We start from the raw sequence: 123639 nt of genomic DNA on the forward strand, positions 1-123639 counted from the left end.
CCCAATCAGGAAAGTGGGCATTACTCGTGTTCCATAAATTTCACAACTAAGAGGCTGCTGGTGGGAGATCCATTCTTACTAGGCAATCCTACCAGAGGGAAGCTTTTATCTCAAGAGAGGGAGATAGTAAACCATAATCCAATCTTGTGGATAAAATTAAGCAGTCACTAAATCCCTGCAATCCCCAGAACAAATCCAGATCAACATTGTTGTCCACTTGCCCAACACCATTTGGGATAAGAAATCATGTGGGGAGCTATTTGCTGGGTCATTATTGGGTTTCCCTGGTGTCTCTCTCCTTACTATACTGTTTTAAGATCCTCCAGGGCAAGAAGACACCCTGAAAAAGACAACTGGGGGTCAACAGAAAGCACACATCCAGGGTCCCTCACATGCCATTGTACCCCTACCAAACTCTTTTCATTCTTGGCCCTGAAAGGCAAAGCTAGATAAATCCTTGAGCCTGATACTGCACTTGGGCAGGAATGGGGGACTGAGATCACCTTCCATTATCATCTCCCTCTCCTTGTCCCAGTGTTCACAATATTTTGTTTCTCCTGGTATCTTCTAAACTCTCTCTCTCTCTCTCTCTCTCTCTCTCCCCTTTATCTGTGGATTTCCCCCTCCCTTCTCTTCTCTCTCCTCCATTCCTTCTTTCTTGTCCATTACCTATCCTAAGTCTCTTTCCAGCTCTTCCTTCTGTAAAGAGGTCTGTCTGATTTCAGCACCACGGACAGAGGCACTGGGTGGGTTTGCCTGACCGGCGGGCCTAGCGGGTCTACTTCTGCCTGCCGGGATCTGTGCAAGTGGTGACTGCCCACGAGTTACTTTCGGCGTGTGTGATTGTGCGTGTGTGTGTGTATGTGAGTGTACCCAAGCCTGTGTGAAGCCCGTGTCTGTGCCTCTCTGGGGCACACGCCTGTGGGCATTTCCGGGTGCATCTGTGTGTTTGTATCTGTCTGTGCTGTGTCCCCGCCTGCTGCCTGTGTCCCTGGCTGAGAAAGGGGACGGGATGGGGACGCTCCGTTCTGGAGGTGGGGGAGGGAGCGGGTGGCTTAGTATCCCAGCCAGGCCTGGGGGGCGTCTTCCTTGCCCAGACGTGCTCCAGTCACCATGTGGCATGTGTGCCAGCCGGCACAGGCTGAGGGCATTCTGCCCCGGCAAGGGGGGAGGTGGAGGGGGATGCAGGCAGCTGGAGACAGGCAGGAAGAGGTGGGAACTGAGCTCAGAACTCAACTCTGGGGCCAGGCCCTTTCCATCCTGCATGAACTCCACTCACAGTCACGGGCATGAAGAAATATACAGATTATTTGCCTTTGTGAGGGCCTAGACAGCCAGATACCTCACTCACACACACACACACACACACACATATCCTGAGGGAAATGCATGGGAGGCAGGTCTATTCCGGCTTGCACATGTGTGCAAGTCACCTGGCCCTTTTTGTACCAGTTCCTGCACAAATGCACACACACATACACAAACGCCCAAGCCATTCTTAGAGTGTGGGGGAGGCTTTGTGTCACAGAACAGGACATCATCATGTGAGTGGGCCCTTCCCTCCAATGATACCAGGCAACCACGGTAAGGGTCTGGTAGCTCCTATAACAACTGTTCATTGCCCGACAAACGGGCGGTGCAGGCCCTGGGGTTTTCATCAGGAGCGCCTGCCCTCTGCACCCAGGTAAATCTGGGGGGATACTGCTGTTTCTATGCTTCATCTGGGACAGAATGAGTGAGGGAGAGGGGACAGGCATCCGGATGGCTGTCCTCTCCATCAGTCACGCGCTCCTCGTGAAGTGCTCATCCCCCTCACAGAGCCTGGCGTACTGGAGACAATCCTAGATTACTCATCCCAGTTTCAATACTAAGTGGCTGTGCAACCCTGGGCAGGTTATTTCTCAGTGTAATTTAAATATGACAGTTCATGTAAAGGACTTAGCTCAAGAGAGTTGTCATTAAGTGCTCACTATCTGTATTGTGACATTAATACTATGGAAAGAGTGGTTAGCCAGATTGGATGAAATAATGTAGCTAAGCTTCCAGCACAGTGTCTGACCCATAGTGGGTGCTCAATGCATAGGAGGATAGTATAAATTTAGTGGTAGAATTTCAGGAATTTAGGCAGTTAAAGGGAATTGAGAATGAATGACAGTATTCTCTCTCCAAACTTGACCGGCATGCACTCCCAAGCACAGCGGGAGTGGAAGTTAGACTTGCAGAAAAGCTGAAGGGCAAGCGAGGAAGCAAAGGACTGGGGAGATGAGAGGGAACCCCACTGTTGTGGGGCAGCCAGATCTCTGTCCTTCAGAAGCCTCTAGAGGGTCTCCATTCAAAGTCTGAACCCATCGTCCACATGTCTTCCCTCTTGTTTCTTCTCTTGGCTTCCCCATCAATAAATGGTACCACTGGTTAGTTGCTCAAGCCAGAAACCTGGCAGTCATCCTCAAGTTCTCCCTACCTCACTCTCCACATAGACTCTCACCAAAAACCACTGATGTACCCCGAGTCCAGACACCTCTCTCCTTCCTCAATGCTTCCCCCCTAAGCCAGCTCATGTCACTTCTCATCTCAGTCTCTGCTCTACCTCCCACCTTGCCCCCCTGCAATCCAATCTCCCACAGCAGCTAGGGTAATCTTTTTTTTTTTTTTTTTTTTTTGTGGTACGCGGGCCTCTCACTGTTGTGGCCTCTCCCGTTGCGGAGCACAGGCTCCGGACGCGCAGGCTCAGCGGCCATGGCTCACGGGCCCAGCCGTTCCGCGGCACGTGGGTTCTTCTCGGACCGGGACACGAACCCGCGTCCCCTGCATCGGCAGACGGACTCCCAACCACTGCGCCACCAGGGAAGCCCTAGGGTAATCTTTTAAAAATATAAGCTGGGCCTTTCGCTCCCTGTCTTAAAATTCTGCAGTGGCTTCCTTAGCACGTAGAATAAAATCCAAACTCCTTACCTGCTGGGTCTGGTCCCTGCTTCCCTCCCCAGTGTCATTTTCTGCCTCTCCCTCTTCATACTCCAGCTTCACTGGCCTTTCTTTCCACTCTGCAAACATTGGAAAGATCACCTTCCCACCCTAGGGACTGAGCTGCTTTCTTGGCCCAAATCAATCCCCTCGCCTCCCTCTCACTCTTTTTGTGACCAGCTCCTTTTCACCCTTCAAGTCTCAGTTGTTCCCTCACCCCCATGAGAAATCTTTCCTGATGTCTTTATCCAAAGTGGTGCCCTGGTTATTCTCTAGTTCAGCATTCTGTTATTTCCTTTGCAGCACTTTACTTAACTCTTCATTTTATTTTTGTAAATTTATTTTATTTATTTCTTTTTGGCTGCATTGGGTCTTTGTTGCTGTGCCCCGCCTTCCCCTAGTTGGGGCGAGCAGGGGCTAGCTACTCTTCGTTGCGGTGTGTGTGCTTCTCGTCATGGTGGCATCTCTTGTTGTGGAGCACGGGCTCTAGGCTTGCAGGCTTCAGTAGTTGTGGCACGCGGGCTCAGTAGTTGTGGTTCGTGGGCTTAGTTGCTCCGTGGCATGTGCGATCTTCCCGGATCAGGGATAGAACCCATGTCCCCTGCATTGGCAGGCGGATTCTTAACCACCGTGCTACCAGAGAAGTCCTTTATTAGCTCTTGACTTGGTGTCTGTCTGTCTCTCCTGCTGGTCTGTAAGCTCTCTGAGGGTAGGGACTGTAGTATTTGTTCTGTTCCCACGGTAAACTCTGGGCACAGCATGCAATAGGTACTTAGCCAATGTGTTTGTATGGTTGAATTGATGAGTACTTTGATATATTCGAAGAGGAGTGGGGGAAGGGTAAGCAGGTCCTGTAGCCTGGGCTCCAGCCTGCCCCATTAGGGGTCTGTCTCATCTCTCTTTCTTCCTCTCAGGGGGCCTGTCTACTGGCAGCCTCCTAATTATATTTTACTTGACTATAAATCTTTTCGTTAAATGTAATTGAAAAATACACCTTTCCAATCATCACATTAACCTAGCATCCACTCTGAAGCTGTAATTAAAGACTTCCTAGAATCTCCCACTGGCTTGGGAAGAACTGGCTCAGAGATCATCCCCTGCCAATCCCAAACGTGTCAGCAACAGCCTTCCTGCCTCAGAGAAGGTGGAAGCACAGGACACATGCTGCTCACAGTTCAGGTTCAGGGGGTCGAGTATATTTTCCCTGTTCTCTCCCCGCTGCAGGACTCAGACAGCTGAGAGCAGTGCTCAGACCCCAGGCCAGCACTCCCTCTGGGACCTGAGGTCTGCAAGATCCCCCCTCCTCATTCTCTCCTGGGCTCTGGCTCAGAGCTGTCTCAGGTGGAAAGTCAGGGAGTAAGGGGAAAGAGAATGAATAAAAGCTCTCCCAGCACCTCAGATGAGTCAAGTCTGTCCCAATCAGTCTTTGCAGCTCGCTGAAAACAGGCTGAGGAAACTGATGCTGTGAGGGGCTCTGCAATACGTAGGGATACAGTCCAAATTGAAAGGCCAGGCTCTTAGAACCTAACTCATAATATTGCCCCTTTCAGAGTCCTGGTGCTGCCCTTGGTGACTGGTGCCCTCAGGCTAGCCCCTCTCCCTCTCCAGGACTCTAGTTCCTCAACTGTTCTGGTTCCCTAAGCCCAAAACTCCAGAGTCATTCTTGATAATGCTCTTTTACACCCGCACCTGATTCAAAAGCAAATCTGTCTGCTCGGCCTTCAAAATAAATCCAGAATCAGAGCGCTTCTCATCTCCCCACTGCTACCACCCTGGTGCAAGCTGCCATATTCTAGCTCCTGGATGCCCACAGCTTCTGTCCTTGGTCTGCTTCAGTCTCTTTTTGTTGTAGCAGCCAGAGTGATTATTTATTTATTTAATTTTTGGCTGCATTGGGTCTCTGTTGCTGCGCACGGGCTTTCTCTAGTTGCGGAGAGCAGGGGCTACTCTTGGTCGTGGCATACAGGTTTCTCATTGCAGTGGCTTCTCTTATCGCAGAGCACGGGCTCTAGGCATGCAGGCTTCAGTAGTTGTGGCGCACGGGCTTAGTTGCTCCGCAGCGTGTGGGATCTTCCAGGACCAGGGCTCGAACCCGTGTCCCCTGCATTGGCAGGCGGACGCTTAATGACTGCGCCACCAGGGAAGCCCCTATTTATTTATATATTTATTTGAAATATAGTTGCATACAATATTACATTAGTTTCGAAGAGTAACTTTTTAAAAAATAACAGCTTTAGGGAATTCACTGGTGGTCCAGTGGTTAGGACTCTGCACTTCCACTGCAGGGGCACCAGTTCCATCCCTGGTGGGGGAACTAAGATCCTGCCAGCCGCATGGCCAAAACAAACAAACCCACAAAAATAACAGCTTTATTAAGATATAATTCACCTATTTATGTGTACAAGTCAATGGCTTTTTAGTATATGAATGGAGCTGTGTGACCAACACCACAGTCAATTTTGAACATTTTCACCACCCCCCAAAGAAACCCATACCCCTTAGCACTCACTCCCCATTTCCCCGCTAGGCAAACAAGGTTAAACATCACCTTCTCTAAGAAGTTTTCCAGACTACCCCATCCAAAACTGCGCCTTGTTTCCCTTTCCCCCTTCTTGCTTTTTCTGTTGTTGTTGGTACGTATCACCACCTAAAATACTACGTCTGTTGCACATTTATTATGTTCACTGTCTAGTTTCCCCATCCCCACATCACACTCAACAAGGTTCCTGAGGGAGGCGCTTTATTTATAGTAGCACTCCCAGCACCTAGGACAGGAACAGGTACATAGTAGGTGCTCAGTAAACAAATGTTGCATGAATGAATGAACTCAATAATAAAGGTATTGAGATCAAGGACCTCAAAAGTGGCATCCATTCTCTAGGGGCTGGCAATGAAGACCCATCCTGGGGCCAGCTCTCTGGTGCCTGGATTTCTCTTTCTCCTTACTCTTCCCTCTTGGTCTTCTTTTCTTTCCTGCTTCAGGCACATATTCCCCTCACCTCCACCCTCTGGGCAATCCTTATCACAAACTCCCTAACCTGTAGACTTGACCCTCCTCCTACTCTCCTTCTGCCCTGACCAATCCCTGGCTCTTCCCCATTCTGTTTTCAGACTCAACCCTGGAGAACATCAAGCGGGCGGTCTTCGGCAGGCTATTGGAAGAATTGTCGGTTTCACTGCTTGAGTCCTTCAAGAGTGATGAGCCCTCCAGTAAGCGTTCACATTACTGTGCATACAACTTTGGCCAGGCCCTGAGTTGAGTGCTTTGGACCAGCGCTGTCAGATAGAACTTTCTACAATTATGGAAATGCTCTATTTCTTTTTCTTAAAATTTATTTTATTCAAGTATATTCGAGTTACAATGTTGTGTTAATTTCTTCTGTGTAGCAAAGTGATTCAGTTATATATATTCTTTTTCATATTCTTTACCATTATGGTTTATCACAGGATATTGAATACAGTTTCCCTGTGCTATACAGTAGGACATTGTCGTTTATCCATTCTAAATGGAATAGTTTGCGTCTACCAACCCCAAACTCCCAGTCCATCTCTCTCCCTCCCCACCCCACACCTTGACAACCACAAGTCTGTTCTCTATGTCTGTGAGTCTGTTTCTGTTTTGTAGATAGGTTCATTTGTGCCATATTTTAGATTCCACGTATAAACGATATCATATGATATTTGTCTTTCTCTTTCTGACTTACTTCACTTAGCATGATAATCTCTAGTTGATCCATGTTGCTGCAAATGGCATTGTTTTGTTCTTTTTTTTTTTTTTTTGTGGTATGCGGGCCTCTCACTGTTGTGGCCTCTCCCGTTGCAGAGTTGTTCTTTTTTATGGCTGAGTAATATTCCATTGCATATATGTACCACAACTTCTTTATCCATTCATCTGTTGATGGACATTTAGGTTGTTTCCATGTTTTGGCTATTGTGAATAGTGTTGCTATGAACATAGGGGTGCATGTGTCTTTTCAAATTATAGTTTTGTCTGGATATATGCCCAGTAGTGGGATTGCTGGATCACATGGTAAGTCTATTTTTAGTTTTTTAAGGAACCTCCATACTGTTTTCCATAGTGGCTGCACCAATTTACATTCCCACCAACAGTGTAGGAGGGTTCCCTTTTCTCCACACCCTCTCCAGCATTTGTTAGGAAATGCTCTATTTCTGTTCTGTTCAATACAGTAGTCACTAGCCAATATGAGATTATCAAGTGCTTTAAATGTGGCTAAATATGACCAAGGAAATGAATTTTAAATTTTGTTTAAGTTTTGGACTTCCCTGATGGTGCAGTGGTGAAGAATCTGCCTGCCAATGGAGGGGACGCGGGTTCGAGCCCGGGTCCGGGAAGATCCCACATGCTGCGGAGCAACTAAGCCCGTGCACCACAACTACTGAGCCTGCACTCTAGAGCCCGCAAGCCATGACTACTGAAGCCTGTGCGCCTAGAGTCTGTGCTCCACAACAAGAGAAGCCACAGCAATGACAAGCCCGTGCACTGCAACAGAGTGGCCCCACTCGCCGCAACTAGAGAAAGCCCTCATGCAGCAACGAAGACCCAATGCAGCCGAAAATAAATAAATTTATATTAAAAACATCATTTAAAATTTTTAATTTAATTTAAATCAATTTAAATTAAAATAGTCACATGTGGCTAGTGACTTCCGATTGGGCAATGCAGGTTTAAACATGTTATTTTATTTAATCTTTACAATTATCTTGAGGAGTAAGTATGATTGCCACCATTTTACAAATGAAGAAGAGTGGCTAAAAATGGGACCACCCTCCAATCTAGATCACCTTTTCATGACTTCCCCCGCACCATAGCATTTACTGCCTTCTAATATAATTTACTGATGTACTATGCCTGTCTCCTCAGCCAAAACATAAGTTCTCTGAAGGCAAGAATCTTTGTCTGAAACATCCCAGAGCCTCAAACAGTGCCTGGCACATGGTAGGATATCAATGAAATTCTGTTGAATAAATGAACACACATGCTCAAGGTACTTCTGCCTTTGCAGCAGGAGGGCTGGATTCTAACCTGAGCCCCTTTGCTTCCAAAGCCTGAGTTCTTTCCCTTGAAGCCATTTTCTCTTAAGTAGTCTCCCCAGCTCCCTCCCCAAGTTCTCTTCCTTGGTGACCCTGGCCTGACCCAGGAGTTCCCTGCTCCTGCAATTTCTAGCCCAGGCAGAGATATGGCTTCTTTTATATGACCTTGGCTATGATGCTCATGAATTTTACTAAACTTTACCAAAACTCAGAGATCCTCCTGCCTTCAAGGCAGGAGCCCTGGGTCTGTTTTTCAGGCTGTGGCCCCAGGAGGTCTCCCCCTCCTCCTTGGTTCTCTTCCCACCTCAGACACTGCTATTCCTTCCCCTCTCTGCTGAGGAGGGGCTGGGCCAGGTGGCCTGGTCATTTCCTCCTTTCAGAGGGACACCTCTGGGGATGCAGCGACATGAAGGTAAGTAGGTAGAATCCTCCCCCATTCCCTGAGTCCCACACCATGAGGAAGGTGATGAGGTATGTCCTCATGGTTGGGTGGAGGGGCAGGGGCTCTTCCTTGAAACTGGCAACTGGGGTTATTCATGACTCCATTAGGAGAGATGAGAGTTAGATAGCAGGAAGGACTTCCCAAAAGTTCGGAAATGAAGTAAAGGTATGAAGCCTCTTCCCAACTTAAGGGTTAAGAGAATTAAATGCACTCACTTTCCTGTACACTTTCTTGTACATCTTCCTGAATGGTCAATCACAGGTAAAAATGACTGCCGGCTCTCCCCTCAGAGCTCCAGAGCTCGTCCTTCTCCAACTTCTCTTTTCTACTCCTCCGCACCCCTTTTCCCACATCCCTCAGCTCAAGGCCACTTGCTGGGGCCAAAGGGGAGGGGGGCCAACTCCCTAGGTATCCCAGGGAATATTAAGCCACACCAAGAGGGAAGAGCTGACTTCTGATGTGTGGCCCAACCACCTTCTGGCAGTGAGATGGGAGGAAAGGCTAGGGCTTCAGGTCAGTCCCAGCTCTTCCGGATCATAGCTGTGTTGTCCAGAGAAGCTGGTCAACCTCTCTGAGCCTCAGCTTTCTCATCTGTAAAATGGGACTAACAGTATCTGCCCTACAGCATTATACGAGTTGGAAATGGCTCATGGGAAGTTCCTGGCACAGGGTAGACACTTAATTATTATGATTATTATTGCTTAGGCTCCAGGAGGCCCTCTCTTTCATCCCCATGGATGATGGAGGACCTTTTCCGCGCCTTGTTCTCCTATTAGACCAGTGCAATGGTTTCCTTACTGGATTCCCTGCCTCTAGTCTCACTCTGTTCCAATCCAACCTCTACACCCTGCCAGAATTCTTCTTCTAAAACTCAATACAAACACATCACTCCCTTCTGAAAATTCCTCCCAAGTTCCCCACTGCCTACCAGGACACAGGAAGCATAGTGGATTAAGAGTGTGGCCTCTGGGGTCAGACCTAGGTTTGAGGCTCAGTTCCGTTGCTTTCTAGCTATGTCTCTTGGACAAGTTACTTAATACCCCTGAGCCTCAGTTTACTCATCTTAAACATAAAATAACAGTATCTGCTTAGTGTGGTTATTGAATGAAGACACAAGGCAATCAATATAAAGTGTCTGACACGTGGAAGATGCTAGCTCTACCTATTATAACAATATGCAAAAGTTGTAACTCCTGAGAATGGCATGCAAGGCTGTCTATACCAGTTAGACAATAGGAAAGACTTCCCAGGTTTTTGGGGGGTTTTTTGTGGTACGCGGGCTTCTCCCGTTGCGGAACACAGGCTCCGGACCGGGGCACGAACCCGCATCCCCTGCATCGGCAGGCGGACTCTCAACCACTGTGCCACCAGGGAAGCCCCAGACTTCCCAGTTTTTAGAGCAGGATTGTCATGATGAAGCAGCTGGCCTGCCTGTCCAACCTTGTTTCTCCCCATCCTCCACTGAACCCCACGTTGTGGTTGGCAAGTGTGTTACTCACCATCCCCCACGCTGAGACTTCTTTCAGCGCCTTTGCACATGTTGTTCTTGCTGCCTTGAATGCTCTTTCCTTGCCCTCCTGGTAAATTCCTACTCATCAGTTAAGACCTCATTCAAGCCTACTGTCCTCTTCAAAGATTTCCCAGACCCCTGAGCAGGCTCAGTCGCGTTCTGGTCCTTCACCAGCCCAGCCCTGACCTCTGCTCAGCATCGGGTTAAGAGCCACATACTTCAGGACCAGGCAGCCTGGGTTTGAATTCTAGTTCTGCCACTTCCTAGCTGGGTGACCTCAGGCAAGTTACTTCACCTGTCTGTGCCTCAGTTTCCTGATCTGGAAAGGGGGGTAATGATAATCGTATCTATGCGATAAGGGTGTGAGGAGTAAATGAGTTACTACGTGCAAAGAATTTGCTCCCACTTGGCACAGGGTAAGTAAGGGTAAGCTGCCATAATTATTATTCAAGCCTCGCTTGCCTTCCAGGGCAAGGTTTGGTCTACATGTGTGTCTTCCTCACTAGGCTGTGAGCTCAGAGGTTAAGGGCAGGAGCTGAATCATAGGCTGCTGCAGAGTAGACACTTGGCACCTCCACCTGGATGGACAGTCACGAAGGCTCTCCTTTATCAAGAGCTTTCTCGTCTGTCCCTTAGGGTGATTCTATGAGCTGGGTACTAATGTTCTTTCCATTTTACAGATGAGGAAACTGAGGCCCAGAGGTAAATGCCTTGGGGTCCAAGTAAGCGAGCAAGTAGCAGAACCAAGGGCTACTCTTGGACCCAGATGACTCCAATCAACCCCTCCTCCTCCCACTCCTGAGCCTCAATTTCCTCATCTATAAAATGGGACAATAGCTATTCTTCCCCTGTCTCAGGTCTACAGTGTGGATTAATTTATGTAAATGTAAGAGATCTTGAGGAAGAATGAGGTTGGAGTCCCCCTTATGAACTGGGTAATGCTTTGTCTAGGATAAAAACAAGAACTTTTCTAGGCGTGAAACTGAGGAGTAACTGAGACCCAAAAGGCCCCAAAGCCCCAATTCACCCCTCTCCTTAGGGTTTGTCTGGAGCCTGGGGCCAATTCAACAACCTCCCCCCTTTCCTGGACCCACTGCCAGCCCCTCCGCCCCTTCACCCGCCACCCATTGCCACTGGAAGACAATGGTGGGCAGGCCCAGCCTTTGTGAGAGAGGTCAGGCCAGTTCATCTTGGGCTGGGCTGGGGAGGGGCGCATAAGGGGACCAGGGGAAGGGAGGAGAGAGGACGGCTAGTGGGGACAGACAGCAGAGGGTCTGTGAGGGATGGGAGGACGTGGGAGGCCAGAAGCCTGAGGAATAAAAGCTTGAAACAGGCTTTGGGGAGCTTTTCCTCCGAATGTAGATTTGAGCTCCTATTAAACTTGCCAAAAATTTGTGTTAGCTAATGGATTCTTAATTCTGTCTAAAATGAGAGAGGGAAAATTATGCCATTCATCTTGTATTGGTTTGAAATTACATCTGACACCTAATCGATCATACTGTGGAACATTAACTCTTTGGAAGAGGCCCAACTTCTCCTCTCTCCCTTGCTTTCCAGTGTTCTCCAGCCGCTCCCACCCCCTGACTCCTTCTTTTGTATTTCATTAACTAAGCAAAGCTCTGGCTGTCTCTGGGGGTGAGGGGTGGGAGTTAGGGAAAGGGTTCATTTGAATCAAAGGAGATAAGCAGGCCCCCAATCTTGTGCCCAAAACCAGAGCCCCAGCTTCCAACCTTCACGTGACCTCTCTCTGCCTCCTTTTTCCTGTGCATCCTGAGATCTGGAAGCACAGAATGGAAGGCATTGGGGTGTGGGGTGACCTCAGAGCCACCTTGGGGGCACCAGGGAGAGGCAGGGAGCCAGTCAAAGCTGAGCTAGCACCTGGGGCTGGGGCAGGGGCCGTGGCAGGGGGCTCACCTGCGACTTGCCTGGCAGATGGGTGAGACGGAGGAGGGCAGATGACAATAGATTTGCCTCTGGGGATCCTGATGAGCTCTGACTGAAAACCCCAACCCCAGACCTGCTTTTCCAGGAGGAGGACTTTCTGGCAGCAGGGAGAGCCCACTGGAGGCCGACAGACCTGGGCTAGGATCTTGGCTTCACTGCTGATGAGCTGTGTGACCTTGGGCAAGTTACATAACACCTCTGAGTCTCAGTTTCCTCCTGTGGCACAGAGCTTTCTGTGAGGGTGAGAACTGGATGAGACTATCCAGGTAAAACTGGGACAGAGCCCGTCACCTGGCACACAGTAGGTGCCCAATAAAGGCGACAGTCAGAATCCAGACCAACACCCTCCCTCCCCACTTCTGCTGCTTCCCCTCCTCGCTCCCCTGCCCCCAACCCCATTCTTCTCTCCCACCTCCAACTCCCTGGCCCCTCCCTCAGGGCAGACACAGGGCTGAGAAGCCACAGGGTCAGGTCAGGCCAGGAGGGCCAGTCAGAATCTCCTCCTAAGAGGACACCCAAAGGAGGCCTGGGCCCCTGGGTCTCTGCAGCGCCCCCAGCCCTCTTCCTTCCTGGAGCTCCTCTGTCTCTTTCAAGAGTTGTGGGAGTTATCGCCTGCATGGAGTTCTCTCTCAGCACTCCCCTCCCTGCCCGAAAGGTAAGGGCTCTTGAGGAAGGGGATCTCCCGGAAGCGAGGCCAGGAGGAGCGGCAATCCAGCTGGGAGAGAGACACCTGCTTCTATTGCAGCATCTCTGACCTCTGCCTGCGGATTCCAAAGGGCTCCTGTCCTCAATCCCGGCATCCCATCTTTTATTGGCGAGGGGTAGACTGGACTGGGAGGGGGGCTTGGTCCCTCAAGAGCATGGGAGGGCAAAGGGAACCAGGTGGGTGTGAGAGAGGGGAAGGGTGCAGGGACACTGCCACCATCTCTATTCCCCAGGGGGTACCATGGATTCTCCCCTTGGCTGACTTCGGGCACTAAGGAAGGAGAAGGTTCCAGCGCCCTCCAGCTCCGTGTCAAGGGGGTAATCATGGAAGGAATATAGCATGCAGCTGGTCTCTGGTGCAGGACGCCATGGGAAGCTGAGATGCCTTTTCATGAAAATCTGGGCCATTTCTGGACCGTCTCAGTGTAGACTACTCTCGTTAAGCACCCACAAATACTAGAATAAATAAACGTGCCGATGAAGGGCCCAGGCTGGTTTAAGTGACCAGTCAAGGTCACACAAGGAATCATTAGCTCCTATCAGGTACCTGCTCCAAAGGCAGGAAAGAACGGCCTAGAATGTCCTCACTGCATTCTCGGGCCTTGTGGAGGAGCTCCAATGCGGGGGGCTAAGAATGATGGGGAAGTCTCACCTAGCGCCCTCATTTTACAGAGGAGGAACCCACGACTCAGAAAGGGGGCGCAACTGACCGGGGCCACAGGGTGAGGCAGGCAGCCGAGGATGTGGGCCTCTGGCTCTCAGTCCCCTGATTTCCCCACCCGCATCATGAGTCTGAAGGGGTGTTTTCTGGGTCACTTGTCCAGCAGAACCCACATGTTTCTGGGGAGGGGCTGGAGTTTGGGGAGGGAGTAAGGAGAGATGCTGAGAGATGCTTTCCCTGAAGAGTGAAGAGCAGAGGGGGTTGGGTGAGGGTTTCTTAACTCCACCTCCGGCCCCAACACACATACAAACACACAGAGGCAGGATTCTACTTCCCAGTGTCCCTGCTCTGGGGAGCTTGCTGTTTCCCAGGAGACGCCTAGCGGAGATGCCCCTTCCTGCCAGTCTCCCTGGTAGCCACTAGGCGGCTGTGGCTCCCTCTTCTGCCTAGAGACACCACAGCAAGGGTCTCACGTGGTTTGTATTAATAGGAAGTGGAGCCCAGGCCTATAAACGCTGAGGATGGAGCAGGCCAGCCAGGAGCAGGTGGGAAGCAGGGTCAGTAGGTAGACTCAGGCAGCTGCTCACAGGGCCACATTGATCAAGGGCCCTGGACGGCCTGGCATGCCTAGATACGTCTGGTGACCAGAGGGGAAAGAAATCCTCCCTCCCTGACATCTTTTTTCCCAAATTGGGAATGTTTTTATTGTGTTTTTACCTTGAATATGAAAGTAATGCATGATTGTTACAGAAACAGATAATTCCAACAAAACAGAATAAACAAAAGCTCCAGGCTCAAATTCTAGGCTCTGCCTTTTCCCACAGGAAAGCAATTAGCTTCTGGCTCAAGAGTCCAGGGCAAGAGGCTGCTGTGTTCAGGAAGGAAGGCGGAAGCATCACGACACTGCGGAACGTTCTATAATCTGGGGGATCCTCCTGAAGTAAATACCCTTGTATTAGAGAGGCTGACATGTGTGTCTGTCTGTTTTGCCCCCGGATCAGTGGCTTCAGGGTAAAGGTCTTCCCACCCACTCTGTGTTATTCCCAAACTCCCACCTGCTGGGTGCACCAGTGTGGTCACCCAGGAAATACAGACTGGAAGAATAAATGAATGAACTCACCCATGAGGAAACACGCCCAGAGATAAGACACTGAGTTGCCAGAGTGGCCCAGATCAGGTTCGCAAACCCCACTATCACTGGAAAAACTGGCCTCAAATCCTTCACCAGCTTTCTCTCTCCCAGGGCTGAGGAAAGCTGAAGGTTGGAGTTAGCCAAAAAGCCTAAGCGTATATAAGAAATAGTCCACGTTTGGCCCTTGGAAAGGACAGGGCCCAGGCACTAGAGGGAGACTGTCATGGCTTGTAGGAAGAGAGGCCCCATGGAGAGAGGCATGGAGAACCTGATGTGAATTAGAAATTAAGTCTATGCCAGATTAAGCTCTAGGAGAACTTTTTTTTTTTTTTTTTTTGCGGTACGCGGGCCTCTCACTGTTGTGGCCTCTCCCGCTGCGGAGCGCAGGTTCCGGACGCTCAGGCTCAGTGGCCGTGGCTCACAGGCCCAGCCACTTCGTGGCATGTGGGATCCTCCCGGACCGGGGCACGAACCCACGTCCCCTGCATCAGCAGGTGGACTCTCAACCACTGCGCCACCAGGGAAGCCCTATGAGAACTCTTGAACAACAAGATTTGATATGCTTCTGGGCTGGTGAATGTATCATGTGCTGGGAAGGTGGTGCACCCCAGTTCCATGGGGATCCTTCTGGACCTTGCCCTGTGTACCCCTTCATCTGCTGTCTGCTGTTCTTTTGCAATCTTTATAATAAACTGGCAAATGGAAAAAAGAAAAGAAAAAGGGAGGGAGGAAGGAAGGAAGGGAGGGAGGGAGGGAGGAAGGAAGGAATGAAGGAGGGTAGAAGTTAAGTCCATGCCATACCAATGAGGTGGAGAGTTTTGTCCCTTTACCCTGACAAGGAAGCAGCTCTGGCTGGAAGGTTCCAGGTCTTCCTCCAATTAAAAAGGGATGTAAGCATATGGAGACTTAACCTCCTTCAAGGAGAGAGCAGGGATCCACCCAGCACAGCAGCAGGGATGGAAGCCAGCCCCTCATCTCCCTTTCTCTTTCTGGCCAGAATTTAGGCAGGGTCCTGCCATCAACATATTATCCCATTCAGCTATTGACAACTGTCAGGGGAGTCTTAACCCCATTTGACAGATGAATAAACCAAGGCTAAGAAACGTAAAGTCACTTGCCCAAGTCACAAACCAAGTAACTGACCTAAGAAGAGCCTCTAATCTCAGGTCTGGCCCCAGATGCTCTTTCCACTGAGGCCTCCCCTCAGCACTTGGTTTCCTGGGGGCCAGGATTTCATGGCCAGACCACCCCTGCTAGATGTGGGGACAGGTTCTCTAGAGGCCCCTGGCCTTCCTTTGAGCGCAGATCCTTGCCATGTCCTGTGTTGTTTGAGCAGACCCTGTCCCTACTTCCCCTAAGAACTGTACTTAAGGCACCCAGGGAAGCATCTGATAAGACATGTGCCACCCTGTCTTGGCCCATGTGATCAGTTCTCCTCAAAGATGTCACATTCCCCATTTTGCCAAGGCTTGTTGCACCGAATTTCTCAGTCCATCACTGTGCTCCCTCCCCACCCCAAACCATCCGTACCCTCCTGTGGAAGGGGCAAAATTTTTGCTGAAGGCAGGCCCGAGGCCGGCGGTGTTCTTGGCCCAGGGAGGGCATCTTGGGCCCTTGGGACGGAGTTCAGAGCCGGACTCAGCTCCGCTCCTCCTTGGGGCCCTCCCCGCCCACCGGGGGCAAAGGCTGGCCGGCTCTCCCTACCCGCTCTGCCTGGCTGCCGCAGCACGGCACCGAACACCCGGCAGCCCGAGGAGCGACTGGGGGCAAAGGCCGGGGAAGGGGCCCGCAGATGCGGCCTCGGCCCCCCCCCTTCCTTGGCCGGGGCCCCCACGGTGTCGGGGAGCAGGAGGAATCAATCAGGATAATGAAGCCGCAGCCTGCCACGCACCGCGGGGGCACTGAAGAGCCGGGGCCGGTGCCAAGTCCGCCAGACGGTTCGGAGGAGCCGAACCCGTGGCGGCGGCGGCGGCGGCGGCGGCGGCGGCGGCGGCGGCGGAAGCCCGGAGTCGGCGCGCGGAGGCCGAACGCAGCACCGCGCAGGCCCCTGGCAACCGCGCCTTGGCAACCGGGACGCCCAAGAGAAATCTTAAAGCTGCAGCGCCTCTTTCCTTGCCGCCGCCACCGCCTCCTGGACCCCAGGGGAAAGGGGCGTGCCCTTAGTGGTGGGAGTCAGGCTCTGTGCCTCTCGGGATTTGGGGGTCTGGCTCATACCCTCACTCGTTTGTTTATCAAATGTAGATTGAGCCTACGCGCCCAAGCAAGGGCTAGACTGGGGAGGGGAATGGGCAGTGATTAAAAATTGAGCGAGGTCCTGCCAAGAGGAGTTCACAGTCTAGCGCGCAAGGCAGACCAGACTGGCTGAGGTGAGCAAAGAAAGCCCGGTGTTACCCAGGATGAAGGGCTTCGGCTGGAGGGCTGAGGGGCTGTTACAAAATAGTCTCACAGCACCTGCCTTGCTCCAGGCTATGGGTTAGCTGCTTCTTTCCTGTTATTATACCCCCACCAGCCCTGTGAGATGGTATTATTATCATTATCGATCCCATTTTAAAGATGAAGAATTAGAGGCCCAGAGAGGTGAAGGGACTTAGCCAAAATCTCGTGTTATGTTTTGGACAATCTAGGACCGATTTACATGACTTCTTACGCTGGCCAGTTTTCGTTACAGCATGATGTTTGGAAGGTTAGGCTTGAGTGAGGACTTCCCAACACAAATCGTGTAAGAAGTGGGGAGAAAGGGTAGCTGAGATAAGAGATGGCTACTTCTCCCTTCTGCTGCCCACTACCCTGACCCTGTCTGTCCTGTCCTCATGTGCAGGCCTGTATGTGGGCAGAGGGCTAGAAGCGGTGACCTCCGGAGTTCCCTCTGGTTCTGTGATTTGATATCTCCTGCCTGAAGTCCAGGCACTGTGCCACTCCTCTGGGCAGTAGTAGTTGGCAGGGGGCTACAAACTGGGGGAGATTCCAGTCTTCTGAAAAAGGGGGTCAAGGGTGATGGGGGAGGATTAAAGAAGTGGTAAGGGGTCTTTGGCAAAAGAAAACCTGAGTCAATATCATTAGGCAGGCTGGGCCTCATCTTCCTGTCTCTTGTCCACCTATCTTTCTCTTTCGGCACATCTATTCAGGTAAGAAATTTGTGCCAGGGCCTGAGGTAGGCTCTGAGGCTGTTGGTGAGGCAAAAATCATGCTGGCTTTGGAACCAAGCTCATCTGGTTTTAAATCCTGCTCTGACACTCATCAGCTATGTGAGTTTGGGCAGGTGGCTCAATCTCCCTGAGCCTTATTCAGTTTCTTTATCTGTAGAGTAGAGGCATTAATATCTACCTTTCATAATACCTTTACTGTGAGACTTAAATGCAATGAGAAAAATGTATATATGGTGTTTGGCACATGGCAAATGCTTATCAAAAGGTAAATTTAAAGATGTCTTTGCTCATTTTGGTAGTCTAAATGTCCACATCCTGATCCCTGGAACCTGTGAATGTTACCTTATCTGCAAAAAGGGCCTTTGCAGATGTGATTAAGTTAAGAATCTTGAGATAGAATATCCTGGATCATCTGGGTGGGCTCTAAATGCCACAGGTGTCATTATAAGAGAGAGGCAGGGGAGATTATACACACACAGAAGAGGAGAAGGCGACGTGAAGACAGGCAGAAATTGGAGTGATGTGTCCACAACCAAAGAATGCCCAGCAGCCACTAGAAGCTGAAAGAACAGATTCTCCCTTAGAGCCTCTAGAGGGAGCACAGTCCTGCTGACACCTTGATTTGGGCCCAGTGAAACTGATGAACTACTGGCCTCCAGAAATGTGAGACAATAAATTTCTGTTATAAGTCACCAAGGTTGGGGGAATTTGTTACAGCAACCTGGGGAAACCAATACATTTACATTGGAAATTCCATCTTGAACAAAACCCAGTGCCTGCCCTCTAGGAGTTCACAGTCTAGTGGGAAATGAGAGAAGTAGACAGTGCACAGGGATGCCCAGAGGGTGGAAGGGTAAGGTAGGTAAGGCTGTTGTAGTTGGAGAAGAAGTTAGCCAGGTGAGGGGCTAAAGCAGGAAGGGCATTCCACACAGAGGAAACAGTGTGGGTAAAGGCACAGAGTAAGAGAAAACACTGTCTTCAGGAAACTCCCCACGTTTGGAATGGCAGGTGCATGGGGATGTGGGGGGTGGCATGACAGAACTGCTGAGGTGGGAGGCAGGGGCAAGAGAGCCGAGTAGCTTCCACCCCTGAATGGAATCAAGCTGTCTGCCCTGGGCTGGCACTGGGTCCCCAATCAGAGAATCCTAGACTGTCAGTTATGGACAGAAGCCTTAGAGACCATCCTGTCCAGTCCTGCCATTTCACACATAGGAAAATTGAGGCCCATAGAGAGAGTCCATCCGGGGAATAAGCTAGAACCAGATGGCCACACTCTGGCCTCTCTTGAGCCTGGGTGTCCCATATCTGAGGGTCTCAGAGACACTGCCTGGTGGTTCCTCAGTAGCCCACTTCCAAAAAGCACAGGCCCTGTGGTCTCTAAACAAAGAGGGGATTATTTGCATATTATTTGCATGTTGTTAATTAGATGAGGGAGGCAGATTCACTCAGCCCCTTCCCTTCATGTCCCCCTGTCCTGTCTCACTCCCATTGAGTTCTTCTTCCTCAACCATCTCTTGCCCTCAGCAACTTCTCCCATAATTCCAGCCCAGGCCTCACCCCTCAAAGCCCCTTACCTAGCCCCAGCCCAACCCCTACTGTATTGTTTGGTCCTGTCTGGAAAAAGTACCTGGTGTGTCTTTAGTATATCTAATCTGGATGGAGGTTCTTGGAGCATGTTGTAGTGGAAAGGGAGTTGATGGGCTTTCCAGCTCGAGGTTTTCTCTGAGAATGGGGAGCGGTGAGCTCTGTCTCCCGGTAGCCCAGGGGCCATCTAAATGGGGCTATGGAGTGAGGGAGGAGGGTGCTCCTTGGGGATCTGGGGGGCAGGTGCCAGCTGCATGCCCCAGGCCTGCCCCAAGCCTCTTGGCTGGCAGCCACACCAGCCCACAGAAGAGCTGCCTCCTTCTTTTAGGGAGGGGGAATCCTGGGGAAGGTCAGGGAGCATCACTTGGCCTAGCAGCCTAAGATGGATAAGGTTGAGGTTACCATGCGAGTCCTTATGGATCCTCCAATGGGGACAGCACATCCAGATTCTGGGGCTGTCATCAACCCCGTCCAGAAAATTATGAGGCACTGTGCTAAACTAAGCCCGGTGTCTCCCTGAGGGTAGACGCTCAATCGAGTTTTTCTGATAATGAGGGGAAACAGGTAAGGAGGAAGGCGAGTCACAGAAAGGCACAGGCTCTGCCTCTCTCACCTGCCATTAGCCCCCTCTTCTCTCTGAAACCAAGGCTATGCCCAGAACCTCTCTCAGATGAGATGTCTGAGCCTGTCACCTGATGGCCACTGGAGAAGGCACCACACTGTAGCCATGACAGGTACACAGGATGAGCCCCCTACGCCATCCTGGCAGAGTTGATCCGGGCTGACTCAAGGTAGCTGCCGGGAGCTGGGGAACGTTGGTGCATTAGGATTCGTGGAAAAACCTGAGGCACAGCTCTGGCTAGCACCTTGCAGAAACCAACTTGCTCTGGTTAGGACAGTGGTCTGGATATGAGAAGAAAGACTGACCTGCACATGTGAATAATTCTTCTCCACGTATGAGTGATGTACAAGGTGCGTGTATACATGCTACAGGGGGACTCAGGAAGCATTCTGACCTGCATACACAGCCGTGTGTACATATCCCAGTGTGCACAAGTATATGTGGCATGTGAGTGTCTTCATGGAATTCTACCTTTTCTCTGCTCTGGGACTTCTTTTCTTGTTTTCTGGTAAAACGGGAAGTGGGAATGTCAGTTTCACCGTCCCCAGCCCTGCTCCCTTGTGTAGAGGTCCCCTGCCTCCATTTGCCCATGACAGCAAGCAGTGGATCCCTCCCTGGTCCTGAGTGGGGGGTTCTAGTTGCTTACTGGCCTGGATGACTCCATCCTGCACCAATTCCTTCTTCCCCTAGTGTGCCCCATGCCACTCCCACACCTAGTGTCCAAGTCAAGGGGAGAGGTGGGAGGAAGTGGGGTGATGCTATGGGCGTGGGTGTAGGAAGGGTGGATCAGATACTGTTCGATTTTGCCCGGGTCCCTCTGGATCACTGCTGCTCATTTAAAATTCTGATTTAAAGCCGAGCGGCTCTTTAAATTTCCACATTAGCATGCTGCCCTGATGCCAGGCCAAGATGTTGGGATGGATTTGGCAAGAACGCCTCCAACAGCAGCACTTGCCAGCAATAAAACAACGCATGAATAAAAGAAGGCTGGCTTGGCGGCAGCGGCAGCCCAGGTAGCTGGGTGAGTCAAGGAGGGGCCCTCATATGCAGAGGCTCAGAGACATGAAGGCCTGTGCAGGGCACATGTGAGTGTAATACTCTGCGGCTGTCTTGGCCCTCACCCTCAATCTGTGCCTGCAGTGGAATCTGGAGGGAGGGCCCGGGAAGGATGGTGGTTCCTACCCTGTGCCTGTCTCACCCCCCTCTCCACAGGGTTATCTTCCTGGAGGGGACAGATGTTGCTTTTGATGAGGACACAAGGACTTGGCCCATAGCCTGAGTTGTCCTACTTCATTAGGGGCCCAGAGAACAGGTGGGGTCAGAGAGAACAACACTGCCTAGAATGGCTTCCAGATCCATGACCCCAGGTGCCTAGGTGCTGAGGGGCACTGTCAGGATAAGGGGGCTGGGTGAGAGGCTGCCATGAGCACTGGGTATTGGTCCTGAGCTGGGTGGGAGAGATGCTCTGGGCTGGGTGGTTGGCTAGAATGAGGAGTGGCCAGGGAGAGCAAAGGGCGGCTGGGCCTGGCCTAACTCGAACTTTCTGCAGACTCGGGAATGTTATTTGAGGTTAGATGGCAAGGGCAGCAAAGAGGTCAGATAAAGCGCTGGACTGAAGCCTGGCCACTCCTAGAGGTCATTTTGTCCACCCCTGCTTCCCAGGGTCTAGAGAGTTCAGCTCCAAAGGACTTGAGGCCGCTGGATTCTGTGTTCCTCTGCTCCAATCACCTGGCCGAAGCTCATCACCAGCCCCCAAGAGATTTCAAGGAACAAGCGGACTATCCTGCTCTTACCATCCAGCCCTCCCACTTGGTCAAACCATCTTCTTCCTTGAAGCCCAGGGGAAGAGACAGAAGCAAACAGAGGGGTGATAGCAGATAGTCTCTGCAGTCTCAGCTAAGGCAGTAAGGCAGAAAAGGGGGGTTTTATGCAGAGCACCCTTCCCCAGTGGAACTCCTCCCTTCCAGCTCACGAGTGATTTCAGGCCCCAACATGGGGAGACATTGTTGGGACTTTGAATTCTCTCAATCCCTGGAGAAGCTGGAGGGCAGACAGGCAGGACCAGGCTTGGGCAGGGCAAGGGCCCCATATCCTGGGACTTGGCCTGTCCTGTCCTGATAGCTTTTTCCAGGGAAAATGAAGTGGCCTGGCCTCCCAGGCACCTTGTTCCCTGTTCCACACATTGCAGATGAGTCAACACTGGGGTGGGGGTGTGGCTACTAAGCTGAGTTTAGTCCAGAGAGATGTCCTTCTGTCATTTTTTCATTCACTCAACAAATATTTTCCAAAGAGCTGCTTTATACTAGGCACTGTGCTGGGCACTGGGAGCACACTGGTGAACACAGACAGACATGGTCACTGTCCTTGTGGAACTTTCCATCTGGTGAGGGAAATAGGATCATTATTCAAATGACTGCACAAATAAGTATGAAATAACTGCACTAAATGTTATGAAAGAAGACTATATAGTACCATGAAAGTATATAATCAGGGGACTTGGCTGAGTCTAGGGAGCTGAGGATGAGCTTGCAAAGGAGACAGAGAAAGAGCAGCTAGAGTGGCAGGAGAACGGCAGTGACATCACAGAACCAAAGGACGAGGTGCTCAACTGTGCTGGGAGATGCTGCGAGCTGGTGAGACACCCATTTGCCCTGACTCTTCACCTGCTAGCTGTGAGTACAGGTATGGAAAGGCTCTGGCATTGTGCCTGGCTCACAGTGGCGCTCTGTAATGTTAGCTCCCTTTTCCCCCTCCCTAAGCTGAGCCTCCCTCCAGGGACCCCAGATTTCTGGAACAAAGGAACTGCCTAGGCTTAGCCTCCTCTGTCACCTCAGGCCCCAAACCCCAGCCTTCCAGTGGTCAGTGAGGGACTCTGGGCCTCTCCACTTTAGTCCCTTTACATAGAGCTCTACCATCCCCCAAACTCCTTCTTCCTTTGCATTGGTCTTCCATGAAGAGGGGCTGGGGTTAGGTCTTGGAAAAAGATGGCATTCTGGCTGTGCTTCTGGGGCTGCGTCTGAGAAGGCAGTTGGAATCCTCAGCAGCTCTCAAAGCTGCCTGGGGTGAATCTGAGGGTCTTAGGTAGTGAGAGGGAGCAGTGGGGAGATGAGGAGGGGGGCTGCCCACCCAAGGCGGCGTAGAGCCCAGAGCCTTTTCCATTGCAGACACCCCATCTGTCTCCCACAGAAGGCTCGGGTTGGAGGAGGTGCCGAGGAGGGGGGTACAGAGGGTGAAACTGTACAGTCTGAAAGTGAGTACAATGGCAGTGAAGGTGCTGACTGGGGAGAAGGTGGAGGGTCAGGACGGGGAATCGGCAGGAAGAACTAGAGGTCAGAGGCTGGGAATGGAGGTGGGGAGGGTAGGGGCACTGCATGCTACTCTCCCATATAGCTTTGTGTTTGATTTTGATTTAAAGTTCCCTACCCCACTGACAAGAGGGCAAAGAATCACACTTTTCTGGCTAACAAACTAATGACGTTCCTAAGCCCGGGCCAGGCTGGATTCATGATGCTTCCCTCTTCCCAGCAGTCAGACCTTTGCCAAACCTTAAAATAATATTTTAGTTAAATTGGATGGCTTCCAAGGTGTTTTCTTTCACATATTACTTTAATTGATCCTGCTAAAGTCCAGGGAGGTAAACATTATTATTATTCACCTGTAAATAAAGCAACAAGGAGTTTCAAAGATTAAGTGAATAACTTGGATCACAGGAGAGTAAGGAGAGGGGACCGGAACCCAGGTCTCCTGACTCTACGTGCAGCCATTAGGCTACTCTTGGGCCTTCCTTGCTCCTCATTTTTGTTGATTATTGTACCACCTCCACTGCCAGGTCAAGTCTGAGGTTTTCTAGTAGAGAGCTCAGAACTCCTTCCCTGAAAAACCCAGGCCTTGTTGAACACACATTGACACAGAACCCCCCTTTCTAAAGTCTCATCCAGACATTAGAAAACTGGACATCCCCAGAGGGGTGAGCCTACCATATATGGAAATATGAGAGCGCCCTAGACCGGAAGTGGTGAGGACGGAGGGACGGGGCAGGGTGTGGGGAGAGGAAAATGCCAGGCCAGGAAGCAGCTCTGTTGGCATCCATTCCAGGTCCTGAGTGGACCCTTGGGAATCCCTTTGGGGAATCCTTCCCCACATTCCAAGTTCTAAATACTAGTTTTTTTCCTCTACCTATACTTAAGAGAATATGATTCCACAGCTTCCCTACCTACTCCAGTCTTTTCTCCAACTCTTCCCTGTTTGGAAATTCTTCCTAGGGTGTAACTTTATAAGGCTGCAGCTTATTCCTTCTAAAACAGATGCCAAGGGAACCCAAGACAGGGCTTCGGCTATTAAATATAAATAGACAAGGGAGGGAAACTGAATATAGAGACAGATATTATATCTCTCAGTCTCTGCGAGTTATTAGGAAGAAGGCACTAGTGGTTGCTAAGCAACAGGTCTCCATAGATGACAAGGCACCTAGAGGAAAAGCCTCCTTTGACTGAATATTGGGGTGAGAGAGTAGGGAGGGTGGGGGTCGAAGGGCTATAGACTGGCAGGCTGGGCTTCTGGGGAATGGTTGGTGTGTCCTCCAAGACCAGCCCTATTACCCAGGCCTTAGCAAACTCCGCCTTTATAGCCTTCAGGATTGGTGGAAGGAGGAAGGCCTCAGGCACTCCTCCCTTCCTGCCGGGAGGCAACCTGGTTTCCATAGCAACCCAGAAACAAACCTGGCCTTGTTTTGCTCATGGCTTCTCTGTAACCCCCTCAAGGAGCACCAGCTTTCATAGAGCCCTTTCTCTGACCCCCATCTTCTGATTTGAGGGGCAGAGCCCACAGAAAGGTTAGGGGTGGGGATGCCACAAAGCTGGTACACTTGGCTCTAAAGTGACCTGTTAAGACTCTAAAGGGGGAGTGACTTTTAGGGGAAAGGACTTCCAGGTGTCCTCTGACCTCTGCACCTCCTAAGGGCTGAAAAAAGCAGGGGCAAGTGGTGGCATCAGAAGCAAATTCTGGGCCCAGGCCTCCTTTCTAAAGATCAGGTACAGGCTGGGGCTGGGGGTCAGGAAGAATGAGGAGGCAGGGTCTTTTTTTTGCCCCTTGGCCGCCCAGACCCCCATCCTCCTAGACCTGAAGTCCTCTGTCATCAAGCCCCGAGAATGGAGATATAGAACATTAACGTATGTCAAGTATAAGTGAGTGGCACCGAGGGGCATAATCTGTTTTTCTAATATGACCACAAGCAGAGTGTTAGAAGAATTAGGCCGACAGCTGCTGGGTTCCCCCTCCCTTTCTACCCCCCCTCCTCGCTCTCCCTCTCCCTTGCTCCTCGGCGTTTGCACACACCAATGGCAGCCGAGCCCTGCTCGCGATTTCTCTTAATCTTCCTCCACCATCCTGCGCTCTTTCCGCAGGCGGTGCTGCGAAACCGGCAGAACTCCGCGTCACACCTTACTGCTCTCTGAGATTGCTCCACAGAGAGCTGAAGGAGATGGCAATTCGGCGCTGATGCCGGCTGGCAGCAGTTGGGAGAGGGGAAGGAGGAGAGAGAAGGAGGAAGGGAGGGGGGAAAAAGTTGGCACGGATACCAAGTTTTTCCCTAGAGAGACATGGTTTGGGGGGGGCGGTAGAGAAGAAGGGAGAAAATGACACAGAGAAAAGGAAATGAGGAAAAAGAGGCAGAGGGAGAGTGACAGAGGCAGACGGAGAGAATTAAAGTTCTCTCAGACATTCACATGTCGGTATCCTTAGCACACCTCACTCATGACCCTCTAAAGATCACACCACCCAGTGGGGGTTCCCAGCCCCCACTCTCTCTCTCCTTCTCTCTCCCCCAGCCAACCTGGAAGTCAAATAGGCGGAGGCATGTTGTGTGTAGTGGTGCAAGTGTGTGTGTGTGTGTGTGTGTGTGTGTGTGTGTGTGTGTGTGTGTGTGTATACGCCTGTATGTTGTCTGTTTTGGATCGCAGTAGAATGCAGTATGTAAATGAGATGGTTATTACCGCAATGTTCATCAAGCTGAGCCGAGAAGACATTAATAGCCTGATGAATATGCATGTGAATTTGTTAATTAAGTTAATTATTCTGCTGAAAATGCATTCGTCTTCCAAGGACATTTTCCCAATGATTTTTACATGCTCTAGCCATTAGTCATGCTATATTTTATCAGGGAAATGAGTTTGCTTAAGTTGTAAAAAAAAAAAAAAAAAGAGAGCAAGAAGAGAAATAGAGAAAGGAAGAGGGAAAAAATGAAAGAGGAAAATGTGTTGAAGTTGAGAGTCGGAAGGCATCTGAGGCCAGCCTGAAGTTTGAGGCCCAGCTGGGCTTTTGAAGCCTGCCCTCGATTTTTATGGGTATCTCACTCTACAATTTTTGCCCTTTTTTTGATGACAAACTTTTTTTTTCCAGTGCCAAATTTCCAACACATTAATTAATTGTTGTAGCCAATTAACTGTAGTTGTGCAAATGAGTTTAGCACTAATTACCATGCAGTGCCTGTAATCACATAAAAAACTTGCTGAGAGAGAGAGAGAGAAAGGAGGGATGGGAAGGGAGTGGTGGCAGGAGAGGAGGGTACCTGGAGTAGAGGGGCAGCCAAGGGAAGGGAAGAGGCAGGGGCCCTGAAGTTTCCTGATAAGGCGCCATCTTGGCTTCAAGGGCAGGTAGCTGTCTCCACATTCAGGACCTCTGACAATCAGGAAATCTCAGAGGGGATAAAAGCCAGTAAATAGTGATCTCCTTTTGTCTAAGAACTTCCACCCAGGGAATTTCCTGACGGTCCAGTGGTTAGGACTCCATGCTTTCACAAACAAGGGCACTAGTTCAATCCCTGGTCAGGAAACTAAGATCCTGCAAGCCCCTAGGCACAGCAGGAAAAAAAAAAAAAAAAGTCCACCCAAAAAAGAGGTTTAGAATGGACATCTCTGGTTGCTTCAACAATGCAAAGTACTCCCTATACATTCTGAAGCCCTCAGTGTTTATCCCCCATGGCTGGAATTACTGGATAAGGATGGAGGGCACCATTGGAAGAAGATGTACCATTTCTGATGGGCCATGGAAGATGGAGAAGAGTGATATGCGCTCTCAGCCTGGTTCTGGAGCTTTAAGTAGACAGAGAAAGTTGTTATAAGTCCACCACAGCTACTAGAATAGGCCAAGGGAGCAATGGTAACATCAACTGTAAAAAATCCAGTTCCAGCAGGAGGTGGGAAGAGGCAGCGTTTGGGCTGACTCTAGGTTTCCACCTGTCAGCTTCTACCAGTGCCCAGAGGCTGGGGGATAGACCAAATGATTTCTCTAGCTCCTTCTGACTTAGCTGTCCATGATTTGGAGAGAAAGAGCAGTGGTAAAGTGAGGACTAAGTGTGAACTGGCATTTTTCTTTTTTTTTAAGCAGATAAAGGCTTGTTTTTTATTGAATGAGTGATCTGTGTAATTGCCGAGGCCACTCTGAACAGAGAAGAGGGAGAGAACTTTATGTCTTGGTCTCTTCCTCCTTGGACAGAGCCTTGACGATTTCCTCCTTCTTGGCCTGGAGCCGCTCTTCGCGCTTTTGGGCTTCCTTGGTCTTAGACCTGCAGGCCTCAGCCTGGTCCGCCAGCAGCTTCTTGCGAGCCTTGTCTGCCTTCAGCTTGTGGATATGTTCCATGATAATCCGCTTGTTTTTGAACACTTTACCCTTCACTTTCAGGTACAGGCTGTGATCACGTGGCAGTCAATCTTCTTAGAGTGACGGTATTTTCTGAGCAGCGGGCGCAGAATTCTCGTCCTCCTCAACCAGGTTACCTTCTCGGGCATTCGAGCATTGGTAGCACCCTTTCTCTTACCTATGCCCATGTGCCTGCCCTGCCGGTGGGCCAAGGTGTATTTCAAGGAATGGACTGTCACAGGCTTCCAGATGATCAGCCCACCTTTGATCAGCTTCCGGATCTGCTGATGGGAGTTGGCATTGGTAATTTCATTAGTCTCATTGGGGTCCAACCAGACCTTCTTTTTGCCACAGCGGAGGACACCGAAGCCAAGCCTTTTCTGAAGCCTGAGCATACTCATGCCTGCGGCCGCAGCAACAAAACCATTTTTGATTCCACTTTGCTTTCCCCGAACCATGTCCCAGACACTGAGCCTGCCCAAGGGGTGTGTGTATGTGTGTGTGTGTGTGTGTGTGTGTGTGTGTGTGTGTGTAAATGACCTATAGTTCCCCACCACACTAAAATAAAATTAAAATGCTATTTCTCCCTTACTGCCCCCCGCCCCAGAATAGAGAGCTCACTTGTCATGGGACTCAACTTCCTCAGACCTCAACAGAGATACACTCAATTTCACATTTCCAAGGAGACCCTTGACCATTTATGCTCTGATGGACACCCAAAGGCTGAGTCCTCCCTTTCCTATTCTAGGCCCCAGGTCTGTGGGCAGATTGCTCATGGGCTCCATCCACTTCAGTCTTGAAGCAGCAAAGGGGAAACAATTTGAAGGGCATAAGCCGTATTGCCCCCTGCTTCATGACACTGATCTTCTAACCTATGAACCAAAGTTAGCTGTGAGGACCTGAAGTGGTCCAGGCTGCTCCAGTGCTCTTCCTGCCTCCGACATCTCTCTTCTGGTTCTGCCTATACCCTCTTCCCAGCAACCTTCGTCAAGGTCTGAGAAAGCCTGGTGTAGTAGAAAGAGCCCTACCGTCTTGAGTTCCAAGCTCTTCTTTGCCATTTAACAGCATGTGATTGTGGGAAAATCATTTACGATAAGCCTCAATTTTCCCTGTCTATGAAATGGAAATAATAATAGGTACCATGCCTGAAGGGTTAAGAAACACTCAGGACACCAAGTAAAACAGGCTCTTTCATTAATTGCTAGCGAGTACAAAGTGGGAGCACAAAGCGTTCCTTTTATAAAAAAATTTTTTATTGGCGTATACTTGACTTACAATGTTGTGTACAAAGTGTTCTTTAACAGGTGAATGGTTAAACTGTGGTACATCCATATCATGAAATAAATAAAAGAAACAAACTACTGATACATTCAAAAACTTGAGTGGATATCCAGAGACTTATGCTGAGTGAAAAAATCCAATCCTAAAAAGTTACATAGTGTATGACTCCATTTTTCGAAAGAAAAAATTTTAGAAGTGGAGGATAGATTAGTGGTTGCCAAGGGTTAAGAAGGGGGTGATGTAGGCGTGATTATAAAAGAGCAACATGAAGAATCCTTGTGGTGTTGGAACTGTTCAGTATCTTGACTGTAGTGGCAGATGTAAGAACTTACACAGGTAACAATATTGCGTAGAACTTACTATACACACATACACAGGTAAAACTGGGGAAATATGGATCGAACTAATGTCAGTATTCTGGTTGTGATGTCATACTATAGTTTTACAAAATGTTACTACTGGGTAAATGTGGGCAAAATGTACAAGGGATCTCTCTGTATTATTTCTTACAACTGCATGTGAATCTACAATTACCTCAATTTTTTAAAAAGGATATGATAGATTATTAATGTTTCTGCTGGGTTTAGGAGAAAGAAGGGGCTGCCCATGTGTTTCCATTGAAGAATTCCAAAGAGGGAGATTAAAAAATATTATTCTTATTATGGTACATCAATAAAGTGATCATACCTATGGGGAGGGGGGATATTTGTATCTGTTGACCCAATAATTTCACTTCTTGGAATTTACTATAAAAAAATGCATGAAGTTTTAGGATAGGATGTACATCATGGTATTATTTATAACAGTAAATATGTCTAAATGATTAAAATAGTGGATGAGCGTTATACATCATAGCAGATCTAGGTGATGAAATACTCTATAGACTTTAAACATACTTAAAAAAATATATACACTGAGCACAATGCCTGGCAGTCAATAAATGGTAGTTCACTTTACTGGGATGTTCTGGGTATTAAAAGGCTAATATAGGTAAATGCACTTGACAAACTGTAAAGTGCTTGGCAAGTGCTCTGTGTTGCTATCTTTTGTTTTTTTTCTTTTTTGGCTGCACCATGTGGCATGTAGGCTCTTAGTTCTCTGACCAGGGATCAAACCCATGCCCCCTGCAGTGGAAGCACAGAGTCCTAACCACTGGACAGCCAGGGAATTCCTCTGTGTTGCTATCTTAATGGTTGTCTCTCCCAGCTCCACCCTAGATGAAGCTGTACTTCCAGGCAGAATACTACCTAAGGAACTCCTAGCTGGAGGCATGGGAATGGGGAAACTGACTTCTTTGGGAGTATGAGTCAAAGGATTGGGGCTACTTCTGTTCCAGGAGACTGCCACCCCCTGCTCCAAATCATCAGTAAAACTATGGACATTCTCCCCACCACACGCACATGCTCACATTTGGCCTATAATTCCAGGGGACTCACAGAGTCTTTGACACGGTGTCAGCCCTGATGATTCCATAAAATTAATAGACTCTATTGTATCAACCACTGTTGACTGAGCACCTACTCAGTATCAGGCACTGTCCTAGGTACTTTACACACATTATTTCACTAAACTCTCTTCACCACCTTAAAAGGTTGTTTATCTGCATTTCACAGACAAGGACACTAGGGCTAAAAGAGGTTAAGCGACTTACCTAGGTGGCACAGCTCGTAAACGGCAGCACTGGCATTACACTCTAACCGCCACACATACTACATTTAGAAGAAATGAGGAGGAAACTGCACTGAGGCCCCCATCTGGAGGAGCCCCAGATAAATACCCTTTGTTCTTCCAATGCCCCTTGGGTGGACACAGACTTAAACTCATACCAGGCAAAAGAAAAATCTCTGAAGAGAAGTAGGTCCATTCTGAAGTCTTATATCCCATAAGTAAGTTTTTCCATGTGTCTAAACTCTATCCTTTCTGCTAAAATCCAATCCCTTTTCCTCTCTTGTTTCCAGTGGGGATGGTGAATATATGACATGGTGCCCCTCCATGAAAGGTTCTGAGTCAGGAGGGGATCGAGGAATTTCTCTTTCCCCAGGACTACTGAGGCCTCAGTTCCCTTGGTCTCTTGGATCTTCCCCAAGGTATCAAACCAAAAGATGAGGAGCAGAAAATGGACCAGGAAGAAAAGCAGAGAGAGTAGCCTACCCAGACCAAGGAGACCAACTTGGAGGACGGCCTGGGACTCTTTCAGGACCTAAGTCCTGGGCTCAGGGTGAAGTTAAGGTGGTCAGTTTTCCCCACCAGGCTCAGCAGCCAGCTTCATGTTTGACATCTACCCAGCTGTGGAGGTCTGGCCAGCATCCCTCACGCCAGAGCCTCTTGTTTGTCGCAATGTGACATCTCTATAGAAAGGAGGGATCTGGGGCTTCTGCCACTCTGCATTTATTCCTCCCGTCTCAATACTACCTTGCTGTACTTGCTCAGGACCAGCCAGCCTAACGGGAGGAGCTTAGAGAATAATCTGAGGAAAAAGAATAATCTTATGAGGAGGAGGCTGGGATCCCAAGACTAGGTCCAAAGCTCTTTTCTCTCAACATGAGAGCCAGGAGGGAAACTGGGGCCTGAGTCTAGACATAGATTGGGAACAAGAGGTGTCTTCCCTCCCTCCATCCTTCCTTCCCTCCTCCACGCACTATTCTACCCTGCCAGGGCCTAAGCATGCTCACAGCTCACTTTGGCTTCCCTTGGCCCATCTACCTTATGGACAGGAGAGAGTTAAAGGCATGGTATGGGCAAGCTATAAATTTCCCATCAGTGTGGGGAGAGGAGGACTGTTGGCAGGGAGGGGGTTGGGCTGGGGGGGGAGGGGGAGCTGGGAAAAAGCCAGGAGGTTGTCTCTAGGTAACAATAAACACTGCAAGCAAGGAGCAGCTGTTACACTTACTCTCTCTGCATCACAATGCTGAAATAACACTAATAAACCAGTGTGCCCAATACACAGAGATATATGCATTTAGAGCCAAGCCCCACTGTACCCCTAGGGCTGCCCTTCGCTCCAGGTCAGGGGCCTTGGTGCCAGTGGACGTACCTGTCTTGGCCTGGCTATACTTATGTGGAGGATGAGGACTGGTGAGTCAGTCTCAGAGCCAGAGTGGCATTCTCAGAGGAAGGGGGTGATTCCAGGTTCAGATCCTGATGGCATTCACTGGTAGGAAGAGGTCAAATGGGGTAACTCTTGGCTGGGAGTTGGGAGGAGGGGAGGAGAATGAGAAAGAGAAAAGTATAGGGAACAGACAACTACTTACCATGTCTTCTCAGATTGGAGGGCAGGAGGTAGCCAGGAGTGGAGTCAGCTGAAGGGAGGTGGAAGAAAAGGGGGACTGAGGAGAAGGTTTAAGAGGAGGAACACGTGGTATTGAGGAGTGATCCTTGTATCTCCTGGGGCTGAACTCCCTACACCTGCCTACACCCCACCTGGTACACCCAGGCTCCCCCTCAGCACCACTTTTATACCAGAGCCAGGTGATATGTCAGTTCAGTTCAGGATTGGGCTTTATTATGGGTGTTCCAGCAGGGGCCCCTGGGCTCCTGATGCTGCCAGGGAGAGCTGGGGGAGTGGAGCTGATCCCATCTCCCTACACGAAGAGCAGCTGGTCTGTCCCTTCCTCCAATCAGAACTGTCTCTGGATCCCCAGGAGCATCCCGCAGAGGGCCCCTCATCCCAGCTAGACAGCAGAGCCGTCATCGGTGAAAGCAATAGAAATAGGTAAATGGAACCTTAGGCTCTGTCCGAGAACTCCCCTCCTATTCTCCTCTGAGGTTAGAAGGAGGATATCTATTATGTGTCTGGATACACTGGTATCCGAGATCCCTGTTTCCTTTTGCTGAAACAGGGAGGCCCTTGGGACTGTGGTCAGAAGCACAGCTGATTCTCCTGGTCCACTTTCTGGCCCTGTTCTGCTGATATGACCTCAAACACAGTAGTCTATCATCCCCTTGATTCAGAAAGTCAGGAGAAGATGCACATTGCCCACCTGACCTGTAAGGGAAGAGAAAATCAGCACCTTTGAAGATCATGGTTTCTGTTTCCAGCAAAAGAGTACTGAGACCAAGTAGTGGTAATCCTTCCAGGTTCTGGTCCTGTAATAGTGCCTTTTTCTTTTCTTTTCTTTTTTTTAATCTCTAAGTCATGCGGTGTCAGCTGGGTACCCAGACCTCTGGGCAGGTAAGTGAGAGTAGGGAGGAGTAATTGTGTCTGCCTGGAAAGCCCCTTTCCTGAAAGGTGCCTAGGAGCACTGAGCTGCCTCAGCACAGAACCCTCTGTGCAGCCCATGGATACACTGGGGCAAGAGTAACTAGCCTCTCCTATCCTTTCCTCACTGGGAAGCCTCTCCCTGGGAATGCTCAGCTTCCCTGCTATCTTCTCTCCCATTTCCCTCTCTTCTTTCTTAGCTGGGGCCTCTCCTTGCCCCACAATCCAGATGAGAGACCTCTATCCACGCCTCAGAGTGGGGGAGAAATGGGGTAAAAGAGAGCTCTAACAGGCCTGGACCCCCTTCCCCTCGGTTGTTTTCATGAGCCACCCCTGTTGCTATGAGCCACCAGAACCTTGAACTCAGGTGAGCTGCCAGCAGCCTTCTCCCTCCCCACAGCCACTCCAGCCAGGAAGATACGCACCTAAAGGGCCCCAGAGCCCACTGTCTTCCTACTCGCAGGGCCACAGCCCCCTCCTGCATCCCTAGGAATCTGCACCACAGACACACTGGGATGAGTTAGAAAGAAGTGCGACAGACCCCACCACGCGCTCTGTGCTGGAGCAGAGGGCCAGCTGCCTGTACAGCAGAGCAGGATCACCAGCCAGGAGAGCCGGCACAACTTGGGCACAGAGCCTTGTTGGCATGTTGGAGGGGGCAGGGGAGGGGATGGGGTAAGAAGGCTGTTTCAGGAGCACACATCTCCTCCTGGCTCCCTCTCTGGGCACTGTTTCTTCTCCTTGGCTTCTCTCCCTGGGTACTGATGGACATCATGGCGCTGCCACCTCTGAAATATCTTCCTTCACTTCTTCCATGGCTCTGGGAGCTAGAGAGGGGATCTGCATGATAACCTTCGAGGTGCTGAGGTGGGAGGTTCAGACATCCAGCTCTCTCACCAACCAATGGGACACACTGAGGGAGAAGGAGGAAAGGAGTCCCATCAGAGTAAAAGCTAAACCCTGGGCCAGCAATGAGCTCCTCAACAATTCCCTCTTCTCTAGAGCGCAGGGGATTCTGGGTACCGCTACCTCTGCCTTCTACTTACTTCAAGTCTATCCCTCCTTCCCTGCAAAAGCTCAGGGTTTCCTCTGGATTCCAGAGTAGGCTCCAGGCTCTGACTCCAGGGCTGTAGATCTCATACCCTTGGCTAAACCTTGGGAGTATGAGGCAGGGCTGGTGGGGATTGAGGGGAGGGAGATCTTGTTCCTTAGAGAAACATCAAGAATCTAGATTGAATGTTTTAAGGGCCTTTTAGCCCCTCCAATATACCTCTAATCTTGGAGTAGGGGTGGACAAGGGGTGAGAAAGAGGGCCTAGAGAAAGCCTGACACCTCCTCTCTTTCTTCACTGCGTGCTCCTCCTCTGCTGCTCTCTGTTTCAGAGGAGAAGCAGCAGCTCTGAAACAGGAGCCATCTAATAACCCCCCTGAACAATACTCAGTATGAACGGCCTGCCTTATGTTATGCAGCCAGCCCCACAGGCGGGACTACAGGCCTCAGTTTCCAAATTTCCCCTCTCTAACTTCTCTCCTCTTTCAGGCTTCGCCCCCATCTCCCCCCACAAGAGAATCTTCCTTTTCAACTCCCTGGCACAGTTTTCCTCCCCCACCCCCACTTCTGCAGGCCCTTGGAAACAGGGGAGGAGCTAGATGGAGTCTATCCAGACTGTCCTGAGGCAATGCAAGGGGGCCCTTCTCATCTTGTTTGGTAGCAGAAAAGGCAGAGAATTAGGTAGCCAAGGAGATGACCCTGAGTGTCTAAGACAGGGCAGGGTGAGTCTGGGGGCACTTAGAGAGGTGCATCTTGCTCTTCCCTAGGGACTCTGGGGATATTAAATGGTGTACTAAGATAGAGGAGAAGACAATTCTGGGAGTACAGGATAAGTATTGGGGGTTTGGAGGGTGTGACGAAGTTTCTACCCATACTGCTTTCCGCAACTTAGTCTCATGAAGCACAGAAAAAAGAATGTTGAATTTTTTGAGGAAGGAAGGAGATGCCAGGAAATGCCATCTTTGGCAACTTGGTGGGCAAGCCACTTCTCTCCATCATTCTTTCTTAACTCTAGTGTCTGAATAGTGAAGGAGGTGGGGGTGGGAGATGGGGACAGCTGGAAATGTGCCCCTCTCTCCAGTGTGCACCAACACCGCATAGAGCCAGATGGGGCTTGACTAAGAGCTCTGGGCCATGGCACCGTGTGAATACAGGGGCATTTCTGACTCAGCTTTCAGAGCCTTGAGTTTTAATTCTGTCTCTCTTCTTGGCTTAGACATGGGACAAGACCACTCCTCGCTACATTTTTTGGCATAATTTTCTCTAGCAGCTTATACTGCAGCAGAGAAACTTGTGATAAGATCTCAGAAAAAGCTCAATATTTAGTCACCATTGGGGGATTTATTTCTTGGTTAAGGAACTGGGGAAGTTAGTGTATTTCCTTCCCTGTGGACCTTTTAGAATATGGTAAAATCTCATGGGAGTGGGAGGTTATGGGGGATCTGTCTACTTGGAAGCAAGGGAATGGATGAGATGACCTCTGGAACAGGCTGTACAAGGGAAATGTTCCCCCAGTAATGCACCCACCTGACTCCCCTGAGTTGCTTCCAAGACTTAGGAGCCAGAGACGCGAGACTCCAAGCAATAGAGAATAATATTCTGCCTACCCTCTTCCCTTGACTTTCCTCCTCACACCCTACGTACTTACATTTCCCTGTGTTCCCAGGAACTCTCCAAATCCAGGAACAAAAGCAACTCCAGGGCAGGATTCAACTGATTTCCCTTCTCTGGGTCTCTGTTTTCACATCTGTAAAATGAATCGTTTGGCAAGATGAGCTCCAGCTTCTCTTCCTTGCAACAGTAAGGGTCTATGATTCATACCCCAAAGGCACCAGCCCTCATTTGCATGCTGTTTTGCATGTAATCTCAACGGCACTTATTTTATGTCTAAACACACAGAAATATCTCTGAACCCTGCCCTTCTCCTCCCTGTCACCACAGTCTCTGGTTCTACGGTCCCTAGTTCCTGTCCTCCCCTTCAAGGACCTCAAAGCTCTGTCCCCACCTTCCTTTCACAATTTTACAGCACTCAGTGGGACAAGCTCAACCAAACAAAACCTCGGGAACAAGAAAACAGCCTTACCTAATATCCTGGCTGCAATTTTGGGGCCCCAAACTGAGTCAGCTGGTACAGTTCCATCCTTTTTGGAGGTCCTGGCCATTGGGGGGAAATCCTGGTACCTCTCCCCAGTGCCTCCCCTCCTCCTCCACCTTGCTATTCTCCATGCCAGAACGCAAAGTGGCCAGTGATTGATGGGCCTGGGTTCCTGGTAACCGCACCCAGTGGCCCAATCCTCCTCCCTTACCCAATCCCTCCCCTGTCCCTATTCAGAGATCAGATTGTCTCATGTTGGTCCCTGAGGTCCCATTAATTAAAAATACATCCAATTAAATGGCAGGTGAAAACGTGCTATTGGAACTCTCCACCCCCCTGCCCCAGCTTGGTCCTCCCCACCCCCATTTTAAGGCTCAGCTGTGCTTTGAGCTGAGAAAAAAAAGAGAGAGAGAGGAAGAAAGAGGGAGAGAGAAGAGGAAGACATAGAGGTGGGGGTATTCGGCGGGGGAGCTATTTGAACTTCTGCCAGGGTAGCATGTGCCAGCCTGGGAGGGTGGCACTGTGCCCTGGTGTCTAATTTCTGGAGGTGTGAGTAGGTTCAGTCAGCTGGGTACCCACTTCCATTTCCCTTAAAGGGGCAGAGGGAAGTCAAAGGGTGTGTCTAGCTATACTGCCCTCCTTCTGGGCTTGGTGAAGGAAGGAGTAGAAGTATAAATGGTAGAGGGCCCTTAAGAGGGGGTGTGATGTTCAGGGGTTGGGAGAATCTGAGGCTTCCGTTCTTGGCATATCCCTGCTCTTCCCTGAACTGCAAAGAAGATAACGAGAAGCTGTTTGGGACCCAGGTGGCAGGGCATGGCTGTGCTCCCAAGCCAGGCTGTACCTACCCCTGCCCACAGGAAAGCTGAGAAAAAAACGGAGCGATGAAGGAAGGAGCCATAATTTGGGTGGGAGCAGATGGGTCAAATAGGATAAAATATACAAGCATGTACATTTGTGTGGGCAGCACCTTATAGGTAAGAGGATCTGGAGGGACTTGTCCTATTTGCCCTTTCTCTAGGCAAAAAGAAGCAGCAGTAGTGTGAAGTCACCTCAAACTGGCAGCCTGTGAGTAGGACATCTCTGCTCCTCCACATTTATGGTGTCCCCAGCATTTTGTCAGGTAAGGCATCAGCCCCACCCTCCACCCCTCTAAAGCCCTCTGGCCCCAAGCAATGCAAAGCTAGTAGGCACTGAGAGATGTTGGGAGAGGAGCTAGGAAAAAAAGGGTGGTACTCAGAATCCAGGCAGTAGTGGGGCTATCTGCCGACCGAGGGCCCCCGTCTGGCCTCCTTGGCAGCCTCAGTACCTCCTCACTTCACTTTAACGCTAATTGGAGATTTTAATCTGCACTGCTGCGCTGCTCGGGGTGCTGGGGGGAGCGCCAGCTGTGCAGCAATTCCAGCAGCACCGACTGTTTAATCAAGCTGTCCTCCTGGGGAGGGGCCCTCGATCATGGGGGTAGGAGGGAGGAGGAGAACCTCTGTCACCTCCCTTAGCCTGTTCAGCCTGGAAGGGCTTCATGGAGACTGAGGGTCAAATATGGGATACCTCATCCCCATAAGGGCTCCACGGCCACTTGGATCCCTAGCAGAGACATTACACAGTACGGGGGCGGCATGAGGATCAAGGGTCAGAGCAGCCGCCCTCCCCATCCTGCTTTCTGAAACTACTGTCGTCGCAGCGCCCCAGAGTGGCCTGGGTGTCCTCCAGCCATGCAGGTGGTAAACATCCTCCAGACCATCTTGAGCTCTGCGGGTTTGTGCTGGGGGAGGTGACGGGGGCATAGAAGACTGAACTTTCCTAGTCTCTCAGTCTCTCTGAGAGAGTCCTCTCCCCAAAACTCTTTCCTAAGAGAGCTAGTTCTTTAAGAGCTACTTCTCTTAAAACAATTGTAAGAGATTTTTTTTTTTTTCCTCTCTGAAAAACCAGATACCTCCACCCTCTGGGCCAGAAAGAGACTGTCTTAGAGGCTGGGGACAGTGGGGTGGACAGCTGGAGCCTGCTACACCTTGAAGGAGAGAAACACATGTGCAAGGTGTTTTGTGACTAGAGCTAGGCGGCTTCCCAGGTTCAGCTGGGAATATAGTGACATGTCAGTCCACTAGGGAAGAGCATTCAGGGTCTCAGGCCATTTTTAAGGAAGAAGTGAAAGAACAACTAATTATTCTTCTGGCTCCTTGGGCCCCTGGTCTCAGGCTCTCTGGGGGGTGTTTCTGACCCCTATCTTGGAGAAAGATCGCAGAGTCCCCCTCTCCCCTCACCCAAACTCTGTCTGCGGAGGGGCAGGAGTTTTAATTGGTCAGCAGTGCCCTCGTGTGGCAGAAACCAAGACTGCAGCCGCCCAAGTGGACCAGCAGCTTTGAGGGATCAGACATCCAGGTTGACAGAGAGGTAGGCAGGGTACCCCAGGTGCCCAAAGCTTACTTACTGCTCAGCCACTTCCAGAGACATTTCCTACTTTCTAACACCTACTCTGTCCTTCCATCCATCCCATCCTAACTGCTTCACCTCCAACTCAAGGTATGTGCCTACCGGGGGAGGGAGCACCTTACCCAGACCTGGCGCTTATTTAGGCCTGCTGCTTGTGCTGTCTGGATTGCAGGGGTGAGAGGGGCATTGCTGAGAGATGAGACCTAAGGTCAAAAGGGTAAGCTGATGTCAACTCCAGTGGCAGGAGAGGCTCTGGCACCCCTGCCAACTCCCTATAAGTGCCAGACAAGAGCTGCCACCCGAGCTCAAGACAGAGTATTACCTATTGCTGGGTTCTTCCCTGTAGCAATCCGTTCGCTACCCCTTGGAGGGGTCTGGGAATGAATATGGAGAGACTCTTAGAGTCTGAGATCCTTGTCCTCAGGAATGGACACCAGATAAAACCTTTCCCTCAAAAGATTCAAGTATTCCCCAAGGATGCCAGGCCACTGGACAGAATGCACATCTGGACTTCAGGCTTTCAGCTCGAAGAGAAGGGTTGCCTGTCATTAGACCCTTCCCCTCCAGTGTCAAATACCAACCATTTACTGTTTACTGTTCCCTTCTTTCCACATGCACTAAATGGGGGAAATGTATTTGTTTTGTTTTGTTTTGTTTTTTTGCGGTACGCGGGCCTCTCACTGTTGTGGCCTCGCCCTTTGCAGAGCACAGGCTCTGGACGCGCAGGCCCAGCGGCCATGGCTCACAGGCCTAGCTGCTCCACGGCATGTGGGATATTCCTGGACCGGGGCACGAACCCGTGTCCCCTGCATCCGTAGGCAGATTCTCAACCACTGCGCCAGGGAAGCCCGGGGAAATCGTTTTAAACTACAGAAAAGGGGGTAGAGAGTTAACATTGGGAAGGGCTTTCTAAAATTTAGGGCTGGAAGTCACCAAGGTGGAGAGCTGAGTCACAGAGGCCTTCCCCTTGTTGGAGATATTTAACAACAGAGAGAAATAGTCCCAGGGAGAAATATGACCCTGTTTAGGGTTGGTGGGTAGGGAGAGGAGCACACCTACCTGGCAGCAAGAAGGGTAGGGGTAGGCATAGTAGGTTGGTGACCTGCCCAGGTCTAGGCATTGAGGATGGAAATAAGCAGGCTGGCAGACCTCTACTTCTCGTGTCTTTGCACAGTGTTTGGACAGGGGGGATCTCCCATCAAACCTGGAAATGATGTGGAGAAGCTGATGAGAGGTAGTAAGAAGGGATATCAATGCCCTACCCTCACGCAAAAGAAAGAAAGAGAAAATAGCTTCTTGGGGAAGAAGAAAGCAGGACTATGTGTACGTATGAGGTGGTGGGTGAGCGGGGCAGGTGCTGTAGAGAGGCTGAGAGTAGCCAATATCAGCATCACACTATTGAGGAATATTCATTAGCACAGCTGTGGCCAAGAGAAAAGAACAGGAATGAAATGACCACAATGCCAATTGACAGGGTTACCCACTCCAGCCAGGAGGGAGGAATTGCTAATCAGAAGACAGGACACCATCATAGGGTCAAGTAAAAAGCTAAGGATCTCCCAAGGCAATAGAATTAAAAGCAAAAATAAACAAATGGGACCTAATCAAGCTTATAAGCTTTTGCACAGCAAAGGAAACTATAAACAAAACAAAGAGGCAGTCTATGGACTGGGAGAAAATATTTGTGAATGATGTCACCGATGAGGGCTTAATTTACAAAATATACAAACAGCTCATACAACTCAATAACAAAAAATCAAAGTACCCAGTGAAAAAATGGGCAGAAGACCTAAACAGACATTTCTCCAAAGAAGACATATAGATGGGCAGTAGACACGTGAAAAGATGCTCAACATCACTAAGTATCACCTCACACCAGTTAGAATGGGCATCATTAAAAAGTCTACAAATAACAAATGCTGGAGAGGGTGTGGAGAAAAGGGAACCCTCCCTACGTTGTTGGTGGGAATGTAAATTGGTGCAGCCACTATGGAAAACAGTATGGAGGTTCCTTAAAAAACTAAAAATAGAGATACCATATAATCCAGCAATCCCACTACTGGGCATAATATATCCAGATAAAACTATAATTTGAAAAGATACATGCACCCCTATGTTCATAGCAGCACTTTTTACAATAGCCAAGACATGGAAACAACCTAAATGTCCATCGATAGATGAATGGATAAAGATGTGGCACATATATACAATGGAATATTACTCAGCCATAAAAAAAGAATGAAATAATGCCATTTGCAGCTACATGGATAGACCTGGAGATTATCATATTAAGCAATGTAAGTCAGAAAGAGAAAGACAAATACCATAGGATATCACTTATATATGGAATCTAAAATATGACACAAATGAATTTATCTATGTAACAGAAACAGACTCCCAGACATAGAAAACAGACTTGTGGCTGCCAATGGGGAAGGGGGGTGGGGGGAGGGTTGGATTGGGAGTTTGGGACTAGCAGATGCAAACTATTATATAATATATAGAATGGATTAAATAACGTCCTATTGCAAAGCACAGGGAACTATGTTCAATATCCTATAATAAACCATAATGGAAAAGAATTAAAAAAAAAAAAAAAAGCTAAGGAAACTCCTCTGGAGATCTTTGGGTATAAGAACTTCCCTGAGACTGTGTGTGTGTGTGTGAGTGTGTGTGTGTGTGTGTATTAATCCCTTACAAAAGCAGGCCAGTGGCCTCTGATTGGCTTAAGGTCCCTACCTGGCCTTAAAGTCTGTGAAAGAGACTGAATTTTGCAGGGGTCCGGATGTCAGGTAATTGATGGACATTACCAAATTCCTCAGGGGCCATCACTCCTACTGCTGCTGCCACCTGTAAAAGAAAATTCAGGTTATATTAGAAATGAGATAAGGGATTAGACACCAAAAACGGTCTATGGACTTTCACCCAGGGAGCATGGCCTTGGTAGGTAAAGTGATGGCGATGATCACCACTCTTCTAATTCACAGAGCTGAGAAGGATTCTGGTGAACCTTAAGTATGCTCCCAAAGAGAGTTGTAAGTGTTCTAAGATTCCTAGCTCCAGGGAACTAGCTCCCAGTCTGATAAAGTAAAAAACCATGGTTCCTATACTTAAAAGTTAGGAATTCAACAGAAATAGAAGCTGTGAAACCCAGAATTATAAAGGGCAACGAAGGTTCAAGGCTAATGGAAAGTTAATGCAAGAAAGTGACTCAAAGGAGGGCATCTAGTTTTAGATCAGATAATCAGATTGTATTTGAAGCCTCTCTTGTCCAAAACAGCTTCTTGAAGAAAGGCTCAGAGGCCAGAAAAAGGTCCTATGAGATAGAAAGGAGGTTTGTGGGACAGCAGATTTGATGCAATCTGGGCAGGTAGGTCTATACACTCCCTGTGTAGGGATTAATCTGCATGGGGACCAACTCCACATTCCTCCTGTGCTATCAACCAGGGTGTGATGGAGAAAACGTAAAGATATGTACTGGGATCTATATGTCAAGAGCAGTCAATACTCATTTTGCAGCCTCCCGGCCCCTCTGACCCAGACCTATAATTCTTTCTATCTCTAAACTGCCTTACTCCCTCCAAGATACTGCTTCCACTTTAGGAACTCGTTAGCATTCCCCTCCCTGCACATCAATAGCTCCCAGACTCATGCTCAGAAAATAAGCATTGGAAGGGACTGTAGAAACATCTGGGAGAGGTCCAAAGAGGGGAGGGGAGTCTCAGTACCAGAGTGAGATGACTTTAGAACCTGCTGTGCATGTCAGTCCATTGAGCACACTATTCAGGGCTTAGGTCATTGTGGAGCACACCACCCTCCTTCCGCCCCAACAAAGGAGAAAACCAACCCAAAGCTAAATAACAGGGGGGAGGAGTACAGCCCCACCCCCATTTGCCTGTAATCTCAGAGACTATTTTATTTTACTCAGAGTTCTATAATCCCTTCTCTCATTCAGCAATTCCCCTTAGTTTCCCAGCAAGTGAGGTGTTTTCTTTCTCCTTTCCTTCTGATTTTATTTTTCAATATAGCTGTATTATAATGCAAAGGAGCCTGAGTTGAGCTTTGGGGTAAATTCCTCACAATGCCTCTGAGGATCTTTTCCCTACTATCCAACCCCCAGAGATAGTTGGCAACGAGCTCCTAGAACTATGGTGTAACTCTGAGGCATCAGGATATTTGGCTGTGGCTTGCCACTTGCTTCCCAACGAACCAGAGTTCTTGACTCTAAATAAAAATTACAGTTGTACAATTTTCATGTCATTGAAAGATTAATCTTTGAGGTAAAAATATATAAAGCTTCTCAGTTTTTCTACTAATTTTTTTAAACCTAACTTTCCCCCTCAATCTGTCCTTCCCCCCTCAAAATCTCACAGCCCTACCTTCCTTTCTGGAGGAAGCACAGGGCTGTCAGGAATTGATGCTCTTGGATTCTAATCTTGGCTGGCTGCCACTAACTCACTGTGAGACTGTGGACAAGGCATTTCCCTTCCCTAAGCCTCAGTTTCTTGCTCTGTAAACTGAGAAGTTGAATTAGGTGGTCTCTAGTTCCCTTTCTAGCTCTGGCCATCTATGATTCTATCAGGAAGAAGACACAAGTGTCCTTCCATCAGGAAGTGAGATATTCCTACCCTTCATACCTTTCTCTCAGGGCCACTGCATAAAGAAGCTCCCCTGTAGATGCCTGCCTCTCTCATGCTGGCTTAACTAAAGGGACAAACAAGTGAGTTCCAGTAGGAGGCCAAACTCCTCTGATTATGAAGAAAAGATGTTAAAAAGGTGATCTAATTCTAACCTTGAATCTTGAAAGCAGATAGGAGAAAAGGCAGGTATGTGGCAGGAAAGAGTATGACAAGCATGCCCCCCTAACACACTGAGCACACTCACCCTAGGGAGCCCCGTATAACCAGTGACTGCTTAGCCAACACAACTGTGTGTGGATGGAAGAAGAAAGCGAGGACATGTGTAAACACTTCAGGAGCATAGACGTAAATGTCCGATCAATGCATATACACTCACTCCTGTTCTCTCCTACTTAGGCCTATACATGCCTTGTAAGAAGCTATAGTGGGAGGGGACACCACATCCCAGTCTTCTCCCTCCCCAAAGTCAGAAAGGAAGAGACAGTGAGACAGGAGATACTTGGCTTCCTATAAATTGTTTTGTCCTTCCTCACAGCTGCAATCAGAAGCTAAGGGCTCCCGCAGGCCTTGTTCTGATCTGCTGCAGGCAACAGAGGGTTTTTGAAACCGAGAGGACTTGGCTGCGGCCCCGTTTCAGCTGCCATTGGGGCTGGCTAATGGGCTCATTCGGGAAGACCCCCGCCGGCTGCACTAAAGAGTCCCCTGCCGACCCCTTCCCCAGTCCCAACCCAATTAATAAATGGGGGCTCCCACTTTATGGCTCTGGGAGCAGGAACCAGAGATACAAATGACCCCCAGGGAGGGAGAGAAAAAGGCCTTCCAAGAATCAAGCCAGAGAATTGTGCATCCACAGGCACATGCTGCCACAGGCTAGTCCTATCCCATTTTCAAAGCATTAAAGGGGAAGAAACTGGCAAAAAAACTGTATTTTCTTTCCCAGATCCAGAGTGGGATAGCATTCCTGAAGTCTGCGGGTACACCCCAGGAATAAACTCTCTTTCACTTGGTTCTCCAACCTGAAAAAGGCAGAGTGCAGGTGATCATCTGGGCACATAGCATGTGCTCAACTATTTTCCAGGGGCTGTGCCTCCTCCTAGACTCCGCAATAATGAACATAGACATAGTCCATCAATTGGTTAATAAAGTAAACACTTTCTACTTATTAAAAACAAAGCAGCTACCTCTTTCCAAGTTCTCATCACCATCAACAGCATAAATACGTCCTGGGGTTATCATCTTCAGCCTATCTTCTATTCCTCCCCTCACATCCAAACTATCATCAAGTCTTGCTAATTCTACTGCCCCCTCTCTTTCATCTCCTTCCCCTTGTCCTACTCTAGTCCTGGCTCTTGGGGCCTTACATCTGGTTAAGAACAATAATATCCTAGCAAGCTTTCCTGCTTCCATGACCTAGTATAGCTGCAAAAGGCCTCAACGTCATATTCATCTCATCATGCTCTGCTGTGTTACTGCTTACCAAATCAAATTCAAATTCCTCATTCAGGCCAACAAGATTGCTCCTCCAACTTCGGTTCCTAATATTCCTTTCCCGTACTACCCTGACTACTCCACTCATAGCCCTCTGCACAAAACACATAAGCTTTCCATAAGTTTTCTCCCTCTGATCACCTTCCTCTCTTCTGTTTCATGTCCTCTATCCTCATTACCTTCGAGGAATCTTTTCTGGTTAACTCCAGTTTTTCTGATTACTTCTTTGCTTTGGTTCCTTCTGTACTATGTTACTATTTTATTTTATAACCTGCATTAATGTACTTATTTCCCTACTTCCCACCAGGTATAAGCCTCATCTCTCACTAGACCCAGAAGCTTCCTAAAGTTGGGACCCTCTCATCATCTTCCCCAGAAGTTGCCCTGTACTCAGGACATGATCCAGCTAATGATATTACTGCTCCCCATAGAAGCAGCCCTCATGGTATAATTCGGGATATCATATCAAACAACTACAAGAAATGCAATCTTATTCTCAATGTCAGTTTTCAGGCTGCCACCTACCCTTACCAACATTGAACATGACTTCAAAGTGTGTTGCAAAACAAAACAAAAACCTAAAAAATATATATATATACAGTAACCATAGGATTTTGTTTATCTTCTTAATTCATAGTATATATACTATTTCTTTAAGACCCCTTAGGATGAGAAGCCCCATTTTGTTCCCTATTTCTAAGATTAATCCTATGTTCTCAGGTCATGACCTGATTTTCTAGAATGAAATCAATCCCAGAGGCAATAGTAATCTTGTTTCCTACCAGCCTTGTCTCTAGCCTGCCTCTGACCCATCACATTTTTGGAAGGTACCTAGGAATAGAGAAGTTATTCATGAGTCTCTCTCAACTACTTAGCAAGTACTTCCTTAGATTAACCTCACTCTCAAATGTTGACTCCACTTCCTCTAGTTTAGCCCTGTGTGCTTAGACAGGCAAAAATTATCTGCCACACCCCTTTATCTCCTACATATTGCTCAGGACAATAAGGATTTGCCTTTTATTCTTTCCATCCCTTGGCCTCAAGGTGCTTAATAATCCAGATAATAAAAGCAAAGGTACTATGGTATCTGACACAGTAGGTTCCAGACAACGTTAGTTCCCCATTCTTTCCCTTCTTCCTCCCAACACTTTCTCAACCGTTTTGGGTCTGTTTTTTCACTGGCTAACGACGGCACTGAACTAGACAAACTAATGTCCTTTTGTAGCTCTAACATTCTGTGACTCTAATTCACATCTTCTGGTTTGTTTGCTCTTCTATGTATCATCCTCACTTGGGTCTAAAATGAAGGGGAGAGGAATAATTAGCTTGCAGGTTGACCTAAAACATACAGAACCACTTGCAGGAGAGTTTTAGAACTCCAAAAATACAAATAATTTTTAGCTTGATGCATCCATATCATTTCCTTCTTATTCCTGAAATACTGTCTTGAACTACATAGATAGCAGTGCTAAGAAAAATGTCCTTGATATAAATTATTTGCTTAATATAATCTAGCTTCCCTTGTGAAACTGTCTGCAGAGCATCCCCCAGCTTAAGGGTTCCAGGCTCATCCTCCAACCATAAAGGTAACACTACTGTAATCAAGGGGACACTTTACTCTTTAATGGGGCTTCCTTGAAATGAATTGTGAACCTTTAAGGCACTTATCCCCTTTCAGTACCCCAACAACAATTTTTCCTTCCATCCTCATATCTGTATCTCTTCTTTATAAGCAATGATACACTGTTTCTTTCTGCAGCCCCACCCCCAGACTCCTCTGGTTCTCCCTTCTTTCCCTTATTTCCATCTCCTTCTCATATTGCTTCATTTTATATGAGGTCTTTGGTCCCCTAACAGAAATTGCAAATACTGATACAAGGCCAAACCTAGAAGTTCCTGAATTTATAAAAGGGATCAGACTCCTAGGCTTTCTCTAGGTCTCTGAATTCAGCCTCCTTTCTCCAGGGCCAAAAGCATTCAAAACTGCGTTAGCCTTGGTAGGGAGGGCTATCTGTCTACAAGCTGATCCTCACCAAGGGTGTCCCTCATCAAACACAAGAGGAAGAAAGATCCTCTCCTTGAGACAACCCATCAGGCAGGCGCCTTCAACTAAAGACAAGACGCTCTCAAAGACCCAGGCTCTGCTCTTCACTTAGCTTTGCTACATTATAGCCTTTTTAAGGTTTCTCCATGTTGACGGCGTCAGGGATGGTTTGGCTCGGATACAATGCCCTTCATTCTTTTAGAGCTATCAATATTATCTTCAGGTTACAACTATGCCAGAGCAAAGCATCCCCAAATCCATCTATTTCCAGGTCCTAGGGAACATATGTCTGAATGAATTTACTTTATGGCTATACCCTCTCATTCCAGAGAAGTATGATGTGGCTGAAGGCTGCATATTGAGAAGGCTTGGCTAACAACTACCCGCCTAGGGAGTATTAAAGACTAACTGCATATCAGCCTCTTTCTCTCAGCCTTGGACTAGCAATTCTTGAGACAGAGATATGAGAGCAACCCAGTGGTCCAGTGTTTTGGCAACCTAGTGATTAAATCACCAGGACATCAAAGCAACCCTCATCTGCTTTCTCAAGGATAGCAGGGCCCTCTTTTCATCAAGCTTTACTTCGTATAGACACCATCTGCAACCGAGCTTCGAAGTGTTATCAGCAAAAGCAACAGTCTCAGGATATGAGGGAAGAGAATGAAGAAGCAAAGGTTAACCAGTTAAAGAATCTCTTGTACCCCACACAACATATATTAAAAGCTCCTTTCATAGCTTTTAGCAATAAGAAAGTTATCTTACTTTCTCCTTCACCTCTCACCCCATTAAGTTGAGGATTTGGAATAGACATTTGTCTCCTGAATTGCTTCTCACTACCCTTCAAAACTACTAAGCAGCAATAACTCTAAATACCCTGCAGGGTTAATCAATCAATATTTCTGGCAGGACTAAAGCATGTGAGTTGGGTAGTGAGTTGGGAGAAGAGAGAAAAATAGGAAATGAAAGGAAGTGGGTGGACAGGAGATGGAGAGATAGCTGCACATGGTGAGGAGTGGTAGAGTACCACCAGTAATTCATTTAGGTGTCATACCTCCCCCAACTGGCTTGCAGTATACTCTCACTTGAGAGTATTCCTAAGGCTATATAGGAACACTAGAAATGCCACACCTGGACAGTAAAATTAACCAAAGTGTCCAGGAATGCTCACCTTTCCTCTCAGGACAACCAGAAGACTCAGCAGTTCCATTTTTCCCTTGGAATGTTTGAATATTTACTCACTTGAGGAACTCCCCACTTCCATTCCACCTAGCCGTTCAGGATGACTAAGTTGTGAACAGAGAAGTAACTCAATACCAAAAAAAAAAAAAAAAAAAGGCAAGCTATTGGGCAGTCTTTAGTAACAATGTAAATCCCAGTTCAGCACAAAGAATATTAACTGTTAACTTCCTTGAGGCATTAACCTTACCACACAGTTAAGGATGCCTGTCTAGGAAAAGATAGTGCCCAAGAAATTTAGGTACTGAACAGTATGGCTTCTACTTAGAAATAGCCTTGAGTGTGATAGAGAAAAAAGTCCAGGTTAGTTAGGTCCTCAACTTTCAGGCCCAGAATTGAAGACAGCCATTGCTATGAAGTGGAAACAATATTCTCTACTAGGTTGAAGTTCACACTCCTAGTCATGAACTTGCAGTACATTAAGATCAAAAACGAATTCCTTTTCTCTGGAGGGTAACAAGGAACACAGGACTCCAGGAAGTGGAACAATCTTGAGCCCTCCATTCTCCTTCTGGGTAAAGACATGACAGCCCACAGGCAAGGAAACATCTTACTTAAACTGTGGGGATTCAAAAACAAGCTGGCAACCCTCATCATCACGTTTTTGAATCAGATTTCTTCCCAATTTCCTTGTGCTGGTGTACCCCTTAACCTTGTATGATTGCTTACCCCACTCACAACTTCCTGATACCTGTTCTCCCCTCTTCCTGTCTCCTGATGCTTTTTTTTTTCCTGTCCTCTGCCTACTTATGTCATAACTAGCAGGACTGTAGCACATATTACAAGGGAACGTTTAGTCCCCAGTGTCCTAAACCATGAAAGGGAAGGGAAAGCAATTTTCTCATGTGGAGACAGGAAAAGATTTTGGAAATAATAGGAATTTTACCCTTATAAATAACTTCTATTTACTTCCTGGATTGGCAATGTATCAGGAAATCTCAACAGAACTAGCAACACTAATCCATCCCCATGCTGGCCCTACTCAAGGCAACACAGGAACTGGCATGAGGGTGAGAGTTTCTGATTTAAGAGACTATTTTTTTTTGGTCTAAACAGCTTCTTACCAACTTCTCTTGATGACAGTTGAGCTCAAACCCACTTACCTCTCCTTTCAGGAGGAGTCAGGGTACATGAAGCTCAACTCTTTTGATGGCCTAGCACCATCATTACTTTTGTACAACTGTTTTTTACTTTAGAAAATCACATCTTATGATTTCCCCCAATTCTTTATTCTCTAGTTCCTAGTCTAGTGTTTTGAAGCACCTCTTCAAATCCTGAGAACTTTTTTTTTTGTGATAATTTATGAGTCTACAGAGATTCTGAGACAAAGAACCCCTAGGATAAAGTGGAGGAGAAATGCCCTTTATACATATAATTAGATCTGCTCAAAGGGTACAGATTAAGAAGTAAATGCAATGGAGCAAAAGTGGTATAGTAACAGGAAATATTTAATTTTCCAATCTCCACTTTCCATTTTTATAAACTGAAAGAAAAAATTTAATATATTACAAAATATCTATACATAGACAAGGTAAACCCGATGGGGGGCAAAAACAAGAGAGAGAAAGGAATACAGTGTCAGGAACCTAAATCAGGGAGAGAGGTGGCAACTGACACTTTTCTGATGCAGCATTCTCTCTCAAAACCTGCTGGTAACCATTTTAGTACTGTAACTATATATGCATATTACACACACACACACACACACACACACACACACACACACACACACACACACACACACACACACACACACACACACACACACACACACACACACACACACACACACACACACACACACACACACACACACACACACACACCTGGGTCATGTCTATGGAATAAGCTAACAGAAATCCTACTTACAAATTTGTGCCAACTGCCCTGCTTTTAAACATATAGATCTGATGTTTTCAAATCCTTATTGTTCCCATGGACAGTTGAAGGGAAAAACTAAAGAAACTGGGTCAGGCAAATTTGTTTTCAAAACACAAAAATGATCATGGTCAAACCAGTTTTGCCTCTCATTCGTGAACAGAATCAGACTTCTCATCTGTTCAAAATAATGTATTTAATGGACAATATCTCCCATGGTTCAGTAACTAAAACCAAAACCACTTTTGAATATAATTGGGTTTGTAATTTTCTAATAGCCAAGCAGAAATTCTGCCAAACCTGTACTTCCATCACGTTTATAGATAACATAGCTGAAAAATTAGCAAATACCTCTTCTTCCTCCAGACAGATTACAGGTTGTTTCTTTGTCCCTCCGCCTTTAGAAATAGTCCAAAATATTTTTTTTCTTTTTAAAGGTTAGACTCCCAAAATGGGGGTGGGGGTTGAGATGGGATCATACATACACAAACACACACACACACATACTCACCCCCATCCCTAGTAGTAGGGATGGGGGAATGGAGACTTAAGTATATTATTTAGAGTATTTGGCATAATTAAAAATAAGGGGTGGAGAGGGAAAAACACTATTGATGACTGCTGATAACCAAAATACAATTAAAATATATAGAGAATTTTATTCATATTTGATGGGAAACCGATTTTTCTCACTGGATACTTTTGAAAGTATCCAAGGCTTAAGTTCTTTAATCAAAAATGGGAGAGCAGGGCTCAATGACTCTAATTCAAATATTCTAAAATATAAAGGCCCATGTCTGAGGACTAAGAAGTCAACAGACAAAAGGTTCAGATGAACTTTAATGCAATTTACCAATAGCATGTCAGTGAGCCTAGCAAATCTAATCGGACACACTGGTATAAAAAGCCATCAATGCCAAAATGGCTAGAAGGTTCTCTTTTTAATCAGTGTTTGGCCCTGAGGGCAAGGCCAGACCAAAACCCAGAGAATAATAAAGAAATGCACACACCGAATATCTGCCTATTTCAGTAACAGGGGAAAATAGTCTTCATGTAAGTATCAGAAGAGGGTTCTTCTTTCATTTCTTTAAAGTTTTTTTTTTGTTGTTGTTTTTGTTTTATTTTTTAATTAACGCACCTCTCTCTTACAAGTAGTGTTTATTTTTTAATATAAGAACTTGGCATTGAAACATGAAACTTTGAGTTGAGGTCTGTAAACTATTCTCCAAGATGCTGAAACGTATTTGCCTTTTCTTTGTAAAACGGGACTAACCTACGTTTCACAAAGGTCTAGGTCTGTGCAGATAATTTATTTAAATGTTTATGTTTTTAAAACACATTATATGCTGGTACTCACACAAAACTGGAAGCCAGAATGAGCAACCTCCCAGGTTATCCCACCCTGAAAGCCTTTCCCTCTTCCATTTTGTTTATAATAAGGCAAAATTCTTGCCATGAAGTCATAATTTAACCCCTTTTACCAAAACCAAAATCAAACCTCTCTGGAGGAAAATCCCTAAAAGAATTGGCAGGATATACATGCTGAGATGTGTATATGTCAATACTGTTCTTTCTTATGGTCTGCTCTTTTAAAATTATTTTTTAAAAAAAGGTCTCAGGTAGTGATACATCTTCAGAAAAATATCCACCCTAAACTAAGTTACATTTCCATGTATTTTCAGGATGTATTTTTTTCTCTTTGACAATATTACAATGCTCTGTTTCAAAGGTTTTTCTTGACATAAAAATATATGCGTAAACAATATGTATGCTAACTGATCTTAGTAGCCCTCCATGTATGGAGGCATCATCTCCTATCCTAGCTCAGCAGCAATGTCCTAGGCTGGTTGCATCTACAAATCAACTTCACCATCAGAACGTGGTTTTAAAAAAAACCAAAAAACATTTTAGAATTGAAGATTTACAGAGAACAATATAGGAGTTTGAATTTCCTTTCCTTTATTTCAAAAAAAGTAAAGAATTATCCCAGGTTTTTGGGCATCTCAACAATTATTTTTTTCCAAACAAATGCCTCAAAAAAGAGAGGACAGAGAGAGAGAGCGAAAGAAAAACTATAAAGATGGGGTAAAAAAGGTAAGAGATGGGGTAAAGTCTACCTACTTGCCCAAGAATGCCACTTTCTACAACCTGCTTCATGTGCAGGGAGAGATAGGGCATGTCTTTTCTCAAAGTGGAGCAAACTTTAAGGACAAGCAATTTATTTGGAAAAAAGGTATGTTCAAGATGCTCAATGGGGTAAAAAAAGAGTTCACTTGAAAGCAAAAATGTGAGATGGTGGAGAGGAAGGAAACATTTATTTAAATCAGCCAGTCACTCTGTTTCCCTTATAGCAAAAGCCTAAGAGCAGCTCAAATTTTGTGAACACTATTCTCTTAAAAAAACAAAAACAAAAAACCCACAAAACTTTAAAAACCTAAAGAGAGCCTCTCCTGAACCATCTCAGAATTGAAACTGTTTCCTTTTTCTTCTGCTCAAGAAGTACAGGCAATGAACTAATTAAACATTTACTTTTCAATTTAATGACCCTCTCCGTATTCTCTACTTATATTTACTAGGTAGAGCTGAAGTAAATGTTCTGGCTATAGCCCATCCAGGGGGAACTGGTGCCAACATCACTATTTTATAAGTCGCTTGCTAGTGGCAAGTGAGCAAGAAATACAACAGACAGCTTTGCAGTAGCCAAATGCAGATGATTACCTCACTCTGGCAAATGATTTCATTAAAGGTTCAGAGGACTAGGTGGAAGGATGGATAGGGAAGGAATCGTTCAGGACTCTGAAGTCTCTGGGTTAGTAAGGAACTCCTCTCCCTCTTCCCCCTCTTGGAGGGACTCTTGTAGGCCCCCGATAGAGTTTTCCATAAGCAGAAGACTGAGCTGGGGCCCCCCAGTTAAGGCCTGCTCCTGAGCTGCTGGCCCCAGTGGTTCCTGGCCCCAGCTCCCCATAGTTTTGCAATTTGGTCTCTGCATGTACCACAGAGTTGCTGCTTCCCTCAGCCTTCAGGAATGGTTGCCCGACCACTGAGTGTAATGCTAAGGGGACCCTGGCAAAACGGAGGTCCTGGTCCCCTGGGAACTGCACTGACCCTGTGCCCTGGTAACTGCTAGACTCCCCAAGGTGGCTCACAGAGCCCGAGAAGGTCCTGTTCTTCACCAGGGTCTGGGCCAAGGATTCTGTCAAGGCTGGACCAGAGTGGCGTTCATCAGTGTCAGTGGCACTGAACCCTGTTTCAGGCCCATCATTGTTTCCGTAAGTCCTGTTGGGATGGGGTCGGGTGGAGTAATCCATTGGTCTCAAGGCCTGGTGCTCATGTGGCAGGTGGCCAGGAGGCTCTGCTTCAGGCTGGGATAAAAGTTGCAGCAAGGCGGCTGTCACGGCTGGGTTCAACTCCTGGGGGGCGCTGGAAAGATCGCCTTCAACCAGAGGGGGTGGAGGTGGCGGCGGTGGAGGTCCGGGGGGCTCAGGGGGCCTCTTCTCTGGTGGAAGAATGTGAGGAGGACATGCTGTGGAAGGGTTACTTCTTTTAAACACCATCTTAAAAATCACATGTGACTATAAACACAAACACACAGACACACACAGACACACACACACACACACTGCCCGACATAAACAAATATTAATACAAGTAACCAAATATATATAAAGAATAAAACCTTGGGATCAGGAAATCGCAATTTATAAATAAAATCAAGTGATTAAAAGTAAAACAGTTGCATTCTGGATCTAACAGCTGGTGTAAAAAGATCATATATTTCAAATGATTGTCCTGATTTTTGTCTGAGATTTCCTCCATTTCCTTCCTTAAGGAATTGTCCTAATATGTAGGCTGTTGGTAGCCTCCCCGCCCCTTTTTTGCTGTTGGATCAAAACATTAATGAAAATTAGAAAGAAGGAAGATGAGAGGGAACAATACAAATGCTGTGGTCACATATCTAGGACATAATCTTGCTGTACAATAGGAGACCTTATATGGACTTAGCTAACACATTTTACAGAACGTTTGATGATATAAGGTTAACACGTAAAACAGAACTAAAAGAATATACAGGAGAGCTGAAATAAAGTAAAAACCTTCCATTACCGTCATGTATAAATTATACACTTGCTTCTCCCAACTTGAGTCCCTTTTCCCCATAATCACATTCTGAAGAATAGGATATTAACCACCATACTGTCATTCAGTTTCCTTTGTTACAGTAATTATAAAAAATCACTATAGCAATGTCATGCAGAATGGGATGCTGATAAACATCTGTTTATCTTGGAGACAGTGACAAGAAACGAGTATTTAGAAATGTATTGAACTAATACTACACTCTGTCTTTCCAAAGATCTTACTAGAACCACTCCCTAAAGTTTTTGTCACCCACTGCTGGATTACTTTGCCTAACCATGGCAATCATTGTCTGATAATGAACTCCTGCCAAGGCAAGAGACTAGACATGTACAATGGCGTGAGTTTGAGGACACACAAAACCAAGTACAATCAGAACTGTGACTTTAGAGAGTTGGGAGTCATCCTGCTGAAGAAAAGACTTAAAGTTTTGGGATATCTTCCAAATGATTGATTTTTCTGTTCCCTATGGAAGTATATTTTTAAATGTCCATATAATCAATTCTTTATTATTATCTGAGATAGTGATATAAAGTCATTACTCAGGCAAGCCAAAAGTAGTTTTTATAGTTATCATTAGGTATTTTGGTTGTATATTTACCACAATTATATTTTGCAAAAACAATCAGGAAAGTAAGCATGCCCTTAGCGTGCAGATGAAAGTACTCTGAAAACACTACAAAACTGTTGAGCAGTAGGAGGATAAGGTCGGTGTGTAACATACAAGTAGGGTGACCAAGAGTCCCAATTTGCCTGGGACTGAGGGGGTTCCCAGGTTGCTTTCAGTTTTAAAACCAGGACAGTACAGGGACAAGGTGGTCATCCTATATACAATACGCACCCAAGCTACTTGTTAACAGACTGGCTGGTTGACTAGGTGGTAGAGAAAACTGAATTAAAGGACAAAAGAATTAGCTATAGAAAACTCACAACTTGAAAAGTAGACATCCAGAAAAAGGAGAGCTAACTGGACTACAAACATCTATAGATTTCAGAGCTTTTTGCCGTGAACACTACATATCTCACTACATAAGAACATCAATCACAGTACCAGTTATTTTTTAAAGTATTTTTGGTCTGTACATGAAATGGAACACCAGTTTTTTTGGGTTTTTTTGGTTTGTTTTTTTAATACTAAGGGCAAACAACTTTAAAAATGCCTAACTGCAAAAATGGACAAAGCTACACTTATTTTCTTCCATCTATACTACTTTTCATATTTGCCTTTTATGTAAATAGCCTAGTTGTGTTTCAACAGAACTAATTCTTGAGCTCACATTCTTTCACATGTATGAGAGGATGAAGACTATTTCAAAATAGCAAAGGCAGATGGATTGTAAAGAACTATTAAAGGTTAATAAAACATCTTAAGAGAATTAAAAGTAAAGATCACATTAAAAAAACATACTGTTATAAGATTCAAAGTATTAACAATAATGCCAATCCTTAACAGCCTGTACCGATGGCGGGAGGGATTAATGAAATACACAAATAACTTAAAACTTCATTTTACTCATTAGATTTCAACCAAAACCCTTTCCCAACGAGTACAGAATAGCTAAACAGTAGCCAAAGTGATAGATTTTTACCTTCTCTGGCTAACTCAGTCTGCCCTCTGGTGGAAGTGCTAATGAACACTAAAATGGCCAAATGAGAGGTAGCAGGGGAGAAACAAGAACATAGAGACATTGGAGAGACACCAACGGGATAATCCAAAAGTGACTGTAATCATTAGGAATGGCATTTCTACTCTCCTCTGAAAAGTAAATCCAACAATTTCTGGCCATGAGCCAGGCCTTAATTTTAGTTCAATTTCACCATTTGGCTGATAGCTTGTTGACTCAATTACTGGGTGAATTTCTTTCAATCACTATGCCATTGAACTTGAACAACTTCTTTCAGATATTTTGATTATAGCTGAATTTTTTTTTTTTTTGGTTGGGGGGTGGGTGGTGGTGCAAGGAAGGAAGGTATGAGAGATAAGACAAAAAGGCCTACTTTAATTCTAGATTTGCTTTCTCTGTTATTCCACGTCCTGGAGTCTCTTAAAAACAACTGGAATTGTTATGGCATAATAGCAAAGTGAATTAAGAAACACATTAAAAAGAAACACATTAACAAAGTATAGGAATTCTAGTTCTGCCTCTGCCAATAATATGATTTCAGCAGTGGGACCATAGGCAGGCTTATTTAAACTCCCTGGATTGCAGTTTCCCTATCTATAAAGTAAGCGGGTAATTTTATTTATGTTACCTTCTGTTTTTTTTTTTAACTTTACATATGATAAATAGTTTATATATTTGACCTTGTGCTAGTGGAAATAAGGCATATATTCTCCATACCAACCCATATGAAATGTGAATGCAACAGCCTAAAAGTTGAAGGTTAGTGTACCCCATCAGACCTTGTACATCTTCTCATTCCCCAATTCATGGGGTCTTCATGGACAGCAAAAATTTCCAAGGAGTTGGAATCACTTTCAGATAAGTAAAGATTTTGCAAGTAAAGACTGTGAATCAGAATTCATTAGAAAATTTAAACTTCTTTTCCCTCGAATAAATTGTATGCTGTGGTCATCTGAGATCAAGGTATACATATTTCCTTTTTTCAGATTTTTTTTTTTAATATAATGCTCAATTCCTAATCTGGGGTCCATTTAATTATCTCTTTCAGGAACACAGATTTAAAGGAATCATTTTTATATGCTATTTTTTGGAAAGGAAATGTACTTTGTTAATTATCTACTTAGAAATCTCAAATTATTCTTCAGGAGATTAACAATGATATCTTATTAGGGCTTTCTTGACTGTATGTTTCTGGCGAGACTCTGGTATCTAGCATCCACTATACTAGAGTACAATTGACTATTTGTACAATCTGATAATGGTTTGTTTGGAAGGCAGATTTTCAAGTGCCAATACTAGCTGGCCACCACACACACAGTGGTTCAAGATGCATCACTAGCTACAGTTGTGGTTTCCTTGTGTGAGAACACAGGGACTTTACTTACCTACTTCCTAGGAAATGGAAAGATGGAAAAACAATCAGTACATGAAAGGTGCTTTAAGAAGCTTTGAGACTTAAATAAAAGAAGCTGGGCAAGAAATACAGCACTTGGTGCTATGTTCTCCTGTAGACTAGGTGACAGAAAGACTGAAACCGAGGCCACTGATGTGAAAAAGAAAATGTTAAGAGATTTTTAAGAGGATCAACAGCACCTGAGCTCAATGAGATTCATGACCGGTCTGTTTACCTGCTGCCTCCTCCTGTGGCATTGTGGGAGTTCTTCGGGGCCCCTGTGGCCCACTGTTCTTGTCACTGTTGTTTTCCTCCAGGTTGCCTGCTGGCTCCTGGGTTTTCATTAGTTGACTCAAGAGAACTGCCAACATATTCTGCATGTCAGCTGGTGTGCTTGAAGCTTCAGGGGTTGTCTGTTCTGCGGAAGGTTGGACCACTGGGGCAGGGGGTGCCTCCTTCAAAGATTCCTCTGGGGCCGTGGGCTCTGAGTCCTGCTGGTGGGAAGTGGCTTCTGTTAGGGCACTGATGGATTGGTTCAGGGCCTCCAGCTGCTGCTGTATCTCTGGATTGGAGTGGATGTTAAGCAGCTGCGCCATTTGTGGAATACTCAGGTCGGTTTGGCTCTGGAGCAGGTTCAATAACACTGCCAATTCACTTTGATTCAACTGCTGTGTGATGTCACCGAGGCCTGTGGAGAGACAGTGGAGCCAATATAAGAGGATGAGGCAAGGCAAGGACCTCTGCCTTCTTCAATTGGCAATAGCAACTTACAATACCCAATGAATGAAGTTTCACTTTGAATGTCTCATTTTTCATGCCTCCAACTGTCATGACACATTTGTTATTCTTTATATTTTCACTTAAAAATACAGGGACTAATTAAAACATCTCTGTATTGTGAGTAAAAGTGACTTCATTTTATCTATATTCTTCAAGGTCAGTGATTTTCAACCCTTACTGTACATCAGAATAGGAGAGGTTTTTTGTTTGTTTTTTTTAATATCTTTATTAGAGTATAATTGCTTTACAATGAGAATAGGAGAGATTTTAAAATTCAGAAGCCTCAGGTCCCATCCCTAGAGATCTGGCAAGTGTTTGGAGGTGTTTACATTTAAAGCTTTTTAGATGATTCTAATGTGCAGCCAGAATTGAAAACCACTGTTTTAAGTGGACAAGGAAGGAAAAATGAGCCAAGGAAGGAATAGCTGTAGTTCAGAAAAAATGGTTGCACCACAGGAGAGCTACTTTGTTGTTTATAGTAATTCATTATTACACAGTTTTTGATATATTTAGATCAAATAACAGGCTACAGAACTAACTACATTTAGCAATTGTGACTTAACATGATTAAATTCTAAGAAGGTCTTATCAAATCTAACATAAAACAGGGCTCCAATTATGTTAGAGAGCCATGGGTAATCTAATCTTATATTAAAACACACATACACACACAGGGCTTCCCTGGTGGCGCAGTGGTTGAGAGTCCGCCTGCCGATGCAGGGGACACGGGTTCGTGCCCTGGTCCAGGAAGATCCCACATGCCATGGAGCGGCTGGGCCCGTGAGCCATGGCCGCTGAGCCTGCGCATCCGGAGCCTGTGCTCCGCAACGGGAGAGGCCAAAACAGTGAGAGGCCCGCGTACCACAAAAAAACAAAACAAAACACACACACACACACCCTTGCACTTGACCTTCAAAATCTGCCAAGTGCTTAGTAAAAGCACAAAGGCTCTATCCCAGCACTGCCAGCACTGACCTATTGCATCCCCAGCCCCAGGCTCCACCCTGCCAGGAGCAGGCTGAGGTGGTGCTGGGCTGCTGTTCTTCACAGGCTCAGCACTTGTCCCTGAGATAGTTTCTTTTCGAGAGGCTTTGGGTGGAGGTGGCTCCTCTACCAAAACACCACTTTGTCGCTGCCGTCGCCGTTTCTTACTCCATAATTCATGGCAATCCTGCCAGTGGGGGAGGCTGGAAAAAGACAAAAGAAATGTGTGTGGGAATGCAGTAGTGAGTGAATGGAGGAACAAGAGATTAAAATGGGAAGGCAGCGGCTTCCCTGGTGGTGCAGTGGTTAAGAATCCGCCTGCCTGGGCTTCCCTGGTGGCGCAGTGGTTGGGAGTCTGCCTGCCAATGCAGGCGACATGGGTTCGTGCCCCAGTCCGGGAAGATCCCACATGCCGCGGAGTGGCTGGGCCCGTGAGCCATGGCCGCTAAGCCTGCGCGTCCGGAGCCTGTGCTCCGCAACGGGAGAGGCCACAACAGTGAGAGGCCCACATACCGGGGGAAAAAAAAAAAAAAAAGAATCTGCCTGCCAATGCAGGGGACACGCTGGGTTCGATCCCTGGTCCGGGAAGATCCCACATGCCATGAAGCAACTAAGCCCATGTGACACAACTACTGAGCCCGCGTGTAGAACCCACAAGCCACAACTACTGAAGTCCATGCGCCTAGAGCCTGTGCTCTGCAACAAGAGGAGCCACAACAATGAGCAGCCCACACACCGCAACAAAGAGTAGCCCCTGCTCCCCGCAACTAAAGAAAGCCTGCGCACAGCAATGAAGACCCAACGCAGCCAAAAATAAATAAATTTTAAAAAATAAATAAAATAAAATGGGAAGGCAAAGAGCAAGGGGAAATAGAAAGGATAAGGAAAATATAAAACTAACCAGAAAAGTTAGTAAACAGATAGTAGCAGTGTAAATAGAATCATGGCATATTGTAGTCTGAGAAACTAAAAATCCAAAAGCCCAAAGAATTTCTTTCTACAGTGAGAAATGAAGATGTTGCTAATACCACAGACACACTTGCTATATAAATGCCCATATTCCAGTCAAACAATTAAGTTTTATAACTGTTCTTGCTTGGCATAACAAAAATAAAGGAGACCTTTACTGGTCAAGTTTCAGTTGGGAATAAATAGAACAGAGGTGACTGCCTTGTTAATATCTACAAAAAGTCCAGGCAAGGTAATTTAAATCTTGGAACCACGTGAGAATATCATGATTAAATCACCTCTGTGTAAAATCGATTTATGTATTACTTGGTCTGTAAGGACCAAAAAACTGGTTCTTTCTTCTTTCTGCCCACTGAATTTCATGACTGGATATTTTCATTTATGAGGTTTATTAGTATATTTTAACGTATTTCCAGACTTTACTATACTCAATAAATTCCAGTAAGTCAAACCTTACCACAATAAAGATTATCATAGCCAAAATTTCTCTATAACAAGTTTCCAATTTTTACTAAAAAGCTTACATATTTCAATCACATTCAGTGTATCAAAATTCAAACACAATAAATGAATTCGAACATTTCTTTGGATTATCAGATTTGTAGATATTACCTGTTCGTGTACTAACATCTCATACATTTAAGATACACAGTATTTCTATAAGAAAGAAATGCCCAAAAACTCTGACATGAAAGCTATAATGCTGTCAGTGAGAGTCAAAGATTTTTATCTATCAGAATGTGAGATGTGAGTGTAGAACCTCTGAGGATCTCATACAATACAGGAAATTAATAAGATTCTGATGGAAGAAAGACACATTCATAGACCATATTTTCTATATCAAAATTCAGGACATATGGCTTGATAGTGAGACAAACTATTTAAAATTAGGACTGTCCTTGCACGTGTGGGATAACATGGTCACCACAGATATAGGGAATTAAAAAAGATGAAATGGTTAAAAGCAAAAATTAGAAGGAATACTTTCAAAGAGGTTATATAGAGCAATATGCTGGGGATCCAGGGACAAAAGAAGATAGCATGAGTCCAGTTAGAACAAATATCATATCTAAATCTATTCCTTGTTTAAGAAAAAAACATAAAGCAATAAACTTATCAACCATAATACTCAAGGACACCTCTCTATTTGGTTGGCCACTGCAGTTCCTTTTTTAAAAAACCTATTATTTTGAGTTTCTCATCTCCTGAAGCCTCGGGAAGGTTTAGGGTCACTACATGGCCACCAGCACTTACTCTGGAGGATCCATTTTGCTGAGCTCGACATCTTTAAGGAAGTCACTCTGCAGGGTCTGTTCAGCTGTACAACGTTTGCTAGGATCTAACGTCAGCATGTGGTCCAGTAAATCAAGTGCTGCTGAAGGAATGCTGTGAAAAGGAAGAGAGAAAGAATGAGTTCACAATGACCCCACAGTTCTTAAACCGGTAACCTTATGTCAAAGGTCTCTGAATTTCCAGCTCCATGTAAAACTATGGGAAGGGAGTTGGAACCTGGCTAAACAAGCAAGCAGATTTACTTCCACAAAGGATTCAAGAAATGCAATAGTAATACAGGTAGAAAACATGAAGCCAGCAGTTTTATTCTTTTTGTTTTAGGAAGATCAAAAGGACTATGAGAAAACTTGTATATCATTCAAAATAAAATGGTTTTCTATCAGCTAAAGCCTTCATATGAGAAAATTACAAAAGGGCTATGATAAAACTCATACTGCTCAAAAATAAAATGTTTTCCTATGGTGTGTTTTCATAATAAATTGGGACAGCACTAACTCCCTAGGACAGGAAAAAGTCAAGTCCAAACAACAGCCAAACACAGAAACTAGATGTACACATTTGTCAAACTCACAAAGAGAATTCTTCTCGTAGGCGCCTTCTATATTGCTTCTTCGGTTTCATTGTATTGAAGTAGGGCAGCTTGATAACATCAGGCCACACAGCTGGACAAGGGCTACCACAGAGTCGACTGAAAACAAAGCAAAAAGCAAGAACAAGGAAGTCAGTGAGTCAGCATCATAAATTCTGGAGATTCTAGAAGCAGAAATTATTACCTCCTCAGGTCTGGGGGATCTTGGCTTATTAAGTTAAAAGGCATGCAGAGAGATAAAACCTGACCGCACTGCTTTAAGGACAGAAGGAACAGGACAGAAAGACTGGTTACATGATAGTGAAGAGATAATACTGGCACAATAGTCCAAAATGATCCACAGATTTGGTTTTGTAAAACATGTTCTTAATCCTCCACATAGGTTTCAACTACCAATTTTGTTCTGTTCAGTTAATAATAATTTCAAAGCGCTGAGCTGGTCCTATAATGTCCCTAAAAGGGAAAACTAGCAGAAGAGAGCCTAGGTCTGGAATTTTGATGGAAAACTGAATTTACTGCATAACACATGAGTTACACACCACCTTTAAAAAAAAGTCTACATTAGGGCTTCCCTGGTGGCGCAGTGGTTGAGAGTCCGCCTGCCGATGCAGGGGACACGGGTTCGTGCCTGGGTCCAGGAAGATCCCACATGGCACGGAGTGGCTAGGCCAATGAGCCATGGCCGCTGCACCTGCGCGTCCGGAGCCTGTGCTCCGCAATGGGAGAGGCCACAACAGTGAGAGGCCAGTGTACCACAAAAAAAAAAAAAAAGGTCTATATTAGCCTGTCGTATTCTTCCCCTTAATCTTATTGAAAAGAAATAAAACAAAACAGAAAACAAAACTCAAGTTCCATCCCAACCCCAGACCTTCCCCAAATCCTCTATTACAGACTCCCTTTTATAATTATCTGTTTACCTGATGCATCACTTACTAAACTCTGAGTTCTCTGAGCAGGGACCTATCTTATTTATCTCTGAATCCTAAAGTTTAACAGAGATAGGAATTTATCTCAGGCTCTAGGAACAGGCTCAACGAATGTTTGCTGGATAAAGTTGATCTTAATCTAACCTAAATAAGAATGCAACAGCCATCCTGAAAACAGCATGCTTTTATATGAAGAACTAATAAAAAAAATTCCAAGAAAGACCTAAGAAGTAAGTGGAATACAACTTCTTCCCATATACAACCCATGACAAAATATATGGTAAACCTGACTGAGTGAAGAGAAACTTACGTAGACATAAGGAGCATAAACTCACTTAGTAGAATGACTGAAAAGTGTTAGAAATTAGAGGATGAGATTACCTATCACCCCTGGGCACTCAGAGCACATGCACAGCTGTACCTGATCAGTTCTAGCTGAGCCAGTTCCAGATTGGCTTGAAAAATTGGCTTCTTTGTGAACAGTTCCCCAAGGATGCATCTAGAAAGAATAAAAATGAGAGGTCAGAAGAGAAATCCCTGGAGCCTATTTAAAGTGTGTCTCAATAAACTTTTATAGTGTATCAGACTGTATCTGATATACTAAATAAGCCCAAAACTCAGGGTCTGAGTTTCATAAAAGAAAATATTTCTTGCAGTGAAAATAGTACAAAAGATTTAGATTTGCTGGTAGATCAAACTTTTGCCACCTATAAAGGACAGTCTATAAGCAGAAAAAAGGAGTCAAGAAGCCTTTTCTATCAATTCCACTGTAAATTTAGGAAATAACTAAACACTGAAAAACACACACTTCAATTTTACAAAGATGCTCAGCAGTTTCAGCAAAAAGAATATTAACCTTTTTCATTCATCTGCTCTACAGAATGTGCACTATGTACACGTACAGCCCTCTTGGCACTGTATTTGTAAAGAAAAGTTTATTGTCATCAGTCAGGATCAGTTTCAATAGGACTTTCAAACACATTATGCTTAAACACTCTTATCATTTTGAAAAGGCCTTTCAAAATTATATTGACATATTTACACAGTCTCCAAGTATCTCTCCACAAATTACTTAATTACAAAAGGAAAACTGATAACTATTTAGTGTGGAAAAAAGACAACACCTTAACCAAGTAGCCAAAATTAACATCATCAGTAAGAGGCAAACAGGGTTCATGTAAATATAAATGTAATACCCTAAAAAAAAACACTTATGAAATAAAAAAGAATGAAATTCTGCCATTTGCAACAACATGGATGGACCTAGAGGGTATTATGCTTAGTGCAATAAGTCAGATAGAGAAAGACAAATACTGTATATTATCATTAATATGTAGAATCTAAAAAATAAAACAAATGAATGAATATAACAAAACAGAAATAGACTCACAGATAGAGGGAAAAAACTAGTGGTTATGGGGAGAGGGACTTGGAGAAGGTCAAGATAGGGGTAGGGGATTAAGAGCTACAAACTACTATGTATAAAACAAATAAGCTACAAGGATACATTGTACAGTACAGGGAATATAGTCAATATTTTATAGTAACTTTAAATGAAACATAATGTACAAAAATTCTGAATCCCTATGTTGTACACCTGAAACTAATATTATAAATCAACTAAACTTAAAAAAGAACACTTATGGAATATTCCAGCCAAAATCAAAACCAAAAAAAGGCTAAGGAACTGTTCCAGATTAAAGAATGAAAACTAAATGTAGTATATGATAAAGGACTGGATCCTCTATCAGATGAAGTATTGTTTCCAGGACATTATGAGGGTACCGACAAAATCAGAGTATGGAATGTAGGTTAAAGTACTCTATTAAATATATTGTATCAATGTTAAATTCCCTGTATTTGATAATTATACTGTGATTGTAAGAGAATATTTTTGTTTTTAGGAAACGTACACTAAATATTAAGAGGGAAAAGAGCATGATACATAGAACTACTTTCAAATAGTTCTGGAAAAACATATATGGTATACATATATAAATGCACATTTTATCCTATGTATATACTGTACGTTGTATTATATGTAAGTACATATATATAATACATATACATACCACATAATATATACATATGTGAATATAAAAGGAAATGTGGCAAGATGTTAAAAATTAGTGAATCTGGGCTTCCCTGGTGGCGCAGTGGTTAAGAGTCCGCCTGCTGATGCAGGGGACACGGGTTCGGGCCCCGGTCCGGGAAGATCCCACATGCCGCGGAGCGGCTAGGCCCGTGAGCCATGGCCGCTGAGCCTGCGCGTCCAGAGCCTGTGCTACGCAACGGGAGAGGCCACAACAGTGAGAGGCCCGCGTACCACAAACAAACAAAAAAAAAAATTAGTGAATCTAACACAAATGATCTCAAGATAATTAATGCTGAGTAAAAGATGCCATAGGGGCAGGGCTTCCCTGGTGGCGCAGTGGTTGAGAGTCCGCCTGTCGATGCAGGGGACACGGGTTCGTGCCCCAGTCTGGGAAGATCCCACATGCCACGGAGCGGCTAGGCCCGTGAGCCATGGCCCCTGAGCCTGTGCGTCCGGAGCCTGTGCTCCGCAACGGGAGAGGCCACAATAGTGAGAGGACCGTGTACTGCAAAAAAAAAAAAAAAGATGCCATAGGGAAAAAAGAGCATATATAGTATGATTCTGTTTACATAAAATTCTAGAAATGGAAATCAATCTAAAGTGATAGAGAGCAGAACAGTGGTTGCCTGGGAATGGGATGGTATGGACAGTAAAGAGGGACTACAAAGGAGCACATGGAAAATTTTGGAGGTGACCTTGGTGATGGTTTCACTGGTGTATATAAATAATATGTCAAAAAAATTATACACTTTGAATATATGCAGTTTATTGTAAATCTCAATTGAAAGGTTAAAAAAAATCAGTGAATCTGGATAAAGGTTATACTAAAGTTCTTTGTACTATTCTAGCATCTTTTCTGTACATTTAAAATTATTTCAAAATAAATTTAAAACATGAAAAAAATTACATGAATACTCTATACTTTTTTGTGTGCCTGAAATATTTTTTTTTTCAAAAAGTGGGGAACAAAAGAGTGAACGCATCTCTTCTAACCTGTGCTCTGAAATGAGATTAATTTACAAATATTCCCAAAACCAACGTTTTCAGTCAGCCCTCCGTATCCATAGGTTCCTATCCATAGATTCAACCAACCATGGATTGAAAATATTTAGAAAAAAAATTCCAGAAAGTTCCAAAAAGCAAAACTTAAATTTGCCACACTGGCAACTATTTACACAGCAATTACATTGTATTTACAACTATTTATGCAGCATTTACATTGTATTAGGTATTATACGTAATCAGAGATGATTGAGCGTATACTGGAGGATATGTGGGAGGGTGTGTGTAGGTTATATGCAAACACTACACCATTTAATATAACAGACTTGAGCATCCCCGCGTTTTGGATGCAGGGGGTCCCGGAACCAATCCTCCGGTGGATACAGAGGGACAACTGTATATAGTTTAACTTTGAAATTTTTCAGCTTGACAAAATTTGAGAAAGCAAACAAACCCAGCTTTTAAAGTTATTAGCACCTTTCTTTTAGTATTTGTTAACCTCAAATTCTTATTTCCAATATTCTCACAAACCTTATCCAAAGAAAGAAAAGTATAAGTAAAATTTAATTCTGTTTCTAATATTAACTGCCAAATCAAATTCCAAATACAGTGTTATCACAACATGTAAAATAAAACGCAAAAAGAACAAACCCAGATGAGTTTTCACACTCTAGGTATAATGTGTTGTACTAGTCTTTCTGGTTTCTCCCCGGATTTTCAAACTGAACTGCTCCATCAATTAATTCTGTCAAGAACATCCCACAAAAGTATCCTCTGAGAGACTACCATGGATCACCAAAGCAGTAAGTGCACATCAAAAGTCAAGCAAAATCTCAATTCAATGAGTCACTGAGCTTTAAAGAAAGTATAATTTTCTATAATTTGAATTTCCAATTGTGTTTTATTTCAGTTTCCAGTCCTTTGGTGGGGAAGACATCATTATGTAATCAACACTTTGCTACTGCACTAATGTAGCAGGTTGCACAGAAATAGTACCAACAGAGCTATGAACTTTCCCTGTGCATCTTAATGGGGCATTAACTTTAGAGCCTAGTTGTGACAATTTAAATGCTAATACTGTTAGAGCAAATAGTCCAGAACACAAACACGCCCAGCTTGAGTCAGTAAAATTTAACTAAAGCTTCATTTGAATTGGGTAGGCTACTACAGAAATTATGCTCTTTCTCCATCACCCTTTTGAATTTTGAAATAAAAGCCCTATACTGCTCCTTTTAAAGAATGACATTAACAGAGGAGAGAAAATGGAAAAAAGTGATACGCTCCACTGGGAAGTATGTGTGTCAGAATCCTAAAGTACGGAGGTCAAGGTCAGTGTGCATACATAAATCATACAGTGTAAGAAAACAATTAACTAGGGGACTTCCCTGGTGGCGCAGTGGTTAAGAATCCGCCTGCCAATGCAGGGGACACGGGTTCAAGTCCTGGTCCGGGAAGATCCCACATGCCATGGAGTCACTAAGCCCATGTGCCACAACTACTAAGCCTGTGCTCTAGAGACTGCAATCTACAACTACTGAAGCCCACGTGCCTAGAGCCCGTGCTCCACGACAAGAGAAGCCACCGCAATGAGAAGCCTGCGCACAGCAACAAAGAGTAGCCCCTGCTTGCCTCAACTACAGAAAGCCCACGTGTAGCAACGAAGACCCAACGCAGCCAAAAATAAATAAATTAAATTTATATATTAAAAAAAATGAAACAACAAACACAGCCCATTTAAATGTCTATGCCCCTAACATACAAATTGTGGCCTCTAAGTATCATTTTGTACTAAAAGGAACTAAGACTCCTTAGAGAAATGGCCAATTCCAGGTCTGTAGCAGGAAATGAACAGGATGAGCCTAGAACCAGAAAACAATGAAGGCTATCAAAGACTAATATGGTTGAGTCAAAAGGTCCCAAGAATTAACCTGCAAAAACTCCCACTGACCAAAGACTGGACAGTTTGAAGAGGAATAAAGATGATAACTACAACGAATTAAAACATGTCAAATTTGTTTAAATCCATGAGTTCATAATGAAACTAAAAAACAAACCCCAAATAACTTCTCTTTGGTCATATTTGGAGGATAATAGTAAGCCACCTCATTATTTTGAAAACTGGTAAATAAAATGAAATAATTCAACCTTTAATTAAACCTTTTCAACTTTTTTTTTTTTTTTTTTTTTTGGCTGTGCCACGAAGGTTGTGGAATCTTAGTTCCCCTTCCAGGGATCAAACCAAGGCCCTCAGGAGTGAAAGCATGGGGTCCTAACCACTGCACCACCAGGGAATTCCCTAATTAAACCTTTTCTGTATCATCTGTACCCAAATAGATAAACTGTCTTTATTTCAAGAAAGAATAAAATGATTAGACTATCGTATCACAAAACAACCACAAATGGATTGATGGATGTGGATCATTAATAGCTAATAACATTTCAAAAAGAGACAATTACATATTATATAAAGTGGTGTGTGTATGTGTAAATCTGCTCCCATAGGGATGAATATTTTATTAGACATTGTTTAGAACTGCTTGTATAAGAGGATAATAAAAAGTAGACTAATTTGTAATGCATTTTTAAATTGTTTTTAAGTTCTCTGCAGATAATGTATCCAGTTATTGCCTGTACTATGGGCAGAGGCTCCCACTGCTACCTACCCCCAACTCTGATGTACAAGTGACTATGTAATCTGTCAGAAGTACTCAAAACCACCTGTAAAATAGTTTCAGGGTCAGTGGGTATTGGGAATCAAACCTGAATTCACCTACAATTTACAGGAAATAAAAAAAATAGAGAACAATGCTAAAAGATCACCATGAGAATGCAACCAGCAAAGTCCAGATTATGGGAAATTCTGTAGGACAAATGACCCAGTTTCTTCTAAAAAACATTATAAGAGGGGGGAAAAAATCCTAAGAGTGATGGAGGGGGAATCTATAATTAAAAGACTTGAGATAATCAATTACAATCTATGAGTCTTATTTGAATGTATTTGGATCCAAATTCAAAGTAAGCTTAAAAAAAAAAAAGAAAATTGGGGAAATGTTAAAAAAAAATGTGTCTGATATTAAGAAATATTCAACAGATTTCTTTGAAATCTGGCTAAAAGTTGATCCCCATCCTTTTGAACTTAAATAAGAGCGGCAAAAAGCCAAAGTAGAGATAAAACAGGTTACAAATTCAACAGTATGTGAGTTACAAACAAAAGAAAAGGTGAAAAAAGCCTTACCCACAGCTCCAAACATCTATTGCTGGCGTATAACGCTCCTCTCCCAGCAGAAGTTCTGGAGGTCGGTACCACAGAGTAATGACTTTGTTTGTATAAGGGCGGCTGAAATGTAAATCATAACCATGACATAAATTTACAATGGTTACAATGGTTTCTGATGAAAAATACTTGTACAATTAAATGCAAATTAAAATAGCTGCCAACTGGAGACGGGATCATCAAAACAGCTCCATAGCAACCTAAGAGTTCAAAAGTAAACTGGATAGAAGGTGATGAAGAAATAACTTCCATTCCAATTTGGGTTGATTTATTTCAGTCTAAGGCAGATTCAAGAATTTAGATATAATTTACTGTCTAAAATCTAGGTGGTAACACATTTAGAAAATTAGGGAACTCAGAGAGTTAGGAACTCAGAGAGTTATTGCAATTTGCAGAATACTAGCATATCCAAGAATGAAAAAGACTCTTTTCTATTTCCCGCATGTAATTTTGTTGAATGACTCACCTCTCCTCAGAATTATAGAGCCGAGCAAGTCCAAAATCTGCTAGTTTGATTTGCCCACTGTAAAACAAAAATTAATTATTTTCATAAGTAACAACAGCAGCCTCCAAATTACACCTAAAAAGTCAAGTGCTAATTTAGGAGTTAAAGGAATTACAAAAATGAATTTTTAACCTCTGCTCTTTCAGTTCTACTCTTAATGGTCACTCTGCCAGATTAAGCCTCTTTTGAGGACTCCACTATACAAAGCCTTAGAGAGTTTTTTTTGGACTACTACTGTATTTTTGGATCTGACTCCTTAACTAAATATTTCTTTTATTTCTTGGCAAACAACAGTGGCTAGAACCTGCTAGATTAAATACCTACTGTTGGGGGAAAACGGAATGGGCTGTTTTAGATTAAGAGAGATTTAAGAGGCCTAACAACTAAATCCAATTCATAATCCTTGACTGATTCTGGTTTGAATAAACTAGCTATACAAAAGGCTTTTTTTTTTTTTTGGCAATGCCACAGGGCATTCGGGATCTTAGTTCCCCAGCCAGGGATTGAACCTGGGCCCCAGCAGTAAAAGTGCCGAGTCCTGACCACTGGATCAAACGTAATGATATCTGTAATTTACTTTAAAATACGTCAGGCAGAAAAATAAAAAGGGAGCAAATATAGCAAAATGTTAATTGTATATGTATTATTAATTATATTAGTGTCTCAAGTTTTTCTTATAATTTGACATTTTTCATAACAAAAAGTAAACTGCAACAATTCTGTGGCTATAACAGATTTTTCAAACAGAGAACATACCTTTGATCTGAACAAACAATTTTTATGATGAACAAGGCCCCTTCTACCAACAAACTGCCATCACTTCCTATACCATAAAGATACACAATTATGACTTCAGAGGGGTTCTCAAACGTTAATTCGAAATAAGAATCACCTGGAAAGCTTGTTAAATGTTTTCTGGGCCCCATTCCCAGAGATGCTGATTCAGTAGGTCATGGTCCATGAATCCGCATTTCCAACAAGCCCACAGGTGATGCCAATGGTGCTAATCCGAGAACCACACTTTGAGAACCACTCCCTTAAAGGGATCACATCCACATTTCACTCTGCTAAATATTCTGTCTTTGACAGTGATGTCAAGCAATATTTTAATAAAATGCAACACAAAATGTTGGGAAACTATTTAAAAACCATCATTAACTATTTTGGATTAATCATATTTATCTAAATTCTTGTGTAGTCTATTTATTCACATTTACAGTTTGCCTTACATCTTGCAGAATGAAAAGCCAATTCACCTTTTTTAAGGGACTGGGGAGATCTCAGGTGCCTGATAGCTCAGATCAAGCAGAAAAGTGAGATAGAAGAGAAAAAAAAAGGGCTCTTCTAGGAGGTGCTCTTCAAAGTCTGAGCAATGGGACAAAATATTAAAACAAAAAAGCTACTAGCAACGAAATTTTACATTAAATCAACTCTTACCATTCCTCGTAAAGATTACGGGCACCTTACCCACCTGTCCCAGACATCATCACATTTTAAGTTCGATTTATAAGCAAATTCTGAGAGAAGCAAAAAGGAAAGAAATAGCTGACTTGAGCCCTATATTGAGACAAAAAGCGTTCCTCAAATTTCTTGGTATCCTTACTTTGATCCCAAGACTCAAAGTAAGTCCTACTATGGTAGGACTGAAAGTTGAAATGGCAATAGATATACAGTTATGGAAAATGAGGCTAGACCTAAACATCACCAGCACCTAGCGTATTTCCTAATCCATCCCCTCCCTCCCCCCCTCACTCTCAGTAAATAACCTTCTTCATTGGAGACAGAAGCCATCAGGTGGGACCTATTTAACATACTTTTACCTATAAACTTATTTACACCTCTAACCTTGCTTTCTCCTTTCCCTTCAATTACAGAAAAGTGCGTCAATCTCTTTTCTTATTCAAGGATAATCAGTATTACCACCTCTGGCCTTGACCCCCATCTCCTTTAGAAACTCATTTCTTTAAATTACTTTGGTTCTTTCTTGAATCTTCAACTTCCCCCTCTCTACTGATTTTCTTTTTGCTTAGCATTTAAATAAGCTCAAACCTCTGCTTCTTTAATTAAAAAATTAATAAAAACAAAAAACTGAAGTCACACCTACAATCACCTTCCCATTAATTGTGCTACCCACCCACTTACCCCACACTTTCACCACTGACCTTTTAATTTTCAGATTCTCTCTTTGGGCCTTAAAATCTACCTGCATCACCTGACATCTATGACCACTCATTTCTTAAACCTGCCTATTTTGCATTCATATTTCCTTATTTTCTTCCTCTCTGTCTAATCAGCCCCTGGGGTTCCATCTTCTCACATCTTTTCTATGCTTGATAACTCCTAAATCTACAATGCTAGTTTGAAACTCCCATGTGACCATATGCCTATTTGATATCACTACCCTGGATATATAACAGACATATCCAAAAGGGGTTTACTCTTCCCCCGACGCATCCTGCTGTTCCTTCTGTATTCCCTATATTGACCACTGTGCCACCCATCTAGATAGTTTCTCAGGTCAGAAATCTTTGAGTTAAAGTACTTTGATTCATTCGCCACCATTCACTCACTCATCAAAGTCTACTGATCTACCAAGTCTATCCTGCCCATCCTCTTCTAGCAATGCCTTGGTTAGTTCAAGCACTGACCATTTCTTACATTGTTCTTAATAAGTCTCTCTGCCTCCAGTCCACATGCTATATGGTGACCATTTAGTGATGTTTCTAAAACAGAAGACTAATTATGTCTCTCCTATATCTAAAATAATTTGGTGTCATTTATACTTGTGTAATTAAGATAAAATAAACATCATGGAGCCCAACGCTGCTCTCCTCCCTCTCTCGTCAATGCTTTCTCTTCTTTCTCCACCTGAGGACTCCTCTCTAGGCCATCTCACCAAGAAGTCTCTGTGCAGACAGAACTAAATGCGCAAGAGCAGAAGCTGGCTGGATCAGACTACACCATGAGACTCTTGCATCCTGCTTAGCAACCTGAGAAGGAAATTCACTTTAGTCTAAAACCTTATCAACTTCCTGAATATGGGAAGTCAGGGACAGAAAGGGGCCTGACCCACCAGAAAGGACACCAAGCAGGACTGCAGTTATTCCCTGGCCTGAAATATCCCCCAATAGAGGAGCAAAAGAAACAGAAAAAAGTATATTAATACTATAGTCCAGAAAGCTGCAAGATGATAGCCATCATCAAATTTCTGAAGCACTATTACTGTGGATACAGATTAACCAAGCCCAGCTTTAATGAGAATTGTGGTGGATCACAGGGATAGTGACAGAAAAGAATGACATATATATATGTATTTTTTTTTTTCCCCCAAAGACTTTTTTGTTGTTGTTGTGGACCATTTTTAAAGTCTTTATTGAACTTGTTACCATATTGCTTCTGTTTTATGTTTTGTTTTTTTTTTGGCCGTGAGGCATGTGGGATCTTAGCTCCCTGACCAAGGATGGAACCCGCAACCCTCGCATTGGAAGGCAAAGTCTTAACCACTGGACCACCAGGGAAGTCTCCAGAAAAGAATGATATTTTTAATATCGTGTTTTGTCTCAAAAAGGTATTTAAGGGCTTCCCTGGTGGCGCAGTGGTTGAGGGTCCGCCTGCCAATGCAGAGGACATGGGTTCATGCCCCGGTCTGCGAAGATCCCACGTGCCGCGGAGCGGCTGGGCCCGTGAGCCATGGCCGCTGAGCCTGCGCGTCTGGAGCCTGTGCTCCACAATGGGAGAGGCCACAACAGTGAGGGGCCCGCGTACTGCAAAAATAAAAAAATTAAAAAAAAAAAAAAAAAGGTATTTAACTACAAATAACAATTTTACAGTAATTTGTACAATTAATAATGCATTAATTGTATAATTTAAAAACAAAAAAATTAACCAGCACCCTTCAATGGCTGTTACCTGTAAATAAAATTTAAGCTCCTTAGCAAGATGTACAAGATCTTTAAATTGGCTCCTTGCAACTGTCCAGCTTCATCTCTTGCCATTATGTGCTTCACTCTTCTTGCCCTAGCAATACTGACTCCTTTACAGTTTTCCAAACATAACGTGTTATGTTATCTTCACATTTATGTGCTTCTGTACATGCACTCTTCTTTTGCCTAGAAATGTGAACCTCTGTTGTCAGTCTTTCTGATAAATTCCTCAAGACTGCATCTTCCCAGATGCTCCCAAATTCAAGGGGGGAAAAAAAAAAGCTTAATAAATGTTTATTGAATTGAGCAACTTATTTGTTTAGCTTCCCTACTAAACTCTGAAATCTTCAGGGACCAACCATCCCATGTGGGACTTTTAGTGCTAAAACCAGGACAGTCTCGGGCAACACTGGAGAGTTGGTCACCCTACTCCACAAAGACAGGAAATATGTCATAACCATTCCATATTCCCATCTAGATAATGTTTGTTAAATAGAACTGATCCGAAATATTTAAAACAAAGGGTGCATCAGACAAAGATGGCTATAAACAGCCCACTACCTACAGAACAAAACACTGGCCTTATTTCAATGGTACCAGACTTGCTTTTTATTCCTCAGTATGTAGGGCTATCACCAAAGACTACTGTAACGCAACTGATATCACCAACGCAATTTAGGCAAATAGCCAGAGAGGAAGAAAGCAGATGATAAAAACTTCTGAAGAATTAACACTGTTCTTCACCAAATTCCTGTCTGTCTATACTATTAAAACCCAGGAGTAAGTGCTGGGCAGCAAGGTCAGTCACCAACTACATCTGTGTTTACTCTGAAATTCGATAACTGAGAAAGTCTCAAGAGCACTTAAAAGAGCAGGTATGTCTCTCCCCACTAAACAAAGGAGAATGTCATTAAGAACTCAATGTGTGTTTGAATTTGCCTAAGACCACAAAAGTATTATTTACTAACTATGGCAAAAGCTCTTTGAATATTCCTATAGGATGTAAGTAATTCTCTAAAATGTCTGCATTTAAAAAAACCTTTATAATCCTACCTCTTTTAGTCCTTATCAACACTGAGTCTGGAGACTCTGCTGATCAGAGTACCCCTATCACAAGTTGTGCCTAAGGTACAGACATCAGATGTACGTAAATGCAAAAAAGTGCATTACTGGGTTTACCTATAACCCCAATTAACTAGCTGAAACTAAGGGTGTCAGAAGAGATGAAGAAAATGCTTAACCTCATATGGTTACTGTGTTACCTGTTGTTCAGCAAAATGTTAGAACACTTAATATCCCGATGCAGGAAATTCTTTTTGTGACAGTAATCCAGTCCTTCCATTAGCTGTTTCATAAATGACTTGATATGATCCTCAGAAAAGTGCACCAAACCAGATTCCAACAGTCCCATTAAGTCATGGTCCATATACTCAAATACAAGGTAAAAGGCTCCTACACAGGACGAAGGAAAAAATTAAAAACAAGAGAAAAAAAAAAGGATGCCAAAATGACAATGCGTCAAATTTTAACATAATTTTGGAGTTGACCATAAGCTTTCTGGAAAAACCACTTAATTTTACACATGAAGAAACTAAAACTCCAGCAGTTGAATAACTTGCCCATTCTAACAATAAATAACAGAACTATTTTTTGAATTAATCTTCTGACTCATAGTCCAGTGCTCTTTGGACTATTTACTTCTCTAAAGGGACAACTGCCCCAATTAGATTGTATAACTAGTCTTTTATGATCTAAATCAGTTGGCAAATTACAGACTCCTTGGGCCAAATCCGGCCTGTCTATTGCTGTAAATAAAGTTTTATTTGTAATATACAAACATGTCCATTTGTTACACATTGTCTAAGACTATTTTGTAGAAATCTTTACCCTAGTTAACAGCACTCACGTAATAACGCCAGGGGTACATTTAGTACGAATTATTAATGAAATTTATAGTATTTAAGAATTGAAAGAAAAATGAATCATCTAATTCAACTCCCTAAATTTAAAAGTAGATAAAAGGCTAAGAGAATTATGAAAGATTTGAAATCCACATTATCTTTCCACTTTCAACAGGTGCATGATAGAAGCAAACACTGTAACATACGAAATACTAGACCTAGTTAGACAATGATCCATCCAGTCTAAAATTCTTCTCTCAGTAGCATAAAGGCAAGGATTCTTCGTCTACGGGATAGGCTTCAAGGACTCTTTGAACTCTCTAAATAGCATACAACATTTTAAACACATGTGTATGCAACATTTTAAATGTATATTTTTGAAGAGTGAATCCATAAGATATTTTAAAAGGTTCATGACTCCCAAAAAGTTAAGAACCACTGCATTAAAGGAATATCTTAGCTTTAGCTAAGCCCTCGTATGAATTAAGAAAACACTAAAACTGCAGAAGAGAGTGGATAAAGGACACAAACGGACAACTCAAAAAAAGAGGAAATAAGTAAAATTGATAGACATGGAAAAAAACTCAGAATATAAAGAATGCAATCCAAAATAATGATATCATTCATACTTCACCTATCAGGTAAGATGACAATTTTTTAAAAAGATAAACTCAATGTTAGGGAGGATAAAGTGGGATGGGACTCACTGGTGGGACATAAATTATTACTATCTTTCTTAAAAGCAATCTAACATTAAATATGAAAATTCCTTTGACCAAATAATTCTACTTCTAGGAAACTATATTAAGAAATAGATCAAAATACAAATATTTATGCACAAAGATGCTCAATGCAGTGCTATTATATTTTTTTAAACTGACAACTAATTGTTCAACAAGGACTGGTGAAATAAATTTGGATTCATCTATCTTTATGCACAGTCATTAAAACATGTTAATGATACAAGAAATTGCTTATGACAAGTTATAAAACACTAAATACACTTTGCTCTTGGTTATGTTAAAATAAATACAATATATATAAAATATAAAGTACTAGAAAAAAAATGCCAACATGCTAATACTACAGTGATCTTCTATGGATGCTCATATACTGGGAGTGGGAGAGAAATGATTGCCATTTTCCTTTTCTTACTCGCCTATGTTTTCAATTTTTCCACAAGGGGCATGCATCACATCCATTCACTCATTTAATATTTTATGATTAAAGAAATTTGTTTTAAGTTTTTGGCTGTGCCACACAGCATGTGGGATCTTAGTTCCCTGACCAGGGATCAAACCCATGAACCCTGCAGTGGAAGCACAGAGTCTTAACCACCCATTATTTTACGATTTTTTAAAAAAGAATTTAAACAGTACGAGGTAAATTATTTAAACAGTACAGAAGGGCATGGATGAAAAGCAAGCACCTCTCCAGAAGCAACCAATTAACACTTTCTTACGCATCCTCACAGAAACTAGCTATACACTGTATTTTTTTTTTTTTTTTTTTTTTTTTTTTGGCGGTACGTGGGCCTCTCACTGTTGAGGCCTCTCCCGTTGCGGAGCATAGGCTCCAGAGGCGCAGGCTCAGCGGCCATGGCTCACAGGCCTAGCCACTCCGTGGCATGTGGGATCTTCCCGGACCGGGGCACGAACCCGTGTCCCCTGCATCAGCAGGCGGACTCTCAACCACTGCGCCACCAGGGAAGCCCCTACACTGTATTATTTTTATAATCAGAAAAGGTTAAAAGAACACACCCAGAAATATACCTAGTATACTTAATTCTATTCCAATCTAACTTTCATAAATTTATCTAAGCAGGATTTCCTCTTTTCTTTAAAACTACTTCTACTAAACTCAAGAGGTATTACCCCCCTAGAGCTAATATATTTGAGGCTCTGTAAAGAAGTCCAACTTAACTTTATCCATTACCCTCCTAATTTTATGTATTTCAATCATATTCTCTGTTAACATCTCAGGCTATATTCACAGATGCCACCTCTTCACAGCTGCCCCTCTCTAAACCTTCAGATTTACTTTAATAAAAGTAGGCTGGATGTCATATATAGACTACTTCAAACATAAGTATGAAAACAATAAACGAATGTATCCCCATAGACAAAAGTTACAAATCCAGGAAAACAAACCACTATGTGACCTGAAAACTGTTTTAGAAATACCTGCTTTGGATTCGAAACTGTATAAGTACAAAACTACATTAAAAAAAAGGATGTGGACTTCCCTGGTGGCGCAGTGGTTGAGAGTCCGCCTGCTGATGCAGGGGACACGGGTTTGTGCCCCAGTCCCGGAAGATCCCACATGCCACGGAGCGGCTGGGCCCGTGAGCCATGGCCACTGAGCCTGAGCGTCCGGAGCCTATGCTCCGCAACGGGAGAGGCCACAACAGTGAGAGGCCCACGAACCGCAAAAAAAAAAAAAGGATGCATATAAATGAAGGATGTAAAAATGAGAGTAACTGTCAAATCTGGGTTTTAATTTCCATTATTGTTATTACAATTTGTAAAAAACAGAAACAAAAAAAACCGACTTCAAAACGTTGATTGGAGGAGAATCTTATATTGTTCGTGTGCTGGCCTTATTAGGTGTTAACAGCAGACTCTAATTTTAATGATTAACAATGATTTCTAAAAGTATGAGTACAATAATGACGAATGGACATTTTATAAAATAAGCACTGTTCAGCACAAGAACAATCTGTTAACATCTTAATTCTGATGTGGATTAAAGAAAGAAGCTGGACTTCAGTACAACTTGTTAAAAAATGCAAACAGGCAAACAAGCTAAGAAAGGGAAATAAAATGTACCAATCTCCCATGCAGAAACATGATTCTTTGCTAGTACCTTTGTCCTTCTTGAAATCCAGCGCGTCTTGTTTATCTGTGACAATTTCCTTCATGTTAACAACACTTCGGTGGATTAGCTGACGAAGGATTTTGATCTCACGAATGGCTGTGATTGGGAAGCCCTCTTTCTCATTGTCCAGTCTCACCTTCTTCAGGGCCACTAGCTCTCCTGTTACAACAAATTCAAACTGTTATATTACAATTAGCATTTTTTGGCCACCATCATGCATCAACCAATATATGCTCTTGCTCTGAAACAGACTTAATGCCTACTTTTTTTTTTTTTTTTTTTGCGGTACGCGGGCCTCTCATTGTTGTGGCCTATCCCGTTGCGGAGCACAAGCTCCAGACGCACAGGCTCAGCGGCCACGGCTCACGGGCCTAGCCACACCGCGGCACGTGGGATCTTCCCAGACCGGGGCACAAACCCATGTCCCTTGTATCGGCAGGTGGACTCTCAACCACTGCGCCACCAGGGAAGCCCCTTAATGCCTACTTTAATGCTACATGGCAGATACTTTTATACTGTTAAAAAAAAAAAAATCCCCATGTTCCCTTTCTTATCTTTGTCTTTTTAAAGATTTAAAACAAAATTTTTTTTTTCTTTGTGGCACACGGGCCTCTCACTGTTGTAGCCTCTCCCATTGCGGAGCACAGGCTCCGGATGCACAGGCTCAGTGGCCATGGCTCACGGGCCTAGCTGCTCCGCAGCATGTGGGATCTTCCCGGACCGGGGCACGAACCCGTGTCCCCTGCATTGACAGGCAGACTCTCAACCACTGCGCCACCAGGGAATCCCTTAAAATTTTAATTCAATATTCTGTTAAGCCTAAAAATTCTGTATTATTAAAATATATCAATAATCCAGCTACTTCATTTTATCTTCAAGGACTAGCCCCTTACCAAAGAGCAACTGACAAATTTTATTTTTACCTTCTCTTAAATTCCCAGCAAGTTTATTATAAAACATTTACAACGGACAGAAGGAGGAAGGTTTTTAGACAGTAATAATTATACTATTCTTTTGGAAAATTTTAGTCTATTTCATAACTTTTGGAGATCAAATAAGAACTCAAAGTTTACTTTTGCTAAATCCACCTAAGACATCAGTACTGCTAAATTTTTAACCTTCTGACATCTAAAATGTTGTGGCAATATTTACCCGTGTCTTTGTCCTTGGCTTTATATACTTGGCCATAGGTTCCCTCTCCAATAATCCCAATAATGTCAAACTTGTCCACACAGCGTTTCCCCCAGTCACTTTCTGTTTGTCTTCTTTCTCCATAACGAGGACAACAAATTCTAAAAAAGGCAAAACAAAAATAAAAACGAACAAAAAAGTTATTTAAAAAAATTAAGTGCATTCCTTTTTTTCTTTTTCTTTTTTATTTATTTTTTTGGCTGCATCACACGGCTTGAGGGATCCTGATCAGGGATCAAAACCGTGCCCCCTGCAGTAGAAGCATGGAGTCCTAACCACGCCAAGGAATTACCTAAGTGTATTCAAAGAACAAAACAGAATTCTTTTATGATGATTTCTCTGGCTCCTGAGTCTTTTATCAGTTTCTTTATTAAAAAAGCAGGACTCAAATGATATGAAATAAATAGTTTAAACAGTCTCTCACAGTGGCTAATCTCTCACAGATTTTTTTTTTTTGCTTCAGGAAGACATAAGATCAAATAACAATAGATTTGCTACTTTATTGAGTACTGGCTTCCTCAGCCATAGAATGGGAAAATAATCCCTACATCATAGGGTTACTATGAAAGTAAAATATAAAACTTTGGCAATAATATGTGCTCAATAAATGGCAACTATTTTTACTACCAAGAGAAGAATGCTAACAATCTGAAGATCAAACTCAGATTATACTACATTTATGGCATGGCAATTTATGTAGTTCGGGGAAAAAAAATCCCCCATCTGTTAATTCTTCATTAACGTGTACATGGTTGACACCCTCTGAATTAAAGGATTTTTTTCTTCTTCAATACGCTAAGTATTATGAATTCAAAAGATACACTGGGATCAATGTTCATGGTATACTTGGATTTGGGAAATTATTGTTTTTCTAAAAAACACAACATGGTATCTATGAGTGTAGATGAAAGGATTTTATCCATTAAAATAAAATAAGATCTACATTACGCCCAATCCTCTATAAGCCTACTGGTGTAGGTTGTGGTCCAATGGTAAGGAAGAAAGCTGTAATTAAGGAAGGGTCCCTCCAAAAACTCACTTTGGTCTCTTTTTGTATGGTTGCTGAGGTGGTGTGATTGCCTTTGGTTCTGGAGAGTCTGGGGGAGATGGATCCCCACCAGGGAGCTCTGGAGGGAGAGGGAGGTCTGTGAGTAGGTGACGTGGCCTTTGTTCCTTCTCCTTCTTTACAGGTTTTGAAGGTAGAGTTTCTTTCGGACTAAACAACAGAGAGGAAAAAATGAAAAAGATCACAATTACTTAAAGGATGTGCAAATAAACCTTTTCAAAGATTATAATGTCTGGCTGTTAAAAGATTACAAAGATTTTACTTTTAAGGGGAAAAAACCCCAGTAATATAACATAATGAAATGGAGTTTATCACAGTTAAAGAGACTTGGATTTTGCAAAAAGAAATCTATAGTATATTAAAAAAACTAATAAAAAATTTGGCATATTATTTGTAGCAACTTTTTTTTTTTTTTTTTTTGCGGTACGCGGGCCTCTCACTGCTGTGGCCTCCCCCACTGTGGAGCACAGGCTCCGTACGCGCAGGCCCAGCGGCCATGGCTCACGGGCCCAGCCACTCCGTGGCATGCGGGATCCCCCCGGACCGGGGCACGAACCCGCGTCCCCTGCATCGGCAGGCGGACCCTCAACCACTGCGCCACCAGGGAAGCCCCTGTAGCAACTTTAATAAACTTCTTTAATGTCCTTCCTAAGATTCTATGTGGATTTTTATTGAGATGAAATAAAATGCAGGAAGTTATAATCTTAAATTTGCAAAGCACCAATGCAACTCATGAAGTCACCAAACCTGCTCCATATTTTAACCAGCAAAGATTTAAATGACTGAAAGCCCAGCAATGTAATATTGGGTTGGCCAAAAAGTTTGTTCGAGTTTTTCCATGTTCCAGAAAAGCCTGAACGAACTTTTTGGCCAAGCCAATACTATTATGTTACTAAAGATGTGGCGAGAAACTTGGAAAAAGCAAATAGTATTTTACAGTGTTTTGTAAGAAATACAGCTAAGCTGAAAATCAAAATAAGTGAAAAATATACTTATTTATTCTACTGGCTGGGAAGCAAAAGGCAACCATATCCGACCATCCAAGATGGATAAATAACCTTCAAACTAAAAATCCAAGGAGAAGAGTCCAAGAGACTATTTCAGAATCATTAAAACACTGATAGCAGAAGGTTTCTCATGATAATCAACAAATTTTAATAGTCAGTGGGGGAAACAGAAGGGATGGCTTTCCTGGAATAGACTAGAAAATTCAGTTTTCAGATCCAATTTTTAACCACCTCTATTTATGAGTAAAGGAAGGATTTTGTGCCATGCATGTCCTCAGAAAAGATAGTGCAGCATACTAATTCATGCCTACAAATAAAACCATGCTAGATAGTCTTTTGTATTCCATCACAGTATCAGAAGATTAAAAAGAATCTGAGAATCCTAACCACAGTACAAACCTCCTCTATGTTTTCAACAAGTGGTTATTTAAAAAAAAATTCTTTCATGAATACTTCCACAGAACCATAAAGAACAGATCTACCCCTTGCAATGTATGTTTGTTTGTTTGTTTGTTTTGGCTGCGTTGTCTTTGTTGCTGGGCGCGGGCTTTTCTCTAGTTGCGGAGAGCGGGGTCTACTGTTCGTTGCTGTGCACGGGCTTCTCATTGGGTGGCTACTCTCATTGCAGAGCACGGGCTCTAGGCGCGTGGGCTTCAGTAGTTGTGGCACTCGGGCTCAGTAGTTGTGGCTCATGGGCTCTAGAGCACAGGCTCAGTAGTTGTGGCTCATGGGCTTAGTTGCTCTGCAGCATGTGGGATCTTCCTGGGACAGGGCTCGAACCCGTGTCCCCTGCATTGGCAGGTGGATTCTTAACCACTGCGCCAACAAGGAAGCCCCACAATGTATCTTTTTAAAGCATACTGCTGCCCTCTGTGTGTGAAACACAATCTCAAAAGCTACTACTTCCTACCAATTTTCATCATTTTAATCTCTTATAAATCAGACAGAACAATAGAATCTAGTTTGTACCATATCAACCAGAACTGGGGTAGTCAATGGAGAGCAAAACAATCACCTGAAACTTTCTGTTAAATTACTGATAGAGATGAACACACAACATTATTATAATTTGCACTAAGATTTTTCTACCCTGGGAACAAAGCCTGTTACCAGAAAACTCTTGAGTCAGGATGCCATACAGATTTTTTAAATTTCCCCAATTTTTAAGACATTTGGGAAAGAAAATTCCTAATTTTTCAACTAATGTCAAAATATTTTTTATAAATTTCAATTCCTCATGACTCAGAAATAGATTCCATCTTGGTTCTGTGTCACTAGAATCAAATTATCTGAATTCTTTCACCATCATTTACGTTCAGTCTATATTTTATATTTACACTTGTTTTATCCAAAATTTACTTTATGGGTTCAAATATTGTTTGCTACTGTGAAAATGTACATTACTTCTGAAAAATTATATTTTTAGTATGTTTATGTCAAGAAAGAATGAGTGTTTGATGGGATATGTACTACCAGTTCAGGGCACAAGTTAATAGAGGTCAAATTCTGTTTCAATAAATTCCAAATGTACCAAAAACCTTGGAATAATGATGACCCATAAAATTGCAGTGCTTAACAACATTATGCTCTTTAGCCTTTAGTGTAGGGCACTCACTAAAATAAAGCTCTATATAGTTCTGAGGGCATACAGTAGATGCAGAGAGCCTAACATATTGGAGCAGATACTGAACATCTAAGTCATTACTTGAAGATTCAGTACCAGGAAGTGCTGATCTACCCTACCAATATCAGTATTTCCTGGTTCTCCATTTATACCTGCAGATGGGTTCACATGTAGTGACAAGGTTGCATAATGCTTGTATATAATTAAAAAAAAAAAAAAGTTGCCAAGCTCCAAGATGCTGAAATTTTAGAATCCGGATAGTCTCTTGGAATTTACGATGCTGGATTTAATCTGTAGGTACAATGTAACACCTCTAATAAGTCTTTATTGTTAATAAAGAAAAAAAATATGAATTTACATATGAACTATGTGAAAAGAAATTAATTTTTTTGGGGGGGGGTGGCCGTACCACGTGGCTTCAGGGCTCTTAGTTCCCCGACCAGGGATAGAACCCGAGCCCCCTGCAGTGGAAGCACAGAGTCCTAACCACTGGACCATCAGGGAATTCCCCAAAATTAATTCTTATTAATTTTCAAAATGTAAAATAAACTACTTTAAATAGATCATTTATCTCCTTCCCCTTAAAGCAGGTTGTTTAAAAAGTGATTTATTTTTACAAACTTCTATTAAAAATTTGAGTGAATACATTAAAAACATTGTATTAGCATTCTAGTAAAAAACAAGCATTCTATTACAAAAATCCTAAAATCTAATCTGAATGTTTACCCAGGCCTATTCTACACGAGCTCAGTACTTTAAAAATACAGCCTTTGAGAATAACGTAGACTCTATTCAAGTCTGATAAAACTCCAAATGAACAAGGCTTTCAAAAAAATAAAGAAAACAATATTAAAAAAACCCTATGTGGTTAACTGAAAATTTTTAAAAAGCAGCAGATCCCCATGAATAGCTATGTTCATGAAGAATGTACCATATCACGGTGGATGTTTGGCAGCCTTTGCTTCTTGAAACCAAGAATTGTACACCATGAATCATAAAGGTTTTTGCAGTACCATTAATTAAATTCACTCCTGCATTTGATACCTGGGTTAATACACTCCTGCCCAATATATATGTTTGAAAGAAAAATTTCAATCTTTTCCCAAAAGGACAAATCCTCTAATACAAGCTTTATGTCATCCAGGTGGCAAATAATTTAACTACATGCCCGATGTCATTTCACACAAGCCCTGACTCTGGCTCCTTCAGCAGTTTTACTTATTCAAATAATCAATATTTAATGACTGCATTCTGTGTTCTATGTTTAAAACACTGTAGGCAATAAAAAGATGTGTAAGTCACATTCTCAACATTTAAGCTCCTGAAGCCTCACATGAGATAAAGTAGGAGGAATATGAGTCCCATGTGCAACTTTCAGATTCCTTCCTAAAAAGTTTTCTTACATAAAATTATTTTTCGGGACATCCCTGGTGGTCCAGTGGTTAGGACTCCACGCTTCCAATGCAAGGTGGGCAGGTTCAATCCCTGCTCAGGGAACTAGGGTCTTGCATGCTGCGCGGTGTGGCCAAAAAAATTTTTTTAAATAAATAAATATTTTTCATGTGAAAGATAGGTGCAGCTGGTACATGGATAGGGTGGCACCAAATAAGTAAATAAAAACAAGAACAGAAAAACTATCTTGAATTTATAGTTTTATAGTGAAAAAATAAAACTGATAGTGGAAGAAATCTTCACTTCCATTTTTCTACCTTTAGTAAGGACTATAAAATAAAATAGTTACACTTTTGGAATCAGAATAAATATATAACAAAAATAAGTTTTCTCACTTCATTCTCTCTCTTACACATTTTTAAAGATAGCTACACATACTCAAATAAGCACTGAATGGTCTTACTTTACCCCTCATCTGCAATCTGAAAGATAAAAATTCCTATGTGCTTTCTATCAAAATTGTTCCACCTCTGGAAACCTGCACTCCATGCTGACGCATGGTAGGTAGGTTCAACAGCTATTTGGTTAGCCAAGTAAACATTTCAAAAGCAAGATCCTTAGCCACACTGATATTGTCCTAGCCACTACGTAAACTAAGATTTAAACAAGGTCCCTGCGGATAGACAGTGGCCTAGGTTCCCTTTGGATGATACTCAATTGACTATTTTCCAACAAAAACTGTAAAAATATATCGCTTGTATCTATGAGAAGTATATTGTGTACCTCAAACAAATTTTTCTACATAAATTTCAGGTTCTGTTCTCCTTTGCAGTTCTCAGGATGTGGCAGAATTCATAAATACCTATTAATATTAGAAAGAGCATGTGAAATTTTTCTTTAAAATCAGATTTACAGCTATGTATAGTAATGGAGCCATTCTTTTAAATAATCTCTTTCCCTCTCATTTATTGCACTTGCACCTTCTAAAAAAAGTGCAGAGTGTAATCTGAAAAAATATAGATCTAAAGGGCTGAAATGTATCACTGTTCAAACTACTGATGTCACCTGGAAAGTAAGGGAAGCTTGGGAATTGGTCTGGGATGCAAGACCAATAATACTTATTTTTGTGCTTACAGTGGAAGTTTGTTGCAATAAGTGAAACTCATCCTCCAGAACAAGAGGGCAGAATCTCCACAGGAAAAAGAATAATACAAAGATTGCCATGGCATATGTCACTGCTAAATCATGTTTGTTTGGTGGTACTTGCCTGGCTAGGCCTGTCAAGAAATTAAACAAATATATTTCCTAATGCCTTCCATGAAATCAGATTCATGCTTCAAATTATTTCAGTTTTCAACACTCAGAGGACTCATTAAAATTAGAGCTCTTCCCATCACCCCACTGTGAATTTATATTCTAATTAGCAAAGATTCTACATATTGTTCTTTTCTTCTTACAGGATAATTAATTTTTTTAAAGCATCAGGAGGAAAAAAAAAGTAGCTATAAAAGACATTTTTGGGACCACTGAGGATATTATTATTATTGATATGCTACTGATATTATTTAATAAATGAATGATAAGTTTTTTAGGGTGATAAAGGTATTGTGATTATATAGGAAAATGTTCTTGTTAGGAGAGACATGCTAAAGTATTCAGAAGTGTCATGATATCTACAGTTAAAACAAATATGGCAGAAAATTAACAACTGGTGAATCAAGGTGAAGAGTATACAGGTGTTAATTATATTCTTTTAACTTTTCTGCAGCTATTTAATATTAAAATTTTCAACATAAAAATTTAAGGAGAAAAACACATGATTTTTAAATTTGAATCAAAATTATCAATAAATACACTTATGAGAAAAAGGGTTACGTAGACCTGAAACTGTAATTCTCTTTTCCTAATAAATGTCATATATAAGGACTTTTCCACTGAAAACCAAACATCAAAGGCATTTCCTATTCATGAAAGCATTCTAAACAGCCATTCATTAGATCAATTTTGACAAAGCTTGAGAACAAAAAATACATTACACTTAGAACAAGAGGGTTAAAATTTCCCAGTTAACCACAGGACTTACCTATCCATGTCATCATCTCCCAGTAATAAGGGTGGGAGGGGCAGAGGAGGCAACGTTGAAGTTTTTAGGTGTGGAATAGCAGCTGTTACAGACACTTGAGTCTTCACAGAAACCTGTACAGGGGGCTGAGAATTTGCCTGAGAGGACAGAGTTGATGTCCTTGGGTGAATAGAAGGGGGCAAAGTTGAAGTACTAGAAGAAAGAACCTGACTAAATGTTGGTTGGGGAGGAGGCAGAGGTGGTTGCTGTGGAAGAGCTGGTAGTGGAGGCAAAGGTGGCAAGGGGGGTGTCTGAGGTGGAGGGGTAGTAGTTGGTAAAGGAGGTGGAGAAGTAACTGTGGGAAGAGGTGGAAGGGTCTCCTTTTCAGATGTCTCTGTCTCTTTTGGAGTAGCAATCTCCTCTTTTAGTGCTACAGGTTTAGAGTCTCTTGTTCCCTGTCCTTTTGAATCTTTAAGAACAGGATGCTTCTCAGAGTTTTCATCCAACTTTATTTTCCCTGTATCTAAAGAATTTTTGACCTCTGTATTTAGATGTGTTACATTCACCAGTTCGGTATCTGGGGCAGATTTTTCCAATTTTACACCTCTGGGTAACTTTTTAGACTCCAAGCCTGAATCCTTAGCCTCTACTGAACTGTTCTCTTTTCTAGGCAAAAATATAGGTGAACCCTTGGATTCCTTTCCATCCATTTTTGCTGCAGCGGCTGCTGCTCTTTCCTTCTTTTTCCTACTGAGTTCAGCTCCCAAGCTGGAGTTCAGTGGAAGCCTGACAGGTGAGATACTGGAATGTCGACTGCGTGACCCGGATCTCTTCTTTTTACTATGAGAAGATGAGTGTCTTGAATATGCGGGACTTCTACTTCTAGACTTCATGGATTTTCTACTGGAAAAAGAAAAAAGCAGTTTAAAATGGATAGACTACAGCAATGTGGAATAGATCAGTTAAACAAACTATGAAGAACTGTAACTTAAAAAACCCACTGAGTATTTAGCAATCTTAAAAATAGATTAGGTACCATCAAATAATAATAATAATGTATCAATATTGGTTCATTAATTGTAACAAATGTAAGATGTTAACAATAGGGGAAACTGAGTTTGAGGACATAAAATAATTCTTTGTACTATCTTTACAATTTTTCTGTAAATTTAAAACTGTTCTTTACTTTAAAAAATAGATTAGAAGGAAATAAATCCTGCATGGCAACATATTTCAATCATATAATCTAAAAATTATCCACTACTTATTCAACTGAAGGAAGATGGATGGATACTTTTTTCCCATGTTAGAAAATCCCATATTCACAATGATTACTTTTAGCACTTTGGTTTAAATATCTGATAAACTGAAAACATGATTTTAAAAAGTCATACTTAATGCTAAACGTGGGTTATATCAATTAGGAAGTTAAAAGTAACTAGCACACTTCAGCAAAACCTAAATTTTTTAAACTAGACAGCTATTTTATTGAGAAATCCCAGGAAAAGTTTCTGTTCCTTGTATCCTCACTTTATAATTAAGTTGCACCTATACTAAACAAACCCCCAATTACAAGAGTTAGGATTTACAAAAACTAGATAAACCAGAGAAACTGTCTTACCAAAATAATTTATTAGAAGTTATTAAAACTATGATGGCTTCTAGTACTTTCAAATATAAAATGATTTCCAATAAACTTTTTAGGAATTCATAAAGCAAGGTATTATTGCATGTTCAACTTATCTTCTCCATTATTAAGGAAGGATTGGAAAGTAAAATCTGGGAATCTATAAGGCAGATTATTCTAAATTAAAACCCAAACCCTCATTAATTCTTTTTTGCTTTTTCATAAAGCCTAATGTGCTCAGGCCTCAGTGTGAGGAGGAAAAAAAATCAGCACAAAAAATGTGACTGGACAAAAGATAATTTGCGCAGTAGTGTAAAACAAATTGTTCCCATTCCAGATCTTCAATATCTCCCTTTATCGTTGATCATTGGTAAGGCTGATGTGATTCAAAATGTTTCAAAACAAATAGCATATACATGGTAGGTGAAACAACTCACATGATGTTAGTCATGATTTTCTTATACCTATAATGCTTTTTGGAAACTTTCTTCCACGTTTATTAAAATGTAAAGTTATCATTGGAATCAAAGTGCTCAAAACAACAATAACAACAATGTATATATGAACATGAGGATATAAAATACTGAAAGTAGTTAAGTGAATTTACCAAGTATCCACTTACCCTTCAGAAAACTAATACTTCTCTTATAAATAAGTGGCTAAAACAAGAGGTTTTCTCTGATTGAATTATAGGCTGGTCTAAAACTAACATTATCTCAGAAAAACACTAAGTAATGTCAGAGACCGTGCTCTACAAACCACTGTTTCTTTCATCTTTCAGCATGACTAAATCTTCCTAAGGAACTCTGCTACAAACCTTAAACTTCTGAACAGAAGCCTACAATTAATAGGACGTTTGGATGGCCATAAGTTATATAAACGTTACATTTGAGGTCCAGGTCCACTCTTCAAGGAAAAAAGGGGGTATAGGGAACAACAAATAGGTAAATGCAGGCAACAAAAAAAATTGTCTTCAAAAACAAATGTATTTTTTCCCTAAATTAAGTTAGGTCCCACCATTTGAAATGAAATTTCTACTATTAATCACTAATAATTTGGTGGATGCAAAGACCTTGCGTTTCTGCCAAAGCATTTTCAGTCTTTAAAAATGAAATCTTTTGTTTAATCTTGACTGTCTCTCAAGGAAAAAAAAAGAGAATACCATAAAAGGGATCTGTATGTTTCTCCACCCTGACTCTAAGAAATTGAATGAGGAAAACTACATACATAACGCACACACACAAACACATAATGCTCTTTTCAAGCCAACTAAAAATGTGCATGTGACTCCAGAATTATTATGTAGTGTTTATATTTGTGTCCTATAATACTGTGTCTCCAATTCTTTCTTGATTTATTTTTACCATCACTGCACTAGTTCCAACTAAGTGAGTAGAGGAAGAGAGAACTTGAGATTTGAATCCAAAAGGAATCACTGCAAAGTAGCAGTTTTTACTGAAACTTGTTTTAGTGTTTTAGCCTCAATGTAATTCTGTATTCCCAAACCCCATAACAATCAAAAATTCTCAGAACAGGCTTAATGAAACTACTCCCTCAAGAAAACAAATATTCTGAGAATATTTCTAAGGCATCCTTAAAAAACTAAGCAATTTTACAAATGGTACAGTTAAGACATCCATTTCACTGTATATAAATTTACCCCTCATCCCTCCAAAAAAAAAAAAAGTGAACTCTAGCTAATGGTGTACATGCTAAAGTGTTTATAGTGAAGTATACAGAATGGAACTTCACTATAAACTTCAAGTAAGTATGCAACTTACTTTCAGATGAATCAAAACAAATGAAGGTGGAGAGATGGATAGAGATGATAAAATGTATAGCAAATATTAATTGCAGAATCTAGGTGGGACATACTTGAGTCCTCACTACAATTCTTTCAACTTTTCTGTGCTTGAAAAATTGTAATAAAATGGAGGGGAAAAGCCTAAGGAACTTCAGACTCTAACAGCTAGGAACTCCTGTAGCTTGATGAATTCAAACTAGTTTACGAATAATTATAACTTTAAGTCAGCAAAAATTACTCACACTGACATATAAAAGACATGCATGGATTTTTTCAAATTCGCATAATTTCTCTACTAGTGTTCAACAACATTTCCCTCATTCATTGATAGAATTTACTGACTGGTTCCAAGTACCAGGCACTGTACCTGGCTATGCACTCATATTTACTAATTAATCCTCACAACAACTCTAGAAGTAGGTAGTTATTATTCTCATTTCACACACAGAGAAATTAAATTATACGCCAAAGGTCACAAAAGCAAGATTAGGATTCCACTCAGGTATAACTCCAAAGCCCAAGTTCTGCTTTTGAAGAAAAGCAAAGAGGAAGGTACATCTCACCACCTAGGAACAAGAACAGTTTTCTGTAGACAATTCACTTCAACAATTAAATTTCAAACTAACATGACTTTCTCACCAAAAATATCACAGTGAAGGTACTATTACCAATTTTTTAAGAGAAAGATTTTGAAATTAACCTGTGGTCACAAATAAGTCAATGGTGATGCTGTAAATAAAATCAAATTATCCTTGGAAACAATTTCTGCTAGGTTATACCATAAAAGGGAAAAAGAACTAATTGGCTGAATTTCCACTAGAAACATCACATAAAAGACAGGTGTCTCGGGCTTCCCTGGTAGCGCAGTGGTTGAGAGTCCACCTGCCGATGCAGGGGACGTGGGTTCGTGCCCCGGTCCGGGAAGATCCCACATGCTGCAGAGCGGCTGGGCCCGTGAGCCGTGGCCGCTGAGCCTGCGCGTCCGGAGCCTGTGCTCCGCAGCGGGAGAGGCCACAACAGTGAGAGGCCCGCATACCGTAAAAAAGACAGGAGTCTCTTGTAAGTTATCAAAAAATTGTCAATTAGGAAATAAACTTACAAGTTTGGAGACTCAGTGGACAGCACAAATGGTAGATGACTTAGGCAAATAGCCCCGAGATAATACAAATGAAAAATTTTAATTTCTTACATCTCCAATCAGGTCCAATGAAGCCTAAGGCACTAATACCAAAGTGATTTTTAAAAAGTTAAGACAAAGCAACTGAAATAGCTGGATAAACTCTGGGCACCAGTATCAATCCTATGCAGTCAGTAAGCAGAAGCCTATGATTTTTCTCACGTGGGAGCTTACAACTGAAGATCCCACCACTGGAAGTACCTACCTTTAGCAGCTGTAGGCATGTGAACTCTGCACTTCTCCAATTCTGGGTTAAGAGGAGACCAGACTCACCTACATGATGACTAGCCAATAGCAAAGTGTTCCAGTCAATGATGAACACTGGGGGCTTCAACAAAATGTTAACATGTCTAATCACCTGTTCCTCATAAGCCACCGAAAGAAGGAACGGGCTGTTAGACAAATAGCTCACCTGGGGAGCGGACTCCGGCTCAGAGAGCGCTTGCTCAGGAAAGGGCTGCTGGACCGCCTTCGGCCGTAGGGACTGGGTGATCTCCCACTGTAAGAGCCACTCCTTTCATAGCTGGAAGAACGTCGCCGGCTATAGGGACTCACAGACCTCTGTCGTCTACTGTAGGGACTGGGTGACCGTGTGCTGGACTGGTAGGCAGAAGGCTCCTTGTAAGGTGGGCTGATTGACTGCCTTCTTGAGGTACTTCCCGGACTCTTCTTGTAGGAGTCGTAATTGCTAGAGGTGTGAGATCTCGGGGGACTAAGGTCATAATCTTGGCCGTAAGAAGCTCCTGAGGGGCTATCATCTTGCTTGGGGCTGTCCGACCACTTCCGGTGGGGACTCCTGGACCTCCGTTTGGGGCTGTCCACGGTTTTGTAACTTTTGGGTGTTTCCCTTTTCCGATGACTTTTACTCCGGTCTTTGTGCCCGGACTTCAACTCGCGTTCTTTCCGGGTCTTCTCCTTATGGAGTTTGGATGACCTGGATTCCTTGTTGCTGCTGCTTTTGGAGACCTGCGTCTTTCCATGGTCATCATTCTCCTCATTTGAACGCTTTGAACTTCCTGATATCCGGTCCTTCATCGATCCCGACTTGCTGGAGGCTTCCAGGTTTTTTTCTTTCTCTGACTGTTTAGTTTTTAGCAAGTCCCGGGAACGTCTGTGCTGGTGGTGACGGTGTTTGTGGAGGCGGTCACTCCGATCAGTCCCGCGACGTTCATCATTCTCCCTCCGGTCCAGTTTGAAGGCCATGTCGTCAGAGAAGGTATCGGAATCAGAGCTAATGTCATCATACTCCACCAAAGGTTTGATAATTGTACCCAAAGGTGCTGCTTCGGGGGTCACCAACCCCATGTCTTTGGAGTGCTTGGACCTATGCCGCTTGTGCTTCGACACCAAGCGGTGACGCTCCCTGCTGTTGGAGCTGCCACCTCCCGATGACGGCTGCAAAGTTCCAGAAGCTCCTCCACTCCCGTCCTTCTTGCCCCCATGTCTCTCTGGATTGGGCATTCCCTTTCCCCTGGCCTCAAAATGGGGAAAAAGTTCCCCAGCACTCCAAAAAGTAACCCCCACCCTCCCCCCCAGCCCCAGCCCCACGCCTACCAAAGCGCCCCTACAAGGGGGTGGGGAGGGAAGGGACGGTAGCCCAGGCTCCTCCTCCCTCCCGACTCCTCAGCACCCTCCTACATGAGGTGGGGGGTGAAGGAGCCAGGGAAGAAATGAGAGTTCCTCAGCAGTGGAGTTGCGAGACAACGGGTAGCCGCTCGAGTCTGTTTCCCCTCCTCCCCACGCCGAGCCAATCCTCAGGCCCAGGCGCCGGGGAGGTCGAGGAAGTAGGAAGCCGACGGCCCGGGGCTGTGGGGCCGACTCCGGCTCTGGGGCCCTGTGAGGACTGCGCGGGCCCTTCCCCTTCCCGGTAGCCCGGCTCGGGGCGGCTTCCTGTCGCTGGGGTCCCGCGGCCTAGGTGCCTCACGCCCCCTTTGTCCCTCGCTACTGAAAGAGTCCCTTTTCTAGCTTCCGCCTCACCTCAGTACCTCACACTCACTCGCTCCCTCACAGAGGCTCACAGTCACACACTAGGTTAAACCGAAACAGCACTGGGAGGAAGGGGGAGGGGGTAATCCCAGGAAATATCGCGAGAATCTGCAGTACTCTCGCGGTATTTCGTGCTTCCTTTCACCTCTCCCCACTGCCTGCTCAAACAACGCGAGAGCAAGTCCCGGGCCAGAAACGCATTCCGCCAGATTCTCGCGATAAGATCCCAGCTCCGCGTTTGAGCAAAACTTTATTGAAACGGACTTAGGAGGAATTTTTAAATTCAAGACTTTATTAATAACTCATTGAACAAATACATATTCCCAAGTTCCGGCGCAAACTAATTTTTGCATACTCTGTAACAGCTCCTTTAAATACCACGATGAAAATATTGTCAACAGAATAAAGAGCAAATATGGGGCTATTTCAACCCAGGTCCCTAAGTATTAACGATTCTTCCCACTTAGGTAGCATATACTACTACGTGCATTATTACTAATTCTCGTACTGCCCTGCAATAACACAATTTCCTCATCCCTATTTTACAAATAAGGAAACCCGGACTCAGAAAAGTTGAGTAAGTTACTTAGGGTAACAAAGCTAACCCAGCAAGGGCCAAAGAAGAGATAAAAATTCACGTCTGGGGACTTCCCTGGTGGTGCAGTGGTTAAGAATCTGCCTGCCAATGCAGGGTGCGTAGGTCCGGGAATATCCCACATGCCGTGGAGCAATTAAGCCAGTGCACCACAACTACTGAGCCTGCGCTCTAGAGCCCATGAGCCACAACTACTGAGCCTGCATGCTACGACTACTGAAGCTCGCGCACCTAGAGCCTGTGCTCTGCAACAAGAGAAGCCACAGCAATGAGAAGCCCACACACCACAGTGAAGAGTACCCCCTGCTCGCCACAACTAGAGAGAAGTCCCGGGCACAGCAACGAAGACCCAACACAGCCAAAAAAAAAAAAAAAAAATTCGTGTCTGACCTTAAGCTACAAGCTCTTTCATTGTGTGGCACTACCACTCTCCAGTCTGCTTAAAATCTTAAGAATCTTGAAAGCTCATCACCTCTTGAGATCATCTTCTGGCTCTTTTGGAATCATTTAGCCATTTATCTTCACACAGAAGATTATAGTTATGAACAAGCAAAGCATAGTATTCATGAACAGGAAAAAGTATCTTACACTGCCCCTCATTTTTTATCTTTCAAAATTCCTTGGCACATGTTAACTCATTCCATTCACAACTTACCTCTTCACAACTTACCCCTGAAATAGGTTGCATTAGTGAGGCGACTAAGGAACAGAGAAGCTAAGTGGCTTGTCCAAGCTTCCCCATTCTTTTCTTCAATAAATATGTGTGTGGGACTTTAAGGTCCTTCTCCGTGTACTAGTGCCCACTGAGACCCCTCAAGAAGGATATAGACAATATATTCATACCTCAAAACATAAGGTAATAAATGTCATAAGAATGATACAGAGCAGTGTGGAGGTTCAAAAGAAGGTTGGGAGTGGTAAGAGCAAGCTTTATAAAAGTATGACATTTGAGGGGCTTCCCTGGTGGCCCAGTGGTTAAGAATCCACCTGCCAATGCAGGGGACACAGGTTCGACCCCTGGTCTGGGAAGATCCCACATGCCGCGGAGCAACTAAGCCTGTGTGCCACAACTACTGAGCCCGCGTGCCACAACTACTGAAGCCCGCACACCTAGAGCCCGTGCTCCGCAATGAGAAGCCCGTGCACTGCAACGAAGAGTAGCCCCCACTTGCTGCAACTAGAGAAAGCCCGCGCGCAGCAGCGAAGACCCAACACAGCCAAAAATAAACAAATAAAATTTTTTTAAAAAGTATGACATTTGAGTTGGACCAGAAAACGTAGATAAGGATTTGTATATGAAAAGAGCATCCAGTAAATTAGGAGCCAGAAAACATTCTGAATGAAGGCAGAAAAATCTACTCTCCAAATCACTCCCTGAAAATGTTCTTGTTGCTTTGGGTCACATGGGTACAAAAAAAGTTTTTTACTTAAATGTTTGAGCCCATAAATCTTCATTAAAAAAAAATGAAAAAGACAGGGAATTCCTGGCTGTCCAGTGGTTAGGACTCTGTGCTCTCACTGCCAGGGGCCCCGTTTCCATCCCTGATGGGGGAACTAGGGTCCCACACGCTATGCAGCTCAGCCAAAAAAAAAAAAAAAAAAAAAAGAAAAAGACCAAGTTTTTCATGACAACTTTTTAATCATCTACAGAAGTAAAATTAATACTATCAAGAAAAAAGAATAAAAGAGGATAGAATTAAGTACTTGAACTCAGGTGTGGTAACTCCTCATTCATTGCTGCAAGAGGGCCTGGATGTAAAGGTCTCCACCAGTGTCTAACATGATGGCAGATGACATGAGACTTAATGAGCTGATTAGATGAAGTGACTGGTCCACCTTATTAAGCGTTGGCATGAGTTCATCAAAATTACTCTGATTTTTTCTTTTTTTTTTTTTTGTGGTACGCAGGCCTCTTACTGTTGTGGCCTGTCCTGTTGCGGAGCACAGGCTCCAGATGCGCAGGCTCAGCGGCCATGGCTCACGGGCCCAGCCGCTCTGCGGCATGTGGGATCTTCTCAGACCGGGGCACGAACCCGTGTCCCTTGCATCGGCAGGCAGACTCTCAACGACTGCGCCACCAGGGGAGCCCCATGTATCTTTTTGAGTTATAGTTTTGTCCAGATACATGCCCAGGAGTGGGATTGCTGGATCATATGGCAACTCCATTTTTATTTTGGGGGGCAACCTCCATACTGTTTTCCACAGTGGCTGCACCAATTTACATTCCCATCAACAGTGTAGGAGGGTTCCCTTTACTCCACAACCTCTCCAGCATTTATTATTTGTAGACATTTTAATGATGGCCATTCTGACCAGTGTGAGCTGGTATCTCACTGTAGTTTTGATTTCCACATTTCTCTAATAATTAGCAATGTTGAACATCTCTTTATGTGCCTGTTGGCCATCTGTATGTCTTCTTTGGAGAAATGTCTATTTAGATCTTCTGTCCATTTTTCGATTGTTTTTTTTTTTTTTTTTTTGGTTATTGAGTTGCATGAACTGTTTGTATATTTTGGAAATTAAGCCCTTGTCAGTCTCATCATTTGCAAATATTTTTCTCCCAGTCTGCAGCTTGTTTTTTCGTTTTATGGTTTCCTTTGCTGTACAAAAGCTTATATGTTTGATTAGGTCCCATTTGTTTATTATTATTATTTTTTAAAAGATATGGTACATTTTTAAAAATATTTATTTATTTATTTAGGCTGTGCTTGGTCTTAGTTGTGGCTCATGGGATCTTAGTTGCCGCATGCAGACTCTTAGTTGAGGCACGCATGTGGGATCTAGTTTCCTGACCAGGGATCGAACCCAGGCCTCCTGCACTGGGAGTGTGGAGTCTTATCCACTGGACCACCAGGGAAGTCCCCTGTTTAATTTTGCTTTTATTTCTATTGCCCTGGGAGACTGATCTAAGAAAACATCGGTATGATTTATTGTCAGAGAATGTTTTGCCTATGTTCTCTTCTAGGAGTTTTATGGTGTTATGTCTTTAAGCCTTCAAGCCATTTTGAGTGTGTCTAAATTTTTAAATACAACTGCTGAGATTGGCCAAAACTGGTGAGAATTGTGCCTTTGTAAAACAAGGGTTGCTTCCCTCTACAGAAAAACTTTGAACTCTGAAATTCCAGGACTGCATGATTTGCTTTATTTGCATGACCTCCCAGGGCAGGGAGTCAGGGCAACTCTGGGAAGCCCAAGGTGATCAGTCAGGTGATGACTGTAGTTTCCCTGTAAATCCCCCAAAGCAGGTCAGAAAGCTTCTCCTTAGGCTGTACACAAGGGGAAATATTTAACTAAAGTTATAATAATTTTCCCTCACCCCAAGGCCAATTTGTTAGTTTAGATTTTGGTTTAAAGAGTCCTCTGGAGTCTCCCACAAAGCTTAGTCATTTAAAATTTGTCCATCCTCCTCTTCTTGGCATATAAGATTACTCCTATGTGTACCTTAAATGCTTTTCTTATTTAATGACACGTCTCTCCTATCTTTACTTTTAGAGTACAAATTTTTCCACAATGTCATTTCAGCTGCATTTTCGGATGAGAAATAATAACTTATTCTATTCTGTGACTAAAATTTGGTAAAGTTTATTCTGTTTTCAAGTTTTATATGATTTAACATTTCCTAGCCACACTTAATACAGACATTATTGTTTATTTGTACAGAGAGCTTTCATGGGGAAATGTAACTGTGTATCCAACAGCGATGCTTTGGGCGTAAGAATAAATTAACAAAAAATTTTTCGGTGCCTACAATTACAGTGACCAGTCATATTTTCAGAACTCTAAATCAGGTGAGCCCATCAAGGGCTGGGACTGTGCTTTCAAGTTTATATTACCAGCTCCTAATACACAAGTATTAGGACTCCACAGATATTTGTTGGATGAAGAGTACTTTGACAACAGGAAAGGAAACAGCATTTTATTTTATTTTTTGTTTCTATTTATTTATTTTTTGGCTGTGCCACATGGCTTGTGGGATCTTAGTTCCTCAACCAGAGATCAAACCCAGGCCCTTGGCAGTGAAAGCATGGACTCTTAACAACTGGACTGCCGGGGAATTCCCACAGCATTTTAAATATGAACTGTCTTTGGAAATTCTCATTTGGATAAATGCTTTTGCTAGATTTACATGAACATACTTTTACACTAAAAAAAATTTGTTGATTATCTGAAATTCAAATTTAATTGAGTGTTCTGTATTTTATCTGACAACACTATCAGTTTATCCCAACAATATGTATTGAGTCTCTGACATGTGTCAGGAGCTAGGCTAGGCAGTATCACTAGACAGTAGTGAAAGCAGCCGCCCTTCCTGGATTTGATAGTTTAGCAGGGAAGACAGGCATTGAATGCATCATCATGTACTTAATTAATTTTGATGGTGAAAGTGGTATTAAAGAGAAATTTGAAATAATATAACGGAGGACCTGATCAAGTGACGGGTTAGAGAAGCCTTGCTTCTCTAGTCCAGAGCAAGAGACATTTACATTGAGATCTGAATAAGTTGGCCTCAGTGAGGAGAGGGGGGGTGGGGTAGGGAAAGACCTCCCAGCAGTTAAAAAGGCATGTTCAAGGACCTTGGGAGAGGAAGGAGTGAAGGAATTGTCTGCAGGTGGAAGGTCAGTGTGGCTGGGGTTTGGCAAGGGGAGAAGAGCTGGGTCTAGAGAAGCTTTTTAGGCCCAGTAAAACATTTGTCTACTAAGCCCAGGTACAGTGCTAGGTAGTGGGGATTCAGAAATGAGAGGCAATTCCTGCCCCGAGAAACTCACTGTGTAGTGACTGAAAGGAATGAGGGCACGAGGAATAGACAAGAAGTAAAATTTAAGTTCTACTTTCAAGGAGCATGGTTTATATCTTTGTGGCAATAAGCATGTGGCAAATAAAGATTTATTCTTATTAAATTTACACTGCTGTGCCTGCTCATCTGAACTGCAGTTACCTGCTGGAATGGCTTTGGAGGATGTTTGCATATCATTTTTGAAATATGGGGAAAGTCTGAGACTAAAGAACCAGTGGAAATCCATTGCTTAATATCCTGACAGCAAACTAGGTAAAATCCAACTTTTCAGCAGTTATTCTCAAGGGTGTGTATGGAAAAAAAGAACATTGAAAAAAAAATGCAGCCTTAACTATTTTAAGAACTTCCACCCAATGCTAGCACAATTGTATTTTAGCCTGGCTCTTGTTCCAGTGGCCACGAACTTATCGGCATTACTCCAGCTTTCTCTTTGGGAGGATTTACTGATACAAGAGATATGACTACACATTCTTTGTGATTTGTAGTGTAGAGTATTAGCTAAACTGCTTGTTTTCACTATGATTACAAAAAAGATACAATCAATTGTGAACACCTTTGGGATCCTAAAGATAATTAACAGCATCCGATGATCTGACTGCTGCAAACAAGTTTTTCTTAATCCAGAATCTCCCAGATCTTCAAAAATATTGGAATTGCTCAAGAAAAATATTTCTGAAATTAAAAAGAAAATTAGGACATGTAAATTAAGTGTACCGGGCTAGCTTGGGACATTGTTACAAATACCCAACATTTTTTTCCACCTAGTATCTCAAGAAAGCGAGTATTTTAATAAAATATTCCCGATAACAGTATTTTCGAAGAGCTAGTCTTTTAGTAAAGAGAGCTGGGGATTTAAATTTGCAAACTGCTTAAAAGCCAAAACGAAAGTGCCAATTTTCGCAGAGGAGCCGAACACTTCCAACTAGCAAACTCCATACCTACGGCCGAGAAGCCTAAGACAATTGAGAGAGAAGGAAGGGTGGGGAGAATCTCGCGAGTAGCAACGTATTAACCATTTTTCGCGATATTTGGTGCCCAACCCTTTTCCTCTCTCTCGCAGGATCACGGTTAATCTCGCGATCTTTCGGAAGTTCTGTTGCGGAAGATGGCGGCGGCCGCGAGCACCCTTCTCTTCTTGCCGCCGGGGACTTCAGACTGAGCCTTCCCGGGGAGAGTGGGGACTGCAGGCGCCCTGCGTCCCGGGAGCCCGAACCAACTTGGTTCCTCTGTTAGTGGTGAGGAGGGGCATATCCTCTTGTGTAGGACTCAGGCCCTTCCCGCTGTCAGGATGAAGGCTCAGGGGGAAACCGAGGGTGAGTGACTGAGGGGAAAAGCAGGGGGCGGGACACAGCTGGGGGAGCCAATCTCTGAGAGGAGCTGGGGGGCAGATGCTTCCGCGGGGGCCACTCTCCCGAGGGCTCAGAGTCTAGGAGGCGGGATGTGTGTGAGTTTTAGATTCCGACTGCCTTCCTTGGTGATGGAGAGCTTTGACTTTGGGGAGATGGGGGCTCCCAACTTATGTTAAGGTTTCCTGCTTAGCTAGGGGCAATCATTTGGGCCTCAGGGCATTTTTAGCCTAAAGGGATGGGAGACGCGGCGAGTGAATGTAAAACTTGCTCCTTCCAGAAGAGAAGTGTGAATGATGACATAAAAACAATAATACAGCGCTGTATGTCAAAGTACTGGAGAATGTTTTCGCGTGAATGAAATGATTAGGTACTTATGGTATTAAAAGCCAGCAGTTCTCAAGAATGTCACAGTGTTCACATCTTGTGCTATTGTATATTCTAAAAATGCGTTGAATTTCAATCTTTCAATGTCTGAACTAATTCAGAACTGCTGAAAAACAACTTTCTGTGTAACCTTACATAGATTCTCTGACGTTCCACTTTACAGTTTAAATGCTTCCTTAGCATTTTGGACATAGTTCTGTTGATACAGCTCACTATTATATACTTGTCTTCTCCAATGTGCTCTGAGCTATGTAGATCAGGATCTTGCGTTACTCATCATTATACAGTCCCTGGCACATAATAGTTGCTCAAAAAATGTTTCATTAGAGCATTTTTGTAAAGATATTTATCATCAGGCTTCTTAAGGGAAAGAAGGGGGGGTGTGTTTTGAAGGGGAGGAAGAAAAAAGGTATACTTCTTGGTGCAGAGGAATGACAAGTGTAAAATGGAAACTAGATGAGGCAGTTTTGTCTAGTTTGCTCACTGCTGTATCTCCATCATGTAAAATAGTGCCTGAGTGAATGAGTCTTGAAAGTGGGAATTGTCAGACATTTCTCCAGAACTATAAATTGGCTGAAACAAACCAAAAAACAGTTTTCCAGAAGATGAAGGCATTGGAGGGAGGAGTTGAATCTTGATTTAGAAGATGTCACTACCTCAACTCAGATTGCTGACATTCTATACATCTTTCAATGGCACCTTTTCTGTAACATCCCCACAACTAATTACAAACTTTTCCTCCTTTGAATTTCAGTAGTAATGTGTCTCTGTTTTTAAGAACAAATCTCATTTTGCTTTGTGTGACGGTTATTTTCACGTAACTTACCCACACCCCCTCACAGGTGTCATCTCAGGCATATTGTATTTTTACACTGCCGGTGGTCTCCAGCACAGGTCCTTGCTCGTGCTAAGCAGTTACAAGAATTACAGGAGTGTTGGAGGGTGTAGGAGGTTCCTTCACACACTATCCAGGAGCCATTCTTTTCTGCCTTTCTCTTAACTTTTCTGGAAACTCATCCTTTAGTCATTGACATCTTCCTTGTTCATATAGTTTGAGTTTAAATAGGAAAAATCTGAATGGCAAATAAAGCCTGTTTTCTTGATAATACTTATAAATTGATCTCTTAAAATTATGTGAAAAAATTAAAGTCTGTATTTTCACTTTGAAAACCAACTAACCGTAGTTAGGCCATGTTCAAATGTGTGCTCTGCATATATCATATAAGGGATTTCACGAATACCATGAAATTATTTTGTCACTAAATGGTAGTCTTGATCCTTAAACAGCATTAGAGATGGTTCTTTTTTTGGTTCTCATTAAGTTTGAATAGAAAGCAGTCCCCTTCTATGGTGTTTGTTAGACTAGACCCACAATTGTATGTGTCTTCTTGTCATTAAAAACAAATTCTTCATATGTTTTGAAGTAAATCATATTGGAAAATATTTTAACTGAGCTCTTACCAGGATGAAGTATGGGAGTTTTGTTTGCAAGAAAAATTGTGGAAGGTCTTGAAAGAACAGTTGCTAATGATGTTTTCTGATTTATATCTTAGAGTCGGAAAAGCTGAGTAAGATGAGTTCTCTCTTGGAACGGCTCCATGCAAAATTTAACCAAAATAGACCTTGGAGTGAAACCATTAAGCTTGTGCGTCAAGTCATGGTGAGGATTGTGGTGAAGTGGATAAAGTGTTGTGCTTAGATAATTATTTAATAAGCTAAGCTCCCTGTGTAGGCTTTTTCTAACTAGTTATTATGGTGTGTCTTCAGTTTTATTTCTCATAAAATCATAAGCACATGATGGCTTTCAACTTTTAAGAGTCTACCTAAGAAGGAGGTATATTTATAGAATTGTGTTAATTGTGAGTTATAGTACACTGGGGTACTTTAGGCAAAGTGCTAAGAAATACACCTATAAAAGATACACCTGATAGGGAGTTCCCTGGTGGCCTAGTGGTTAGGATTCCTGGCTTTCACTACCGTGGCCCAGGTTCAGTCCCTGGTTGGGGAACTGAGATTCCACAAGGACCACAGTGCCGCCAAAAAAAAAAAAAAAAAGATACACATGACAGACTGATATAGAGAGACATTTATTTTTCACTTCCTGTCAAGCTCCTTGATTCTAATGTGCTAATACTGTCACTGTATCTTTTCTGCTAGTTGAGTTTGCAATTCATTTTTAATTAACTTCACCTGTTTACTCTGTGGCCCTCTTTCTCTACAGTACTACTTCTCCTTTCTGAGTCATTCACCAGTATGGGGAGCCCTTAGTTAGGTGGAATACAGGGAGTGGGGTGAGGGTAGAGGCTGGATGTTAAAAGTTCATCCATATGAATCCAGTGGTAGTAAAATGTTACAGGAGTACTTTTTTATGACTTGACCTGGGCAATGGTTATATGTCTGTGTTCACTTTGTAATAATTAACGATCTCTTCACTTCAGATTCATATACTTTTCTGTATACATGTTATACTCAGTGAAAGTACCCCTCTACCAAACCTTACACCGGGTCCAGTGTAAGTTCAGTTTAGTAGATTTATTAGAGCTTAAAATGATCATATCAGTATATAGCCTAGTAAAAAAACTGAATTTGCTGTCAAAAAACCTGTATTTTAGTCTTGACTCCAGTACTTCTACCTAAGTGACCTTGGACAGATTATTTGTTCTTTCTGATCCTCAGTTTCCTCATCTGGAAAGTAGAGACACACAACACCAGTTTTTTGCTGTAGGGATCAAATGAGATAATGGACACCAAAGTGTCATGCTGCTAAAAGATTTCTATAACTAAGTCCTACAGATATCTTCTGGCTCAGGATTGTGTACATAAAAGAGGTTTTTTGGTTTTTTTTAGAAGTCTTAAAGAATGGCAATTTTTCCAGTCTGGGAATTCAGAGGTTGTCATTTTTATACTATAAGGCAGCCATATTCTAGTTTGAAATATGGTCTATAAGTGATATTGTCATTAGGGAGACATTATGACATAGAGGGATTCCAGGTGGCTACTAAGACCCTCTTTCGGGTTACCAGTTCTTGGTTTGGTCACCATAGCTTCCATTGTCTACTTCTCACTTTTGCAGATTCAGAAACCTACTTTTATTGGTACGTAAAAGATTTTGAAGAGTTTTCAACAACTGACATACTAACAAAATTTCAGTAGATTAACGGGGAAATCAGAATGCCAGTTTATTAATTTACAGCAGAGTGTTTGTCTTTCCAGCTACCAAAGTACTGGTATCCATTGTCCTTGCAATGGACAAGGTCCTTGTATATTCAAGGTACAAAGGGAGCTAGATTATTAATTAGTCAGATATTTGTGAGGGTGGAATTAGAGCCAAGAGAGATGGATTTAGGGCGTGGAAAAGTCTGAAAAACTATCCTTGTATCATAAAACTGTTCATACTTCTGGGGACTAGAATGTTGTGCAAAGAGAAACTTCTTCCCTGGATATGTTTAGAAAAACTATGCTAAATTTTTTGCTCTTTGGCTTTTTCTGGACTACGTATCCTGTTTCTTAGAGTCAATCTAGTTTGACTAAGGTCTGGCTGTATTTCTTAGATTACATGCATATCACCTTATTAGATTTGGGAATTGTCCCATCTGAGCCACCCCATTTAAGTTACTGAATCTTAGGATGTAGTCACTTCTACAGGAGGCTGATCTCATTTATTACATTTTGATTCTTCCTAATTTTTCCCTGAAAGTTATCTTACTTTAGATCTGGAAATACCTTTGGTATAGGCTTTTTTTTTTTTTTGGCCATGCTATGCAGCATGTGGGATCTTAGAGATCGAACCCACGTCCCCGGCGTTGGAAGTGCAGAGTCTTAACCACTGGACTGCCAGGGAAGTCCTAGATCTGGAAATACCTTTTTCTGCTTTCATGGATATGGATATGCCTGTATCCATGTATATTAACCTTTCCTCTTTTGGATGGATGGACAGACTAACAGTTAAAAATCTATAGATTATCTAGAATATATAGAAAATATAGAGTATATAGACTATACCATAATATATAGACTATCCTGAAATGTTATTTCTGGGATAATGTGTATGTTTACCCAAAACACTGTTGGCTTTGTTAGTTTTTACCTGAAATGTTTTCCTTCTTAATACAGGAGAAGAGGGTTGTGATGAGTTCTGGAGGGCACCAACATTTGGTCAGCTGCTTGGAGACGCTGCAGAAAGCTCTCAAAGGTTTGTAAACATCTTTGAAATATGCTAATTTCTTTAAAAAAAACCCAGTTTAGGAAAGACTATTTTATACTTACACTAGAAATATAAATTTGAGGTAGGTCAACCGTTCTATGCTAGGTGTTGTTCTTGCTTTCATTATGGAGTTGAGATGAGCTCTTACCTGAACTTTTGAAACATTTATTTTTTATCCCATTTTGGAGGTTGGTAGAAACTCAAAAGATAATTGATGGAGGGTAGCTATAAGATTGCAGATAGCAGGGGAAAGTTTTTTTCCTTCACATGTTCTCTCCTAATTAACTCAATAAGAAGATGGACTTTTTGACTCTAAGAGATTTTTACAGTGTTTATAAAGAATGTTTTCAGGCAAGCAAACATAAAATTCAAATCATGAACTTGATTATTCAAGCTTATAATTAGTACTTCTGTCTGTTTTTGAAGGAAAATGAAAGTAAAAACAGATTTTACTCTGATTATCACAAATGAACCTGATTCAGCTGAATATTGTTTTTTTTTAAATTGTGGTAAAATGTATATAACAAAATTTACCATTTTAACCATTTTTAATTGTACAGTTCAGTGGCATTAAGTGCATTCACATTGTTGTGTAACCATCACCACCATCCATCTCCAGAACTTTTTCATCTTCCCAACTGGAACTCTGAACGCATTAAACAGTAACTTGTCATTTCCCCTCTTCCCAGCTCCTGGTAACCACCATTCTATATTCTGACTCTAACAATTTGACTACTCTAGATACCTCATATAAGTGTAATCATACAGTATTTGTTCTTTTGTGATTGGCTTATTTCACTTAGCATAATATCTTCAAGGTTCATCCATTTTATAGCATATATCAGAATTTCCTTCCTTTTTAGGAAAGCTGAATAATATTTTATCGTATGTATACATTGTATGTAAATAAAATAACATTTTGTTTATACATTCATTCATTGATGGACACTTAGGTTGTTTCTATCTTTTGGCTATTGTAAATAATGCCACTGTGAACATAGAATATTTGTTTCTATGCTGGTTTTCCTTATTCTAGCGTTAGCAGATAAATGTGTCTTTTTTTTAGCCGCACTGATCGGCATGTAGGATCTTAGATCCCTGACCAGCAATTGAACCTGCGACCCCTTCAGTGGAAGCGCGTAGTCTTAACCACTGGACCTCCAGGGAAGTCCCTAAGTGTGTCTTCTTTAAATTAAAGATAACTTGTCCCAAATGAGTAATGAAAAAGAGAGACGAGAAAGGTGCAATCATTTTTTTCAAATAGATCTTTTTTTTGATCCTTATTACTGCTTAGGCCACAGCTAAGCCTTACCAATGAACTTTATGCGCATTATAAGCATTTGAACTATTGAATATGTTTCTGGCTTTGGAAGGATAGATATACTCTTGAGATGTTTCTGACTCTGAAGAATACAATTTATTTGGAACATCTTTTGTGATTTCCTTTTTTCACCCTTTTGTAGTAACATCTTTACCAGCAATGACTGACCGTTTGGAGTCTATAGCAAGACAGAATGGGTAAGTAGTCTATCTGTAGGCAGAAATGTTTAACTTAGTGTTGACTTTGGGTGGCTTTATTTATGTGTCTTCTATTAATTTTTGTTTTGATTTGTTCCTGCTAGACTGGGCTCTCATCTCAGTGCCAGTGGCACTGAATGTTACATCACGTCAGATATGTTCTATGTGGAAGTGCAGTTAGATCCTGCAGGACAGCTTTGTGATGTAAAAGTGGCTCACCATGGGGAGAATCCTGTGGTATGTGTTGTTGATATTTCACTGGAATCTGTGGGGTTTACTTAGGGACATTAATTTTAAAAGGAATTGTTGGGGTTTGAAATAGCTTGGGTTTAGGTTTTTTTCATGAGCCACTATAGAGATGATGTGATGGGCTACAACATCAGTAGCTGTAGAGTGGAAGTTAGTATAATCTGGGTCCATCTCTGACATCATCCAGAGGCTTTGACAAAAGGAAACACCAGAGGAACCCTTTCCATTTCATATCAACAAACATGAGCCGCAATTGAACAATAGTTTCTGGGGATACAAATAATTTAAAGTTCCTACCTCAAAGAACTTATAATCAAGAAGGACAGATAATCTTGTACATAACTAATGTCTCTGAAAAACCCTGTAATAGAGAGGAATGTAAAATGTGTATAACCAGACAGTTGAATATGGATTCCAAGGATGGCTTTAAAGAGAGGTCCTAATGTTTTAAACAAGCAGCTGAAAGTTGATTCCTTTATAAGCTATTTCATATATATTTTAATCTTTAATTTCCTGACCCAACCCATGGTTTACCAAGTAGGAAGAAGATATTTTTGATATCTTAATATAAGAATCTTCTATAGTTTTAATGTTTTTTTATAAAGCATGTGTTATTAATAAAAGAGAAAAACTTTTGATGTCTTCAAGTGTCTTAAAGTAGTTTAAAGTTTTAACATAATTTCTTTAATTTCAGAGCTGTCCAGAGCTTGTACAGCAGCTAAGGTGAGCAGATGACATTTATATTCCCTGATACTGGCAGACAGTGCTATTCTTTTTTTTTTTTTAATTGCTTTTTTAAATTTTTGGCTGTGTTGGGTCCTTGTTGCTGCGCGTGGGCTTTCTCTAGTTGTGGCGAGCAGGGTCTACTCTTGTTGTGGTGTGCGGGCTTCTATTGCGGTGGCTTCTCTTGTTGTGGAGCATGGGGTCTAGGTGCGCGGGCTTCAGTAGTTGTGGCATGCATTCACAGTAGTTGTAGCTCGCGGGCTCAGTAGTTGTGGCACACGGGCTTAGTTGCTTTGCGGCATGTGCGATCCTCCCGGACTGGGGCATGAACCCGTGTCCCCTGCATTGGCAGGCGGACTCTCAACCACTGCGCCACCAGGGAAGCCCGACAGTGCTATTCTTTATAGCTAAGTTTTGAGGATGGTAGGAAGTTACTTTCCTGAGGAACAAATTTATTTTCTTGGGTCAAGATTTTTCACAGTCTGTACTTGTTCACTTTCAGAATTGACTTAGCTTGATTTTTTTTTTACCCTATTCCGTCTATCCCAGGGTTTCTCAACCTTGACAGTATTGAAATTTGGTTTGGGAAATTCATTGCTGTAGGGGGATGCCCAGATCATTGTTGGATGTTTAACAGCATCCCTGGTCTCTCCCAACTAGTTGCAATATCTCCTGAATTATGATAATCAAAAATATCTCCAGGTATTGTCAGGTGTCCTCTGGAGGGCAAAATCACTCCTGGTTGAGAACTACTGAGCTAACCTTAGGAATTCTGTGTGGAACAAAAATAAATAGAACCTAATTATTGAATCAAAGAAAGCTTGAGAAATTTGAGTCTATACCATGAAAAGAACTTTTTTTCACTTCAACTTTGAGAAAAATTATTTTCTACTTAAGGTATATGGGTCCCATTATAGTAAAGTGCTAGGCTTGAAGACAGTCTCTTTTAGTAATTGATGTTTTTTGCCATTGGCTTATCTTTTCTCTTTGAATTGAGTGGAAATTTTCATGCTTAAATTTAAACCCAGAGTTAACTCTCTGGGAATTTGAGAAAGTCATTACATCTATTTTATATTTTAAATTATAGTGAAGTTATCAGATATCACATGGAGGCGTCTTAGAAAGGGTGTTAATATTGAGGAAATAAGTTTTACACTCAGTCTTCTCAATGATCAGTTTAATGTCCTTATAGCCAAATACACCAGATTTGAACGAGCTTTGAAAAATTGCAGTGTAACATAAAAAATAACATTTTATGATTTCATTAACTCAATAAGTCTAGCAAAGTTGTATTACCAGAATAGTCCAGGAAAAAAATATGTCTGGCTCTAATGTGGAGTAGGAGACCATACCAATTTATGAACTGATGGTGTTCTAAAGTTAATTTGTAGGCATGTTTTAAAGTGGGAACCTTAGGAAGAATATTGGTCTTTACCTGGTATTTTTTTTTTTTAATTAATTTATTTTTGGCTGCATTGGGTCTTCGTTGCTGCGCGTGGGCTTTCTCTAGTTGCGGCTAGCGGGGGCTACTCTTCGTTGTGGTGTACGGGCTTCTTGTTGCGATGGCTTCTCTTGTTGTGGAGCATGGGCCCTAGGTGCCCAGGCTTCAGTAGTTGTGGCTCGTGGGATCTAGAGTTCAGGCTCAGTAGTTGTGGTGCAAGGGCTTAGTTGCTCCGCTGCATGTGGGATCTTCCTGAACCAGGGCTCAAACCCATGTCCCCTGCATTGGCAGGTGGATTCTTAACCACTGCGCCACCAGGGAAGTCCTACCTGGTATTTTTGATCACTTTGTATAGATGGTAATTTTAAGGTAGGGAATATATTTTGCTGCTGCTCTTGCTTCCTTTTAATGTCTTCATGGCACTTTGGGCAGTAAGTGGTCAATAAATGCCCGACCAATGCCCGGCTATATAAAAAAATCATTTTACATAGCCATGATTTTTGGCACTTTGCTGATAAGACTGAATAGTAATTGTATGTTTTATTCTCTTCCCTCTCCCCTGAACTTCTTATAGGGAAAAAAATTTTGATGAATTTTCTAAGCACCTTAAGGGTCTTGTTAATCTTTATAACCTTCCAGGGGACAAGTAAGTATTTTTATTTTTTTGCTTTTTTTGGAAAAATTAGTATAAATCTATAAACCATTTTGTACTTAGAAATTTGCCAAGTCTTCGGCCCTAGCTCATTTGTGATTTCTACTCATACTGACAATGTATAGCTCAGCTTCCAGCTTAATGTCTTTTAAAGGTATATTAAATAAACAAATATCTGCATTAATGGATTATAGTGCTAGAAGATAATCCTTGAGATGTCTTCAACATACTGATTTCTAGGCTGAAAGAAATTGTTATGGAACTGGGTTGCCACTTTTATTTTTTAACCTACCTGGGATTCTGTATACCTGCTTGGCTCTTTTAAGTAGAGATAAAAGTTAGCTTTGGTAGATCAGTAATGATTTTTTAACATTTTAAAGTTTTATTTTGTTTTTTAAATAGATATCTTAGTTGCCTCCAAGGTAGACTTGCTCTCTAGGCTTTCATGTTTGTGTGTGTGTGTACATATATTTGTCAACTATTTAATTCTTGTTTTCTTTATTTACTTTCTAGCAAACTAAAGACTAAAATGTACTTGGCTCTCCAATCCTTAGAACAGGATCTATCTAAAATGGCAGTTATGTATTGGTAAGACTGGCTAAAGTGTCAATTCTGTTTGACCTTGTTCTTAAAGTTTTTCGTCTATGGGGTTACTAGGCTCTTATTTTTCTAAATATATATTATAGATGTATGTTACTATGCATCTGTGTTTTACCTGTTTTGTACATCTTGTCCATATCCTTTCAGTTCCCAAATGATTGCATTCCATTTTCTGAGTATCAGTATCCCTAAGTTGTTGGTTGGTATTCCTTAGGTTTTTTATTTTTTTAAATTTTTTTAAAATTTTTATTTCTTAGGTTTTATCAGAAGACTTGTCAAACCTGGCCTCCCTTTTTTTTTTTTTTTTTTTTTTTTTGCGGTATGCGGGCCTCTCACTGTCGTGGCCTCTCCCATTGCGGAGCACAGGCTCCAGATGCGCAGGCTCAGCAGCCATGGCTCACGGGCCCAGCCGCTCCGCGGCATGTGGGATCTTCCCGGACTGGGGCACGAACCCGTGTCCCCTGCATCAACAGGCGGACTCTCAACCACTGCACCACCAGGGAAGCCCTGGCTTCCCTTCTGATAAATAATAGTATAGTTGTAATTTTTGTTCACCATATTACATACATATTACATACAATACATGTATTACATAATACATACATGTATTCTTAGAAATAATCCCTTCACTTTGAAGTTGAAATACAATTGTTAAATGCCCAGGTACAACATAGAGTCATTAGGATAGAATTATAATATGTTTAAGAGCTGAACTCATTATCACATTGTACACTAATACCTTCAGGGCTTAAATATAAGCAAACATAGATCATTTGTCTTGCAGGAAAGCAACCAATGCTGGTCCCTTGGATAAGATTCTTCATGGAAGTGTTGGCTATCTCACTCCAAGAAGTGGGGGTATGTGATTCTATTTTACCTGTTTAGAAAAATGTCTAATTTTAGTTGAGGGGTTATTACAATTTCACCTTGGGTTTATAAGCAGAAGGTGAAAATTACCAGTCATTTGTGTTTCTGGTTTTTTTTAATTGAAATATAGTTGATTTACAGTGTTATATTGGTTTCTGGTATAGAGCAAAGTGATTCAGTTATATATATGTGTGTATATGTTTTTTTTTCTTTTGCACATTCTTTTCTATAATAGTTTATTACAAGGTATTATGTATGGTACAACAGTAGGACCCTGTTGTTTATTTTATTTATAGTAGTTTGTATATGCCAATTCCAAACTACCAATTTATCCCTCTCTCATTTGTGTATTTTTTTTAATGGTTTCTAAGGTGTCAACACCTGCCCTCCCCTAGTTTTGTTTTTAAAATTGTGAAGTAAATTGTTGCTGCTAGAATCAATATTTATGCTTCTGTCATATTTCATAAGCTGCTTTGGATCATTAGTCCTCATATCTGAAACTCTTTTCTTGTATATAGGTTTATAGGAATGGGAATGTTTTTCTTTATTTGTAATTTACCTGATAAAAAAGTAGTGATAAGTTTTATTTTGCATAGGTCATTTGATGAACTTGAAGTATTATGCTTCTCCTTCTGACCTGCTGGATGATAAGACTACATCCCCTATCATTTTGCATGAGAATAATGGTAAGACTTTCACTGTAAATTAACTGAAGGTTTTGCTCAGTGTTTAAAAAATATTTTCAAAAATTTGAATGCCGGGCTTCCCTGGTGGCGCAGTGGTTGAAAGTCCGCCTGCCGATGCAGGGGACACGGGTTCGCGCCCCGGCCTGGGAAGATCCCACATGCCGCGGAGAGGCTGGGTCCGTGAGCCATGGCCTCTGAGCCTGCGCGTCCGGAGCCTGTGCTCCGCAACGGGAGAGGCCACAACAGTGAGAGGCCTGCGTACTGCAAAAAATAAAAAAAATTAAAAAAAAAAAAAAAAAATTTGAATGCCCAGGCCTGCCTGTACTTTCTGGTTTGCTACTCCCAAATAAATCTACCATCCCTACCAAAGTTTTCCATTTCTACCAGAGTTTGCATCTGATACATACACATACACTCCTACAGATATACATATCTATATGTACACATACATACATAATAATAAAAACTTAATAATTCCTTTTGAATAAGTAAATGAGTGAATAAAAAAATGTAAACCATCTGACTTGAAATAATTCCCTTTAATCATTACTTTAAAGGTAAAGAAATTAGCCAACTTACTAAAGAACTAAAATAATGGATCTTACTTTGAATTTGTACTTTTTTTTTGGCTGCACAGCACGGCTTGATGGGATCTTAGACCAGGGATTGAACCCTTGCCCTTGGCAGTGAAAGCCCGAAGTCCTAACAACTGGACCACCAGAGAATTCCCTATATTTGCACGTTAATAGACTAAAACATAATGAGAAATGGCCTAATACCTCATTTGGTCCCCTTTTAACTTCAATCATTGACTATCCTATAATCATAATTCTACTTAAATGCTTTCTGAAGTTGGAGAAAATAAGTAAATATTGGTAATGAGCCTTTAAAATTTTTTTTTCCTTTGACTGCATTGTTTCCTGTATTTTGTTTTATTTACTGACAGAAATATTGGTTGGTTAGAAAGATAACTTGTAGTGTTTCTGAGTTATATAGGTATTATAGTATCTGACAAACAAATTAGGGCTGACAAATTTTACAGAAGTTAGCTTTTAGCTTTTTTTTTTAATGTTAAGATACTTATAATTTTTTCTTTTTTTAAAAAAATAAATTTATTTTTTTATTTGCTTTTATTTTTGGCTGTGTTGGGTCTTCATTGCTGTGCGCAGGCTTTCTCTAGTTGCGGTGAGCCGGGGCCACTCTTTGTTGTGCTGTGTGGGCTTCTCATTGTCATGGCTTCTCTTGTTGCGGAGCACGGGCTCTAGGCACACGGGCTTCAGTAGTTGTGGCACATGGGCTCAGTAGTTGTGGCTCACAGGCTCTAGAGCACAGGCTCAGTAGTTGGGGCACATGGGCTTAGTTGCTCCGCAGCATGTGGGATCTTCCAGGGCCAGGGATCGAACCCATGTTCCCTGCATTGGCAGGCGGATTCTTAACCACTGCGCCACCAGGGAAACTCAAGATCCTTATAATTCGTGTTACTTTGGAGAATACCATTTTTCTTTCCTTTTCTCAGTTCCTCGATCTTTGGGCATGAATGCATCAGTGACAATCGAAGGAACATCTGCTATGTATAAACTCCCAATTGCACCATTAATTATGGGGTCACATCCAGTTGACAACAAATGGTAAGTTAAATATAATTGTAGGTTAGCAATGTCCATTTATTTCAACCTTAAGCCCAGTAAGAAACGGGTATTACTTTGACTTGGCTCTTCCCCCAGTGGACTTTCTAGAGATGGGCTTTTTGTTTTACCCATTTAATTTCTCTTTTTAATATCTGCATGTTCCTCTTTGAAGTCTGCTCATAGAACACATTCTTATCCTGAGAGAGAAAGAAGAGAACTGTGCTACTTGCACTGGTTTAATGATTGCTCTATGGGATTTTCCTATGGGACTTTATGTTGATTTAGAGCTATACTGAAGTAATAACTAGAGAACGTGCCTCAGGATAGATGTTTGGTAAGATACTCTAGGGTTAACAAACAGAATATTTTGGAATTGGGGGAAGGAAGTTCAAAGAGTGAACTTTTGATAGGTTTTGTGAGTAGGTGGTTATATGATACAGACATGTCTAAGAATGAGTGTTTAGATTTTTCATTTTCACATCATTCAAAATCCCAATCCTCCACCTTTTCTTTTTTTTTGAAGGACTCCCTCCTTCTCCTCAATCACCAGTGCCAACAGTGTTGATCTTCCTGCCTGTTTCTTCTTGAAATTTCCCCAGCCAATCCCAGTATCTAGAGCATTTGTTCAGAAACTTCAGAACTGCACAGGTGAGTTTTAGGAAGCATCAGGAGCTAATAATTGTTATAAAAGTGAAAAGCAAACTTCACATTCAGATTATCTTAGACCTTTCAGTCTTGGCCTCAAAAAACCACTGATGGGTATAGATGTCATGGTGCTTTTGCTTATTAGTAAGTACTTTTTGAATAAATGGGCGAATGAAGTAGAACTCATGAAGGGAAAACTGAGCTGTCAACGTTTGCATCTCACTGTGATCATTGTATTGATCTTTGTTTTTCTAGGAATTCCATTGTTTGAAACCCAACCAACTTATGTACCCCTTTATGAACTGATCACTCAATTTGAGCTGTCAAAGGACCCTGACCCTATACCTTTGAATCACAACATGCGATTTTATGCTGTAAGTAAGTCCTTATGAATTGTTGTAGATTATGTTTGGACCCAAGATCAGAATCTTCCTTTTATAGGATAACTGAGGTCAGATGATGTTCTTTTGGACCGCTGGATCATGTCCTATTTCCTCAGTCAGGCAGGAAATTACAGAAATCTGTGAAACATACTGAAGGAAAAGCATGAGCTTCCAAGTCAGGAAACAACGTACATTTCATTGTTGAAATTTCAGGTGAAAGTGTCTTAATGGTATTCTGAACTTTTACAAGCACATAAGTAGGTATTAAGAGTTATTGCTGTTTAATTCTTTCAAGTGCCATGAGCTTATAATCTGCAAAGTATTTAATGGAGAAGAAAGTACTGGAATGAATAAATTAAGGAGCGTTTTAAAACCACATCTGGACTTGAATTTATTTGAATGTTTGACAGTAGTCTGGAGTAAGTAATAGTTCCCAAATTCTGGCTCTGTTATAACTATATAGGGTGTTATTAAAAATATAGATTTTGCACTTGTGGTCCAGGGACCTCTCTTATACAGATTTCTGAGGTAATTTTTATATTAGCTAGATTAGGAAACCATTAGCGGAACATTTACAAAGAAGGGGTCTTTTCAGCCAAGCGAGTATTTGGCATTTAACATTAGCTGACCAAAGAACTGACTGTGGAGCTTTAATATTCAGCAAGAAATTGCTGATTTTTGAGGAGTAGGGTTTTTTTAAGGATAGTTTGTGGTTGGAGTACAGTGGGTGAGTAAATAGCATTCGTTTCCTTTGTTCTTTTTGCCCAGGCTCTTCCAGGTCAGCAGCATTGCTATTTCCTCAACAAAGATGCTCCTCTTCCAGATGGTAGAAGTCTACAGGGAACCCTTGTTAGCAAAATCACCTTTCAGCACCCTGGCCGGGTTCCTCTTATCCTGAATCTGATCAGACACCAAGTGGCCTATAACACCCTAATTGGAAGCTGTGTCAAAAGAACTATTCTGAAAGAAGGTACTGCCTTTCCTTTTGATATACTTACTGGTAAATGGAAACTGATTACTCTAGTAGTTCTGTAATTTTGTGGCCCATCATATCACCTGTGGAGCTTTTAAAACTACATACATTTGGTTTTCATACTCAAATGAACTTAATGTGGGAGAAGTTGGGAATCTAGTTCAAGCTCCATGAATAATTTTGATGGAACCAGTCTGTAAATTGGCATTTGGAAACCACTGGATTTTGTTGCAATGGACTTACTCTTGTTCTGCATGCAGCAATATAATTGGGTACCTAAGGGCCTGAACCTTGCAACAGATATATAAGGTAGAATTTGGGATTCTGCAGGAAGAGAGGAGTTCTTGATATCTAAATTTTAGGTTGTTAGGACAGTGGTTCCCACATTTTAGTCCTGAGTATATTTCCTCTCCCCATTCTTTGGAGAACTTAATCATATAGCTTAAAAAGGGATGAGACCTGTGCCCTTCTCTTTTTTCTCCCAGGATGCTGGAATGCTGATGTTTTTCAAACAGTTTGCTATTAGAAATCTTGATACGAATTTTGGCTTCTCTAGTTAACCATAGTTAATTTTTTACTTTAGTTGTAAAGCACTTCAGTGATAGAGCTGTATCAGCACAAATGGTAGGCAAGAAGAAATGGAAGGTAAATCAGGAGACATCTTTTATGGGAATAAGAATTTCTTTAGAAATGAGAAATTTTAGAAAGTTGGAGTAATGACACAGAGCATGTGCAAGTGTCCTTATGACCCTTCTATTTCACATATTTCAATCCTAGGAGAATTTTCCACATAGCTTCACGGTATTTAAAAATGAGTTTTTGTGAGGTAGTTATGAAGTTAGTCCTACAGAGATGCATGCTTTTTCCCAAGAAAGTATATAATCCTTGTCTCTGGGCTGTCAGCCTGTTTGGCTTAGAAACCAATGAGTGTGTGTGTGTGTGTGTGTGTGTGTGTGTGTGTGTGTGTGTGTTGGGATTAAGTGCCTTCATTTTAGAAAACTGAAGTTTAGTTACTTATTTGTTTTGGAGTATTCGTAACATACACTGGTAGATTCCTTGGAATCTGATACCTTTAGTCACCTGTGGGTGACATAGTAGGTTTTGTGTATTAAAAAAATGTGTGTGGGATTTAGTTTCCAATGAGGGAGAGAAAATTTCATAGTTAATAATTACCATTTACATGTCTCAAGTCTTTTATTTGGTTGATTATTTTATGATCCTTTTCTTTGCCTTTTAGATTCTCCTGGGCTACTCCAATTTGAAGTGTGTCCCCTCTCAGAATCCCGTTTCAGCGTATCTTTTCAGCACCCTGTGAATGACTCCCTGGTGTGTGGTGAGTTATGTGGGTGGCTAGCACCTCTCTCAGGGCAGCAGTTTGGTCCCTTTATCTTTTTTGGAAAGTCAGAAACTGAAGCTGACTCTATCTTAAATGCCTCCTATATATTTTGTCTTTCAGTGGTAATGGATGTGCAGGACTCAACACATGTGAGCTGTAAACTCTACAAGGGGCTGTCAGATGCACTCATCTGCACAGATGACTTCATTGCCAAAGTTGTTCAAAGGTAGCACTGGCCCTTTTCCATCAGAGTCCCATTAAGAGGTGTATAAGGAATGTTGTTTTCAGTATTAGAGTGAATTGGAAATTTAGTAGGAAAGCATTTAGTCACTGCTTTGAATTCACCCTTCTCTGCTTTTGCATCAGAAGCAATATGAGCTTTTGGTTTTATAAATCTCATTATGAGATTAATAGGAAGTAAGGTAGGTAACTTCAGGCCCCGCATTAGGGTTCTTTTATGAGGGAGAGAGCTGAAATAAGATGTAGATCTTTTTCCACTTTTTCCTCTGTGTCATTTTTTTTAAAACACATACAATGTGTCACGTGGCAGTATGTGGGAAGATCCTTAAGCCAGTCAGCTTTCCATAAACATTAATATGTAATTTCAAGATTTTTTTGGAGTAGGTACCAGTGGTCTGTTTAGTAAATAAATTTTATTGGAACACAATAAAACATACCTGTAAGTGAACACATCTTTTCATTTACATATTGTTTATGGTGGCTTTTGAGCTAAGATGGCAGAGTAGTTGGACAGAAACCATATGATCTTTGAAAGTCTAAAACATTACTATCTGGTCCTTTAAGAAAGGTTGCTGACATATTCTAGAGCAAAATATTTTCAAACATGTTTATAAACATAAATTTATCTGTAACATCAAAAGTGCTTTGCTTTAAAATAAAAAAGATTTACTGCCAGTGGTAGCACTTTTCACAGTATAGCTTTGGGGTGATCTAAGCCATTAAAGTTTAGAACTTGATGGGTCAAGAGGTTTTTCTAATGATTCATCAATTAAGATAAATTATATATACCATTAATCACATGTAAAGCCCAAAAGGACGGCATTTTCTTACTAAGTTCATTATTACCAGTTTTATTTTAGTTCAGTATGATGTCTAATTATTTGGACTCTTGTTTATGGTTGGTTTATTTGGTGGCACTTCAAAAGAGGTTGATAATTGCCTCTGGTCCAGATTGTTTTGTTTTTTTTTGGGGGGCTGTGCTGTGAGGCTTGCGGGATCTCAGTTCCCCAACTAGGGATTGAATCCGTGCCCCCTGCAGTGGAAGCAGGGAGTCCTAACCACTGGACCACCAGGGAATTCCATCCAGATTCTTTTTATTTTTAATTTTTTTTTGGCTGCGTTGGGTCTTTGTCACTGCACGCAGACTCTCTCTAGTTGCAGTGAGCGGGGGCCACTCTTCGTTGCGGTGCGTGGGCTTCTCATTGCGGTGGCTTCTCCTGTTGCGGAGCATGGGCTCTAGGCGCACGGGCTTCAGTAGTTGCGGCACATGGGCTCCAGAGCACAGGCTCGGTAGTTGTGGCACACGGGCTTAGTTGCTCTGCGACGTGTGGGATCTTCCCGGACGAGGGCTTGAACCCGTGTCCCCTGCATTGGCAGGTGGATTCTTAACCACTGCACCACCAGGGAAGCCCCCAGATTCTTTTAGAATGAGTTTACCCAAAGCTCTGGCATTTCATAGAACTGCTCCTGCCTTGCGGGTTATTTGCCTTGCCTGAAAGCTGCTTATTGTAAACCTTTTGGCATATGTAAGTCTCAGGCAAAATTAAAGCCTGTTTTCCCAAATAAAAAATTGGTTTCATTAGCAGCTAGTGCAATATTAACTTTGTTTTTTCCATCTTATTTTACAGATGTATGTCCATCCCTGTGACGATGAGGGCTATTCGGAGGAAAGCTGAAACCATTCAGGCCGACACTCCAGCACTGTCCCTCATTGCAGAGACAGTTGAAGACATGGTGAAAAAGAACCTGCCCCCGGCTAGCAGCCCAGGGTATGGCATGACCACAGGCAACAACCCAATGAGTGGTACCACTACACCAACCAACACCTTTCCGGGGGGTCCCATTACCACCTTGTTTAATATGAGCATGAGCATCAAAGATCGGCATGAGTCGGTGGGCCATGGGGAGGACTTCAGCAAGGTATCTCAGAACCCAATTCTTACCAGTTTGTTGCAAATCACAGGGAACGGGGGGTCTACCATTGGCTCGAGTCCGACCCCTCCTCATCACACGCCGCCACCTGTCTCTTCGATGGCCGGCAACACCAAGAACCACCCGATGCTCATGAACCTTCTTAAAGATAATCCTGCCCAGGATTTCTCAACCCTTTATGGAAGCAGCCCTTTAGAAAGGCAGAACTCCTCTTCCGGCTCACCCCGGATGGAAATGTGCTCGGGAAGCAACAAGGCAAAGAAGAAGAAGTCATCAAGATTACCACCTGACAAACCCAAGCACCAGACTGAAGATGACTTTCAGAGGGAGCTATTTTCAATGGATGTTGACTCACAGAACCCTATCTTTGATGTCAACATGACAGCTGACACGCTGGATACGCCACACATCACTCCAGCTCCAAGCCAGTGTAGCACTCCCCCAACAACTTACCCACAACCAGTACCTCATCCCCAATCCAGTATTCAAAGGATGGTCCGACTATCCAGTTCAGACAGCATTGGCCCGGATGTAACTGATATCCTTTCAGACATTGCAGAAGAAGCTTCTAAGCTTCCCAGCACTAGTGACGATTGTCCACCCATTGGCACCCCTGTTCGAGATTCTTCAAGCTCTGGGCATTCTCAGAGTGCCCTCTTTGACCCTGATGTCTTTCAAGCCAATAATAATGAAAATCCATACACTGATCCAGCTGACCTTATTGCAGATGCTGCTGGAAGCCCCAGTAGTGACTCTCCTACCAATCATTTTTTTCCTGATGGAGTAGATTTCAATCCTGATTTGTTGAACAGCCAGAGCCAAAGTGGTTTTGGAGAAGAATATTTTGATGAAAGCAGCCAAAGTGGAGATAATGATGATTTCAAAGGATTTACATCTCAGGCACTAAATACTTTGGGGGTGCCAATGCTTGGAGGTGATAATGGGGAGACTAAGTTTAAAGGCAATAGCCAAGCTGACACAGTTGATTTCAGTATAATAGCAGTGGCTGGTAAGGCTTTGGGTCCTACAGATCTTATGGAGCATCACAGTGGTAGCCAGAGTCCTTTATTGACCACTGGGGACTTAGGGAAAGAAAAGACTCAAAAGAGAGTAAAGGAAGGCAATGGCACCAGTAACAGTAGTCTATCAGGGCCAGGATTAGACAGCAAACCAGGGAAGCGCAGTCGAACCCCTTCTAATGATGGCAAAAGCAAAGATAAGCCTCCAAAACGGAAGAAGGCAGACACTGAGGGGAAGTCTCCATCTCACAGTTGTTCTAACCGACCTTTCACCCCACCTACTAGTACAGGTGGATCCAAATCTCCAGGCAGTTCAGGAAGATCTCAGACTCCCCCAGGTGTTGCCACACCACCCATTCCCAAAATCACTATTCAGATTCCTAAGGGAACCGTGATGGTGGGCAAGCCCTCCTCTCACAGTCAGTATACCAGCAGTGGTTCTGTGTCTTCCTCAGGAAGTAAAAGCCACCATAGCCATTCTTCCTCGTCTTCTGCTTCCAACTCAGGCAAGATGAAAAGCAGTAAATCAGAAGGTTCATCAAGTTCCAAGTTAAGTAGCAGTATATATTCTAGCCAGGGGTCTTCGGGATCTAGCCAGTCCAAAAATTCATCCCAGTCTGGGGGGAAGCCTGGCTCCTCTCCTATTACCAAGCATGGACTGAGCAGTGGCTCCAGCAGCACCAAGATGAAACCTCAAGGGAAGCCATCATCACTTATGAATCCTTCTTTGAGTAAACCAAACATATCCCCTTCCCATTCAAGGCCACCTGGAGGCTCTGATAAGCTTGCCTCTCCAATGAAGCCTGTTCCTGGGACTCCCCCATCCTCTAAAGCCAAGTCTCCTATCAGTTCAGGTTCTGGTGGTTCTCACATGTCTGGAACTAGTTCAAGCACTGGCATGAAGTCATCTTCAGGGTTAGGATCTTCAGGCTCATTGTCTCAGAAAACTCCCCCATCATCTAACTCTTGTACTGCATCTTCCTCTTCCTTTTCCTCAAGTGGCTCTTCCATGTCATCCTCTCAGAACCAGCATGGGAGTTCCAAAGGGAAATCTCCCAGCAGAAATAAGAAGCCGTCCTTAACAGCTGTCATAGATAAACTGAAGCATGGGGTTGTCACCAGTGGCCCTGGGGGTGAAGACCCAATGGACGGCCAGGTGGGGGTGAGCACAAATTCTTCTAGCCATCCTGTGTCCTCCAAACATAACATGTCAGGAGGAGAGTTCCAGGGCAAGCGTGAGAAAAGTGATAAAGACAAATCAAAGGTTTCCACCTTGGGGGGCTCGGTGGATTCATCTAAGAAGACCTCAGAGTCAAAAAATGTGGGGAGCACGGGTGTGGCAAAAATTATCATCAGCAAGCATGATGGGGGATCCCCCAGCATTAAAGCCAAAGTGACTTTGCAGAAACCTGGGGAAAGTAGTGGAGAAGGGCTGAGGCCTCAGATGGCCTCCTCCAAAAACTATGGCTCTCCACTCATCAGTGGTTCCACTCCAAAGCATGAGCGTGGCTCTCCCAGTCATAGTAAGTCACCAGCATATACCCCCCAGAATCTGGACAGTGAGAGTGAGTCAGGCTCCTCCATAGCGGAGAAGTCTTATCAGAACAGTCCCAGCTCAGATGATGGCATCCGACCTCTTCCAGAGTACAGCACAGAGAAGCATAAGAAGCACAAAAAAGAAAAGAAGAAAGTAAAAGACAAAGATAGGGACCGGGACCGGGACAAAGACCGAGACAAGAAAAAATCTCATAGCATCAAGCCAGAGAGTTGGTCTAAATCACCCATCTCTTCAGACCAGTCCTTGTCTATGACAAGTAACACAATCTTATCTACAGACAGGCCCTCAAGGCTTAGCCCTGACTTTATGATTGGGGAGGAAGATGACGATCTTATGGATGTGGCCCTGATTGGCAACTAGGAACCTTACTTTTTAAAGCAAAAACCATGGCCAGAGAAAAACTAAGTGTATAGGCAAATCACCATAAGGAGTGAGACAGGTCTGATTTTGTGTTTTAAGAATCTTAAATGGCATGGCTTTGACACCAAGTGGGGTGAATTTAGAAAGGCATAGCCAGACCCTACTAAAGAGACCATAGGGTTTGATTCTGGTTACCACGAATCACTTGTTCCTTTGCCAGAAAAAAAAAAAAAAAGTTAAAATACTTGCTTATGAAAGGGAGGGGGTGGGAAGGGCTTAGGGAGAGGGAAGGGTGGGAACCAGTTTTGTGGGAAATATTCATATATATTTTTTCTCCCTTTTTCCATTTTTAGGCCATGTTTTAAACACATTTTAGTGCATGTATTTGAAGGGCTGGGCAGAAAATGAAAAAGCAATACATTCCTTGATGCATTTGCATGAAGGTTGTTCACCTTTGTTTGGGTAGTTGTCCATTTGAGGCGTGGGCAAATGAAGGACTTTGGTCATTTTGGACACTTAAGTAATGTTTGGTGTCTGTTTCTTAGGAGTGATTGGGGAGGGAAGATGATTTTAGCTATTTATTTGTAATATTTCAATCCTTTATCTGTTTGCTTTTATACAGTGTTTTTTTCTAATTCTATGAGGTTCAGGGTTCAAAATGATGGGAGGTGGAAGAACGAGGCTTATTTGGTGGTAGGGAGCTTGGAGCTTGTGCTGGTACTGCAGTATCAAGCTGAAGCAGATTAGTCAGAGTCCACCTTTGGAGTTACGTAGAAAACCAAAATGGTATTTTTGTTTTAGGAGGTTTTTCATATGGTTCAGACATCATAGGAATATTAAGAGATATCTTTCTGTGGAGGTATTGATTTATAGTTTCTTTTTCCTTTAAAGAAAGCTGGGCTGGCTTTTTGGGATGTAAACGTGTTTTCAGATGCAGTGAGGTTTAAAAGTGGGACAGCCTCTTTGATCCAGTGGCATGAAAACCAGTACAGAATTAATAGTTCTCCTATTTCTACAATGTGCCAAAAGTCCACATCCCAGCATTTTGTTAGTAGGAGAACTGATGCCATTCCTGAGAGCTGGGCTCCTTGTTTCCCTTCATCACAAGGATAAGGAGTCCAGACTTTAATTATTCCATTGTATGCTCCCTTAGATAAAACAGTAAAAAATTTGCAGCCATAGTTCACTTAAAACAGTTCCAAGCTCACTTGAAGTAATGCGGGGGGGGCCTGGAATGCTAGGTGGGTATGAAGATAAACCCTTGCTACTATGTAGCAACACAATTGGACCTTTTTGGAGGAACAGGTCTGAGTCTGGATTCTGGGGGACATCAATAAGAAGCCCTTCTCATAAATATAGAAATCCAGGAGACCATTTGAGTGCAACACAAGTTCTCAGTATTTGGAGGGTCCTCTCAAAATTCTGCGGCCTTACTTTGATTTTGACACCTGCACTGTGCCATTCCTGATGATTCCATTCAGGTTCTGTGTCAGCAGGACGGGGCATGATCCCCAGCACAACTCTTCTGGATTAAAAAAAAAAAAAAAGCCAGGTGATTCATTTGTGTGTGTGTGTGTGTGTGTGTGTTATGTATGTGTGTGAGATAAATGGAGTGACTTCATCAGATATTGAAGATTTCTATATTCATCCCTTTCTGCAGGTTGGAGTTAGCATAGAGTTGGAAAATCAGCTTTGGCTTTCTTTCCTGACTGTCTCTGATTTCCTTTAGTGTTCTCCCTTTTCTGGTCATCAGCTCACAACAACTCTGCCACTTTTGTGTCCCAAGGTAATAAGAAGTAGGAAACGAAACATTGCAAAGTGGAGCAAGAAAAGTTATCGGTTACCGTATCAGAGTCAAATGTCTTGGGTGACACTAAGGAGGACATGGGCAAGGTGATACCAGAGTGCTTTATCTTGTGATGCTGATACAGTAGCAGCCTCTCAGACACACAACCAGGTTGGATTTCTCACCTAGTTTTGAATCCTATCCCATTGGTTTCTGCAGGAAAAAAAAAATGGTTTTTAAGTTGGTCTGGGTGGGGAAAATCTTATGGGGAATGTACTGCATAGTATCAGGGGCTCAGCTCCCCCAAGCAGAGCCAACAAATACCAAAATGAGTAAACTGGGAAGCTTTTTCTCTCTTTCTGTCTTCATCCCAGATCAAAGAATCCCGAGTTAGGATCTGGATGAAGGATAAGCCCCTGACTTGTCGATGGGCACACCCCACACACTGACCCAGCATCTGAACTTGCTTAACAGGGAGCCGGGGCTAAACTGCTTCACCCTGCCTGAGAACCAGGGAGCACTGCATTTCTCCACAGGGTGGAGGAGAAGAGGCAGAATAAACCAAGCCTGGGACACCTCCCTCCTGTCTAGGTGTACTCATTCTCCTGTTTCAAAAGACGGCAAGGACATGAAGTCAACTTCTACCTATCTTCTGCTGCTGGAGTCTTTATGTATTCTTAGTTTGACCTGATTCCTCTTCTGTCTTTTGGCTTCATGTTAGGGGTTCTTGGTCAAAACCTGCTCTGATGTACATGAAGATTCCAGGTTCAAAA

At 42.9% G+C, this 123639-nt stretch overlaps 2 protein-coding genes, 1 long non-coding RNA gene, 1 other non-coding gene and 1 pseudogene across 9 annotated transcripts in view; 3 read left to right on the top strand and 2 right to left on the bottom strand.

Annotated features, from left to right (window-relative positions):
• Positions 1 to 7552, top strand: part of LOC132414634 (uncharacterized) — an 8649-nt gene extending 1097 nt beyond the window's left edge. Inside the window, exons 2-3 of the long non-coding RNA XR_009516993.1 lie at positions 6073 to 6171; positions 7234 to 7552. This is a non-coding gene — a long non-coding RNA (uncharacterized lncRNA). The remainder of the gene's footprint in view (positions 1 to 6072; positions 6172 to 7233) is intronic.
• A 19668-nt stretch (positions 7553 to 27220) lies between these two features.
• On the bottom strand, positions 27221 to 32790 carry LOC132414428 (large ribosomal subunit protein eL19-like; annotated as a pseudogene).
• A 334-nt stretch (positions 32791 to 33124) lies between these two features.
• CDK12 (cyclin dependent kinase 12) lies at positions 33125 to 92449 on the bottom strand. 5 transcript variants are annotated; one of them, XR_009516954.1, is made up of 17 exons: positions 91370 to 92449; positions 86371 to 87252; positions 80238 to 80414; positions 79160 to 79299; positions 77996 to 78166; positions 74492 to 74681; positions 69268 to 69324; positions 68763 to 68864; positions 62852 to 62929; positions 61487 to 61603; positions 60877 to 61008; positions 58645 to 58856; positions 57125 to 57577; positions 41188 to 41298; positions 39508 to 39652; positions 35572 to 35670; positions 33125 to 33700 (listed from the first exon to the last, which is right to left on the bottom strand). XR_009516954.1 is itself a non-coding variant. In XM_059996964.1 (14 exons), exons 1-14 carry the CDS (start codon positions 92416 to 92418, stop codon positions 52545 to 52547), a joined length of 4470 nt encoding a protein of 1489 aa, XP_059852947.1. In that variant the 5' UTR covers positions 92419 to 92449; the 3' UTR covers positions 49232 to 52544. The 5 variants fall into 5 exon arrangements, 3 of the variants coding, with proteins under 3 accessions (XP_059852947.1, XP_059852948.1, XP_059852946.1); XR_009516953.1 differs by having other exon boundaries at positions 33125 to 33786; XM_059996964.1 differs by lacking the exons at positions 33125 to 33700; positions 35572 to 35670; positions 39508 to 39652; positions 41188 to 41298 and adding an exon at positions 49232 to 53257 and having other exon boundaries at positions 86371 to 87249.
• On the top strand, positions 84320 to 84392 carry TRNAW-CCA (transfer RNA tryptophan (anticodon CCA)). The gene has a single exon. It is a non-coding gene; the product is annotated as a tRNA-Trp (tRNA).
• A 6979-nt stretch (positions 92450 to 99428) lies between the features above and the next one.
• Positions 99429 to 121334, top strand: MED1 (mediator complex subunit 1). Of its 2 annotated transcripts, XM_059997720.1 has the most exons (17): positions 99429 to 99646; positions 101620 to 101726; positions 104180 to 104258; positions 105734 to 105788; positions 105893 to 106025; positions 106732 to 106760; positions 108776 to 108847; positions 109367 to 109441; positions 110238 to 110311; positions 110917 to 111006; positions 112523 to 112634; positions 113158 to 113282; positions 113535 to 113653; positions 114431 to 114632; positions 115873 to 115968; positions 116092 to 116197; positions 117840 to 121334. In XM_059997720.1, exons 1-17 carry the CDS (start codon positions 99622 to 99624, stop codon positions 121078 to 121080), a joined length of 4740 nt encoding a protein of 1579 aa, XP_059853703.1. In that variant the 5' UTR covers positions 99429 to 99621; the 3' UTR covers positions 121081 to 121334. The 2 variants fall into 2 exon arrangements, with proteins under 2 accessions (XP_059853703.1, XP_059853704.1); XM_059997721.1 differs by lacking the exon at positions 101620 to 101726.
• Positions 121335 to 123639: the final 2305 nt, after the last annotated feature.

Source organism: Delphinus delphis, chromosome 19, assembly GCF_949987515.2.
Source record: "Delphinus delphis chromosome 19, mDelDel1.2, whole genome shotgun sequence".
NCBI lineage: Eukaryota > Metazoa > Chordata > Mammalia > Artiodactyla > Delphinidae > Delphinus > Delphinus delphis.

Coding starts and splice junctions, on each gene's coding strand:
- CDK12 (XM_059996963.1), bottom strand. CDS start 92,418: ATGCCCAATCCAGAGAGACATGGGGGCAAGAAGGACGGGAGTGGAGGA. Junction 57,578..58,644: donor TGGGGCTGGGGATGCAATAG/GTCAGTGCTGGC, acceptor GTCTCTCCACAG/GCCTCGGTGACATCACACAG. Junction 53,258..57,124: donor GCCACAGGAGGAGGCAGCAG/GTAAACAGACCG, acceptor ACCCTTCCACAG/CATGTCCTCCTCACATTCTT.
- MED1 (XM_059997720.1), top strand. CDS start 99,622: ATGAAGGCTCAGGGGGAAACCGAGG. Junction 99,647..101,619: donor GGCTCAGGGGGAAACCGAGG/GTGAGTGACTGA, acceptor TTTATATCTTAG/AGTCGGAAAAGCTGAGTAAG. Junction 109,442..110,237: donor AAAATGGCAGTTATGTATTG/GTAAGACTGGCT, acceptor TTTGTCTTGCAG/GAAAGCAACCAATGCTGGTC.